This window comes from Lissotriton helveticus, chromosome 3_1 (genome assembly GCF_964261635.1).
Source record: "Lissotriton helveticus chromosome 3_1, aLisHel1.1, whole genome shotgun sequence".
In the NCBI taxonomy this organism is placed as follows: domain Eukaryota; kingdom Metazoa; phylum Chordata; class Amphibia; order Caudata; family Salamandridae; genus Lissotriton; species Lissotriton helveticus.
In genome coordinates this window covers 1,645,493,824-1,645,619,211 of record NC_136061.1, presented here as the reverse complement: position 1 = coordinate 1,645,619,211, position 125,388 = coordinate 1,645,493,824, and the positions used below count along the sequence as shown (strand labels likewise).

Genomic DNA, 125,388 nt, shown 5'->3' with positions numbered 1-125,388 from the left:
CTAATAGTGGTCCTGTTGCCTTTATTGGGATAACTTCAATTCTAGTGTTGCTATGGGGTATACCTGTTGGGAAAATAAGCAAAGTAGTGCCAGATTTCTTGTATGTGCCGCGCTTTAACTTCAATCGCGTTGTGCTTGACCAGAGGCGCCTAAGTCATGCCCCAGAGACGTGAGTTAAGATACTCTCTACGTCTTCTGTCGGCTGCACGCTTCTCTGGTCTTGTTTTTCCGATAACAAGACCAGAGAAGCGTGCAGCCGACAGAAGACGTAGAGAGTATCTTAACTCACGTCTCTGGGGCATGACTTAGGCGCCTCTGGTCAAACAAATCTAAGAAAAGTATCAACTGCACTTTTCCTTGGGTCTGAAAATCACGTCTTCATAGAGGACGACAAAACCAATATTCAACAACGGTCCTCAAATCATAGAGGAACATTTGTAAAGTATGACAGAAATAGAATATTTGTCTTGACAAAGGTGGATAGTATCTCAACAAACCACCGAAACGCGTCGACGCCCTAGTACAGTGTGATTCATGGTTCAGACATCGCTGTTGACAGAATTATACTTTACCTGCATAATACCGTTGTTCCAAACAAGAGCCTTTTAGAACACACACCGTGTATTGCATTATTTGTATGTTTCACTGTGGTTTTTTCTGTCTGTTTTTCAGCAATATTGCTGGTCAATATTGTATATGGATTGTTAAATAATGTTTTAAAATTCCTTTTATCTTGTGTTTTATAGTTTATTTGCTTTATGCCGTTTTTACTACATTGTATACAATAAAATTTGAATGTTTCTTTAACCTTTACCCAGTTGTTATAGTCACTGCTTGTTCCATATTTATGGTGTTTATGTGTATGACCTTGTTCAAGGGAATTTCTCTTTTATACTGACATAAGGTTGGACACACTGTGCTCCATTGAGCCTTAAGCTCCGGGTGCAGAGATTTTCTCTGTCACTCTTCCAGGGGGTACTCCTCCATTTGTTGTTTAATATTGAAGCAGGGGACCAGGAGTTCCTACCTTACACTGAGTTTAACACCCTTACTCTCTCATTTTGTTTCGGAAGGCTCTAGCCAAATGCCTGCTGTGGCACTCGTACTCCTTATGGCACAAGGTAACTCATGGTTTCATAGGTTTCTCTTGCTGCAGCAGAGCTTCGAAAACACATTTGTTTTTACTAGGGCATCTACTAAGATGTGTTGTATTCCGGCTCTCCCTCTGCGCTGGCGTACTTGTGGCTGCCAAGCGCCAATGCAGGCACCCTTGCACTATGGTGCAATGGTGCCTGGATTACAGCCAGTATTGTTTTTCCAGGATTGTTTTGTACAGGAAAGGATACCTCCCTGCACAAAAACAATCCTCTGAGGCGTTCTCCTCTATGTGAACTGCAGAATGCAGCACACGTTAAAAACAGGAAACAACGAGGAGACATTTTTAAAAAATACTCCTCGCTACGTCACCTATGAAGGTGCACCACTTTGACGCATTTCCAGGGTTACTACCTTAATTAAATCTTGGATTGCATCAAAACAATGGGTGGATGCGTGGGAACACCCACAATCCACCCATGGAACGTCTTCCGAGGGCAAAGTAAAGCAATAACATGACTTGCGCTGCTTTGCGTCACTTCAGATTTACTCTGCCTCGCAAAACCATGTAAGGTGCCTCTGCATGGCATAGTAAATCTCACTTAAGACTTGCATTGCTCTTGTGCCACCTTGGGTGATGCAAGGACAAAGTAAGCCCTTCATAATTCTTCGTTGGCATCTCTCAATGGGCCTACTTCATAGTGGCTTCATTCAGGCCCAAGGCAGTTCTCATACCTACAGGAGACTCGGCTAGCGGTGCATCAGATGAGACAAGACAGCAGTAAGCCTTCCACTGGTGTGCAGTGCTACCAGCCAGCATTTTCACTTCTGCAGGAAGCTGGGTTATGGGGCACTTTTGTAGGCTGCTCTTTGGGATCACAACGTTCCGTACTATAGGAACAGCAAATATGACCCCCCTCCAAAGTCTGACACTTTCTATGCTGTTACTCATTTTAAAGTGGTCAGATTTACTATTATCACTCAAATCAAATCAAACAAAGCTTTATTTCGATTGTAATATAAAAAGCGCAGATAAAATACATGATTATTACAAAAGTTTCCATCTAAAGATTTTGATACAATATCCAGATAAAAATATTTAATCCTAAAATACATTTCATATATATATATATATATATATATATATATATATATACACACATATACACACATATACACACATATGTAACTTGAAACTGTTAAGAATTAATGAAGAATGCGCCTAAAATGAGCATCCTCCTCAATCCTAGATAACAATGCTCTTTCTTTGATGGAGAATATTTTTTTAAGCCAAACATACATAATGTGTAACTGTATTGTCAACAAACACTTCCAGTTTGGGCTGCCACCCTGTAACGACAAAGCGTTGATGACTATATGTGTAAAAATCAATTAAAAAAGACAATTGAAAAAAACAGATATCCTCCAAGCTACGTGCTCATTTTCTAAGAGCTGGAGCTTAATAAAAGCAGAGCGGCATTGTCTCGGTCTCCATTTTTGTAAAATCAGAACTATCCAGGTCTTTCTTAGCTCCTTGTAAAATTTCCAGAATAAAACTAAGTGTAATGAGGATTGAGTTGACTAATTATCACATGGACATAATTGTAGCACACTTGCCCACTCATTCATGTTGGGGAAAGAGACAAGTCTGTGTATTATCCCCAATCTAAATCTTAATAATAAAAACCTATCAAAGTCACAGGGTACGAAAATTAAATATGGCTGCAAGCTAACAGTTGTAAGAATCATCTGGTGCTGCGGGACGCTGGTCTTAATGATTTCCCCGATAATCTTATGCTATCCAGGAAAGAGAGGACCTTTTTTCTAAGATTTTTCCTGGAAACCAGGGTGATAGTGCTGGGATTAGTAAAATATTCTGGGTTAAACATGTCTTTTGTGAAATCTTGGATAAACCTAACCCACAGTATTTTTTGTGCACCATCCAACCGGAGGCTGTCCTGTAATATGTCCCGGTTACGTTTGGTCTCTTCCTTTGACCAGATCCTGTGCCAAAGGAGAATTGGCTCCAGTTTTATGAGGTTGGATATAAATGGGAGACCCAGCTCCGCATGACATACATATGTGGAGGTACTGGAGGATGCTGACAAAATATATTTTAAAAATAAGTTCTCAACTAATTGAATTGAATTTGTGTCGGCAAAACCCCAAATCCAAGCCCCATAAATAAGTTGAGACAGTGGTGGTTTACGTCCCAATTTTCTTGCAAAGCTGATAAGAGCAGTCTTTGTTCTAATTAGTGCTAGCTTTTTAGCTGCAACTGCTTGAGCCCAAGTGTCATTGTGGCTAAACAATATACCTAAATATGATAAACTGTTAATCGGGACTATTGGATTTCCCCCTACAAAGATATCCCTGAATTTCTGGGTCCCACAAACACATCTCATTATAAAGGTTTTTGAGGTATTGATTCTAAGATCCAGAACCTTCATAAAATTATTTAGGGTCTTTTGTAGGCCGATCTGGGTACGAGACATAATCACCGCATCGTCCGCATATAGCAATGCTGGAATGGGACGGTTACCTATTCGCGGAAATCTTGGGCGTCTTTAAGGAGTGCCTGTCCTAGCCCATTAATATAAAGATTAAAAAGGAAGTGGGTTAGGACACAACCTTGCCTAACCCCCCTCCTAATAGGGAAAGAGGCAGTGCACTCTCCTCCCAAACCAAATCGTACAGTGATTTTGCTCCATTATAGAGGCTGCGGATAACATGGATAAAGTTGTTATCGACCCCCAGAGATTTGAGTGCCTCACACAATCCAAAGCAGCCGTGAGATCAACAAAAACTAGATACAGATTTCCCTTTTTGGCCCGGATATACTTCCCCCATAAAAATCGCTAGGTTTAGACACTGCTCCACAGTCTCTAATCCTTCACGGAAACTGTATTGGATGTCAGATCAAATTTGGTTTTCCTCTGCCCAAAGCTGTAGGCGTTCCAGTATAATACGTCCCACAACCTTGGCCAGGGACTCTAATAAAGAAATGGGCCTGTAGCAGGTGGGATCCTGACGGTCCCACTTTTTAAAGATGGGGACAATAATGGACTCCACCCAGGTTAGCGGGAAAGCAACCTCACAACTTGCATTGATTATTTGTGTGATCATAGGTACCCACAAGATGACATTGGACTTATAAAAGTCCACAGGAATCCCATAGGGGCCTGAGGCTTTCCTCTCCTTAGGGAGAGTGCCCTACTTACTTCATCAATGCTAAAGTGTACGTCTAGTGACTGATTGATAATTCCGAGGTTATCACTATCAAGACCATTATATCCTGGAAAAATGTTCAATCCATTGACCATCTGTGATGGCTACTTCAATAGTTGGACCCCCACCCAAAGACAGAAATGGTGTTTTGGCCACTTTCCAGAAGGCAGTGCTGTCTTTCGTAAGTGAGGCCGTGGTAAGCAGCTCCCAGGCTTCTTTTCGGAGGGCATTCTTCCTTTCTAAGAGGGCCAATTTGTAGTTCTTTCTGGCTGGTCTGATTTTTGTGGTGTTCCTTGAGATAATGTGCAACTCGTGTTTCAGGAACAAATGTGCACGAGTGCAGTTTAAGTCAAACCAACGCTGGGGGACTAACTTTTTTCCTCCTTATTTGAACATTACCTCCCGTACCCAGACTGCTACATCTTGGAATGAAGATCAAATACTCTCAGGGGAAGCTAATTCATTGAGGCAAGGGTGAAAAGCCGGTCTACACCTTGTAATTAATTGTTTATTTACGGTGTAGGGATCCATCATGTTCCAACGAAGGGTACATCCATTGACTTTAGCAAGTTTTAAATTGGCTAAATCCTCGTCCACAGACTGTTTGTATCTTCCCTATCGACTCATGGGGAGTGTAACCGTGATGGTAAACATCCTTTACCACTCAACTTTTACCACGCAGTGCTTTTACAACGCAGGTTTTACAACGAAAACCATTAAATCGCATTGCACTGGGGGGCGCTCTAGGATAGGGAATAGTTTTAATTTACTATCCAACACCTTCCCTACTATCCACGGGGACTGGAGTTGGAATAGTAAATTAAACTATTCACTATCCAGCACCCCTAAGCGCTATGCGTTGTAACAGCATGCGTTGTAAAAACTGCGATGTAAAGGCATGCGTGGTAAAAGCATGCGTTGTAATGTCATACATCCAACCGTGATACATAAAGGAAAATGATCACTCACTGAGTTCATATCGACTGAAAACGTAAGCAGTTTTGGAGCATACATGTTTGATTACAAAATATAATCTTTTGTTGAACAAAGGCCTCTGCCATTAAAAGTCTGCGATATCAAAACCGGTTTAGAGCATAAATCATTGGCAAAACCTAGATCTAAGTTAAACACAAGTCCGTTGAAAAGTTCCCGTGTGCTGGAGTGGCAGAAATGGGTATTGCTTATGCCTTCCTCCGCACTAAAACCACATCTCCTGCCATCCTCATGGAGACACAGGGCACAGTTAAAATCCCCACACATAATAAGCATTTTCTCAGAGATATTTACATTACACATAGTTCTTAATTCATTATACAGTGTTTTAACCACCTTAGAGATGCTATCAGGTGGAATATTATTATAAAGGTTGACCAATATCAGAGTGAGAAGCAGTTAAAAACAGAGATAGCAATTGATAATAGGGAGACTCAAGGTGAGACTCAATATTTACAAAGTTTAACTTGTTAGAAACATATATACAGAGCCCGCCTTTGGCTCTGCCGTGAGAGCCCCCTAACGCTTGGGTGTTAAATGTTCTTTAGCCATTCAGATGAATGAAGTCCTTCACTCATGTTTCCTGTAGACAAATAATTTGATATTTTAATATATATTCAAACCATTGGGGATTGCTAATCTTGGTTCGTAAGCCTAATATGTTCCAAGATACGAGGCTATACCCAGTACCGGCGTTATTGGAAAAGGAACTGGCTACCCCCAGATCAGATGAATAGCTGGCTTCATGGCTTCTCTGCTGCCAGGCATTAGACCGTAAATTAGGTAATGCTTGTTGTTAGACCTGGCACCTTGGCGTGAATCTCCATTCGACTTTTTGCTGATGTGCCTCAGATGTTTTGCTGGTGTTAGCTGCTCAGGGCACTGCGCCACAGCCAATCCATGTCGCAGTGCAAGTGCTCCCAATGTAAAGTGTACCTGTAATTGATTTCCATGATTGGCTCATTTGATTTACTGTCAGTCCCCAGTAAAGTGCACCAGGAGTGCCAGGGCTTGTAAATTCAAATACTGCTAGTGGGCCTGCAGCGCTGGTTGCGCCACCCACAGAAGCAGCCTCTTAAAATATGTCTAAGGTCTGCCATTGCAGAACCTGCGTGCTGTCTGGTACTGTCATGCTGGCTGGGCAAGTGCACACACTTGCCAGCCTCTAAACCTTCCCTTTACTTCATGTGAGTCACCCCTATGGTAGGCCCTAGGGCAGGGTGCATTGTAAGCCTAAGGTAGGACAAGCCCTGATGTGTGTGGCATGTCCTAATAGTGAATTACAGCCATTTTCGTTTTTCACTATTGTAAGGCTACCTGCTCTCCATAGGCCAGAATGGGCTGCTGGAATTATTACACTATATAATCCCAACAGACTCAGGGAGCATGGTAGAAAGTCAAGTTTAGTATGCCTGAACTCTGAATAATAAAATCCTTCTTTTAGTAAAGTTTATTTTAATATCCTGTGTTTGCAAATGCTACTTTTAGAAAGTTAGCATTTGCTTGCCTGACTATTTCAGCCCGCCTCTGCCAGGATGTGTATCAGCTGTCTGGTTTGTGTGAGTGACAGGGCTGGGGGATTCCAGGGGACAGTCTGGGCTGCCAGGTGGTGAATGGAGGGATTACCCCCAGGCTAGGTGGGAGGAGTGCCCCTTGACTCTGAATAGGGCTGTGCTCTGCCACCACAATGCTGGCTCCACCTCCTGCGGAGCGTCTGATGTCCCTGCACCCCGAAAGAAGAAGGCAGCTTCCTGTAAACAGAGTGCTCCAAAACTGGTTTGAACCGGGCTCAGGCCCCCTGGCCTGCAAAGACAAAAGAAACTGAGTATAAACGTAGGAGCCCTGCTCTTAACAAATCGGATCCTGTTTTCCCACAACTAACCTCTGCCCAACTAGAAGGGTCAAGAAGAAGCTGAAGGACTGGCCTGCCGTGGTGCCTTGCTGAGGAAGGAGAGGAGAAGACCAAAGAGAACTTTGCTTTTTGGAGATTTCTCTCTTCGCCTAGGAGACCTTCCTCTGGACTGGAATTTCTTTTCTTTTGGATTGGATTGTTTGTTTCCATCCCAGTTCTTTTTTGGTGAATTATTATTATTATTAAAAAACATTTTTTCTGGACTTGTAGTCAGTTGCGGTTTTACTGGTATTCCACCTAGACTATCTCTGCCTAGTTCTTCATAGGATTTTTCTATGATTCTGGCAATTTCAGCTGGTTGGTCTGCTATATCTGTCTCTTTTAACCTCTGGCGGATCGCCACGTTTGCTGCTTCACCCTTTATGTTGGCTAGTAATATAGCCGAGACCTGCTTGAAGTCTTTTAGTAATTTCATACCAAGAGTTAAAGCAGGTTCTGGACCATATTCATCTTGAATTTGTTTTAGCACATCTGGTATTACCGAAATGGATGGAACACCGTGCGTTTTTGTGTAGATGGAAGCAAAGACTGTACCCCAAGTGTCACAGTCCTCAATGTGTGGTGCGATTCCCATTGGGAGACATATAGTCAGAATTCTGTGTTTTTCTAATGGGGTGGTGTCAGGAAACACCGCCTCTATTTGGGTAATTTTCTGTGCCAACCAGAATGGTATCTGTTCCCGTTTAGCTGGAACTTTACCTAGGCAGGATTGGATGTTCTGTGGTGTAATTTTATTTGTGTTCCCCTGGTGAGGGGTCAGCTGTGGAAGTTTAATCACTGGCTGAATTGTTGAAGTCCGCATTACATACTGAACTAATTGTCTGTGAATTTTTAGTAGTTGTTTTAGCTGTATTAACAGCTCTGCTGCAGGCATTCTTTCGATGTCTGGATATGGTGTGTATCCGGCTAAGACCGGCCACGTTGCTCCTGGTCTTCCTAAAGGACCGAGCCTTGTAATGTGATTATTATGTTTTAGGGCGCCATCAAATAAGAGCAAATGCTCTTGGAATTTGAGTGGTACTTCCACCTCCTCGAAAGGAGTGTACTCATTAGGAGGTTCCTCTACTTTGTAATAGTGGAAGTACTTTGTTATAGTATTAGCTGCTGGAAAATGTATCCATGTATAGTATACCTCTGTCTGCCGATATTCGTGTGCCTCGATTACGAATATGACTGTGCCACCTCTAGGTGTCAGTCCATTTTCTATAAGTTTTAAGGTTATAGATCTCCTTTTGGCGACCGGAATGAGTATTATATCCGCGTCTGCTGCTTGCATGGTAGCATCAGCATCTGCTATTTCAGTAGCTAATCTAGTAACCTCTCGTTCTTCATCGCTGTCCATTTTGCTGACAGGATGGTATTATGTTTATTTGCAGATCAGGTTTCTTTATGGAAACAGAGATTAGATGCACAATATTTTGGAACTGTTTTATCCTTCAACGTTGACTAGACCAAGAACCATACATAGGAGTTTCCTCCTGCGAGGTTTTGGAGGATATAATAACCTTTCACCCACTCCAGACGTCTTTGGAGTATTTGGGAAAAGGGGTCTGAGTGAGAAAGCACGACTGAGTTACTCTAAATGTCTTACGTTAGTTTTATCGCCCTTTCCAAACACGTTGGGCGCCATGTAGTGTAGCTCCTATTTTCCCAATAGGCTCTGCGCATTGGAATAGTACCTACAGCAGTAAAGGCCTAGGCCAGACGTTAACTAGGTCTACTACTGTCGATACTAGACTTAATTTTTGGGTTTGCCAGCTAAGCTCAGAGTTCGCTAGAAACTTTCTCGAATGTTCAAGGAAGGATTAACTTCCCTGATTAGACAAGAAGGGATTTAGTTTCTGACAACCATAGAACATGACAACTTTGCTCTCCCCTAATCAAGAGTCAATCTCAAGAGTCGTGTGAGCACAAGGCAATTATTTTACTCAGTCAGTACGTGCATTCTTAGTCTCATCAGAATGTAGAGAAAAGGAAGAGATGGGCGTGTTCAATAAAAGATGTTATTTATTGATCAGTCTCTTTTCTCGTACAAGAGAAATGGATCGATATTATTGCGATACTTATAGTTAAGTAAAGTGCATACATTAGAAGCAATAGTATAAAATAATACTGTAAAAACATTGATATGGTTTCTGAGCCATATGATGTTTAAAATGATTAAAATATATTTACATACACATATACATTTGACTAAACGTACTCAACTGGTGTTTCTAAATACGCCTACCCCGTGTACCTGACCTAAGTCTAATGCGTGGGCAGGAATAGAAAGTTACAGTTTAAGTTAAGTTTGTTTTTGCCAAGTGACTAACTAAAGAATTCTCTAGGAGGGGTTATTCAGTTCTGTACCTGGAATTTAGGATGAATGAGGAATGGTATCTCTTTCTCTGCTCTCGATATTCCAGGCTGCCTGCGAGGGCTACCCGGAAGCGCCGGTGCTGGGTCTCTCGGCTTGAGATAGCAGCTCGTCTCTCAGCGCGTCAGGAAGGCGGGGCTGCTGCCAGCGGGGTCTGCTTCTGCTCTCTGCTTCGGCAAGTATGGCTGCTCCGTCTTGTCACCACGCGTGTGTTTGCATAGGGCAAGGTCGGCAATATTTATACCTTAAAGGTGCCGGGATTGACGTAAGGATGGACATAGGTACGTCAATAAAGATGTCATACGACTTGCTCGTTAGCACATTCTTTACTAAAGTTCTCTGTGAAATCAAAACAATGGCCGCACGGATTATCCAGGTTGTCATAGGTTTGATTTGTTATGAGAACGTCGTATGCCTTATCAGGGGCTGGAGGAATGTCGCTTGTCTAATTAGATCTCAAGCGTTATGACCTAATCAGATAACACGTTCCTGTGCCGAAGTGTGACTGCGTCAGATAACGGTATCTGCATCATGGGGGTTTTCTTGCCTCATGGGCTGACTGTTAGTTAACTAGCTAGTAAGTTTAACCAGAATAGGGTCAGGAATAGGGGGATCGATTCAGAACCTATAGAAATACACGACACTTTACTGTGCTGAAAACTATCTCCAAGGGCTTGACTGAGCTTGCCCCCTGAACGGAACCCCAGGACCAGTGGGTTCCTTGGGTCTTCGCTCGTCTTTCACTTGAGCCATGTGCTCCCTCCCGCCGGAGCTGAGCCCTGTGCACCCCCGCCCCCTCCTAGGGCCGTGACACCCAGGAGCTTGGCCACCCTTGCCCGCTGAGAGCCCGCTCTGTCTGAGTCGCTCTCTACCCGTCGGGCCGGGCCGCTTGCTCCCCTGTCACCTGCCTGCTACTGGAGCGCGTTGGGTGCTCCCTCGCCCCTCCCGCCGGAATTCTACTTCGGAGTGCTATCTACGCCCCGGACGGCCCCTGTACGCCTAAACGTACCCGGCCGCCCCACTTTGCCCTCCAAGTTGTGATACAGGCCGCGCCGCCCTCCTGAAGTGACCCCCAGTACGGTCCGTACTGGAGGCCGTGGGCCGCGCCTGCCTGCCGGGAGCCGCCCGCTGACTGAAAGATCCGAAGATACGCTTGTGCCATGAAGCGCACTGGCAGCGTACTACTCGTCCCCTGCACAGAAGGCCGATCGAGGAGTGTACGTCGCGCCCAGAGAGCAGCACCCTTCAAGGTATTATACTTCCCAAGTACGTCACCAACGGGCTCGGGGCCCGCAACGTTCTGATTTCCCCGTAGACACTGTGCGCCTTCATCTGTTTCTGCCTACCAGCGCTGTAAGCCGCGTGCATGAGGCGTGTACCCTGGTAGGAGCCTTCAGTTTGTTCCGGAGTACGAGTCGCACAGGAGTGGTACGACTCGTACCCTTCAGTGAAATCGACTGCGCTGTACGCGGTGTACCGCGAGGCGCGTGGGCATCAGCAGGGCCTGTTCTTCCGGCCTGAACGAAGCGTGCAGAAGCGCTACGAAGCGCACAGCCCTAACAAACCTTGCACCAGAGCCCTGAAGTATTGCCCTGAGTGTAGTGGAACTGTCTGTTAGGTTGTTGGAACACTATAGAAGCAACCCAAGCTATTTGAAAACTTAAGAGAACACTTGCCATTGCTTTTACACCTTGTGGCCTCATTCTCAGAAACGTTATTTATGGTCTTGTGATAATCCTGCAGAGTTAAGTATTTTTTACATAAAGTCTACGTATTTTTATAGAAATACCGCCTGGTGTCCATTTGTGGGGAGAAATCAGTGTTTTTACTGTGTATGGTTACAAATGCTTAACTGACTTAACGATCCTGAGTTTAGCCTTGACTGCTCGCGCCACGCAACCTAGAGGGTGAGCAGGGGTTATTCTTAAGGGGTAATTCCCTTGTCCTGACTAGAGGAGAGGGTCCCTGTTTGCCACAAGTTCCTACCTGTGCCAACCAGAGACCCCCAATTCTAACACTTGTGGTGATATCTGAACCCGAGGGGTGGAGCTAATGGGATTGGCCTCATCCCCGGTGGAATGCGCCGTTAAAGAAACCAAAGATGGAGTCTGAGCCCAGGGAGAAAGCCTGTGACCCTGGGCTTCATCCCCTTTGCATTCCCTGGAATATATAGAACTTGACTCTTCTACTGGTATTTGTGGTCTATTTACTTACTATCTTCCAACAGTCCAACTTGCCCATCAATAGCTCTACAATAGATTTTATCATGGGGTGGTCAATCAATATCGTCCAGCCTGTTAAAGATATCAAAATGGTTGCTTATTGGCACCGTATACCTGTACTGGCTATCATGGGTGTACCCCTTCTCCCTAGAGACGTGCCATGAGGTAATAGACGGAGGATAAAAATACCCCAGGGGTAATATAGCTAGCTCATCTGATCTAACTGGCCCTTTACCCGCCCTGTCCAATATTAAGTGGACAAAGTCCGGGGACCTAAATGATAGAACAATAGTCCCCTTTAAGTGTCTTTCTACATTGGCCCACCCAACCAATTCTAAGTGCCATCTTATATTCTATGAATAAGGAATTGATATTGATCCCAGTCCTAGCACTAACAAAGTGGAGAGATGTATTCTGCAGAATTGACCAGTGCTCCTCGTTACTAGCAGGCAACATAGGAACATTTGCCAGGACCACGGTATACGGGGTTACTTCTGGGGGTAGATGTAAATTTGTAACTGAATGCTGGGCGACCATACGAACGGGAGACCTACTCCTCGTCGGGTTTAGGAAAAAGCCTCTCCCAGATTGGGTACAATTATCACTACTTGCATTATCGCTAGGTGGTTTCCGTAAGGTTAAAATATGTCCCTGTGGTACACCACCCCTGGGCGAAGGGTGCGCTACATTTCCATTCTCTATCCTGCCAGGTCCTGGAACGAGAATATTGGGCCTAGGAGGCCTTAGTGGGAAGCCTAGATTAGAAATTGGTTGGCACTTACAGAGTCCACTACACCCTGGTTGATTACTAGGTGAAGTATCCTCACTCCTCCTCCCAGGGTTCACCAATGGTAGTTGCGAGGGTGTTGAAATAATTATTTCTAGGCTAGCTAGCCTGGCTTCAATGTGGGTGAGTTTTTGAACAACAGGGTCTAAGAGAACAGAAAACATTAGTTCCAGCTTACATAATAAGTCCTCTTTTGTTGGATTGTGTGAGGATTCCCCACTGGCCCCCTCGTCCATAGCAGATATTTTGCCTTGGGACTGCACATTATTGGATTGGGAGGGTTTCTGACCTGTGTGTTTCAGCGTGGATTGGGCTGGTTTATGACTACCCTGTCCTTTCCTTTTCTTGGATGGGGGTGCAAGGGTGTGACCCTGTGCAGTCTTAGCCTTCTGAACCCTGGTTGTAACTGGGGACCTGTGCAATGTTTCGCTAATTACCGGTACCTTCGTGACCACTGCCCCCGAACCCATAACATCTAGTCCATTTGAGAGGAGTGGAGTTTCCTCAATCTCCTCCACATGATGATGGCAGCGTGGTGGGAAGGGCATTTCGCACAAGTGAGCACTGGGGATCCAGAGATAATCTCCTTTCAGTAAATTTGATCTCATGAATTAGGACAGATTCCGCCCTTAGGAGGAAAGCATCCAGGGTCCCTGCAACCCCTTGCCATGTTGCCTTTTTACTCATGTTAGAGGCCTGCAATGCAGGAACCCCTAAGTGGATCAGGGGAGCTCTTACAACAGTACCTTGTCAGTAGGACCCAGCGATGGATATCCAGTCACCTTGATCAATGGTGTAGACCTGCCTGGCCTCTGACGGGCGCAGATGGGCCCACCCGAATACCTTGCTGCGGTAGCCCCTGTGAACTTTTAACGTCGCCTCCTGGCGCTCTGGTGATGCTGGTGAATGCGCGACGGTGCAAAGGACCCTAGGGAGTGTACTTCTGACTCCCGCTCCACAGCAGGTCGGCTCCTTCATCTCCTGAGCACAAAGGTAGGTCAAACTGGCGGCAATTGGGCGTCCCGAGTTGCGGGAGCCCTGTGAACTTTTAACAGCGCCTCCTGGCGCTCTGGTGATGCTGGTGAATGCGCATTGGCGCAAAGGACCCGGGAGAGTGTAGTTCTGACTCTCACCCCACAGCAGGTCCGCTCCTTCGTCTCCTGAGCTTCAGGGCACAAAGGTAGGTCAAACTGGCGGCAATTGGGCAAAAGATGTGGCATTGGTGCTGAATAGTAATAGGTCCTGGTCATTGATCCTAAAAGGATTGCCTAGCTCCATACAGACCTTGGACACCAGAGAGAGATGCTTGAGTTTCAATAATTCTTCCTGTGCAATATCCACCATTCATCTGACAAAGTTTGACTTTTCTGCTTTCAACTAAGGCCGTAAACACTGTGAATCCTGCTACCAGCAGCAGTGATTTCCAATCGGAGCAAGGGTGTACAAGTTATTTGTTGTCAGCTCTCAAGCGGCCATCAATCAACCTTTCTGGCTTCCGTATCACTGAAAAGCCCAATAATTTCCCTGCTGTTGTTTAGGTTGAAGTGGGAATAGTAAATCTGACACCCCCAAAATCCAAGACTTTTCTTTCTGTTTCACAGGTTGGAGTAGGAATAGCAAATCTCACACCTCCAAAGTCTAACATTATTTCTAAAGTTATTTAGGTTGCAGTAGTAATCTTAATTTTTTTATGTAGGTTTTTTATTTTAGTAGAGTAATCATGGTCTTTTTCTATGTATTTTTCATTTTTATTACTTTGGAGTTCAATTAAGTTTAAAAAAAATTAAGTTGCATTTATTTATTATCAATATTTGTAGTATATTATTTTTTGTGTAATACTTTTTTATATGAATTGGGTGCCAGATTTATCAAGAGCATGCTTTGCCATTGCGTCACTGAAAAGAAAAGTAAAAACCCAAACACAACGTCTTGCCATAGAACAGTCCCTGTGGCCAACTGCCATGATGCAGGTAATAGGCTGTGCACAGTGGAGGTTGGCTGCCTGCAGTAGGCCAGGCGCAGGGCCATCCTACCACTCTACACAGATGAAGGCTGTGCGAAGCATGGGGATTGGGAACCTGGGGGGTTTGGGTGTGGCCCAGCTCAGTGGCCATCAACTATGGTGTATAGCCAAAAGCCATGCACAGCAAGAAGTTGGGCAACAGTGAAGAGTTGGGTCCTGAGCCTGGCCAAATGCACCAATCCACACCACAATAAGCAGTCTCAAGAAGCGAAGAGCAGTGCAAGACCAATGTTTATAGTAAACATGCAACCATGGCGTGTTTCGGCCTCACGACGTTGACCACATGGCCATCAATCTCCAATCAATACCTTACCTACAGCCCTTAGCAGAATTCATTTCCAATACTGATTGGAGATTGTTGGCATTTGATCAAGGTTGCGAGGCTGAAACGCATCATGGTGCACGTTTGCAATAAACGTTGGCGTTGCACTAATCTTCGCTTCCCGGAAAGGCTTACTTTAGTGTGGACTGGGATATATACATTTCTTCAATCTGAGAAAAAGAAGATAAGTCCTTATTATTTGATGCAATACATCTTTAGTCAATTTTGAACATCCAGTTGTTATATCTCCCCAAAAAATCATATTGTGAATCCGCAAGGTACTTCATGATTAATACAACCAAAGTTTACACTTGTTTCGCGACATTGCACCATTCTACTTTTTCAAATGTACTTCATTTTGCATCCTGGTGAGATACTTCTTTAAATATCAATATTTTTCTTTCTATCCCCTCACAATGTCATATCTTTCAAGTGCCCTGGCATGTTTGATTTTTTTGTATATCTAGTAAAACATGATAAATGTTCCAGTAATGCATATCCGTTTTTCAGTGTTGGCCATGATTATTATTTGCCCTTCAGATGTACTACTTTTACTGAGGCTTCTTACATAAATATTTACATATTTGTAAAATTGGCACTCTCACAGTCCAGGGCCCTTGACTTTGTGTTGGCAGTGTCTACTTGTGCTTTCAGATTAAACTGGTTATTCCTACTAACTGAACATGTACGGAAGCCGTATCAACTGGTCACCAGCAAGTTCTTGATTGCATGACAATTTGTGTGCTTGATCATGTTTGAGATTCAGGTTTGTGACCTATTAACCATTAGCAGGTAAATTTGTAATTATTGGCCCCTATTCGTGACAGAAAAGCGCTATTATTGAAAATGTTGTCCCCTACCAAATCTAGGCCATTGCACCACTGAAGGATGATCAAATGGAAGCAATTCAAGCCTCCTCTCCCCATTGTTTCATTTGTCCTGAAATGGCATTCCCTACTAATGTTGAAAGTGGAATTTATCTTGGTTGGTAACCTTTAGAAGGGTACAGAATGCCTCTTCACATAAACTAGAAAAGAAGGATCTCAGAGTTTTAAAATAATTTGTTGGTCTTGCATGCAGGGCTGATAGTAGGGTTACATGGAGTGGGTCAATTCAGTCATGTTCTATCAGGGCCGTAACCCTCCAAGCACTCCGTGTGCCGGTTTTACGCATGCATAGTGCTAGTCTGGCTTGCACCTGAGCCAAGACCAGACTAGGGCTCCCCAAACGGGTATATGTCCAACTTCGGGAGCTTTCAGAATCACAAGAGGAGATTGTGGCATGATACCCTGAACAATTCAGTTAATCTTTAGTTGGTTAAAATAATGTAAAAAATAATAGATACATATACAACCAGACAATGAATGCATAACCCAATAATCTTCTCACTTTTACAGCTGAAGAAAGAAAACAAGCAACATGATCATAAATGTTCACATCTGATGAAAGTTGAAGATAAAAAATTGCAGGTCCAACCTGTTTAAAATTCAATTTCTTCAGCAAGACATGAAGAATTAATTCTTTAGAGTGATATACATGGACGCCATCTACTAACACTTTACATGATTCCTAGCGATCTTCTACCAAAGCCTCCTCTATTTATACTCATCCATGTCTTTCGTCCTCAGATCAACAAAAAACTAAGGTGAAACTTGCATGGGAAGAAGACTTTGAGATAGAGTGGTCTATTCTTATGATGAATATAATTTGGACTAAGATTAGAAAATCTTCTAGAGCTGCAAACACCACACAAACATTGTTTTTCATCTACAATAAGCTCTTACTCCATCCGGTCCTGTTACATAGGAGGCACTCTGACACACCTAACATTTGTTGGTCCTGCTCTTCACCAACCGCGGATTTGAAACATCTTTTCACCTGTACATAACTTTTGGAAACTCGTTTGGTCTCAAATTAACTCCATTTTTAGTTCTAGTTTTCCTTTCTCTATTATTTACTTATTTATAGGAAGCCGGTCACCTATTTGGGAAAATTCCACACCTCATATAAAGATTGATTTACTGTTAGCTGTAGCATTTCAACAAATTACTAAACATTGGAAAGATTTGAATCTATTATCGTTTCAAGCCGTATGTAACAACCAAAGACCTGACACAGTTTTTGTTCATCCCATTCATTTTGCTATAAAACGCTTGACTCTATGGTCACCAGTCACAGTGTTTATTGCTGCTAGTGCTAAGCGCTCCTTTTCCTTAACACCTATTCACAAGAAGTTCCTCAACCTCTGTGACATTCCTCCCCCTTTCCAAAACATATTGTCATATCTTTGTTTGCCTTATCCCCATATACACTGCAAGTGTATGATCTTAATATTTATAATGTTATCTTGTTATATTGCCATTCAAGTACAGCCATGATTATATATTTTATTTCATTGTATTTGTTTTTTTCTTTTTCTCCATTTTATAGTATATGTACCATGTTCTTCATATGTTGTATCCCCTTATCCCTTGTTTTTCAATAAACGTCCTTCTTTAAACTTAAAAAAAGAGTGATGTACATGGGGCAAAACTTTAAAAAGTGCAAGGTGTCCTGTTGTGAGGCCAGTCGAGGTTGCCAGCAAATGATGGTCAAGGTTCAACCTGAACCGAATCAATCGAAATTGATGATGGTTGGACTTTACAAAACAGATATCTTTGTCTATAAATGTCTATAAACCTGGTGGTTTCCGTAATGGGAAATGGTCTCTCCGAAGGTTTAGGCATAGCATGCTCCTCTCTCTCCAATGGTTTGCTGAGATAAAAAGCTTTTATTGTCTATTTAATATCCACCTTGGTAATAGAGTTAGGGCAGTTAAAAAGACAGGGTTGACCTAAAAAGCTTGAAGCTCTGATCTATGCATCTCACCCCAAGCATAGATATACCGTTATCAAGGCCAAGGCAATCGTCCAAAATTAACCAACTCAACTTGGCCTCTGGTTTAAGCCACACTTTGAGCCATAAAATGCAATGGATGAAGTAGTAGCACATCAGTAACCGTAATAGAGGCAACACTTTGAGGTAAGGCTAAAAATCTTCTCATGAAATTATTTTCCACTGTCTGCAATAATAATGAAGCAACATAAAACCATACATCACATTCATGAGAAACTAGTGAAAAACACTTCATATTGTAAATTCTAATCATAACAACAATGGCCTATCCCCTTGGTGAAGTAAAACACACTGTTACTGGACCTCCAAGGTGTCAATTTATTCTGCTTCAGTAATGGGGTCTACTTAAGAGCGGAAGCAAAGAATATTTCCAAATAAGAGAATTACTCCACTTTGCCGATTGGAAGACACTTAAGATTAAAGATCCTGGATTTGGTTCCCTCAGGGCTGAACAAAATGTGGCCACCTTCAGCTTAGGAAGAATAGGTGATATCTGGGATGTTAAAAGGTTAAGTCGTATCTGAGGTTGCCAACTTGAGATATTCTACTTCTTACCAATTAGGCACAATGGTACAGCAGTATGCCCTATCACATTTTCTATAATCTTACAGAGACTGGCTGCTTATCACTGCGTACAAGTCTTGTGCCCCTGTTTCAAGATGGAATCCACGCTTTGTAGACACTGGTTGCTTGACAATAATTCCAGGAGTTGTGACTCTCTGCTTCTGGCTGAACGCTGCATGGTGTATACACATTTATTGTTTAACAGTACCACCTGAGGCCGAGTCTCTGTCCCGTCTTGGTGTACTCCGTATAACATACTCCCTCCGATAAACTTCACCTATCTAAATTCACCCGAAGATCATCTCAACTTTAGGATACTGGCCACTCCAAAAATGGTAAGTATGCATAGCTAAATATATTTTCACAATCTCTGAAACACCTCATTCCGAAGCACGGGCATGTTTGTTGTATCATATTTGATAGGATGGAGTTTGACCTATGGAGGAGGTGTTGGGATAAGGTCAAGGATATGCTTCAATCCACAGACTCTGAAACATTGGCAGGAACACTATGTAAATAAGAGTACTTTGTGGCCCGTCTGAAGTATGGAGCACAATATAGTGCTAGAGAAATTATATTTCTTTGATCATGGGTATAATGTGACATACCAACATTGTTAACACAAGTCCCACTAAAAATAATACAATAAATAGTGCTTGAAATAAGTTGTTTCTGATAAAGGCAGAGAACGATCTTAAGGCTAAGATCTCTGAAGTCGCGATTTGTGTGAAGCTGGTTGTGGTTCAATATTGAAATTTATGGGGTCTTAATTTTTGAATGCCGAACATATAGTTTACAGGATGAACCCATTCCAATCTAAAATGATAAGCTGTAATTTTGAGGTCTAATTCTTTTTCCAAAGAATCGTCAATAATATCTTTCCTGCTTTAAATGCTGAAACCAAAATCTTGAAAAGGAGACCTTTAATATGCAATTTCAAGTAAAGGGGCATCTCGGAGGAACTGGAAACTAATGTTAAGGTTTCTCACTTTACCCGATTTCGTGAAGGATTCACCAATGTCCTAAATACTTCTTTTCCCTCAACAGAAATGTTGTATTTAATTTGGTCTAATTATTTTTCCACCAACACTAATCCCCCTTAAATGTTTACATTATTTTAGCCTTACTCTATTAATAAAATAACATGATTAAGAAATGGAGGTATCTTTGCATCACTTTATTTACCATAAAAAGACAAAACGGGATGTCAAGGATAACATAATGTACCTCATAAGTGCATAACCCAATTTGAAGCTTCTATTGAACAGGAACTTTTCTTTAGGTAAATCTTGTAATACAATCCATTTTATATATATATATATATTTATACAAAACACAAATCAAAAACAATGCACAGAAACTGGGATATTTAGCCATTTCGTTTTACCAAGGTCTTGACCGTTAAGTCACAATCCACAGAAACCCGACTTAAAATCTTCTTACATGGTCACTTCTATATCATCCCTAACACAATTCACGTCAGCTGGGAAGAAAGCTGTGGGTTATTATTGGCTCTCAAGGCAAACAGATTTTTCTTTCAATGCATTTTCCAGATATACTTGATACGTTTTTCACAAACGCAAAGGCACTTGTGTTATTTTAATACTATACAATTCTGCATTTACAAAAAAAAAATATTTCTCTATTATTAAACACTGTTACAACTTTGGTACATTTTACTTGCGTTATAGGCGAGACAAAAATGTCAGATTTTCTCAGAAATCTTGTACAACAATGTTAAGGCTTATACAGAGGACAAACACTAAACCCCTAACCTATTATTTTTGACATTCAGCTTTCAAAATAACCCTTGGATAAAATGCACAGATTCACGGAAGCAGTATGGATTTAAGGTAGAAACAAGACTATCCTGCAGTCAGCACAAAATGCATGTGACTCCGATGCACAGGAGGATAAAATAATTGAAGAATCCAGAATGTTTCTGTCCATCATTCGAATGTCACTAACCATTAAAAGTCAACATAATATATTGAATGGTGCACTATAATACAGATTACAGTGCAGTGATTAAAGCGGTGGACCCCATTTTCATCAACCACAAATGTCGTTCTAACACTAGTGTGCTCGCCATCTAAGATTGTTATCCTATAGTACTAGGCATCTTCGTCCAGGGCTGCACCAGTGTGCTCCAAGGCAGAGGGTTTTAGATCCAATAAATCTCTGAAAGATCAGTCGAAGAAAGCTTGTACTACAGGCACAACTGGGTGGAGTAGCAAAGAGTGGCCAGCCTCTTGAAAAAATTGTGATCACCAAATGATAGGAAAATGCCTTTTGATCTTCACAAAAAAAATTGAAAACCATGTTTTACGTACTATGCCCTGTGAACTAGTTTTCTTTTATGCAATCTTGTGTACACTGCAAAACAGACAACTTGAAAAATCCACCCTGTTGACTCCTTTTAACATTTCACAATTCCACTCTGCGAGCAATGGGATGGTTACACATTGCTGGTGCTCTCTCTACTCAAATAGTCATTCGACTGTAGTGCTGGATTAGGTGAGGCAAACGTAACATATCGTCCTTTTTCCCATCCCCTACGTATGCGTACCAATTTTCTGTTTATGCACGGCATGAACAGCACTATCCTGGCTAGTATAATTACACATGGGACCAGCAGTGTGAGGGTGAACGTTGGCGGGAGGTAGAACTTGTATTGGTTGCCATCAAATGCTCGCTTCCATCCAAAGGTAAGAGTGTGAAGAGTGGCGATAACCAGAGCCACAAATCCAAGCGTCGACTGCACAAAACACAAAAAGGATTTTAGTTCGATTTTAAACTTTTACATTTTATGGCTTATATTTGTTTTATACTGTGGAATTGTCATTTGAGCCATAACATTGTTGCCACACCGTTAAACTAGATCATTTAAATTGTTGTTTGGTGAATTTTATTTGCTCAAGTCTGTTCTTTAAAATAGTGCCCACCTTAAAGGGATCTGTCAGATTTTAAAATGGTATCAAAGCAATCCCGATTCCCCTTATTAATTAGGCCCATCTGATATGTAATTCATAAAGTGCTGCACACCTTTAATATAGTTACAAAATGCATTCACCATGTAGTCAAAAAACAGCCCATGTAATATTTAAATACCATGCTACTTTCCTTTTAACCTCTTCAATGCGTCGTCCGATGTCACAGTGGGCGTGTGCGGAGGACGGCCGGGGGCCGTTCGAACTGCACATGCGTCATTTTTTTCAGCACCGCGGCGGAATGTCTGCCACAGTGAAGAGGTTAATATTTGACACAATACTCCCTCGCACCATCACAATGAATATGTCCTAGGTTACCACACGTCTGATAGATTTTATAATATAATTTAAGGGCATAATAATGATTCACCTCATTATCTGTCATCAGCACCGTCCATGAGTTTACCTTCGACCATTTCAGAAGGCTGTAGTCAGAGTGCTACCTGGTGGTATGCTGGGTCAAATAGTGTGCCCTTTACCAAGTGCACAGAGCAAAATCATGTTGTGTTTTGAAATATAACAGGGTTGGAAGGTAGTGACGCAAAACACTACACTGGGCATTTTTTCAAACATTAGGGCCTTTCGGAGACAAAAGGTCGGACCCTGTAAATTGCCCAGCGAGTTATCAAGTGAACAGTCTGCTTGTGACCTGGGCATGCTTGTCAATGTGAAGTGGTCTAGCAGCACCACTTTTTGACTGTGGTGGTTTACTTTACTAGTTGAGCACATACCACAGAACACCAATGAGAACAGGGACCGTATTCTTGTTTGCTGCCAGATCACATTAAAGATTGACATTTTCTTTAAAAATGTGACATTTGTTTTAAACAGTGCTAAGCTGCTCCTTTTGTGCTTGGATAGCTTTGCAATGTGCAAAATGCTGGGAATTTTGGGCCATATGTATGAACACATTTTCCCATAGACACAGAATGGGTAAAAACCTTTGATACATTTGGCCCTTAGAGATTTAGTACAAGACTTTGTGTAAAAAATATTTTTCTCATGTTAAATTGTCATAATCCAGCCACTGGCTCAGTTTACCAGTGTTCTTGTTCTATGTTTTTATTAAGGAAAGTTGGTGGTGTTGCCTGTAGGAAATATCTTAAATATCTCAACATATGGCTAGGTGCTGGCAAGAATATATTGTGCGTAAATAGAACTAGAGGGACCCGACAGCCCAAAGGGACAGGGCTCCGTATAGGACTGTCAAGTCACAAATGTTTCTTACCTTACTTAAAATTGGGGTTATGAGTATATGACGAATGACATTTTGACGCTGAGTGTATGAATGAACAGTTGGTAGAATCGGTGTGGTGTGTTGTGACTTCAAAGGGAAAATTTTGTGACGTGACAAGAATACATGACGACAATGCTCAAAAGCGTGAATCAACTCTTAGCTTTCAAAGAAGAAGAAAAAGAAGTAGAAATACACAACAATACTACTATCAGAGCAAAATTGGAAATATAAGGGAACATTCATTAAACAGAAAGGTCTCCAATGCGTTTCTGAATCAGAGTTTGGAGTGAATCACCAATGAAAGCAAACCTGGAACCTTTATGTTTGGACCAAGAATTGCATACCCCACCTTGAATTTTACATCTTGTTTTGGTAAATTCCAGAACAGCCAATCCTGCAGAAAACTATGACCCCAGAATATAAAGCTCAAGTTTGGTGGAATGTAAAGGAGTCATACGTTTAAAGTTCAGTTGACTTATTTTCTATTGATCCATTTTCTACAGGAAAATAGCGTAAATATGCAGAAAAAAGCAAGAACAAATCCCTCTTTGATGATTAGACTTGTCAAGGTTCTGTGCTCCTTGCATCAAATGCCAGATATGATAGACATTGAAGCAAGGTACAATCCTTAGCATAATGAATTGGTTTTAGCCAGGCTCTGACTGAATGTAATTTGATCATCCACTGGAAACAAATTGGAGCTTTAACTGATTTCTAATGTAAGCCTAGATATACCAACTTGGAATATGTTCCTACAGTGGTATCCCATATGCCTCAAGCAATTTCTCACTTTCCCCACAAATATCTTTGGGAGGCAAAATGTGACACAGTGAGAGGATGCCAGGATATCCTAGTGAACCCTATTGGAGAATCACTTTTGAGGATTACCATTAATGCTAATGATATCGGCCACCAGCTGACAGCTTCTCGACACTGCTCCAAACTGTGTGAGGATCTCTACAATCAATGGCCTATAAAGATTTTGTTGGATGTTACGAACTACGTAACACAATATTGCCTCACTGGTGGACACAAACTGATCATATTTGCACCACCTTGTCCCAAAAATCAAATCCAAGACTACAAACATTGGAAGACCTCAAGGTTGTCAAAGGCGCTCCTCCGAATAGATTTCGTTGTAGGAGAAGATGAAAATGGAGCAGTGTTAACAATAAACGAAGTTGCATTTCTATCACCATGCATGCTGTACCTGAATGAAACTGAACTCTCTCCAGTTTAGGGAATTCCCAACGGAAGGCAATGAGGAAACAGCAAGTAGGGACATCACTCCAAGGGCCATTATTCCAAATGATACATATATTTCCATTCGCCACACTTCCTCCTCTATCCAAGCGCTGTTTTTATTTTCTGCAACCTAATAAGACAAGTAAACAAAGGACACGAAAGTATGAAAGGACATGATCATTGATGTTGCCTCAATTGAAACTGGCTTTGCAAATAATCACTTAATATTTTTTAAAAATTGGTATGTTTTATTTTGCCTGCAAATAATGGACAAGTGTTATTGAGAGCTATCAGTTCTCATGGAGAAAATTAAGGTAGAATAAGGAAAAAACTTTTAGAGGCTAGGGCAGAATGGACAAGGTGACTGTCCTGATAGGTTATCTACATGTGACCTTACCAGACAACCTATGGATTTTATGTTTACTTGCTAGAAGTAATCACTCAAAAGGGAGGCCAATTCACACGTAGCCACCTACATACTAATATTTACACATGCATACCGTCTTCCATGTACACCAATATACAACCATGAGGCCAGACACACACACAAAGAAAATCCATCCATCCCCTTACATGTAATACCTATGCATCCATCAACCTACACTTGCTCATACACTTGCTCATACATCTAGCCAACCAAACCTACTCATTCATCCATCCATCAATCCAAACTCCTATTTACACGTGTGCAACGATTCATCTACTCTACACTCATGCATTCATATGCACACCAATCCCTTTATCTATCTATCCCAAATTATGTTATGTTACTTCAGCTTGTATAGCGCACTTACACCAAATGGTCTCTTGGCACCCGGTAACTGTCCCAGCTCGGCTCCGGAAACTTATTAATAGGCTTGCTTAAAGAGACAAGTCTTCAGCATCTATCTAAACTTCCAATAATTAAAGGTGGTCCTCAGTTCCAGGGAGTTCCAGACACGAGGAGCAGTGACAGAAAACTTGACTCCACCTATCCTAATCCTCTTAAATTGGGGAATCACTGCCAGGTGCACATGGGTGGATATGAGATCTATGGTGGGGGAGTACTTGTAGATCAGAGATTTAATAAATGCCAGATATTTCCTTTGAAAGGCTTTGAAAACAGTGCAAAATGTTTTGAATGCAGATCTCTGTGCAACTGGGAGCCAGTGAAGGTCCTTTGTAACTTCAGAGATATGGCAACGTTTGGGGAGCTGATAGATCAGCCTAGCACCCTGGTTTTGGACCAACTGAAGTCTCCGCATAAGATGTTTAGGGTGACCTAGTTAAAGAGAGTTTGCGTCGTTAATTCTCAACATGACCAAAGCTATAATGACCTGGACCAAGGCGTCAGTAGTAAGGAATTTCTTGATCTTCTTAATTCTGCGAAGTTGGAAAAAGCAGGAGGATATCACTGAGCCTAGTTGTGGTTTCAGTGATAGATTCTCGTTAATTGTAAAAGGAAGACTTTTTACCGACTTCTTTGGAGAGGGAGGAGGAACCAAATCATTGGACCAGAAGGAACGACTCCAAAGGTCAGGCTTATTTCTGGTGAATGCTATCCCTCTCAGAGTTTAGTTTCAAGTGGTTGGTCTTCATTGGTTGCTGGTCATTCAATCCCGGATGAACAGCATGGTGTCTTGGAAATGCAGCTTGAAATTTGGAGTGCTGTCAATCGAGAAGAGGAGTTGCATGTCATTAGCATAATTAAACATTTAACTTTCATATTTTTGAGAGAGTAGACCGGGGGCGGATGCAGAAGTTAAAAGGATGGGGGAGAGAGAAGAACCCTGTTGAACCCCACAGTTCAATTGGACTTTAGGAGAATTGAAAGGGGAAAGTCTAGCTGACTGAGATAGGTCCTTAACAAAGGAGATGAGCCAGTTGATTGCAGAGTCCTGCAGACCGGACATGGTAGGCCAAGAGGTCATGGTTGACCGTGTTAAAGGCTTCTGGCAGATCGAGAAGGACTAGGGCTTGAATGTTGCCTTTATCTACTTCCTCTTGCATGTCATCTTCTACTGAGATGATGGCTACCTATGTTGAGTGAACTGGGCAAAAGCCGGCTTGGCAGAGATCAAGGAAATTTGAGGCCTCTATAAATAAGCAGAGATGTTGAGCTACATGTGCCTCAAAGCAATTTTGCTGAATAGGGGAGGAGAGAAATTGGCCGATACTTTTGAAGATTGAGGGGGCCCTAACCTGCTTTCTTTTGTAAGGGGACTATGACTGCCTTTTTAAAGCAACTATGGACTATGCCTTAGTTGAGAGATAGAAATTAGTCAATACCACTTTTAAAATACTTTGAGGACAGGTATCATTGGGCGACCCGGATTTAACTTTTGTCCATAGGTCCGTTAAATCCTCTTTATTGATCTAGGGGAAAAATGAAATATTACTTGCATTTCTATCATCAGAAGATAGAGTATTGTGCAGGGGACTAAAAGGGATACTCTTTTTGATGGGCTCAATCTTATCGATAAAGAAGGAATTGAGAGAATCACACATTTTTTGAGAGGGCCTGATGGTAGAATGATTCTGTCTGGGTTTGAGAGTTCAGAGACAATTTTGAAGATCTTTTTGGCTTTGCTGGGAGCATTCAAGATCTTACTCGTAAAAAAAACTAGCTTTAGCTTTCCTGATCAACTGTTTATATTCTTTAAGTTGACGTGCGAAGATGCTTTTGAGATCAGGGGAGTAATTGTTGCGCCACTTTTGTTCAGAGCGCCAAAGTTCTGGTTTAGCTGTTTTTAGTTCTTCTGAAAACCATTTATTGGCATCATGGCCTCTCGTTAGTTTAATTTAATGGAAGGGGGCAAGAGTATTGCTGGCCACCATGATCCATTCTGTGATTGTTTCCTCATAGTCATGTATATCTTCCTTGGGCGATGGCAAGGATGTTTCCTACTGGTTAAAGAAGGACATCAGGTCAGTTCGAGACCAATTCCTGGATAAAAGGACAGGACAGGTCATGGACTGGTGAGAGGAGAGATCTGATAATGAAAATTAGATCAGAAAATGATCAGACCATACACAGGGAACAATCCCTAAATTCTTCAAAGGAAATTTGGTAGTCCAAATTTGATCCAGGGTATGGCTTTTAATATGTGTGGGCTGATGTACCTGCTGTTCTAAGTTCAAATATCTGAGGGTGTTTGTAAGGTCACCTGCTTGCTGTCCACCTTTTTCCTCATTGGCCCAATAGTTCAAATCACTGATTAACAGTACATTTGCTTGGTCGATTACTATGGGTGAGATTGACTCTGCTAGGCTGTGAGGAAAGTGTTGCATATATTTATTAGGTCTATACAAGGGAACGCATTTCAAGGACGAGGTGGGAGATTTAAGTTTGATTACCAAGTTCTCTACTAACGGTAGATTTAGTGAAGTCAATTTAGTGAATCTAAGATGTTTCATGATTATTCCAGCAACACCTCCAATCCCTTGTATGCTTTCATGTTTAAACACACACTCAATCCATTCTCACACACATCTATCTTTGCATATCCATCCATTGTTTCCGATGTAAGCATCTACTCATTGATACTTACCTTTTGTTCATCCCTACGCAACCATGCACATACACTGATGAACATAACATCTACTCCTCTGCTGGAGAAACAGGACTGGGTATAGTTCTAGGGGGTACACATTGTTTGGAAAGTCCTTCAATCAGCTGTATTTTGGCACCTGCCCCAAGTACCCCTCTTGGGGTATGATGCACCATGGCTGGCCAGTGCCCCTCATAGCATCTCGTCTCGGTACGACAAGGATGGCTTTTGCTTGGTCCACCTCCCATAGGTAAAGTAGTATTGAATGGTCCAATTTTTCCCTCCCAGCAGCAACTGGAACCCATATTCCTGCTCAACACACAATACATATTACCTTTAAACATAAAGGCCACGCTATTGGTTGTGCCAGAGGTTTCAGCATATCATGGTGGCAAAGTAGAGTATACAAGCATTGGTAAAACATCTAGGTCTAGCTTGCATTTTGAGTCCTGCTAAAAACACTAATAACATTGCTGAGGTGGAAACAAAACAAAAATGATTGTTTTTGCAAAACAATCCATCTGTGAGGAGTTATTTAGTGTGTTAGTATTCGGTGTATAATTGAGAGGTAAAGCAGTTCCTCCTGCATTACATTCCAAGCACTTCATAGGAGGTGGAATGATGCACCAAACAGCCAATCAAATGAGATAAGATAAGTACTTCTTCTGGTAGGAGCCAAAGCACACTACTTTTATATTAAAGAATTGGTCACAATAGGACATGTAGACAGCTGTGCTGTCATGCTAGCCCTAAGAATGATTATCATCCACCTTGGTACTTGGTAATCGATCAAGCACCGGTGCTAATAAACATACCTACATCTGTACATATGTTCAAGAAATGCAGCAGGATCAAAAGTAAGTAGCTCCTTTTAAAACAAAGCAATGGTCAGGCTCATGTTTCAGCTCACAAACTGCCTCCATGAAACTGGACCCCATTCATAAATCCAATTAGATATTGAAATCTTTAACCAGTTAGTGAATACGGTGTCATTGTGTTGATCCAGCACTTGGCACGTGGGTGAACGAAAACAGCAATCCACTGTAATTCAAATGATGCTTTTAACACGAGCTGCTGTTTTGTGGCTTAAACCTCATGTCTAATTTGTAAGGTGCATACACAATATAGAACGCGACATAGGATCTACTGAGTTACACTAACAATCACTTACCTCTGTTTAATGCATGGTATGAACGATGAAGTGGTGAATGTGGGTTAAATAGCTATTTAGTTGCTGCATCCTAAATTTGGTTTGGTGGGGCGGTGGACTAATGGACCACTCCAGGATTCTGTGATTTGCCTCATGGTCACAGGTTCGAATCGTGGCAAGTCAACTATTCATCGTTCTGAGGTTGATAAAATGAGTACCATGGAGTTGGACTACAATAAACTTCTGCTTTCAGTGCCAGGAAGACAGCCATGGGAGAACGTCCATTTAACATAAACATGTTGCGTTACCAATATCAGGTGTGAGCAGCTCACCCAGTCCTGGCTTTGCCTTCGCATTCCAGCAGCACTACTACTTCTGAATTTATAGTGTACAATTAAAAGTACCGGGATTAAAAGAAAATAAATGAACCTGTAGAATGACGGTCATCTGAAATGTAAATACTTCAGATCTCTGAATCAGTGTGTACATAGAACCTGTCAGACTGACGAGTCCCTAGTAGTGCAGTAAAACATGATTAAAAAACCCACAACTTATAGGAAGAACTTGAAGTGTAATTTCCAAAGAATTTACCTGTTTGAAAGCATCATTCAGCATCTGGTAGCGACTAGAGCGTCGCATTGGCAAACAGAGGCTGTACACCGCGTGCAAGGCTGCACAGTAGAAGCTTACAAGACCCATCTGCTTCCTGTGAATAAGCCACTGATCGAGCCAGTCAGGAAAGCGTCTGTATTTGGTGCCATGGTGTAACTGAAGAAACGCTGCAAGGACTCCGGGCAAGTAAACTAGTGAGAGCATGACGTAAGCCACGCAAGGTAGCGTGACGTTGACCAACTCTATTGGAATCTTATAAAATTTGTTTTTGTCCTCCTTCAGGTAAGGATGCAAGACACTTCTTGTAAAGTTGTAGAAATAGAAGCCTACAAACAAACACAAAGCTAGCAGGACGGGTATTTTCCAGAGAGGGAGGAGCCGCAATGGAACGTTCTCGATCTCGCGTGCTGCACACAGAGAGCCCATGTCCACTGGGATGAATCCCATGCTGCGAGCAATCGTCGAAACAGCATTCTTTGCTTCTTGATGATCAGAACAAATCAAAACCTGCAAAGTACACACAAACACCAAGATGCAATTAGAAATGGGCAATTAACCAACAACGTCAAGAAATTAAGGATTTAGCGACTATATATACAGTGCATTCTGTGGACATTTGAGGGACTTCATATAGGCCACTTAAGTTCAGCAGTGCAGCTAAAGTACTCACACATCATCTCTGTATGTGCAGGAGCAACACTCAGGCAAGTTAAGAGCCTTTAAATTCAATCAATCACTTGCCTTCATGAAAAAAACAAGATGGGTGTCAGTGGGGATAATCTGCAAAGAGCGGCTAAACTTTAATTCAGAAAATGACCAACACCCACCACAGACGGGCGTATCAATGCATGTGGGCACTAGGGGAAGTGGATGGTCTATCCCTGCATGGAGTTCCTAAACACCAGCTCCTTGGTGAGCCAGACCAAAATGACACGGAGTGCCTCGAGTTCACACATTTAACAGATTCAGCTAAATCTGAAAAGATCTCTTCATGCTGCCAACCCTTGGGATTCTTGGTCTAGCCCAGTCTTCCAGCATCCTTTGGAGCTCCAGCTGAGTTGAGCAGTAGCTTCTTCTCTATGAACACAGGTGGCAGGGTTCTTTTTTACACCTCTTACCTTTCAACCATTCCATTGGTTAACTCTAATGGCATTTCATCTTTATCTCTCAGGTGCCCAAAATGCAGCAAAAGTAAATAAACTTATTTTAAAGACATCTACTTCTTTAGCTGCAACTGTGTTGTAGCATAGAACGAAGTATGTAACTCATGAAGTACAATTGTCTACGTAAAATGCCCTATTTATAAGGGGCAATGATGACTCCCTGTTTGTTTTTTTGTGCCAAATTCACTTAACCATCAGAATTGTTCTACTGTGTGTTTCAGTGAGGATGAAGATGTACTGTATATTTTACTCCTATATATCTGGTGCTTCTCTGCTGAGTAGTGAGTTTGATAATGTACAGCCAAGGGTTTGGTGAAAGGCAAAACACTTGGGACCGTCAGGTGGCCAGTGGCTGAACAAGGAAGCCGTAAACTCCTTTTTTGGTAGTTTATCTAGTTATTTTTTCTTTCACTGAATAAGAATGTAACTTTTATACCTGGCCAAATCCTTCCTTCAACCAGGTGCAGTCTTCATTACTACCATCACCCGCTCCTCCTTATTGGCAAATATTCATATGCATTTTAGTATCACCTTTTTCTTCCCCTTCATTTCCAATCTGCTGTACGGTTTCAGTTTTCAGTGCCTAAACATGCAGGCAATTATTTCCCTGTTGAACTTTTTGTAAAATGTAAAATCGGTGTATCTTAAAAGGAGGAACAAAGGTGTATTCGACTTTTCCGATCTAAAAGATCGGTTTTGGCACACAAGACAGTGGAGATTAGCTGCACCAATGATAGGGACATATAATGGCTAACTCTTCCAGGTCACGCCAGACTTTCCAATGTAGCTACAGACACTTTAGGACTGGTTACAGTGCATAATACTTCTGTGGCAGTTAGAGCAGGCACAGCATAAGAAGCCGGCTCACTTCAAGGGCGACGCCCGACAACAGCAGTTGCTAAGGCTGTCCTCTCCTACTCGAGGTCACGACGTTTACTGACGTCTTTTTGCTGTTTTATTTCCTCCTTACTTGACCCTCAGGCAAGCTTGTTGTACACTCCTCTATTTGGCCTCCTGTTGACTGCCTTCTAGACATATAATCCGGATCTACCTCTCAGTACAATTTCAGATGAGGGCAGACTCCCTGTATGCTCCAAGACGAATCACAATAGACAGCTCTACCAGAGCTGCTAAGCTCCATATTGCACCCGTTTTCTTACCTTAGTATTATTATAGATACAGCTTGTTTATGTTCTCACTTTCTGTACCCTTATATAAGGAGGGTTCCATGATGTGAGATCCATCTTGAAACTCTAGTCCCCTAGGGCAAATCAAGCCTTCCAATACCAAGTGTTTGTTTCTTGCTTTTCTCTTATTTTTAATTTCTTGCTACTCCCCACATAACACAAAGGCATTGTGCAATATCAAATTTAACAAAACACAAATTTCTATGCATCAGTTATAACTCCCAGATATTTATATTATTCCACCGTGTCAAGCAAGCCTGGCTGATGACGGCTGAAATGCCAGAAACGGATGTATGACGTTACAACGCATGCTTTTACCACGCATGCTGTTACAACGCGGTTTTTACAACGCAAACCTTTACAACGCATAGCGCTTTGGGGTGCTGGATAGTGAATAGTTTAATTTACTATTCCAACTCCAGTCCCCGTGGACACTAGGGAAGGTGTTGGATAGTAAATTAAATCTACTCCCTATCCTAGAGCGCCCCCCCAGCGCAATGCGTTGTAATGGTTTTCGTTGTAAAACCTGCGTTGTAAAAGCTCGGCGTTGTAAAAGTTTCGTTGTAAAGGATGTTTCCCAACAGAAACCGGTCCTAGGATGCTTGTTTCCGGTCCAGGGAAGGCATGGCTTGTCAGTTCGGGTTGGACTGTTCCCATGAGGCACAGGGTCAGACTGATTTGCATATGGCCATGTCTGAACTGGGGTGGCAGAGTGGGCTAAAGAACGGTGATGGATTTAACCCAGATCTTTTGACTGGGTGCGAGTGTTTGATTGGTTCAGATGCTCCGTCCATCACCACCCCCTTTTGTACCGCAATAGTAATATGGCAAAGGTTGTCTACATTTGAACTGGCTCCCTCGAGTCATCATCTTTCGAACCAAGGGACTGTGCTCATAAATGATTTCTCTCTCAAAGCCAATTTTCACTTTCGATTTCCTGAAGGCCCGAAAGATCAGTAATTGTCGTCATTCTTTTTGTGGATAAGAAGTGTCCACAAATGCGTTATTGGACTCAGAGGCTCTTTGGCCCAAAATCTTTTGTGGAAGTCACTATACAAGAGGAAATGGCATATGTCTATTAAGATTCCAATGTAAATTAGAAGAGACTATATGGACATTAGCACTGGGAGGAATCTCCTGTGTTCCACACTCTAAGAAAGGCTACAAACTCACAAACCGTAAACAAGGAAGCTGGACCCAAATTCTTAGTTGGTGGAAAAAAGAAAACGAGCTGATGTGGTGCAGTGGAGCACAAAACAGGCACTGGAAAGATCATGAGAAGGTGCAGCACAGCAGTTATTCTTTTAACATTCTAAGTATTTTGAGTTTGGGGATTTTATTACGTTTGTGGGGACACCAAGCAAGAGAATTTTGCATGTTTTGTAAAACACGGGGAAAGAAAATGGCAGATTTTTTTTTATAACTTTATTTTGCAGATTTTCAAAAAAACAAGGCAGAGCACATACATCAGTAAATATATATGGCAGGTACATCTCAATAATGGCGGCATTTTACATTCTTTGTCGGGAAAAAAAACCCCATAGCAGTTCGTCCCGGTCATAACACAATGTAATAATCAAAAGGAAAAAAACATCTTGTGCGTAGGGGTCATCCCCTTAAAATGTCCAGAACACATGGAATATTCAGCATGTGCATAATTTTCTGAGTTAAATTGTTTCACGCATGTAAGAATATGAGTACAAATGCATCATCCTACTCAGCCTATCCCCACTGGCTCCATATCCTGGGATCGCTGTGTGGTGGAAGATTGCTGCTGCAGGGCCAGATAATTACGGAGAGGCCCCCAAATATCCTTAGGTCTGGAGGATATAGGACAGGTGGTGGCATATGTATCACTGTGTGTTGTACAAGTTGTCATACTCCGTACCCATCCTATCGTCGTTGGCACTTTCCTACCACCCCAGCATATCGCAACCTCTCGTTTGGCTAGTAGCAAAGCAATAGCAGCGAATCTGCGGACTTTCAACGGGATTTGCACTGTATACCCCAACAACGCAATTTCTGGGATCGGCTGTAATGGGATTTGGATCATTACACTGAGGAGTCGGTGCACTTCTTCCCAGTACTAGTGGACTCGTGGACAGCTCCATGCCAAATGCGCAAAGCCTGCCTGTGGTGCTTGGCAATGTTGACATGTGTGTGGTCTGGAGGGGTCTATCCTATGCATTCTGGCGGGCGTAGCGTATAACCTACGGAGACATTTAAAATGTAGGAGTCGATGTTTACTGTTCAATGACACCATCCCTGTGACCCTGCAGCATGCCACCCACTGTTCATCTGTAATTGATATGCCTAAATCTGACTCCAATGCTGAGCGTACTTTCGAGTCATCTGATGGTATCTCCTCGGAGCAGGCCTTGTAAAGGTGTGATGTAAGGTGTAGCCCTTTGTCGCTGGTTATTACCAATGTTAGTGGGGGGAAGGAGGGCGGTTCCAATGGGTAGTCAGGGAACTTGGCACGGAGTGCTGCGCGTAACCTAGCCAATATAAACTTGTCCATGAACGAGGCCTCTGAAAGTGCGGGTGTTTCGTCTGGGTCAAAGCTATGACCGCCAGGGAAGAGGTCACCTATTGTATGGAAATTGAATTTAGTATAGGTCTGTTGAACTATTCTCTCAGAAGTGATGGGAATGTAGGGGGGATTCAATATGGGAAGTGAGGAGGAGTACAGAGCGTTCCCCCGTGTGAGTTTGTTTAGTTTCTGCCACGCCCAACTGGTAGTATAAACAGGCTGTATGATTTTTGGGTCACGGGGGATTCCCAAGGGAATCACCGAGGCTAATGTGCTGGGGAAAACAATGTCTGCTTCGGGCGGAGGTAAATAATTCTAGCATCTGGGTGGTACCAGGAGTGTGCGAAGCTGGCTTGCGCGGCCAGATAGTATAAATGGAAATCAGGTACAGCGTATCCGCCCCTTTCGTATGGAAGAGTCATGACCTGCCACCGCACTCTGGCTGTCCTGTCTCCCCAAATCAATTTAATCAGCAAGGACCGTAATGTGGAAAAGAATTTAGCAGTTAGGGGGATTGGGATATTCTGAAATAGGTACAGAAATCTAGGAAGGACGATCATTTTTATTAGGGCTACGCGGCCTGCTATAGAAAGTGGAAGTTTAAGCCAGGAAGCAACGCGTGTCTCCAGTTGGGAGATCGCCACTCCGTAGTTCCGGCGCACCGTCTGTTCCACATCTCGATGAACGTGGATTCCCAAATATTTCACAGAATCGGTACACCAGTCCAGAGGGAACTCCATGGTCCATTGGTTCATTCCCTCAGTGAGAGGGAAGATAATTGATTTACCCCAATTAATTTTCAGGCCAGAAAAATTGCCAAATCTTAAGATCTCCGAGTAGCGGATCTAGGTTAGTCTGGGGGTCATAGACATACAAAATTGTGTCGTCTGCATACAGGGAAACTAGTAAAGGGCCTGTCCGGAGCACCAAACCTCTCTGGAGGTGTTTTTCTTGGAGATGCCTAATCAACGGGTCCATTACCAAGATAAATAATAAAGGGGAGAGGGGGCAGCCCTGGCTTGTCCGGCGTGATAGAGCAAAAGGAGCAGACACGGTCCCATTTAACCGCAGTCTGGCTGTGGGTCGTGTGTAAAGCAATGCTGTGGTGACGATGAATCCCTGGGGCATACCCATACGCTGCATTACGGAGAGGGAAAAGGGCCACTCTAGGGAATCAAATGCTTTCTCGGTGTCTAATAAAATTGCCGCTGCAGGGGTTTCTGGGGGTATTCTATGTAGAATATTAAACAGGGTACGGAGATTTAAAGTGGTAGATCGATGTGGTACGAATCCCGATTGGGCCGGGGAAATGATGGACTCCATGAGGAGACATAATCGGCACGCCAATGCTTTCGCTAGGATTTTGTCATCTAAATTCAGCAGTGACAGCGGTCTATAGGAACTACAGTGGAGGGGATCCTTACCGGGCTTCGGGAGTAGTATTATCACGGCTTCTCTTAGAGTGGGAGGAAGCATCTGGGATTCTAGGGCCTCTGCATACATATCCAGTAAGTGTGGGGTTAATAGTTCCTTATATGCTTTATAAAATTCAGGGGTGTAGCCGTCCAGACCTGGAGCGGTGGATGTGTTTAATGCGTCAATTGCTTCATGTATGCTGTCGGCAGTAATGGGTTCTGCCAAAAAGTCTTGCATGAATTTTTCCAAATAAACCAGTGCTATCTCTGAGAGATATTCTTCCTGAGCGGAGTGGTCAGATCCTAGCTTAGTAGAGTAGAACAGTTTAAAATATGATAGGAATTCTTTCTGTATCAGCACGGGATTTGTAAGGGTATGTCCTGCTTCTGAACGCAGCTCCGTGATATATGCCTTCGCATATGGTGGTCGAAGCATCTGGGCTAAGACTCTGCCAGGCCGCTCCCCCTCCCCATACACTCTGGCCTTATGGTATTTACCCATATACAAAATTTCCCTGTCGGCCGTCTCTCTGTATTGCAGTAGGAGGGCTGCTCTCTTGGTTTCATACCCAGGGTCGGGGGTTGCCTGATGTGTGGTGTCTAATACGGTCAGGTCTGTCTCCGTTCGGGACAAAGAGATCCGTAGATCCCTAAGTGTCCCAGCGCTCTGTGAAATGCATATACCTCTCAAGTATGCTTTGAAGCCCTCCCACAGCACTGTCTCCGAATCTACTGACCCCGTGTTGATATCAAAATAAGTTTCAATGGCGACGTGTAGTGTTTCTCTAAAGTGTTCGTCTGTTAGTGCTCGTGACGGAAATCTCCACTGCCTCTCATACCCTTCAGGGCGGGGATGCGCAAACTTAATAGCACGGGAGAGTGGTCGGAGTAAGATCTGGGCAACGTGTGTATGTTATGAAACCAACTGGAAAATTCGGGAGTGGCCAGCCAGTAGTCGAGACGGGTCCAGGTGTTACTAGCACCCGTGTAGTGTCTATGTGCAACGTGGTTTGGGTCTCACATGCGCCCCATGTCCAGTAATGAGAGGCAGTCACACAGGGAGTGTAAGGCTTTGCGCGCTCTAGGCTTCGGATCTGGAGCCGTGGAGGTGCTGTTGAGGTGTGGGTCAAAGGTAACATTAAAATCCCCTCCAATCAACAGGGGGATGGGGCCCAGTTGCAATAGTTTTGCATACAAGTCGTGGAAGAAATCTGGGGAATCAGTACTGGGGCCATAGAGACATCCTAATGCAATCTTGTAATAAAAAAGGGTACCCACCACAATAACGAATCTACCAGAGTCATCGTGTAGGACAGAGTGGCATTTGAAGGGCAGTCGCTTGTGAATTAGAATAGCTGTGCCTCTGGCGTAATTACTATAGTTAGTGAAATAGCAGTTTGGGCCCCAGGCAGCCGCAAACCGAGAACGATCTCCCAGTGGGAGATGGGTTTCTTGCAATAGCGCTATGTCAAAGGCATGTCGATTTAAATAATGCAGAACCTGTTTCCTCTTCCGGGTGTTGTTTAAGCCTCTAACATTCCATGTGGCCAGGGTAAGGGGGGATGGACCTATTGTGTGCCCTACGTGTGCCATAGCTGCGGGGTGAACTCAATAATGAAGTGCCGCCTAGGTTCGTACTCTGCTAACAAACCAATAATCATAACAATTCTGAATTGTGTGCAATGCAGTTTAAACAATTCCCATCCCACCATCCCCCACCCAGCCTTCCCCCCCCACCCGGTGAGGCAACATCCTATTGCTCAAAACAGCCCACAGTACCCAATAACATACTATTGTTACATCAAATCTAAACTGTAGGGGTACGAAACATGCAATAACCATAGTTCAACGGTGTACACCAATTAGGGGGGCATTTGCCCTCCAGAGTGCAGTAACCAATGAACAAATAATGACAACGTATTAAGAAATTCTATCGAGGACACATTCGGAGACCAAATCAAAAAGGATATCATTTCATCCAGGGTCAGACGTGGGGAATAAGTCTGCACTGGCTTCAGATCCGCTCAGTAAGGGAGAGGAGGAGACATCGCCCGGAGAGCCCTTGTTGTTTTGCTTGTAGTTGTGACAGAAGTTCTGCACCTCAGATGGGTTTTCAAATATTCGGGAGCGTTCATTAATGTCCACACGCAGTCTGGCGGGGTACAGCATCCCATATTTCAGTCCCAGGTTTCGTAGAGTGGCCTTGACACCCTGGAACTTTCTCCGGGCATCCTGCACCATAGTGGTGAAATCCGGGTGTATGGACAGGTTAGAGACTTGCCAGGTAAGTTCACCTTTCTCTCTGGCCATCCGTAGAGGGTGTCTCTTGTCCCGGAATTTCATTATCCGGGCGATGATGGGTCGGGGGGGCGAGGAGGCCAGGGTTAGGTCTCGGTCCTAGTGACCTGTGGGCACGCTCCATCACAAAACCTGGGGTGAACGCCTCCTTGCCTAAGAGATCCAGCAGTATGGCCTCTACCAGGGTGTCCATGCGGCCAGACGCTGTAGATTCCGGCACGCCTACAAGGCGGATGTTATTGCGGCGGCTTCTGGCTTCTAAATCCTCGTTCTTTATCGCCACGTCTTTTAGGATCTTTTCCATTCTGTCTATTCTCTTTAGGGATTGCGCCATGCCGTCTTCTAGGTCTGATGTTCGCGATTCTACCATGTCCAGGCGGCTGTCATGAACCTGTCATGAACCTGGATCTTGGCCCCCAGGTCAGCGATATGTTTGTCCAGAGCGTCGAATCGGACATCCAGTGCTTTAAATCCTGCCCGCATTTCCAGTAGTAGGAGCCCCAACTGTCCCGTTTCTTCCGTGGAGGTGGACTGGTGTTGGCCGCCTGTCGCTATAGTGCTGGGAGGGCCCTTGCTCGTGTCGGTTGGTTTGTCAAAGGAGAGCTGACTCTGCTTTAAATCTCTGCGGCCCATGCCGCAATAGCCTGCCAGATAAGGCGGGAGGCTTCAGGCTATAGATGTACAAACTCCAGTCAGGGGCTTCTTCGGAATCACAAAGCAAGGCGTCCACGCAGCTAATGAGGTGCTCCACGTGTGAAAGGTCTAGCTAGTGTCCAGTGGAGGTTTAAGCAGGGCCCTCTTCGGTTAGTCTCGCCTTGGGCTGGTTATATGCCAGTACTGCACTGCGCCATCTAGGAGAAAAAGAAAAAAAGGGGGGCCGTCTTAATCCGCCATCCCTGCGAAACGGGGCCTGTGCAGCGCAGAAATGACAGCTGGGGCAAATATGGCGTGGTGGGGCCAACGTACCGCAGTACAGGAAAAAAATGGTGAGTGGAAGGTCAGGGGTGGCGATTGCACAGTCCGGTATAGCGCGGTGATATCCCTCACCCCTCCAGGGGCAGCGTCAACAGGCCGCGATGTGGTCCGTGCGGCCGCTCTCTTGCGGCCTGTAAGGGGAAGCTCAGCCCGTCAGTGTATGGGCCTGTGCGCCAGCCCCGTCCCCGCGCACACCGCGCCAGCAGCCCAAAAAAGGAGGGGGGGCCAGAGGCGCCAGCCGGAGCCGTGGTATGGGGCCGTGCTCCCCAGTCACCTCTCGTCCACCCGCAACGCTGTCAAAACCTGGGGGGGGGGGGGGCACTAGGAGACCCGGGAGTGTGTTGAAGGATGGTGAGGGGGGGAAGCGTCCCCGATCGGCGCTGCATGGAGTGTGGCAGGGACACCAGCGGGAGAGGCCGCCACTCACCGCACCAAGCCGCCGCGGTGACAACCGCCAGAATCGCCGCTGGTCCGTCAGTCTTTCGGCTCAGGCTGAGTCGTCCGATCGGGAAGCATCCGGGGGGGGAGGGGTGAGGGGAATCCGCACAATTTCCTGCCTCTCCCGGCTGTAGCAGGCTGTGGGGAAGTCCGGCCCCAGCCGGCATCGCCCGACCCCCCCTGTCCTCCGCAGTGCCAGTGTTCTGCGACGGTCACCGGGAGTCACCGCCGGGCCACCATCTTGGATCTTCTCGGCCGCCTCACTCACCGGCTATCTCACGAGTTTTCTTAGCGCAGGCGGAGAGAATCTTAGATGCAGGGGGCTTCCTCACATACCGCGGCGGTCCGACCCCACTACAGATCAAATTGCGGCCCGCAGTGTGTCCGATAGCATTGAATGGGTCACATTACCCTGGAGAGCTTCAGCGTAGCACGGCCATTTCGGTCGCCGGCTTAGCCACCAAGAAAGAAGAAGAAAATGGCAGATTAGTACTACTTAGTTCTGCTTACACCACATTCATAGTTACAATAAAGGGCGGATTATTATGAAGACAGTGATATACTTCTAGTGAAAACATCTTGAATGACAGATCTAAAAGTGTTTTTTAATTGCAATGGGATGAAGTAAATGGCAGAGCACTATAGTCAAGAATGATAATATTTTAGAAGACACTCTTGCCGGCATGCGGCACGGAGACATGAAAAACATGTTAAATAAAAATTGCAAAAAGATTAAAAGTAGGACTATTGATTGTATATCAGTGCTGGTAACTATGCTAGGGTTAAGTGATACATTCCCAGTTAGTTATATGTAGGAATATCACAAACTAATTTTGTCTGTCAGAAAGATGATTTTCTAAATATCGTTTATGATAATAACATCCCAGTGGGTGTAGTTTTTCTATTATTAACTCTAAATGGGTAATATTTGGTGATCAATATTTAGGACAAGAAACTAATATCAGACGATATTCTGACCACAGTATATTAACACCCCACCTTCTGATGCACTATAGCTTTCTTTGTCAAAGAATACATGTGAGATTTTCCAAACTTATTAAAGAGGACAGTGCTCATGACCACATACAAACTATTGGCCAAAACTTTACTCTTGGGGCAGGTGCGAACATAGTATTTAACATGGCACCACTGTATCTCCAACCACGTGACAGCATAATTTGCTAAATTCACTCAAAAATAAAAATAGAGAGCACCCTCCAATGCCATCATAAAATATTAGGATTCCTCTTGAAAAACACAAAAATGCACTCTAAAAAGTCCCAATGCTGGTCTAATGTGGACCATTATTGTACCAAGGATATTCTGTAGAACCACTGACCGATCTCAAAATTGGCACATCCATCGCATGCAGCAATTGATTTTTTTTATAAACTAATTTTAGTGTAAAATGTGACAGGAAGCATGTTGGACTTGGCCCTTTTTGCAGGGTCATCCCTGAACCTTTTGCTTGCCTTCCTTCTGGTATGTTTTCTGACCTGGTGTTGGTGGTTTTAGGACTTTGAGCACTTTATCACTGCTGTCCAGAGTAAAGTGCAGGTGCTCTCGATGGTAAACGTGGCAAGATTGGTCTACATCTGTTTGGCGTATTTAATTTACCTATCAGTCCCTTGTAAAGTGGTATCTCAGATACCTGGGGCCAGTAAATTAAATGCTACTAGTGGGCTTGCGGTACAAAAGGGGGTGATGATGGACGGAGCATCTGAACCAATCAAACACTCGCACCCAGTCAAAAGATCTGGGTTTGATCCATCACCGTTCTTTAGCCCACTCTGCCACCCCAGTTCAGACATGGCTATATGCAAATCAGTCTGACCCTGTGCCTCATGGGAACAGTCCAGCCCGAACTGCCAAGCCATGCCTTCCCTGGACCGGAAACAAGCCTCCGAGTACCGGTTTCAGGCATTACAGCCGTCTTCAGCCCGGCTTGCTTGAATCCAGTGGCAAAGTGAGCAAGGGACTCACGTCTGAGCATACCCTGCCACACTTATGGCGGCCAAAGCGGTACAAAAGGGGGTGATGATGGACGGAGCATCTGAACCAATCAAACACTCGCACCCAGTCAAAAGATCTGGGTTTGATCCATCACCGTTCTTTAGCCCACTCTGCCACCCCAGTTCAGACATGGCTATATGCAAATCAGTCTGACCCTTGAATCCAGTGACTGGTTTGCATATAGCCATGTCTGAACTGGGGTGGCAGAGTGGGCTAAAGAACGGTGATGGATTAAACCTAGATCTTTTGACTGGGTGTGAGCGTTTGATTGGTTCAGATGCTCCGTCCATTACCACCCCCTTTTGTACCGCTTTTGGGCACCGCTACTCCTTCTACCCTTTCTGGACTTTGTGTAAACTTGCTCACTCCGTTTTTTATGACCTTAGTTTTCTCGGAGTGTACTTAGTCATATCTTCCCTACATTGGCTAAGCTTGTGATCTTCCTCACGGAGTTCTTGCGAGGGAAAGATACTTATCTGAAATACTTGGCATTATCTGAATGTCTAGATTTCCTTACATTGGCAAACTTTCCTCAGTCATTTATCCTCAAAGTTCATGCAGGGGAAATCTTGGCATCTCAGACAGAAAACTGATATAGGGATCCTATTATCAGTTCCTTTTTGGAGTGCTTATAACCGGAGAGAGTGACGTAACTCTTCTCGTTTTGGATAACTATACTTACACCTTTTGGGTACTACTTATGCTATGTTTTGATTTGAATACGATTAGTGTACTATTCCATGTGTGCTTCTCCATATTCATTGCGACATTCACTGCTGCTGCTCATCATCGTTTTGTTCCTTTCCTGTTGTCCTCCACAGGGGTGTCTTAGACAGAGGGTCTATTGAGCCATCGAGTGTACCTCATTATCCCAGGTAGAAACCATTGGGACCAGGGAGGTATTATGTGTTAACGATAGATTAGGTATTGATCTGATAGAACCTTTTATGTTTTCCAGCATACTGTATGGTGATTAGAAGTGGCAAGCTCAACACCCCTGTATTCTAGCAAGCATATTTTTCTTTACAGGTTTGTGGAAGTATGGGTGTCCAGGGAGAATAGAGAAAGAGAGAAGTGTCACGATCAAGTAGTAATTACCTCTCTTTGTGTCTCGTTACAGGTCTCCCTCCCTGCTGTCCCGATTCTTCCCTTCCCCGCTTAACCACCCATTAGTCTGTGTGTTCTCATATCCAGACTTGGGGCTGTTGAGAGTTGGACCCGATAGAGCATTGGTTCGATCCTTAGGATACGTTCAGGCCTGGGACATAAATACTGCGTAATGGTGTGCGCAGATTTATTATCACTATTTTAGAAATGCCACTTTCAGAAGTTGGCATTCCTGTGCGCTATGTGTCTTTGTGCCTACCTGTAAGTATTGCATGTCAGTCTCTGGAGTGACAAACGGGGATGTGCAGTGGCTCCAGAGGGGCTGGGTGAGTCAGCGCTAGGCTGAATGGTCCTGATCTGCCTTTGGAGTAGTGGGAGGAGTAGCCCCAGAATAGATCTGTGCCTGCCTTGTACAATGCTGGCTCCGCCCCCTGTGTTGTGTCTGGGGCCAGGACCTACACTGTGAATGGGGACTGTTGTGCACTTGTTAAGTGCCCCCAGAATTGGTTTGAACTGGGTCCCAAGCCCTGTGCCAGGGAAGAACAAAGACTGACATGGTATAAGCACTGGGGCTGTGACCCCATGTTTTTTTTTGGTGCCTGCTTGGAGCTGTGAAGAGAGGACTCCTGGGCGCCAGGAGGAACCGCCACAGAGGACTTCCCTCTGTTAGAGGCCCATGTGGGCTGGCTTGCCTGGGCCCAGCTCTGCCCCCCTGGACTTTGGGGCCCAGCCAATGGTGAGCGCTTGAACTGTTCCCTTCAAGGCTTAGGGGATCCTGCCCTGCAGCACTCAGAAGCCGTAGTGCCTGGTGAGGAGAGGAGCGCCTTAAGCCCTGCAATAAGAAAGGCAGTGGGAAACCCAATCTACCCTTGGAGGCTTGGGAATTAGAAGTAATAATAGGTAACTGTGCCTACAATGGATTTTATTTAGAGTGCTCAGTTATACGGATTCTGAAAATTACTCTATAGTTAAGCCCCAATTGGTGACTAACCTTTGAAAAATCAAAACCTCAATTTCCTCATTTATATCATAATTAATATGTAATGAACAATTTCAAACTCAGGTGTGTATTTCTGTATTTTTTGCTCATTTAAGGTAGGTAAACAGAAAAAGGGGGGTACAAAATGTGATATCAAAAGACACAATGACAGAGGCAGACAAATCATATACAAAAAAATTGCAATCTTCAAATCATTAGTGTGGGCATCTATTTCAAATTTATGAACACAGAAAAAGAATCTGGAAAAGCAGGAAACAATTCCAAGAAAATAGATGAGCTTGTCGACGTTTCAGTCTTGATGGCATATTGGTCCGTTAGAGCATCTTCAGGATGGTGAAAGAAGATTTTACCATAGAGCTGATCAAGCATGTGTCAAAAAACAGACAATTCACTATATTTGCTAAAACTTCCAGGTCGCAGACACCGGAATGGTAAATTATTCAGTGAGCTTGGTGAGTGTTCAAGCTGACAATTAAATCCTAGCAACAGCAATCCAACCGGATTTACAATTGGTGACACTCGCTTGAGTCGAGAGAGCACATACGGGACACTGCTCCTGTAGAGTTACCGCTGTCTCAGCAGGCGGCATGTGCAGCGCCTCCCTCTCGTTTATGGCCTAAGCAACAGAGGGGAGAGAAGTCGTGAGTAGCGCTCTCCCGCTCCCGGCCGTGTCCCCCATCGCGTTTCCATTTATTGGCAGCCGGGGCTCTGCTACGTGGCCCCAGGCTGTGAGGAAGCACCAAACCCATTAGGAATCCCTGGCCCGGATTGCCTGGTGACGCCAAAAGGAGGGTGGGAGCCTACCCTGCATTTTTGGTGGCAGGAGAAAATGCTCTTCAACGTGCAGCGACTGGAGAAGCCGTGCCGCCAAACCGGAAGTCAGGCAAAGCTGGAAGGCACCTGACCGCAGGCAGGGCCCATGACCATGAGTGGCCGAGTGAGGAAGTCATTCTGAAGACGCCTGATCCGGGGGGCGGCTTCCACGAGGAAGTGGAGAGCGCAGCTGGTTTCCTGGGCCTGGCATTGGGCGGGGCCATCTGGAACGACCGAACCTCCCAGGGCTGCAGGATAGATTTGGAGCCTCGCGGTCTCCCTTCCGCAGCATCCTGCTTCCCCCCACTTGTTAGAGGGAGAGGGGGGGGGCACGAAGGGCGGCCAGTCTCATATGAGAGACCAACAGGGAGTGAAGGTGCCAGGTAGGTGGGTACCTCTGTGGGGATTCAAATATTCCGGACGGCAGCTGAGCCGTGTGTCAGTTGCAGATGCGGGGAACCACGTGGGGTCTCCCTGCCAACGGAGGCATTTTCTTTATTGTAGGGACTAAGGATGCTTCCCTGAGTGAGGCTGTGGCGACCTAGGCGGTGGCCTGATCTAAGCACAGGAGTGCAGTGGCCAAAGCCCCCAGTGTGCTCGGGGTTCGATGATGATGTTGTGTATGCATAACCTACTGCACAGTTTATGCCTAAGACAGGCATGATGGGTAATATACTCTTCTAAGAAATGCTGATGATTAGGATTTTTGCCTAAAATGTTGTTGCTAAGCGCACTGTTACCAGTGATTACTGGTTGTCGATGATTTTCATCATTTGTGTGTTCTAATGGTTATAACAGTGGCCCGATTGGCCCTGCAATGTATATAACCCCCTATAAAGTGATACCTAGTGCCAGGTGGCGCAGTGTATATATGTGATTACATTCTAATATGTTTGAGTAATACAAAGGTTCTTTTTTATATAACCTTCTGTAGAGTTTCTTTTATGGTGTGCCTAGTGTGTCGCTGCTGTGCGAGTGTGTTGTGCAAACGCTTTACACATTGCCTCTGGGATAAGCCTGACTGCTAGTGCCAAGCTACCAAGGGGTGAGCATGGGTAATCTTCAGCATGTAACTCCCTTACCCTGACTAGAGTAGTGGGTTCTGCCTGGCGTAGGTACATGCCCTAGCCAACCAGAAATCCCATTTCTAACAAAGTAGTATTGTAAACATCACTCTGGCACAAAGACTTGCTTTTTTCCTACTTGGTCATAATGTGTATCACTTTTCATTACGTTTGATAACTAGCTTAATTTGTTTTTGTGGTCGCTCTGGGATTTACCAGGAATCAAAACAATCAGGGCTGAGTCGACAATTGTCTTTTTTCGCTATTAACTCATTAAAAACAATGGGGGATATAGGGTATCCAAGGGTGACTGCAGATCAGTTTGCCGTTTCCCCTGGCCAATCGAAACCTTCTTTTAATGTATAACTATCTCTAAGTACTCTGCCAAACTCCTTTCTTTCTCTATCAACAGCACATAGACAGCAAATGTTACCTTCCTACAGATATCGCTCTGTTTTCCCTCGGCCCAAGATATCAGATGTCTACATCCAACGCCAGCACACCTGGTTTCGACCTCAAGTAGTGATGAAAATGACCTGCAATCAAACTGGTTTATAGAAATATGACTTTACATTATCACTAATATCCGAGAGCCAGAATACCCTGCAGGGTGATAGCGTGCTTTACATATTCAGATAACATAACAGATGACATTATCATGAGATAACTGCATACAATCCAAGTTTGTCGTGTTCGGACCTGAAAGTGAAAACACAAAAGGGAATGGCAAATATCTCAATATTAGTTCTTCCTAGAATGGCTATTAACAGAATCATAATATACTAAGGCGTCAGAAGGCTAAAAACACTCCACATGAGACTTAAGATGAGACGCTAGCATTAACCTAAGTGTGCACCTTTGCTTAGTGTATCTGCAAGGAATGGGGTTTAAGGCGTGAACTCAGACTGAACACTGCAGGAAAGGCCAAGCTGCAACAGGAAAGAATGGGACATTCTGGAGTGAAGCAGCATTATTACAGCCAGTTTTTATTGCCAGGTAGAGCGCACTTTCCACGAAAGTGTGAGGAGCATAAGATTCGGTTGCATATTTGACTCCAATTCTCAAAATACAAACATAGATTTTGGTAACCTATTTAGGCACTGGACTTGTTCTAAATAGAGCCACCAGACCTTTTATTTCACTGGGCATATTCCTGGTGGATAGGAGCCCTTTCATACCGGGTTTGAAAGCCCAGGGCTGCTCCTGATGCCTCTATCCCTTTCCCCAGCTCCCAGACAGTGGTGTAACATTAGTCCCCGCGGCCCCACCACCATGGGGGCTCTGAACTCCAGGGGTCCCCCTCTGGCACTGTGCATGGGCTACAGGAACCTGGCCGGAGATCTCCCTGCTAGATCCAGAGCGTGGCGGGGGGCCCTCAAGTTTCGTTACGCCATTGCACCTAGAGACTAACTGTAGCAGGCACGCGGAGGCTTCAAGAGACAAGGAAAGGAAGGGAGGGAGGGAAATGTAGAGAGACACTGATCAGCACGGCCGGACTGGCTGGACCGGGCAACGGGGGTTTCCCTGGGAGGCTGGAAAGGTGGGGGCTGTTTGCAGCGGTGGGGCCAGTTTTGTTCCTAGCTGCGCGTTTTGCAGTGGTGCTGCAATATCGGCTCCCAGTAACAAAAGCAGCAAGCAAGCGTTTCCAACCTCCCGGGGCCAGACAGATCTTCACCAAGGGCTGGTCCGAGGAAGTTGTCAGGGCTGCTTTGGGTTTCCAGTCTACAGTCGTGCATTTCCCTCAAGTTATATTGTGTCATTGAGACTGGCAAGTAGTAGTATTTCAGATCAAGGCATGAGACTCGTGTCTAATAAGACTGGAGTGCCTTATAGTTACATTATATACTGCATTTAATGTAAACAAATATTACCTGCTTATTTCCATCTTGAGGGCCAGAATGCAGAGCCCATGCTGATATCACATTGAATCCTTTGACCACAGTGCTTCCTGGGAAGAGGGACGCCAAATACTCAGCATTGGATTTGCTGTGATTGTTAATTTCAGTTGCGTTGCTCACATCTACCAGAATTTTACCCTCCAGCACGGTGGTCAGATCACGCAAAGTGGAATAATGTTCCTTGAACACAGCCACAAAAACAATATCCGCTTTCTTCACAGCTTCGTCCTGAGATGTTACTTCCGCTGACGCAGGGAATAAATTTGCATTGCGCTTTGGATTGCGACTTCCAACAACCACCTGAAACCCAGAACACACGAGACGTGTGGCGAGAGAACGTGCATAGTCTCCGCTTCCAAGGATCCCGACTGCTGTTCCAAGAGAATCTATAGAAGTGTCATCGGTTTTGTTATTGTTGGTACTCAAGAGTGGCTTTGCCATGTCTCCTTTCGACATACCTCTGAACTGCAATAAAAAGAATATACACATGCGTGAGCAAAGAACTTAAGAGCATTATCCTCTCAAGCAAAAGACTTCTTATACGGTTGTCATCCAACTCGAAACATCACTGCTCAGCACAACATTATGTAATGGCGAGGACACACAAAGTGAAGTAGAAAGACTTTATTATCAGGTACAACAACCCATCAACCAACAGAGTAGTAAGCCAACTGACAAGCCAGATGTACACAAATCAAGCACACAATCTAGAACATTAACAAATACCAACCCTAATATTGATACCCGTGGTTATAAAACATTAAGACCCACATTTCCAATGATAGAACCATAGAAATATCCACAACACTCCAACCTGAAATGTATATACTGCATACTCAATTACAAACACAAATGTAATTAAATAAGACATCCAGAACACACCAGGAAATAAAACTCTACTAAATAGCTACCAATTAATGACAATATATGCATAAAAAGCGCCAAGATACCCGTTGGGTGATGGTTGCGCTTTATAAATACCACATACAATACAAAAGCTTTCAGGCACAGTCCGTTTACTTGAAACGCGTCTAAATGCAACCACATTTTACTGATTCCTCGCTGAACCGAACATTGATTGCTTCACTACCACACAGAAACGATCACCACAACACCAAGAACTAAAGACCCCACAACTCCCTCGAACTTAACAATGTTCTCAGTATTCCACAAATCTTTGCCATGATTTCCCTCTGCCTACCATTCACATTACCAGGCATGCAACGCCCATAGGGTTAAAAGGGCTTTACCCCCATACTGCCCCCACGTCATTTGTCCCAGCCCAGGGTGATGGATCTTCAGGAGACACACACACACACACACACACACACACACACACAGAGTTGGAGCTGCTGTGGGCTCTATAGGCAGTGGCTGGTGCCTTATCACAGCCTCATCAGAGCATTTCACTAGACTTTAAAACAAGCATTTGCAATGCAATAGGTCTTGCAGTTGTGAGAGTTTCAGCTATTGGCCTTGTAAATGACAATGGTTTTTATTTATGCGTTTGAAAACCTGCAAGCTCTGCGTAAACAAGCACTTTGTACTTATAGTCCTTGCTTATGAGAAGCAGGGCTGGCAGTCTCTTTTACTGCCACTATACGTACAAAGTACGTGTTTATGCACCGCTTGCAGGTTTTTAAAACAAATGAATAAATATGGTTCACCAGAGCATACATTTATTGGTCAAACGCTGCGTATGAAACACCCAGGCAGGAAAATGTATTGAATGATGTACAGAATACTCCCTCTTGCCAGAGAAGGGCAGTGAACTGAGGGAAGAAAAGAGCACGAAAGTTAAGAAAGTAAGAACGGAATATTGAGTCAAAATTGAAGAAATTACAGAGAAAGGGTATTGAAGAGGAGAGAGCACTGAAGTGGAAATGTGAAAGGTGGACCCAAGAGCAAAGAAGCAGAGGGAGGCTAAAAAGAATGACAATGCAAAGTGAAAGAGGTGTGAAGAGCGTAAGGAGGTAGAGCTGGAAAGATGTGGAGAGCAGAAGCTATTAGGGCAGAGAGGCACGGAGGGAAAGAGTATAATAGGGGACAGATGAAAAGGTCAGAATTGAAATGGACAGGGAGCCAGTAAGAAGCAAAAGGAAAAGACCGTGAGCGAAAGAAGAGAGGATATTAAAGTAAGCAAGAGGAAGCAAATGAAGAGAGAAAGAAACGGAGAACAGCAGGTGAGTGAGATAGCCGCGGGCGATATTTAGTACAAAAACAGTCCGGACGAAGTTGGTCCTCAGCACGGTTTAATGGACAGAGAATGTTTAGGCAGTAGTAGTGATTGTCTTGGTTCCCTGCTTCACCCTGTTTAACCACCTTCCCCCTCCGATCTGCACTAATTGAGCTACACTGCTGCTCCCGCCCCTCTTCTGTGCACTCACTCCTGCCAGCAGAGGAAACATGTGGTCCCTATTTCCGGGGGCCGTGCCAGCTCTTGGGCGCGAGCCTGTTTGCCAGATGAAAGTGTTTATCCGCTCTCTAAATACTTATAAGGTCCCAAAGGCTAGACCGATTGCATTGTTGACGTCTGTAAAACATAGAGAGGGGGCGAAGGGGCACATTCTAGGACAAGTGAGGCAGTGGAGGAACTGATTCACTGACATAGTTTGCAAACTCTAAGCCCTGTGTCATATGAAGGAATCTGAAGCCGCTGTGATCCTCGCCTCTCCAGCAGCCGCTGCTCTGAAGAGTTTAATAACGTGTTCTAGCTCACGCCTGACAAGGATGGGAGATGATTTGGAAAGGTGTCTGCACTTCAAACGGAGCCTTTGTAGAAAAGAGATGTTGTTTCATAATGTATGCATTTACTAATGTATGTGTTTACCAACGTGACAGCAGAAACAACACAACAATAAGATGGGGGCAGAGAGGGGAAAGTGAGATTGAGTATGTGCCAGAGTGGCAGAGACAGGGAGGGGGCAGAGAGAGGCAGAAGGGTAAAGGGCGAGAAAGAGTCAGAGGGAGAGACAGAGATGGGGAGAGAGCGAGAAAAGAGACAGATGTGAGAGATTGAGAGAGAAAGGGGCAGACAACGTATGTGGGGAGAATAACGAGACATGAAGAAGCAAGGAGCGAGAGGGGGAGAGAGGCAGACAGAAAGGAAGGGAGGGAGGGCAAGAGACAGTTCTCGGCACTTAACGTGGCTTCTGAGATGCTTGTGGGGTAATGAGGCTGGGACTGAAAGTGCCTTCCACACTACACATCCTCGCTGTGTTACACCTCTCGGTACATTTCACAGAGTATGTGAAAGCATGTACTTACACATGGCATCTCTCCTTAAACATCCATCCACCAGGGTGGTGCAAGCGCCTCGCTGTTTATGGCCCGGCAGCTTCTTCCAACCAGAGACAGGCTGTGACCCCACTGTCTTGGTTCATGTTCTATGGGGTCCGTGTCAGCTGCTTTTACCTTAAAAACAATGCGTCAGAGGCTGCTGTGTGGAGATGAGCAGAGGAGTGTAACACAAAATCCACACCGCTGCACTTTAAACAAGTCACGAGTCACCTGAACCAGCACTAGGAGCCAGTAACCGCTTGGGTCATGGACAGGAAACCGGGCTCAACATTACCTTGCTCTCTCCAAAAGAAATGCTTCGAAGCACTCCCGCTGCTCTGTAACCGTGCACGTGTTGTGCTAAAAAGCCGCGAGCAAAAGACACGCCGTACGCGTGCACAACTCCTGTTCAGGCAGGTATGGCAAAAAGGAGACAGGGAGGGAACAAACATGCATCCCTTCCAATCAAAATCGCACATTTTTGACGCACACCAATGAAAAGCATGGGTGGAGCTTCCACCCCGCTTCCGAAGCAAAACCAACGACAATAGATCTAGCAACCGAGCAGCGCATGCACTGTGTCGCTAGGCAAGACCTAAAAATATACAGTCTAACAAGGTGTTCTGTGTTCTTTCCACTGGTTCCAGTCTGCCTATTTCTTTCATTTGTTAAATACTTTTGCTGCCATGTGAACTATGAACGAAGTTTAAGGACTTTATCTGCTATATGAATGCGTCTCGTCTGTTGATTCAATTTAAAATCTTTAAACTCTAGACTTGTTTGCGTGCCATTAAAATATGAAACATGCATCATAAAATATGAAACATGCATTATTTCCTGATTATTTTTTACTCATCTTTAGGAGTTGTTTTCCAAGAAAACATACTTAAAAAAAAACATATGCTAATACAATAGACTCGAGTCCTAGGACTTTGTGGCAAACTGAGAAGCATATTAGTTTTTCATTGCCTGACATTTTAAATATCCGTCTACCTACCATATCAAACATAAGAATTGTATAATAGGAACAAGTCAGCAGTAAACTACAGCAGGTGTTAAAGTACCATTTGTGTTTTACTACTTAACCATGGCAGAAAAAAGAGATTTCTGGATAGTTAACTTTTTCGAACGAGAGGTGAAGAAATGGTTTAGATTGGGGAGACAGCAGAATCAAATTTTTTTTTTTTGCTTAATAAACGTAAAAAATAAAAATTTAAAAATCATACCAAGATTTGGAACGATAGACATGAGGATCAATACAAAATAAATCCACCAATAAAAATAGGCAAGTTTTTAAGTGGCCATTTGTCACCACAGTTGTACCAAAGTTTTGTTAAAGCACAAAAATCTCCCAAAAGTCATTTAGAGAATCACCCACAAAACACAATAAACATCTTGAATTTATTAAATCGGAGTCCCTACAAGGCCACCACTGAGGGTTGGACACTGGGCTGGTTTTTTACCCTGCACTCACACACGGACTGTACTTACACCGCTCACCATGCACTCATGCCATTCACCCTCCTCTTACCCTGCACTCACACAAGCACACTGCTCACCCTGCATTCATATAACACTCCTCATCTCTCGTTTTCACTGCTCACCCTGCAGTCTCACCACTCACTCTGCACTCAATCTTAAACTAACACATCACTCATCATACATCCATTCTTCACACACTGCAATTTCACCCACAACCAAACTCAAATGAGCACATCACTCACCCTGCACTCACTCCACTCACTCACACACTTCTCTCACTCTGTTGTCACATGGGCATATCACTCACATAGGCACTCTGCCAGCTCACCATGCACTCTCACTGGTACACTGCTTAGCTTGCACTCACGCAGGCACTCCGTTCACCCATAATTCATGCAGTTCACCCTGCTTGCACACAAGCACAATAGTCTGCCAGAACTCACTGGGACACACCACTCACTGTGCACTAACTCCTCTCACCAAGTTGTTACTAAGCTTCACTAAAAGGCAAGGCAGTTATAGCAGGGGCAGCAACAGTACAAGCCTTTCTAACGCAATACAAAAAGATTTGACTAATGGGAGTGTGAGTATGACAGAGTACAAATGTACAAAGAGTGCAAGAGATATAATGAACATGAGAGTGCAAGAGAGATTATGAAAATGAGAGTGCAAGAGAGATAATGGAAATGAGAGTGCAAGAGAGATAATGGAAATGAGAGTGCAAGAGAGATAATGGAAATGAGAGTGCAAGAGAGATAATGGAAATGAGTGTAAGTATGAATGTGAGAGTATGTGTATTAGTGCATGCTAGTGTGTGAGTGTATGTGTTGTGCTTGCAAGTGTGCTGCCGGTCTGGAAGTTATTCATGCAGTATGGATGAGGGCAGTAACCGCTTATGAATGGGAGGCGTTACCCATGGCAGAATGCAGGCTCTGACATGCTGCTGTACATAATTTATAGAAGATGGCTGCATCCATAGAAAAATGATTAATCTTGACATCGGAGGTAATTATCATAAGAGGCCATGTACTTGTTTTAAATGGCCGTTCCAATTGCAAACCTGAACCATGTATACCGGAGGTACTTTTTGTATGTACCCACGACTATTGGGTGGAGAATCCTTAGCCAAATTATGGCACTAGCAACCTGTGTGTAATTCATGGCTGAAGAGCAGACCGCACTCAAGCGACCTGAACATGAGACAGGAGATATGAACAGGGAGAGCGGGCGATGGGCCTCAAGTGCACAGGAACAGATTGGCTAGATGAGTTTACATGAAAACGGATACTCCGTACCATAGGACATCCTGGTGCTTTGGCAGCACAGTCAAAACCTTCAAATGCCCTTGCTGTGTGCCTGGCACATCTGCATTACTTCCAACCCTCCAAATTATTGTAGACCCCTGCTTCCCTCTCTATTGTTCAATCAGTGCTCAATCCCTATTCCAGCAGTGTTGTGGAGTTTACCAGAAAACACATAGTGAAAACAACCACAGGTACTCATCTTTAGCCTCGTGAACACACATGACTTCATCAAGGCTGCAAAACCTTGTAGGCCAGCATGATCACTGGCAGACCCATGCCCTGCTCATATATGCAAGAATATCCTCTTTCATAACGCTGCATCTAATCCAGCCAGAGGTACCAACAACTATTTAGATAAAGAGGTATTCTCAAAAGAACTCTATAAAACAAAGAGGGCTTCAAACAAGGGCTCCTTCTAACTTCCAGCCAATAACCAATAATTTCTAGATAAAAAGATTGAAAGATCGGTGTCAATACAAATATCTATATTCATCGAAGAACATAACTTTCTCTTAGATTTCCAAAACGGATTCTGGTATGGCTGCGGGGAAAAAAAAAAGCAGCGCTGACTTTAACAATTGGATAAATTGTACCTTCAGTCATTAATGAGACCCCAGCATTTTTCTAGACTTACAATGAAATATATTTCACAAGAAAATTGTCCTGCCACAGAAGGGATCAGTGAATTGACAAAAAGGACGTGGTCTTGAAATAACTTTGCAAAATTGTGTCTTATCTGTTTTGGATTACAATCTGTATAAACTGTTTTCTTGTTGATCATGCACACAATCTGCTTTCTAAAGATCACTGCGAGTAGCCTACGAATCTACCTAAAAAAATGTTATAACAGGTTTGTTCAATATGTTTAAATTGCAAGGTTTGTCACTGCTTTTTCTTATATTGGCTAGGAGGATATATCCATTCCCACGTCTGGAAATGCTTGTTCTGCCCCATTGATGGAAGTGTTAGGCCCCCTGCCCCTCCAAAATGTCGGTCTAGTTGCGCCCCTGCACAGTACCTACACTTGCCAGGGTTCTAAATATGGAGTCACCCTTCGTCTATCAAATGAGATCTCTTACATGCAGCCAATCAAAGTACCAGAATCTCATTTTCCCTCACCATTCTTCTGCAGTCATAAGAGTTTTGATTTCCTCTGCTCATTTTGGACACTACCTCAGGCAGGTCAGAGCAGGCGTAATAAAATGGTATATGCAAAATAGGTTAGTACAACTGAAGCATGTGCACCAACAACCACTATCATACAAACTGGCCAGTGCAGTTTATGAAGTTAATTTTGCAATGGTCGGTTTGAGCAAACATCTATAGAAAACAGCAAAGCAAGGGTACAAAGTTTGTGTGAGGTGGCCCAGGTTTGTATGAACATGGCCAATGCTACTGATAAAGGGGAGTCCCAAAATGACGAAGTTCAGGCTGATTGCACAAGTGGGTGCTAGTTTCAGTATGACGACAGACAAGGACATGTTTCAGGAATAATGGTTGATAAAAAACACAAACCCACTGAGGGATTGTGAAATTTTAATTTTCCGGCTTACGTTTCACATCTAGTAATATTTCAAAATGTACATTCTTACACAAGAGTTGAATACGAATCACCCTTTATTTAAGCAGAAACAGCAATTTCCTGCCAATGATGCACACTTTGGAGATATATTTAAATACTAGAAGTAACCTGGTAACAGCGCAGAGTGGGATTTATAATATGGAGCAAACTCACGTTGCAGCAAAATGAATGCCTAACTGCAGCTTGCTACCTTGGCACACAACTTGTTCTGCTTTACTGTGTGAAATTAAACTTTTTCCTTATAAAAATATAACTGAGAAAGAATTCCAGTGCCTTGGGCACACAGCAAATGTATTCCTGTCAAACCCTCAACTGCAAATGTATGCAATAATCGTGCTGCAAAAAAAAGATAGTGGCTTGTGCAGTTGGGTCTCGAAGTCTGTCTTCTAGTTTTGATAAACTTTATTTCCCCGAGAATGACCTCCACATGGTGTGAACCTCCGAGTTGAATTACTTCTTATTTTTAAGCTGCTCAATAAAAGCGAGAGTTAGACACCAGTGCAACACACAATTAACAAAGGGTTCTGTTTGATTAAGTGAGCAGGAAGGCAGTAATTGTTATACAGCCTGGCGTACACTCTGTAGATAAAGAAACCTCCTTTATCTTATCTCGGAACAGATAGGAGTGCTATTTAGATAAAATAATATACGAAAGAGGTCAGGGCGAAAAATGGACCTAGAAGAAAGAAGGTAAAAGACAAAAGGAACATGTGTTTGTTTACAATTTAACAGTTTAAATAGTTTAAGATATTTATTTAAAAGTCACAAATTCACGTCCCACAATTTCTTCTCATAAGAAGAGGAAATAAAACATGGTTTAACAGCAAATTAGCTGAACCCCAGTGCCCCCAGCATATGGAATCATAAGCCAAAGCAGAGGAGGCCTTGAAACCCGCAGGAGGGAGACATCAGCCCACAGATAAAAGCCAGCAAAGTGTGCTGCAGGCCCGCCACTCGTCACACATATAAAGAGCAAAATGGCGCATCCAAGGCTTCCACTGCTGCTCTAGAATACAGAGAAGGAGCTAGCAGTGTCCAAATTGGATTGGAACCCCTTCAATCACAAGCCACGTGGTCCCCAGCTCTGTTACAGGTGGAGACTTGTGGTGGAATTCACCCGTGGCTAAGAGCACTCCAAAAGGAAACTGGTGCTGGGACCCACACCGACGTCACGAAAGACACCGGTCATCATGCAGGTGCAATATTTTGTCGACAGGGTTGGACATCCCATTGGCAGCACACCAACCAATCACCTCACATGCCAACTAAACACTTTCAGTTGACATTCGACATCTAGGCCCATATCCTTAAACGACATCGGACACATAATGAGCACTGTAGCTCGCAAACAGTCAATGTACAGCCAACCTCCACCACACACTTAGACCTCTAGATGCTGTGACAGGCAGCATAGCAAGCCCAGGAGCCCTTACATCAATAACATTTTCTCCCCAGTAAATAACAAATGGTGCTTCGACAACCTAACAAACCACAAAAAAGTAAGTATATGATATTTCATCTGTGTAACAAAGAAGCATGGTTGGATAACCAAAGTTAAAAACATCAGACATGGACTCAGTCCCCCTCTGCTGTTGTCTGCAGCCATTTCTAGAATATTTGGATATAGTAATAACCAGGTCAACTAGAAATATGCGAATTCGCGACAGCATATTTTTCTGCATATTTATGGATTATATGGCATTTGCCACATAATACACCAGCTGCTACATAATTTGCAGATTTCAATAAAAATAATGCGTTTCTGGCTCAAACAGATCCAAAGTTACAAAAAATGTTGCAACACGTGTTGCCACGTTATGCCTTCATAAAAGTTGACTGATCACCTTTCTGTTGCTTTATCCCAAAGTGGTAGTAATGAGGTGTAACACTTGCCCAGATAGTGTAAACCTTTGTAAAACATGCCTAAATATTGAGGTAATGCCAACACAAAATATGCCCAATTATGCAGCATAATTTATTCTTTCTTTAGGCTTAATTTAATCATGTGCGTAATTCAGTCCTCCTCTGCCACATAATTTGAGTGGACCTTGTAGTGACCCACTGACGAAATGCCTGGTTACACTATCAACCTAGGGTGACCAGACGTCCCCGTTTTCCCAGGACAGTCCCCGTTTTTGGAGAAGTGTCCCCGTGTCCCGACACTTTTCTCCAAGTGACTCAAATGTCCCTGTTTTCAAACAGTGTCCTGGTTAAACACAGAAATGTCCCTGTTTTTCATTGCGCATGCTCTCTTCGCACTGTTTACGTTGTGTGTCGTCACTGAGTTGAGCACTATAGCAGGAAGTGTAAATGTAATAAAAAGTACTAATGCTGCTGCGTAAAGGAGAGGGGTGCCAATAAAAGACCTCTGATTTATTGTCTGTAATTCTTCATCTCCGTCTGTGGCGTGAGCTGTCATTGAAGTCCTTTTTCTATGTCTATGACAGCTGTCAAATAGTTCTACTTTTGTCGATGGTTACTGCAAACCATAGTCCTACTTCTATGTCTATGACCTGTCCCCGTTTTTTGTTTTGAGAATCTGGTCACCCTATATAATCAACCTCAACGAATATGCATCACAAACAAATGTGAATGGATTGTAATCTTACTCACACGGACATCAACAGACCAAAATGCTAGAGGTAGTGGGCGTGACATCATCACACAGCAACTGCCGCTGATGACATCACAGCGTTAGCCCCGTGCGCTCCCAAGCAGACCCTGCACACCCCAACCCACACAAACAGCCTCTTATATGGCGCTAAAATGCCAGGGGAAATTCAGGGAAGATGGAAGTAAAAATAGGAGGCAGGGCTCTCAAATCCCTGTTTTGAATCTGTTCTTAACGCAGTCTTCAAGACCCTGACAAATAAAACGAGGTAGCAAGAAGACCAACAGGAGCAGCCTCTAATGCCACTTGCTACACCTATTTTCCTCCACAAATTACTCACAAACGCTGCTGCAATGGTCTGAACTTTTGAAAAGGTACCTGTCAATCAAGGGGCCTTCCTTCCGGCATGCTGCAGACTGGTTTCACCTGCCTGCATCGGCGGAGTCCGGGCTCTTGGCAGCAGCCCGGCTTACCAGCCAGTGTCTAACAGGAGCCGGACCCGCCTCGCTTTCTCTTATATCACTGCGATTTGTGGCTCCAACCACAGGCAAGCAAAAGCATCAGTTTCCAAGAATACCCAACCACAGACTGTCACGAGGGAATCAAACCTGCGCTTTAGGGATCAGATTACCGAACGCGTCAGCACAAAAACATCATTAATAACAGGGGGAACCAAAACCAGTTTTACTTTTAGTACATCCTGCCAGTAGTTAGGGCTACTCGTAACAGGAAAATATGTCCACATAGTGCAACATCAGGTCTGGCGTGGTTTTAGGGCTCTTTCCACCCATACCACCAACACCCTGTGTGGTCTTGTGCTAGACAGTTCTTAAAGCGCCCCTCCCACAGTTCATGCAATGCATACCACCACTGCAAGGAAGCCTTGAAAGTTGTGTTGTGTAGCGCCCCCTGGAGTGAGATCCCCGTGACTGAAGTTGTAGGAGTGCACCTTTTCTTTTCCTCAAACAGGACTGGCCAGTGGAACTGGGGGCAAGCATAGGAAAGCTGGCCTCCAGTAGTTTCATGGGTCACCTACCCCAGCTATGCACCCAGGTGGCACCGCCTCCGACAGAGCAGGTGCCCAATCAGCAGTGCTTAATTTGTAAACATTTAAGTGCCAGGGCCCTTGCCAGAAGGTCACCGCAGCTTGCGCCACCAATTGCAACTGCCAGCGCTGCCTATGACAGTACCTACAGAACTACCAACCACCATCCTGCTACAAGGGTGACAATTCTGACTGCTTGATGCTCCCAAAGCTATAAAATTGCCTGGTCGACAGGTATTAGTTGTTTATTGATTCAATATACATTAAAAACAACTGTTTGCTCAGCTCTAAATTCTACAAACAGCACTACCGTGTGCCGGCTGTCATAAGTGCTGGAGTTGACAATTAAGTGCCGGTGCCGAGCACCAGAAACCACAGGCACAAAAGGCCTACTGGGCGAGCCAGTTGTAAGGGCTCTTTATGGAGGCAACATTATTGAATAGTCTGCCCATGAGTTGGAAAGGGTCAATAATTAACCCAATATTCAAGGGTGGAGACAGATCGGATCCTGCAAATATCAGGCTTATAGCCCTAATGGACATAGAAGCGAAATATTACGCATCATTAATCTTGGAGGACCTAGTGGAATGGTCCATTAAAAACAAGTTGATTCCTATGAACCAAACAGGATTTCGTAAGGGGTTCGGAACAATCACAAACATGCTTGCTTTGACCATGATTGCAAAAAGGTATAAAGGTTTGAATTTAAAATTGCAGCTTTATTTTATTGATTTTAAAGCAGCGTTTGACAGCATAGAGCGAGGACTACTGTGTTGTAAATTAAAGAAGATGGGTCTCCCAGAATGAATATTGTGTGCCATAATTCAATTGTATTCTGGAACTTGGATACGAAGAAAAATCACAGATGGCATGAGAATTTCCAGGGCAATACACACGGCGATATGGCTAAAGGAAGGCTGCGTACCTGCCCCCCATTTATTTGATCTCTTTATGGTGGACCTCTCAATAAGATTAAATTAGACAAATTAGCATCCACCACATCTGGGCCCATTACCTATAACACATCTCTCCTACACCGATGATATAGTTTTACTCAGTCTGACAAGAGTTGGCTTACAAAGATCATTAAACAAGCTAGCAACATTTGCAAATGACAACGCTTTGGACATCAACAAACAAAACAAAAACGATTACTATTGCAAAGCGGTCAGGACGCAAATTCCCTGTCAGGCTGGGAAAAATAACATTAGGGGTAGTTAATAACTACAAATATCTAGGGCTTTACATTGATGATAGTTTAAATTTCCCAAAACAAACACTACCTGGAAACAAAAGGTAATGGCCTAATCTACTCTGTTAGATCTGGGGGTCTCTAGTTGGCAATGGTATACACCTTTGTCCAAATAGGGACCCTTGCTTCTAAGTCAGGATAAGGGGATTACACTCCTAGATAACCCCTACTCACCCCCTTGGTAGCTTGGCACGAGCAGACAGGCTTATCTCAGAGGCAGTGTGTTAAGCATTTGTGAATATACACAGTAATACAGTGAAAACACTACAGATGGACACAACACAGGTTTTATAAAAATAAGTATTCTTTATAAACACTTAACACAAGACCACAAACGACAAACATCCACAATACAGTACTTAAGAAGGACTTAGATGGTAAAAGTTGCTTAGTTCAAGTTGTTGATAAATGCGACACAGTTCTCACAAAAGTACCTGGATGCGTAACACAAAATAAACAAAAAGGCTCGCAGAGGGAGATGCGTCGGTTCCGTGCTCCGGTGGAGAGGATGCACCGCGCCTCAATGCTTCCGCAAAGTAGGGGATGCGTCGGGATCCTTACTGGTGCGGGGGTGATGCATAGGTTCTCGGCCTGCGGTCCGGTTGCGATGCACAAGATGACGCCTCGATACGATGCGACAATCCTGGTGCGATGCGCGAGAAGATGGCGCCCTTGATGTGATGATGTGAAGACGATGCGTACACACCTTGGGAGCCTTGCAACGACTGTACTTTGGAGCCGCGACAGGCCCTGCGACACTTCTTCGGCGATGCGATGGCAACCCTCTCGATGGCGTCACGCTTCTCCGGTGTTGCGACAGCAGACACTTCGACGAAGACACGCTTCTGGGAGATGCAGTGGCGGCACGCTCCTCTGGCGAAGCGATGACTACAGCTGCAACGGCGACACGCTTCTTCTCGTTGCATCACGCTTCAGGCTCCCAGCAACACGCAGGCTTCTGCAGATAGGATCCCCAGCAAGGGAATTCAGGGGGGAGGTGAAGTCTTTTGTCCCTGAGACTTCAGCAGGAGGCAAGCACAAGTTCAAGTCCTTGGAGTAATATTCTGTAAGATGATGAAAGTCCTTTGAAAGTTCCTTCTCCTTTTCCTTGGCAAAAAAGAAACCACTATAGGCCAACCCAGCAAACACACTGGCAGAGGGGCAATCCAAACTCCTGCAGTTTCCTTGGTTCTTCTCCTTGGCAAAAGGTTCGTCTTGTTCCCAGAAGTGTTCTAAAGTTCTTGGGTCTGAGTCCCAATATCTATAATTATTTTCTCTTTGTTCTCTGAAGGCAGAGGGGCATTGGCCCAGTCCAAACCAGTTCTGGAGCACTCTGTTTACAGGACTCCTTCTTTCCTTTCACAGTGCAGGGCAGAAATATCAGATGCCCCACATGAGGTGGAGCCAGCATTGTGGAGGGAAAGTACAGCCCTGGAGCACTTTGTTGATATCATTCCTTCTCTTCTTTCACAGTGTAGGGCAGATAGGTCATTGTGAAGGGAAGGCCTAGCCCTATTCAGGTCCCAGGTGCAACTCCTCCCTCCCATCTAGATGCAGATCTCCCTATTCACCACTGGTCTGACTCATTCTGTATCCTGGAATCCCCCAACCCTGTCACGCAAACTCCAGACAAGGAATACACAACCTAGCAGAGGCAGGCCTGGATAGTTAGACAAGAAAATACCTACTTTCTAAAAGTGGTATTTTCAAACACAGAATGTTAAAACCAACTTTACTAAAAGATGTATTTTATCATTCTGAGTTCAGGTTGTACTAAAATTCGAATTTCTACAATGTTCCCTGAGTCAGTTAGGATTATAAGATGTAATAATCTAACTGCCCATTCTGGCCTATGGAGAACAGGTAGCCTTGCAATAGTGAGAAACGGAAATGGCTGCACTTCACTATTAAGACATGCTACACACACCAGGGCATGTCCTATCTTATGCCTACAATGCACCCTGCCATTGGGCCTACCATAGGGGTGTCTGATATGAAGCAAATAGAAGGTTTAGGGACTGGCAAGTGGGTGCACTGGCCAAGTCGACATGGCAGTCACAGACTGCACACAGGCCTTGCAATGGCAGACCTGAGACACACTTTAAAAGCTGCTTCTGTGGGTGGCACAACCAGTGCTGCAAGCCCACCAGCAGCATATGATTTACAAGCCCTGGGCACACATGGTGCACTGTACTAGGGTCTGACAAGTAAATCAAATAACCCAATCATGGAATCACTAATTAGTGCATCAATAGCTGAATAGCAGTGGCACAGTGCCCAAAGCATATAACCAGCAAAAACATATCAAAAACAGAGGAGACAATCCGACAAAATGGAAAGGAGACTCACACCGATGATGCCAGGTCTAAAATACACATTTTGTGCCCTTTCAAAATAGCCACTGTTAGCCATGCTAGGTGGCAAATTGATGCAAACAGTGTAGAACGCAAGCATCGGAGAAGTGTGGCTCACTGGTTAGGGAGAAGTGTGGCTCACTGGTTAGAGGAGGTAGACCCTGAAGCAGAGGTCAGACCCGGGACCAGGGTTCAATTCCCGACGCGGCAGGGTCTTGAGCCCAAAATATCCACGGACTTGATAATTCTCGTTTCGGTGCCTACTCTAATCACGGGTTCACACTCTGCAGCTCTGGGCATCAGCATGCTTAATCTCCACTACGGCCCCCCGCGGCGGGATGCCTGGCTTTCACCTTGGGGATGCCCAGTACGGGTATCTCACAGGGTAAAGCCAGGACGGGTTCCCAAGGCAAGCGCCGAGATGCCTACGGGTAATCGAGCGCTATATAAGAACGCATAATAATAATAATAATAATAATTGTTCTACACAGTACAGATGCAAAACTGCTGGACAAGATACAACTGAAAGCACACAAAAAAGGTTTTTAATTTACCACAGAACGTGTCTCCAGGGCAGGTGAGACTGGAATTTGGTGTTACTCATCAAGGGATTGGGAGAACCTATGCATACGTCAAAAGCTGGTACAAAATCTGGTTAAGTGGTGCGAACGACCCACACAATGCCTTGTGGCGGGCCCAGGAAGAAGATCAGTACTCTAGTTATGGAAAGTTTTTGAAATTGGCCTTGGAAGAAACAAAGTCCTCAGAGCTCTGGGCACAGTCCCCATCTTTTCCTGTTTTTCTTAAGGTGGCAAATAAAATGGCCAAATTAAATTCAATATTAGAGGACAAAATTAAATTGGCAAAGAGCTCTCATGCCTGGATGATACTGCAGTCTTATACAAAATTACGACCGGCTGAATATCTGAACATAACATATCCATATTACCTAAAACAGAAAATCATGGCCACCAGGTTTGGGCTCTTATCAAGTTTAGCGGATAAGCCCAAATCGAGATAAAATGGTCCTACAATATGCACACTATGTGGCGCAGAGAAGCAAGTCTTCATTAATCTTATTTGCATTTGTCCTGACTTAAAATCAGCTTCGGCATGGCTTTTGAAAAAGGCATTTAATGATAGAGGGATTAGGTCTTTTAGATCTGCAATAATCATGGGTTTGTACTCAACAGATTCCTATCTAAAAACTGTAAGGTGATGACATTTTTGATACGGTACGAACAGATAACAATGAAAATGAACAAAAAAAATTCACTGCGCCATTGATTGTGTAGTGATTGCAAGTACCAAATAAAATACTAAGTCGCTCCGTTATGAACAAGTAAGAAGTGGCAGCAGGAATTGCATTAATGAATTCGATATTGGAACTGGATTAAGTAGTAATGGAAGCTCATTTTTCTGGCAAATATGAATTGGTTCATGTAGTTTGGTTTTAATACGTTAGGTAGGGTTCTCAGATGGGTTTTAAAAGGATTCAAGTCAAGTCAAGTCAAAGAATCTTTATTCGGTGATTAAAAAACACCATAAAAGCACACTCATATATACATAATAAAAAATCATTAAACATTTCAAGGTTCTTTGTACAGTGAATTTACAAAACATAAATATAACAATTTAATCCTATTTAACGCTTAAAGGTTAGGATAAAAACAATTCAGACTTCTCCTTTGGTGAGCCTTAAGCGCAATGCTACCTTAATAAAATTCATGATGCTACACAGTATTAATGGTTCTGCAGCTTTCTGTAAAAATACTAGTGCCTCCCTAGCGTGGACCAAGTTAGCTTTTTTCAAGAGGTTTACCAGGTATCTGCGTCTGGGCATTGAGTAAAAGGGGCAGAGTAAAACAAAGTGAAGGGAGTCCTGCGGAGACCTGTTGTCGCAGCCGCAGGGCCCCTTCTCTTCTATTGATGTAGCAAATCCCGCTGGTGATGCCAACATAAATGGGAGTAGGTTTAATCTGAAACGGCACATCGAGAACCTATCCTGTGCATTATACATAAGGTACAAGTATGGCTCCATACCATCCACACTCTTCACTAGGTGATGGGCCCTCACTGTCTTTTTACACCCTTCAGCCTCATCTCTGCGTAGGTTTTTCCGCTCAAGAAAAATTCTCCCAACATGCAGTTTATTCTGGGCTACAATGGTTGTAGGATGAATAAAAAGGTTCCCAAAACCTAGCTCCTCGAGGGTTTTCTTCACATAAAGGAGCCAGGGGATACGCATACACTTGTCCCTCTCTAAACAGTCCGATAGGATTTCTCTACTCAGTGCCGCATCAGGGTTGACCCAAATTTTTAACCAAGCAATAACGGGCCTCAATTTTATCAGATCTTCAATGTATGGTCTCCCTAACTCCCTATGGGCGATCAAACCAGCGGTACTTTGTGGTACCCTCAAGAGTGATTTCAGATATTTATTTTCTTCTCGTTGGATGCTAGTGGTATTGACAAAGCCCCATACTTCTGCCCCATAGATTACCTTGGAGCATGATACAGAGCTATACAAATTTAGCACCTGTTCCGGGGACCATCTCCCTAGCCTCCTGCCATAGCTAGCAATTGCCCCGTTAGATGCAATCATTTTACCACATCGTTCCTCCACCAAGGTATCAAACCGCAGGGCACCATCAAATGTTACACCAAGATAGGGAAATGTTTTAACCTCTTCCACGATGTGGCTCCCTATTGTGTATATGTATTTAGCAGTGGTTTTTTTCCCCGCCACGAGCACATAAGATTTACTCAAATTAACAAAAAGGTCCAAGTCACCCATGAACTTAACAAATCCATCTATCAGGGTTTGTAAGCTCCTTGGTGTGCGTGCGATCAGTACCGCGTCATCTGCATAAAGCAGAACAGGAATGTGACGCGACCCAACCCTTGGGCAATCTGCCTTTAGACCTAACAAAAACTGCTCCAGATTATTTATGTAAAGGGAAAACAAAAAGGGAGCAAGAATGCAGCCTTGTCTGACTCCACTCATACAAGAAAAAGAACTAGTCAGTCCCCCCTCCCTATTAAAACGGACCTTAGCGGTGGTATCGCTGTGCAGTTCCCTCAATATATTAATTAAACCACTCTCTATCCCCATACTAAACATCATGCCCCACAATTTTTCCCTATTGACATGATCGAATGCTGCTGCCAGGTCCATGAAACCCATATAAACGGATTCATCGCTAGCCATAGTATACTTGGCAGTCAGCATATAGAGGTTCAGGCACTGGTCACTAGTGGACCTCCCTGCCTTGAATCCGTATTGAGTGTCCGAGAGGATGTTATTTTCCTCGGTCCACTCAGACAGTCTATTAAGAATTGCCCTCCCCAGAAGTTTTGCCGACACGTCAATCAGGGAAATCGGGCGGTAGCACTTTGGGTCATCCCTGTTGCCCTTTTTAAAAATCGGCACAATTACTGCCGTGGACCAAGACGGAGGTAGGCCATAGATAATGGCAGTATTAATAACCCTTGTCATTAGGGGAGCCCAGAGTTCAATGTTACTCAGGAACAGATCTGGGGGGATTCCATCAGGCCCCGGCGCTTTATTTTTAGACAGGCCCTCAATCCCTGCAGTGATCTCCTTGATGGAGAATTCTACCAATGAAGCCTCAGTTGGATTGGTCGGTAGCTCTACGGCAGAACCAGGCTCGTGATTATATAGGCTCCTATAATGGGTAACCCACTGCTCTGGGAGAATATTGGCCCCTAAATCCGGAGTATCTTTTTCCTGGAAAGTTGGGTTATTAATTATTTTCCAGAAACCTGCTAGATCCTTTCTTTCCCCTGCTTCTCGTAAATCTGCCCACGCTTCCGCCTGCAAGGCGAGTTTCCTCCTCTTGATCTCCTTTTTATACCTTTCTCTGCACTCCTTAACTTTGTAGGGAACCCTTGGTTTAGTTTTAAGGCAGCTTTTCAGCTCTCTTAAAGCTTTGGAGCAATCTTTGTTGAACCATCGGGGATTCCCGTGGTTCGTGAGTGGCATACTGGTCTTGAGTAGGCCATCGACCAGATTAGCAATCTGGTCGAAAGCTTCCATAATCCTTGATCCCTGGACTTCTATGTCCAGACAATCATTAATTGCAAGCTTGCCTGCATCCACCAGGCCCCTATAAAACTTTTCCCCATCTATTTTAGCCCATTTTATTCTCCTGCCCTGGTCTGTTGCTCTCTCTGTAAAGGTGCGTTGAACTCTATTGCTAAGACCCGCCCTGTATCTCAGCTCCAAGACAAGAGGATTATGGTCGCTGAAGCCGCTCCAATCTATCCCTACACTGGTTACCTTATGAGTTAGTGACCTTGAAACCAGAATGTAATCTATGAAGGAAGAGCAACCTCTACCCTTAAATGTAGGTGGCAATGTGCCATCCTCCTGCGTCCCTACCATGTTAATGGTGTGTTCAAGGTCATACTTAAGCCGTAACGTTCTAAAAGCTAAACCTAACGGCATATGAGAGAAGTGCGGTCCCTTCTCTATGGGGCATCGGGACCAATCTGTATTTATTTGGACCAGTACCGGGCACAAGTGGCAATTATAATCTCCCATCACCACCAACCCATATGATTGCCCCTTTTTTTGACCTGTTATGACCTCGCCCATCCTATTGCCTAATTCCGTGACAAGAGAGGTGTTAGGACCCGCCATCACATTGTTGTAGAGATTTACTGCAACAAATCTGAGACCTTTCCCAGAAAACCTTACTGCCTGAATCCTGTGGGAATTCCACTCAAGACTAGTAAAACTTCCCGGGAGGCCCAGATCTACATAAATGGCTAACCCTCCCATGGCTCTCCCTGACCTTGTTTTTTGAGCGGGTACAAAGAAACACTTGTACCCTTGCAGATGAAAGTTATTCTCCTGGGCCCAGGTCTCCTGCAGACAAATTACATGGAATTTTCTAATATAGTCTAGCCACTCTTTGTTATTAAATTTTCCTGCCAGGCCAGCTATATTCCATGAGATAATTTTTATTGCCTCACACACCTGAACCCCTCCTCCCTGGTGCCCTCCTAGTGATTCACACCCTTGTATTTCCCCTTCCGGTCCCTGTGTGTCCTCTATACATACAATTTCTGCAACCCTAAGTTCATCCAGCACATGCATTTGCTTTGCCACATGGCTGTGCTTCTTCAACTCATCGTTCAAAACCTCTATGCCCCCTACTCCCCGTGTACGGTTATCTGTCTGTCAATCTACCCCCTCGAGACCATCCAGGCAGTGAAACCGGTTGAATGTATAGAGAGGTGGCTCTGATCGGCTGAATAATGGCCTGGGGTTGAACTTGTGATAAACACCCCTCCGACCCACCCTTTCCCAGTTATCATATGATGATCGGGTCGCATGTGCAGGGGCTGGGGTGGGAGGGAAGAAGAAGGACACATGAAGTGTTTGAATAGTTGACTCTTGAGATCTATTCTTACCCTGGCATATATAAGCGACAGTTCCGGCATCCCTGAAGCTCACCAATATGCAATCCCCCACGATGGATTTACGTGTTCTCCCCACCCAAGGCACCCTTCTAACCATTATGATTTCATTATTTAAGTGTACTGGTAGGGGTCTATTCAGATTTAACCACTTAATCACCCTGCTTTTTAGGGCACAAAAATCCTCAGCTTCACCTACCTCTAGCGATGGGACACCTGCCATGACTACTGTAAAATCATTTGCCTCTGGTGGTAAATTGGGTCTACGTGGCCTAGAGTGGGGCTTCATTAGTGAGGTTGGTGCATCCCTATCTGTGGGTTGTGCTAAAGAAGCAGAGTTTACAGGGCGGATAAGTCCTCTGGGGTTAGCTGGCTTATCTGGTGCAGGGATATTCCTCTGAGTTTGTAATGGGGTGACCACAGTTGCAACCTGTGGGGGGGGCGGGAGGCGTGACACTTTTTGGGGGCTGTTTCGTGTCTATTCGGGTGGCAGTAACTTTAGGAGCCCTTTCATGAAAGTTGGCTGGGATTTTCAAACTACTTAATGTAGCCTCAAGAATGGTTAGCCTAATTTCCATTTTTTTGATGCTTTCACTAATTGGAAGCAGAAGTGACCTGAGCAAGAATTCCACATTACCCAACGGGGCAACAGAAAGGGGAGCATTAATAATATTGCTAGCAGCTTCTTTGGTCAGGGCAAGGACCACACCTTCCTGTGCAGCAGATTTAGAATGTGAGACATCCACTGTTGTCACAGTCGGTGTGGGAGGTTTAAATGCCTTCCCAAAGTCTAAATGGCTAATCTTGGGTTTGTTTTTCCCCTGAACACGCCTCGACTTCCTCCTACGTTTATTTGAGGGGGGCCCGATAACCTCTTGTACTGCTGCTAGTTTTGGTTTGGCTTTCCTAGATTTCGATGCTAAGGGAGGTTGAGAAATTAGGTCAATCGTCCCCCTGCTTGGGCTTGTAATACTCACTGGGGTTAAGCTCATGGGTAGCACTGGGGGCGTTTGTGTAAGGTCCCTAAGCAAGATCGGGACATCTTCAATTAAGGGTAGATCTTCACTGAGTGTAGGAGAATGATCTCCTAATGGTCTACCTTTCAAGTTATCTATAGAGCGCCTCCGTTCAGCTCTGCGCCGGTTTAGTGTGCTCTCCTTATCCACATCTACCCCAGCCCGAGGAAAGTAATTCTCCAGGGTCATGTTTTTTGTTCCTCCCTGCCTTATGGGGGTGCTTTCCCTTGCCGGGGATGGCATGGTATGTTAAGGTGTAATAATGATAGCTATGAGACAAATTGTCAGCTTCTTATACTAAAGACTTAATGGCAAATGTTAGAACCAAGAGGGTAGGCCCAGCCCAGCCTCCTTCGGCCCCCGACGGCCACAGACGGTCCCGCCCTTGTCCCGGGCTGCTCCCGCGCAGCGGGTTCGCTATGCAGTATTATAGCGGGAGAGGTGGGGCAGGGGGCGTGGCAGTCAGGGAGAGCGACCCAGGTGTTGAGGGTTGACCGCACGCAGGGACTCCTGGAAGTTAGAGTCCCTGCGGGTCTGCTCGCAGCCCTGAACTTGCCTGCTCTTCCTCCCCGGTGCAAAGTCCACAGTCTGAAAAACGGCGCTCCTTGAAACACAAAGCGCCTCGCACCACACAGCGAAGCGGGACCCGCGGAGCGGGTCCGGCGAGGCGCTGCACTTGCAGAGAAGGGTCCAGGCACAGGTGAAAAAGCCACGGCAACAACCGGTCCTACAAGGAATCCCACGACGCTCTCAAAGGCGGCTGCTTTCAATGCTGGGGCAGGGGGCGTGGCAGTCAGGGAGAGCGACCCAGGTGTTGAGGGTTGACCGCACGCAGGGACTCCTGGAAGTTAGAGTCCCTGCGGGTCCGCTCGCAGCCCTGAACTTGCCTGCTCTTCCTCCCCGGTGCAAAGTCCACAGTCTGAAAAACGGCGCTCCTTGAAACACAAAGCGCCTCGCACCACACAGCGAAGCGGGACCCGCGGAGCGGGTCCGGCGAGGAGCTGCACTTGCAGAGAAGGGTCCAGGCACAGGTGAAAAAGCCACGGCAACAACCGGTCCTACAAGGATTCAATGTCTTGTATTTATTTAGAAAGTCAGCAACACTGCACATTATCTCATGAAATCTCCTTTTAATAATTTTCTTATGAAATCTTTTAGTGTATAGGTATTTTCGATATTGTATGGTTTTTATTAACTGAAACAATAAAGACTCTTCATTTTCACAGGCACAAATTAAGCACTGCCAATCAAAGTCCTCATTGGAAGACAGTCCAGGCTGCTGCGCCAGTTAGTCACCTGGATGCATGCACTCCCCGCTCTGAGAGCGACTGTGCTTGTCCAAGCATGAAAGTCCAGACATTCAGTTTCAGATCTAAAGTGGTGCGCGGAATGACTGAATTAACCTCAGCCACTGGTGTCCAAAATGTGTACAGGAGAAGGGGGGTAGAGGGAGGGATCTGAAGAGAGCCCAGGCAAGGGTATAATAATCAGCAGGTTTTACAAAAGGTCTGCAGACCTTTTTCCTAGCATGAATGGGCAGACACCAGTGCTGGCGCCCTGGTAAGGCAATACCCAGTAGCATATCTCACCGAGGGACTGTAACTCCATTTAGGAAATATTTAGAGGCATACATTCTCTGAAATATTCTCCTCGGAGGGGCGCTAAATTAGAGCAGAACACGAAATGGCATTGCCCACAGCTGTGCCTTATTTAAAATCTGCTTTTGATGTTATTTTTGTATTGTATGTTAGTACAGATGCTCACAGGCAACACACATGGAATCACCTAGCTACACAGGTGGATGGCTGTGACGATGCATACATGGATGAATGCATTGAGTGTGTGGTGGATAGATAGGGTGGGAGTAAGAAGGGGTGGGTGTATAGCTGGATAGATACAAGTGCAACTGTGATGAGTGCATGGATGAAGGAAGCTTTTCTGCCGGTAGATCAGTGAAGACCAGCTTAGCACTTCATCGGTAGACCTTAAAATATGTATTTAAAATCAGGCACCAAAGAGGGGGCCTAATCAATAAAATGTTTTTTTTTTAATTTCAACTCCTCTTCAAAATGTCAACATTCATAAAAATTAAAAACAAAACACAAGGTTTTCCCTTCAAATACGTGAAGGAGCTTATACATTGACAATGCAAAATTAGACTTGGTTTTGTGGAAGCAATTTCAAATTGAACAAGCTTTGGCAAAGCCAATAGGCCTATGTTTTTATAGAGCCCTAGATAGCTGCAACTTGGCCCTCGGGTTGTTAAACTATTGCAAACAATGTCGTCCATTCATGAGAAAAAGAACCCGAAACAGCTATTTGAATAATGTTTAAACACCAGCAACGGTTCAAAATGATTATTTTTAGAGCTGGCAGGGTGGCTAGAGAGTTACAAAGCTCACTGTTATCATCTAAAGTCATCTACATGTCATATGCCTGGATCCTAATGGGAGCAGCCCAGCATTTCATTCTTTCCAGGATAAGCAATCCATTGACATTAAACTGGGTAAATTAACATTGGTTACTTACAGTGCTTAGAAATGGAAAGAGTTGTGCCCTTTAGGGATATAATAAAACACGATATTATTAGGGCTACAGCACAATGTGCAGCTCTTGCTAATTCTATGTTTGCGTCCTGTAAAATGATTAATACTATGCAAAGAAAAGCCAATCTTGACAAACTGTGCAACATCCATTATGAGGCTTTCCCGTTCGTCTTTTTTGTGAACAGCGTCATTACAATAAAAGCGTGCATGCATTTATGTTTTGTTGTTTTACACTTTATCCAGTCCTCTCTGCACTGGACCGAGACAAGTACAATCCTGTTATTTTGAGGAAACTAAAATCTGCATCTCGAGATGCAAATTAGAATTTTGCTTCCTTTTTCAAACGTGAATGCATTGTTGATTTTTTTTTAAATTTCACTATACAATAAAAATAGGGAGCCTTCTGGTTGTTGCTCAGTAGAATTACAGTTGAGGTATCCTTTATTGTTTTCGACTTTTGATACTATTGATTTGATTGGTCTTTGATCTATTGTAAAGTGCTCTGATACCCACAAGGGTCATGTTTTTGCTATATAACACTTTAACTTTGCCGGCGCTATTCTACTTTTATCAGCAAAATAACACAGTTGATTAAAGATGGGACATTATTTGTTTTAACTTGCATACAAAACAATTGGTATATTTTAGTCTATATTTTCACTGAATGAGAATGAATTTTTTTATGTAGAACAGAAATTGACATGAGTTTATCTCTGGAATATAGCTCAGAGGCAACAGAGTTCCAATCCACTACAATGACTTGAACTATGTGGCCTACGGTTTCCTCTGAACAGATCTGTGTTTGACTCTATTGTGACAGGTTTGAATCACGGTAGGTTCTCACCTTGTCATTCTCCTGAGGTTAATAAAATACGTTTATTTAAGTTGGGTAACAATAAACATCTGTTATGTAGTGTCAAGTAATAGCATGGGTGACCATGCGCTTTACTAACAATGGTCTAATTGTACAATGAAACAAGCATTTGCAATGCAATAGGTCTCGCATTAATTAAGTTTGAGCTATTGGCATTGCTAAATATTGCAACACCAATTGCAACAAAAGTCTAACTTGTAGGCCAAAAAATTGTGTATTTATTTTTGTAGCAATGGTGTTGGGCTGCGCTTTAGATGATTATGTTTAAAAGTAAAGTGTGCCATACTGCGAGTGCTATAATAGTTCATTGGGGATGCGTTAACAATTGATGTGTGCACTGTTGGCTGGTGGTGTGTGTGCCTGTAGAAATTGTGCAATGATGGCTGGTGGTGTGTGCGCCTGGTGGAAGTGTGCACTGCCGGCTGGTGGTGTGTGTGCCTGGTGGAAGCATGCACTGACGGCTGGTGATGTGTGCCTGGTGAAAGCGTGCACTGACGGCTGGTGGTGTGTGTGCCTGGTGAAAGCATGCACTGACGGCTGGTGGTGTGTGGGTGCCTGGTGAAAGTGTACACGGACGGCCGGTGGTGTGTGGGTGCCTGGTGAAAGTGTGCACAAACGGCTGGTGGTGTGTGTGTGCCTGGTGAAAGCGTGCACTGACGGTGTGGTTGTGTGTGCCTGGTGAAAGCGTGCACCGACGTGTGTGTGGTTGTGTGTGTTGGGGGGTTTTGTGTGTCTGTGGGGTTGTGTGTGGGGTTGTGGGATTGTGCGTGTGGGGTTGTGTGTGTAGGGTTGTGTGTGTGTAGGGTTGTGTGTGTGTAGGGTTGTGTGTGTGGGGAGTTGTGTGTGTGGGGAGTTGTGTGTGTGGGGAGTTGTGTGTGTGTGGGGAGTTGTGTGTGTGGGGAGTTGTGTGTGGGGGGATTTGTGGGTGTGGCGGGGTTGTGGGTGTGGCGGGGTTGTGGGTGTGGCGGGGTTGTGGGTGTGGCGGGGTTGTGGGTGTGGCGGGGTTGTGGGTGTGGCGGGGTTGTGTGTGTGGCGGGGTTGTGTGTGTGGCGGGGTTGGGTGTGTGTGGCGGGGTTGGGTGTGTGTGGCGGAGTTGGGTGTGTGTGGCGGAGTTGGGTGTGTGTGGCGGAGTTGGGTGTGTGTGGCGGGGTTGTGTGTGTGGCGGGGTTGTGTGTGTAGGGGGTTGGGTGTGTGGGGGGTTGTGTGTGTGGGGGGTTGGGTGTGTGGGGGGTTGTGTGTGTGAGGGGTTGTGTGTGTGAGGGGTTGTGTGTGTGGGGGGTTGTGTGTGGGGGGTTGTGTGTGTGGGGGGGTTTGTGTGTGCTGGTGGGGTTTTGTGCGTGGGGTTTGTAGAAACAGGCTGACCACTACAAATCCATTGCTATAAAAACGTAGCATTATTCAGGAGAATAAGACCACGGACTCGCTAGTGTGGTTGTTTACTGAGTTTCGGATAGTTCCCAGCGAATGATGGATGGAGATAAACACTGCCATTAAGTTAACTGTATACACTCATAGTATACACTGGATTGCCTTGTCATGCTGGTGGCAGTTGGTTAGGAGTGTGTGTGAGGGGAAGGTGCAAGAAATTGGCCATGGGGTGCTGTTGTGAGCACACCCTGGATGTGGCCTAGAGTCTGTGTGGTTGCGTGTGTGTGGTTGCGTGTGTGTGGTTGTGTGTGTGGGGTTTTGTGTGTGGGGGGGGTTGTGTGTGGGGGGGTTGTGTGTGGGGGGGTTGTGTGTGGGGGGGTTGTGTGTGTGCGGTTGTGTGTGTGTGTGGGGGGGGTTGTGTGTGGTTGTGTGTGTGAAGTTGTGTGTATGAGGGGTTGTGGTTGTCTGTAGGGGGTTGTGTGGTGTGGGGGGTTGTGTGGTGTGGGGGTTGTGTGGTGTGGGGTTGTGTGTGGGGGGGTTGGGTGTGTGTGATTGTGTGTGTGAGGTTGTGTGTGTGGAGGGGGGTTGTGTGTGGGGTTGTGTGTGTGGAGGGGGGTTGTGTGTGTGTGGGGGGGTCGTGCGTGTTTGTGTGTGTGTGGTTGTGTGTATGAGGGGTTGTGGTTGTGTGTATGAGGGGTTGTGGTTGTGTGTGTGGGGGGTTGTGTGCGTGTGGGGTTGTGTGGGGGGGTGTGGGGGGGGTTGTGTGTGGGGGGGTTGTGTGTGTGTGTGGTTGTGTGTATGAGGGGTTGTGGTTGTGTGGTGTGGGGGGGTGTGGTGGGGGTTGTGTGTGTGTGGGGTTGTGTGTGTGGAGGGGGGTTGTGTGGGGTTGTGTGTGTGTGGGAGGGTTGTGTGTGTGGGGATGTGTGTGTGGGGTTGTGTGTGTGGGGTTGTGTGTGTGTGTGTGTGGGGGGGTGTGTGTGTGTGTGGGGTTGTGTGTGTGTGTGTGGGAGGGTTGTGTGTGTGGGGATGTGTGTGTGGGGTTGTGTGTGTGGGGTTGTGTGTGTGTGGGAGGGTTGTGTGTGTGGGGATGTGTGTGTGTGGGGTTGTGTGTGTGGGGTTGTGTGTGTGTGTGTGGGGGGGGTGTGTGTGTGTGGGGATGTGTGTGTGGGGTTGTGTGTGTGGGGTTGTGTGTGTGTGTGGAGTTTGTAGAAACAGGCTGACCACTACAAATCCGTTGTTATAAAAACGTAGCATTATTCAGGAGAATAAGACCATGGACTCGCTAGTGTGGTCGTTTACTGAGTTTCGGATGGTTCCCAGCGAATGATGGATGGAGATAAACACTGCCATTAAGTTAACTGTATACACTCATAGTATACACTCGATTGTCTTATCATGTTTGTTGGTGGCAGTTGGTTAGGAGTGTGTGAGGGGAAGGTGCAAGAAATTGGCCATGGGGTGCTGTTGTGAGCAAGATACACCCTGGATGTGACCTAGAATCTAATCACACCATGGAAGAGGACTTGAGTCAGCAGTAACACAAGCAAAGCCTTTTACAGTATTATCCAACAGAGAATTTATGACCAACAGGAATAATTCACTCAAAGCCAACCAGGCTACCTCCATAAACACACACCGTAGACCACATCCTCACCTTACAAGTCATGGTCATTAAGCATATGAAGAACATCAAAACAAACAAGTGATGTGGTGGTGTCCCCGAGTGATGTGGTGATGTCCCCGAGTGATGTGGTGGTGCCCCCGAGTGATGTGGTGGTGCCCCCGAGTGATGTGGTGGTGCCCCCGAGTGATGTGGTGGTGCCCCCGAGTGATTTGGTGGTGCCCCCGAGTGATGTGGTGGTGCCCCCGAGTGATGTGGTGGTGCCCCCGAGTGATGTGGTGGTGCCCCCGAGTGATGTGGTGGTGCCCCCGAGTGATGTGGTGGTGCAGTCCCTGAGTGATGTGGTGCAGCCCCTGAGTGATGTGGTGCAGCCCCTGAGTGATGTGGTGCAGCCCCTGAGTGATGTGGTGCAGCCCCTGAGTGATGTGGTGCAGCCCCTGAGTGATGTGGTGCAGCCCCTGAGTGATATGGTGCAGCCCCTGAGTGATATGGTGCAGCCCCTGACAAGTCATGGTCATTAAGCATATGAAGAACATCAAAACAAACAAGTGATGTGGTGGTGTCCCCGAGTGATGTGGTGATGTCCCCGAGTGATGTGGTGGTGCCCCCGAGTGATGTGGTGGTGCCCCCGAGTGATGTGGTGGTGCCCCCGAGTGATGTGGTGGTGCCCCCGAGTGATGTGGTGGTGCCCCCGAGTGATGTGGTGGTGCCCCCGAGTGATGTGGTGGTGCCCCCGAGTGATGTGGTGGTGCCCCCGAGTGATGTGGTGGTGCAGCCCCTGAGTGATGTGGTGCAGCCCCTGAGTGATGTGGTGCAGCCCCTGAGTGATGTGGTGCAGCCCCTGAGTGATGTGGTGCAGCCCCTGAGTGATGTGGTGCAGACCCTGAGTGATGTGGTGCAGCCCCTGAGTGATGTGGTGCAGCCCCTGAGTGATATGGTGCAGCCCCTGAGTGATATGGTGCAGCCCCTGAGTGATATGGTGCAGCAGCACAGAGACTGAAGCTAAGAACACGCAGGGTTGAGTGCTACAAAGCACGTTCAGTTTATCAAAGCACAGAATGATGGAGCCGGGAAAAAGCAAGGGAAACAGGAAAACACAGGGAGAGTGTATAATGATAGAGTCAGCGAGGGCTGGGGCTTGGACAGCAATCAAGTACGGGGTCGAGAAGGCACTGAATGGGAGAACACGGAAAACACCCATGGCCAAGGAAGGAAGATGCAGCACACGGGAGAGCAGATGGAGACCAGAGGGCAAGGAGTAGCAAGCAAAACAAGCTCTCTGCATTGCTGTGGCAGGGGGGAGTGGGAGCGCATTCCTTTGAAGTCTGATGCGGGGGCGGGGCAGCGGCAGCCTTTGAAGTCTGATGTGAGGCACAGACAAATGGTGGTGTGTAACGTGGCTGGCGCTGTGCATGCGCATAGATCACATGAACTGTGTCTAATCCGCCGTTTTGGTAGACTGCTCTTTTCCCCTTACTATAATCTCGCCGGAGCAATGCACAAGCGCATTGGCTCAGGAGAGACCTAAAAAAGGCTGAGCAATCAGAACGGCATGCGAGGTTTGTGGTGACCTGGTAATGCTATCAAGTGAGGGCGAGGGCTGGTGGACAGGTAGACTGTAATGGGGAGGATGAGGAGATTCTCATACCGGGAAGTGATTAAGGGCTGAAAAAATAATAAAAACATAAGCTTAATCCGTGTGCTGGGCACATATAGAGCGCTTTGCAACAGGAATTCAAAAATTCCAACGTAGCCACCATATTGCTTTTTTTCTCTCTCTCTCTCTACTCTGAGCTCATATCAACCGGTTCTTAAACTCATTTGCAGCATTGCTAGGAGCTGGGAGGTATGCTCTTTTGAAGATAAGGTGGCATGGAAAGTCTAGTTTTTCACCAATTCAGTTACACGGATCAAAGAATATCTTTCTCTTGCGCAATCCTTACTTTTCTCATCAAGTTGTCGAAAAATACCAGCTGACAGGAAAAGATTGAAAAACAATTATATTTTCTTATGTGCGGTCACGTAGCCAGACAATCATGCTCTTGCTCCACCAACAAGAAGAATAAAATAATAATAAAAAGTAAAATAAGCACATCAATGCCTTTGTTGGGATAGGACACACAAACTGACCTAAAAATGTCTGCCTCATTGCTGCGAGTCCATGAGCCTGACTCCCAACGTAGCCGGTGCAACCACAGACAACTTCTACTAGTGGATGCACTCATAGTGTAACATCCAGTCCCACCAATCCAAAAGCAAGATGCAGTGGACCAATAAAAACCCTGATATGCTTCACCGAGAAGCAGCTCTTTCAAGATTCTTGGGCATGCATTTGCTCTCTGGAAGTGCTAAACCATCTAGCGCCAGACTGCATTCACTAAGCTAATAGCGGTTACATGGAATGAACAATATAACTGGCTTCAAAGACTAGATTGTAAAACTATCAGGAGCAAGCATAGCACTGTATGCAAAGTGTACTCAAAAGCAACGAAACAGGAATAATGATGAACATTGATCTATTGTAGAACTAAGTGCCCCGTGTTTTAATATGATCGCCGCAAAATACAGTGCATTTGCTGAGCAATCTGATCTAGGTTGGTCATTTTGTGGTGGGATTTGGGGTCAATCTGTTGTATGAAAATAGAAGTAAGATGTAGTGGCTCAGGCTGGAGTCCGCTCAGTCTGTAGTCTAAGATACTGATTTAAATTTGAAAAGTACCAACTACATGGTAGCAAGCAGACTACGTGCATAGCAATTCGTTAGAAGATGTACTACAAGCATTAGAGGTGATTATGTTGCACTTGGAGCAAGTCAGTTGTTCATCCCTCTGAATTTCATAAGCAGTCGATCTGTAGGATAGTTCATTTTTGTCACGTCAACAATGCTTTTTTTAAAAACTTTTTTATTTAGTAGTTGATTCATGTCACATAACAGTTATAGCGGATCACATTTACATGAGCAGGCCCCTCACAGGAGGCTAAATCTCTTTTACAGTATCGGTTCCTACTTGTTTTAATTAAACCTCTTCGGAATTCACAGAGTTGCTTAGCTAATCCCCCGCTCCCCTCCTCCCTCACAAGGCATCAATTACATTTCCCTTCCCCTGCCCAGTCTGGTTAAGCACCCCCTTATATTGCATCCATTGACCATATTTTTTCTAAATTTGCATAGACAACCTCTGGAGCGGTATATGATCTGTTCCGCCTGCTGGCACCAGTCCTGGTCTTCCTTCCAATCTTTTATCGCTGGAGGCCTGCTTGCTCCCCATAGTCTAGCTAGATTGCGCTTTGCTACTCCTGCCGCCACTGACAGCCAGATATTAACATGTTTGGGTCACTTCTCTTCGACTGACATTCCAGCAATAGCCACTTGGCTTCTAAAGGCACTTTGAGCATTTGTCACCTCTTTCATTTTTGCAGTTATTTTGGACTGATAATTTTGTATGGCAGGACAGGTCCAAAGTGTGTGATAAAATGTGCCCAGCTCACCGCATCCCCTGGGGCAATTGGCAGAGTCTATCCGACCCTTTTAAACACTCTTGTTCTGGACAGGTAGGGCCTGTGTAATATCCTTAGTTGCACTAGTTGGAATCTAGCTCTAATCGCTATTTCTCTTGGGTTTTGAAGCGCTTCGCTCCACTCTTCGTCATTCACTGCCCTAGGTCAGCCAACCATGCCTCTCGAAGCGGGACAAGACTGTCTGGCATATTGTTTATGATTTTTTTGTATGTCAAGGATAGTGCCTTAAAGGGCATCGGATCCAATAGCAATCTATCCTCTAAGAGAGAGTACTCTGTAACTGTTTCCCCCTCTGTTAGATGACTTTTCAGGGCGTGTTGTAACTGTCGTTAGCGGAATATCTCTGTCTGTGCCAGGTAGAATTCAGGTCTTAGCGTCTCGAAAGTGACTAGGGTGCCTGACCTCCAAACATCACCCAACTTCTCAATCCCTATAATGTGCCACTTTGTGTAGGCTCTCAATTTCTTGACCTCGCCTAGGTCGTCACTGTCCCATAATGGAGTTTCCGCCGTAAGTTTCCCTTCCCAGGCATCTATTGGCTGCTTTCCAGGCTCGAAGTACCGCCAACATGTGCGGTGGAAGCTGGTTCTAACTTTTCCTGCCATAGAGGAGCACCGGGTAATCTCTGCTTCCCATGGCCAAGTGATCCACTTTGTATGCAGGTTCCTGTCGGCCCCAAACACCCATTCGTTCACCACCACTAGCTGGGCGGCCCAGTAATAGGCTTGGAGGTCTGGGACCGCCAGGCCTCCACCATAGACACCCCTCTGTAATTTTACCAGTGAGATTTGGGCCGCCCCACCGTCCCATAGTAGGGACCTCAAGATTCCGTTAATTCTCCGCATATAGGATTCTGGAATTTTGAATGGCGTAGTTTGGAAAATATATAGTATTCGCGGGAGGATATTCATTTTGAAGAGGACCGCTCTTCCCATCAGCGAAAGAGGAAGTGTGCGCCAATGACCTGCATCTGTCTGGAAGCGATCAATCTGGGGGACAATGTTATGTGCCAAGAATAGGTTTTCATCTCTAGTTATTTCAATTCCCATGTATTTCAACCCATCTGTGACTACTGGGGCTGGACACCTATCTGGTAGGCAAAAGGTAAAGTAACAGTGGTGTGGGCTATATGGGCTGCACCAGTAAATAAGTACTCAAAATCTGATATAGCACAAAGGTGCTCACATTTGACTTGACCCCACTACTGAGCGATCAAATTTCAGAGAAAACTAATTTCTCTTCAAATAGCAAAGATAGTCTCAAGGAGCACTCTAATATCTAAAGGAATTTAAACGTCAAGTACAATATAATCTTTTAAATCATGGCAATAATTAAACATATGTAGACGAGAATCTTGATAGTTCTTGAATTCAGTTATGTTGCTTTTATTTTCACAATTAGAAGAATGAATACATGCATTAGCGCAGCCAACGCGTTTCGTCCGAAAAAGAGCTTCACCAGGGTTAAAATATGACATGGTATTAATACCAATGGAGCAGGCCTTCCAATGGAGAATAGTTATATTTCGTGTTGTGAATCTTCCGTAGCGTGCTAGCAATCACCCAAATTAAAGCCTCGGTTCTTCGATGGAGATAAAAATGGAGTGATTCTTTATTGATAAATAGATGCAGTTGAATCTGATCAGAAAAAATCCTTCTCGATTAATATATAAATCGCTGGGATTCCCCATAGCGTGAAGAAGGTAAAGTCTCCTGAGAAAATATCCTCAGTCTTCTTGCGACTGGCAAGAAGGCTGAGGATATTGCCTCATCACCTGTGTGTCCCACCCCCTCTTGATCTAGAATTTCCGTCACCCAGTTTCTCTTGTTATCTCTTTTCTCGAGCCAGGCGATAAGTTTTGTGGCTTTATCATCCACCTCATAGATCTTCCATTGTATTGACAATGCTTGGGCCCTTGCTGCTTCCTCCTGTAGTTCCAGTTGTGCTAGTCTTAGTTGGTGTGTTAAGGTCTCCTTTTGGTCTTCCCTTCCCACCAGCTCAGAATCCATGTTTACTATTCTTTGTTTTAGCTCCTGGTATGTTTGTTGGTCCGCATTCTTTTTAATGCCCGTCAATGCCTGATATTTTCCTCTTATAACTGCCTTGTATGCTTCCCAGAGAACACAGCTGGATTCCACGGAACCCTTGTTTTGCTGAAAACATCTGCTCTACAAATTCCTTATCTATCAAATGCCAAGTCTCCAGCCTAGGCGGCAGGACGCTCCTTGTGGTCTGCCGCTTGAGCCAGGTGACCACGGGTGAGTGATCTGAGAAACCTCTTGCTAAATGGTGCGAGTCTCGGAAGCTTTCCACCTCCTGCCCCAGAGTGAACAGGTAGTTAATTCGTGATAGACTTCCATTTCTCCCCGACTGGTGTGTGTATTGACGCTCCCTCCTATTATGGACTCTCCAAAGGTCCACCCATCCAGGGTCTTCCATAAATCCTCCTAAGGAGGTTCTGTCGTTTGTGGCTGCCCTCCCAGGCCACCTGTCCTCCGAAAGGGAAATTACATCATTCACATCGCCCCCATTAATTAGTGTGCCCATTGCTCGCTCTAGCGGGTGCTCCTCTATAACTAAACTAGTTTCATCTTGTAGTGTTGGCGGGATGTACACTGAGCCCATGTTCAAGGTTCTCCCATCCCACTTCCTGACTGGAGTACCACTCTACCTAATGGGTCCCGCCACGTCCTCTCCGGGACATATGTTACCAATGGCTTTGAGGAGGAAACCCACTCCCCTGATCCTGACGTGTGCCAAGCGTGCGCTGTTAATTGATATCCCCACCTGTTCAGTGCTTTATAGTTATACCCTTGCAGATGTGTTTCCTGCAATAAGACCACATCCGGTTTGTGTTGCTTGATGAACTGAACTACTAGTGTGCGCTTTATTTTGGAACCTAAACCATTTACGTTCCAAGACACAATCTTAAGCTAGCGCTGATCCTGCATCTTTTACTTTGATAAGTGTTTCCCTTCGTGCATGCTCTTCTGGGGTTTTTAGGGGTTCCCACAGGCCTACCACTCCCTGTCGCTCGTTATGTGTCACATCCTTAGGCTCCGTGTTTATTTATTTATTTTATAGTTTTATAGAGCGCGAACCAGACCCGTGAGGGTATCAGAGCGCTTTGCAGGATTAAGTATTAAATAAAACTGCCACGGCTGGCCCATCTTCTGTTCTGCAACATTACTCCTTCTTGTGACTGTCCCAAGATGGTTTCTGTATTCCCGCAGCAATCCTGTGTTGGAGCGTAGGACCTTAAGCTTAAGCACCGTTCCAACCCCCCCAGTGCACTCCCAATCTAGGACCTGGACGGAGACCTCTCTTTATTCAGACTGTTGTTCTCACTCGCCTGGGAGCCTCTGCCGTTCATAACATTTGGGTAGGTCCTCCTTGTGTCGCTCTGTTTGGGTCCCTTCATGCGCCATCCCTCCAGCCAATCCCTTGCTTCCTCCGGTGTGGTGAAGAACCAGGATTTCCCATCTGCTAGGACTTTTAGCTTGGCTGAGAATAGCATCATGTATTTAATGTCTCTATCCCTTAAGATCTTTACGCCCTCAAAGCTCCTCCTTTGTTTCTGGACCAGAAAGGTAAAATCATGAAAAAAGCAATTTGTAGAGTTTGCCTATTTAAGATCTCCATGCAACAGGCTGTTTGCAGTATGACATCTCGGTCTCTGAAGTTCAGCATTTGGGCTATGATGGTGCGAGGTGTAGCCCCCGGTCTTGGACGTGGGACCGGAGCCCTATGGGTCCACTCAACTGAGAAGAACTTAGACAGGCACCGGGGCTTCAGGTAATTAACAATCAAGTCCTCCACAAAGGAGGTCTACACTCTGGGCCTTTGCTCCACCGGGGACTCCCATTATACGTAGGTTGATTCGCCTGGATCTCCCTTCTTGATCCTCGACTCTTGTTTCCAGAGCTTCCTGTTGCCCAGTTAATTTACGCACCTGTTCTTCCAGTGCTTTTGACGAGGACTGGAGTTCATGGATATCTGCCTCTGCCGTATGCACTTTTTAGGACATCTTTTAGAAATCTGCAAAGAGAAGGTCCACGTCCGTTTTTACTGAGTCTATTTTAGGCTCTAGGGAGGACTGGTTTGAATCGCCGCCATTATTGCTCCCAGGGAGGGCTCCCCTGCAGGCCACCGGTCCCTCAGCCCCAGCGCCCTCTTCTAGGTGTGACCTTGGGACTGTGTACTTGTCCATCTTGTTAGCATGAAGCAGCGGATTCCCTTTAGGCTTCATCTTCTCTCCCAAGTTATAGTCTTTTTCAACTAATAGTTCCTCACGGATAAGGAGGGGATGAGGGGGGGGGGCGATATTCTCGACCCCGCTCAGCACCCAGACACCTTCGTGGTTCAGCCCCCGATGGGACTCCCAGGAGATCCCCACCGTCTCCGTCCAGGGCCCCCTCGTTATGTCAGGGGGGTTGAGAGGGGGCTCTATTTCTTGCAGCTTCTTCCTCAAGCTGATGCTAGTAGGCCCCAGGAGCTCAGGGCCCGCCCCCGCAAACTCCCAGGGTCAGCCAACTGAACTCCAAGAGTCTGCCTGTTTATAATTGATCGCCTTCTCTCACCCCAGGGAACTCTTCTAGGCAGGGTCTACTTCCAGTGCAAATCCGGGTTTCATTTTGGACACCGGGCCCGCCGGAATAGCGGTCCTCTCCCCTCTGTGTTTAAATTCTGCCTCCTCCCGGGTTCTCAAGTAGGCGAGGATTGGGTGAGTCCAGCCTTTGTCTGTGGGCTGCTAGGTCCCCAAATCCAGGGATCCGATGTTGTAGACCTTTGGGTGCCTTGAGCGGGGACGGCCCCCCTGCTCGTCTCCCGGAGCCAGGCCCCACCCAGGCTTTCTTCTACCGGCAACCCGGGACTGTCCGTACAAGTTTCTTGGGGGAGATCAGGGGACGCCGAACACCTCGTCCCCTTCTGCAGTATCTTCCTCCACTCACCAGCCCTTTGTTGCCGCTTTTGGGCGACGAGCCCCACCACATCCGCCACACCTTCTCAGGCCAGTCTTTTGGGTTCCACCTGATATGGCCACCGTCTTAGGTGTCCCGGCGCGGCTCAGCTCTCTCGTGAGCATTTCGATGGATTTTTCGCCCTGTCACCAGGTCCCGATTTCGCCGGCCACCCTCACGCCTGCAGCCGGCATTTCCAGTACTGCTTCGTCTTCTCTGGCAGTCAGGCTCTGTCATACTCGCATGGCCTGGCTACAACACTTCGCCCTCCGCCTGCGTTCTCGTCCGGTTCAGGGTCAGCCCGGTCCCCGGGGAACCAGGAAACCAGCTTTGATCGTACCTTACAGGTACGGCTCTCAGCATTTGCACTCACATTCTTGTGGAGATTGGATAGAACTATGGATTTTGGGTTGACGGCCGTCTGCCCAGTGGAGCTCTTTCGCTAGGTAGCCATTTTCGATCGGCGCCAAGCCACGCCCACCAACAATGCTTTTTTTAATCAGTAGCAGATAATACAAAGCAATTCCGACATCAACTGATTACAGCAGATGGGAATGAAGAACATGAAAAAACCACTTAAAAATGGTTAAACACGCACATATATACAAATCATGAAATCTCATAATAAACCAGCATTGGCAAAGCCAGCAGATCTGGCGATGACTGCCGGCATTTTGACTTTGTCAATGGCCGTTTTGTTTTCTCATTGTGCTTACAAAATGCTATTGCTGAGAAGCTACCGTGCCCCCATCGACCTTTATAAAAACAAAAAAACAAAAAAAACACTGGCTGAATAAAACAAAAAATGTTGGGATCTCAAAAAAGCACACCTAGCCATAGTAGGTCTGGCTTTTACGGGACTACTTTATGTGAATGGATATGCTCCTTGTGGAAGGGAACAATGCCATCACTCACTGTGATGTTAGAAAGTGGATTTAAATGACACAATAACAGAGCAATGGAATAGGAGGACTGGTTGGAAGCCCCTATAAGAAAATATATCATACATTCTTAGTTAAATCAAAAGTTATTGGCCAACGCTGGACCTAAAAAGTCCTTCAAGTCCATGTAGGACCACATTTTATTCACTGCCTATTTTCATTTCAAAGAGCAATAATCACAGATTATGCGGTCCTTGCATCCAATTTGTCCACCAAAATGCGTTGTTATAGCTATAATCCTTTTGCAGATATGAAGAGCAAATGCCATTGAGTTTACTTCCTAGCATTCAATAGTGTGTTTAACGGGTTTGGTCTACGTTAATAGAAAGGGCAAATAAATACATAAAGAGGGAACTTCAACTGAAATGCCATCCCAGGCACAGTATAGATTACTACCTTCCCCCATGTCATGCATGTTGCTGAGTATGACCTAGGATGGAGACCCCCCATTCGGAGGTTAGACACATTTTCTCCTTGCCTTCTAATGTTTTGTGGCCCATGTCTTGCAAAGCCAACCCACTACGGGTCATACTTTTTATGAAGTGATATGTCTCCATACCACACCAGTGTGATCTATTTAACATGATACTTTACCACCTCCGCTTCTGATCAAATACCATTTGCAACTATGGACAATAGTTTGTTAAAAAAAAATATGCTGGAACCAGGGGAGATTTAATCCAGTGGTTTATTAGATCTTTTGCTGCATCTCCGTAAACTAAAACCACTGAATTGGACCTTATACTAGCCAGAAAAACACAGGCGAAATGCAGACTCACGGGCATTACTTTTGCCAATTAACCCAAAAAGTAATGGCATTATTAGCACATCTTTAGTCAGATGACAGAGGTAGTGGCATAAGTAAGTACCACATACATCAGCGGCATAAAGAGACTTTGCTTTGTTGATAGCGCAGCAAGTTTTAATTGGAGGATGTGTAACCTTTGTTAAATTTCTCATTTAATGAAGTTACGTCTTGGGATGTGAAGCATAGAAAAAAATTATGGGTAAGCATCTTGGGTGCCCAGCTCTCGTTTATCAAAAATACATTCTAAATAGTCAAACTGATCCACATGGTCGAGCCTTAATTAATAGGACTTCATGACCTTTGAGGTGTTTGGATTTGACAACCAGCATCTGTTTTTATTAGACCTTAACTTGTTTAAAAAAAATAATAATAATTTAAAAAAAAAATTATATATATATTTTTTAAACACCCATAGTTTTCAAGAGCATAAGTAATACATTAAAACATTTTGCAATGACATTGTAACGGTATGTCAAACAAAATATATATATAATAATAATAATAATAAACTGAGCAATTGGTGGTCTTTATTCAGTCGTGGTACATGGCATTGCACAGCTGCAGATGGGAGAGATCATTCAGAAACACACTCAAAACGTTCTGGACCAAGATATTGACATGTGTCACACCCTTAGTTACTGTTTTTTTTTATCTTCACCAACAGAGTCCTTTATCAGCCTTCGCCAAAGTGCCAGGAGGTTGCCTCGTTCAAAGGGAGAAAATGTTATGTAGCGGCCTCGGTTATCATAAGTTAAGGCTGCACTCGCTTTTCACTTCTAGGTTTTTGTTTGTTTTAGTTATTTATTTATTTTTAACACCTAGGGTTGTCAGAGTAATACGATGTAACAATGGTAGAACCGAATGTATACATACAATGTTAAGCCAAATAACGTGTGTTGAGTTACGGTGTTTATACTGCTATCATGTACATATGTAGTAAACAAACTTTTAAAAATGCCCCTGCAAAAAAAAAAAAGTTAACATGAAGTGGTATTATGATCCAAAACCTAAACACTACTGAAATTATCCCGGTACGGTTAGGTATCAACACAGAGAGACAAACAAACCACTACTCAAGACCATATCAGTGACCACAGCACAAATACCAAAATTGCAACTTTATAGGCTCAAAGAGGTTATAAACACAGGAGAGGCTGCAGCTCTACTGCCTGTTGTCATTCTAGAGACTGCATGCACACTAAAGCCAGCAATAACACTGTCAATAACTTGATATCACTATTTAAGACATCATCACAAAAATGTTCAAGTATTCACACTTCCACAGATCAACAGCAGAACATGCATATAACTTGCCAGAGCTTTGTTACAGTTAAATCAAAATCACAAAAATACCGTGACCTCTGCAAAGCACAGCATCCACGACTCCTTGTGTCACAGCAGAAAAAGGTGAATTGAACAAATAAAGGATAAGGTTGGAATCTCTGAAGTAACTAGGCCAGTTAGGATTTTGGTCCCAAAGACTTGGAGAATCTAGATAAAGTCCTTACATTTTTTTTAACTCAGGGATAGTCCACATCAGAGGACATTCTGCAGTGCATTCAAGACTTTGTAAAATTCAAAGTTGGAGAGCCATATTTCTACTCCATACAGAAACCTATAATTTAAGGATTGTCCAGCATTTTAAGGTCATCCAACAGTAATACCCCAAACCAGCTTAGTACTTAAGGGGCGCAGCAGTTACTCAGAGATGACTTCTCCAAAGAAAAGACATGAACCCAAAGTTCATGCGGACTTCCTGGCAGTGCTGGAAAGTAGGGGTATCCCACAGGATCCTCGTTCCGACAACTATTTCTGGGCCAGATCTGGGATCCGGCCGACCCAGGAAAATATGCTGAATTTTTCCTGGTGTCATTTTCTGACACGGGACATAATTCATCAGAACCGGACTGTTGTCTGCATTCGTTCGGAGCAGCAATCTGTAGCCAGCAAGGGGGGCTTTCTTAGAGAGACAAGATTTTGAAAAGCAAAAACTGGGACAGATCAAAACAGGCAGAGAAGTAGGACTAAAGCCTTTAATATTACTTCTATGTTGGAGTAATATATTATATATATATATATATATATATATATATATATATATATATATATATATATATATATATATATATACATACACACAGAGAGAGAGAGAGAGAGAGAGAGAGAGGGATATAGATAGATATATCAGAGTGGCCGAAGCCATCCTGTAGTTAAGGTTAGAATTTCCCTAGATAGGAATGCCTCTGGTTTTTGATACGTAATAACTTTGACCCGTATGATGAAACCCCATGAAACTTTGCAGAACCACTTCTTTTTCCGTATTGGCACATGACGCAAAGTAATCGTTGAAGGAGGAGGGGGGAAAAAGAAGGCGCAAGAAAGAAGGGGCATCCCAAAGCACATTTTCCTACTAATGCATTTTCCATAGACATTTTACACGGACGTAGTAGCAAAACGGCTGAATGTATTTTCATAAAATAGGATAAAAAAAACTAGATTATGGTGTGGAAAGGATTTATTTTTGGATTTCAGGAAAATATATTCAGCAGTTTTGGACTTATAAGACACTAATCTTTAGCAATATGTCAGGCCGCGGTATACTGCTGTACTTGCCAATGACATGGCAGTATATGATTAGTGGTGCCTTCACAAAAGTAAAAGGCAACCATATTGTTTTTACCACACTTTGGCTGTGTTCTTTTTAGGGCCTTAGATATTGGTAAGCGGTAGGTTTTATATTTCTTCCAACATATTGCCACTTTATTAAGGTGGTAATATGTAAGAAAAATTATTGATATTTTTCTATTTATTTTTAAAAATTGTACGGAGTAACGCGCTACCACCAAGGAAGCTCCGCAGTGCTTTAAAAAATATATATAATAATACTTGTAAAACATTTGAAAATTGACTGTACTGCACCATGTGACAAATATAATGCACTACAGGATATTTTCAATGTTTTACATATTAAATAAAAAAAATGTTTATGGAGTAACAGTACTACCTCCAAACTACCATGCTAGTTACATTTTATTTAAATTATTATTCTTTTTTTAATTACAAAACAAAGCTGCTACATTATATGTAAGGTGAAAAATAGTGTATTACATGGTTGTTTTTACATATGTAATTTGTTTTTTAATTGGACACTTTGAATTCAGGATTTTAGGATGAAATATAGTGTAGTACAGTGCACTTACATTTTTACATAATTAAAAAAACGAATCAGAAAGACACTGCTCTACAATATATTTACCATTAAAACCCCCAACACACACCAAGTCGAGTCTAAACAATATGGTTGTACCACTGTATTCCAAAAACTTTATTTAAAATATATAAAGTAATTAAATTACTTTTACTTACCTTTACACACTTATATAAACTGACTCATCCCTTTGAATACAATTATAAAACAGTGGAATACCATATTTACACTTTAAAACCAGAACACAGCCAAAGGATGGTTTAAACAATATGGCTGCCTTTTACTTTTCTAAGGGCAGTCATTAACCAATCAAATACTATTTTGTCATCAGTATCTACCGCGGAATACTGGCACAACATATACTAACTTTTTGTGCATTATGGGCCTGATTCACAATGGTTAATCTAAACATTTGAGTAAGTTTACCATTATTTGCTATTCACAAGGTCATTTTACTTGTAATATATTTATGTCTGCGAAGTCTTCGCACAGAAAAGGATAGGACTGTTCTATCTATCTTCTTATGTGCCGAGACTCACTTTTCGTAAAGATACGACTTGTAAAATACCTTTGTAAATAGCAAACACTTGTAAACATACACAAAAGCGTAAGTTTACTTTTATGAATGAGGCCCTATAACTTTAAAACTCCTGAAAGAATTTAATTCCACTACCAAAAAGGACTCCTTACACCCCAGTCTATATTTCTCACACATTACATATAAATCCATTCACACTGTTTCAACAATACTCTTCGACGCAATTGCCACTCCACGACAAGCCGCTCCACTCTACAACCATCCACTTTTTGATAGTCTATTCCACTTTAGGACATCACTTCTCTGTGCTCCACTCTATTCTAAGACACTCCACTGTACAACACACCACTCCACTCTACGACAGTCCACTCCACTATATGACAGTCTATGCCATTCCATTCTACACCACTCCACCATGGTATGCTCCACCAGCAATCCAGTATACGACATGCTACTAAAGCCTATGCCACTGTACGACACTCTACTCTATGCAACTCCCTCCACATCACTCCACCCCTGTTTACTTCATTCTACTCTATGACATACTACTCCACTCTACCAAACTCTACCACATACTACACCACTCAACAACACTGTAAGCCACTCTAAGGAACCATGTAACTCTGCAACACTTTCTGACACTCTATGTAACACTTCAGTCTACTGTACACAACAGTGTCATAGTGCACAAGGTAAAAAGAAAAGCAGCAAAAACTAGAGTCCACAAACAACAACATATATGATGACTATGCAGAATAAGCTCATTTCCTACATGGATCAGCAATAACTGGATACTATTGGATCAAGTTAAATACCTGCTTGATTGAAAATGCTCATAGTATGAAAAACAACTGTTTAAAGCTGAACAGCGACAAGACTGAAAACATGAGCATAGGGTACAGCACATCACCGTGGGGCTCCACTGTATGGCCAACAGAACTAGGACCAACACCCACCACCCATGCCAAGAACCTCGGGATTGTCATGGACAGCAAACTCGACATGACCTCCCAAGTTAATGCAGTCACTGCTTTATGCATCCATAGCCCGAGTATGAGAAGGAAGATTTTCAAATGGCTCCCAATCAGCACCTAGAAAGTTGTTGCACATGCATTGGTCACCAGCAAGTTGGCCTACAGGAACACCTCTATACTGAGATTGGGGGGGGGGGGGGTCTCAGCACAATGCTGCAAACCATTCAGAACTCTGAGCCCAGAATTACTCTCAAACTCCCACACCACATTTACATCACACCACACCTGAAGGAGCTCAATTCAGCCCCCATACACATACAAGCACAATTCAAACTCCTCACCCACACTTGTATGGCACTACATTACACTGGTTAGAAAAACAAAGGGAGAGCAAGGGATAGAACAGGGGTTACATCCTAGTCCCCTAGAAAGAAAACTAGACTTAAACAATGTGGACAGAACCACTAAGTATACTTATTGCAATCACTATGTGTGGTAAGAACATGGACCCATTAGGTGTTCTTCTTGAATAACACAATAAGCTGAAGACCTGGCTTTTTGAGAAGTCCATAGTTTTGGTTGGAGACTCACCTGCAGGATACGCTCTTGGGTGATTGTGCACTCTACAAATCTGCATAACATAACAGTACCTCTTCACAACACAATTTACTCCTCGTCATAGGATCCCACTGCACTCAACCACCAATGCACACTTTATTCGGACCACCACAGATGGCCAAAGGAGATCAAGTGAAAAAGTAATTCATATTCAATCAAACTGGCACCACATCACAGAGGCAAACAGGGGTCTCTGTGGCTCTCTTACAGCATAATCCGTGTACATCCCATGGCCAGTGCACACAAATTCACATTCCTAAGTTTCAAGTTCAAAAAAATCAAAGAGGCAGCACTATTAGCTGATAACAATCCTACAAAATTCCACCAATTTGCAAGAGCCATCATTGCAGGAGTGCACGGCTTCTTACAGTCCTAGATTTAGGATTGCCCAACTCAAAGCAAAAGTTACAGGACGTGGTCTGAAGCGGACCACTGCTGAGAATAACCATTTCTACTAGAGAAGAGAAAATAAGGAAAACGTGCTTTCAATAGACAGAATGAACCATGGGATCGACAAGTCGACAGAAAAAGTCAAACAAAACGTACAATAACTGCCAAGTAGGGGTTCCTCAAGAAATGTCAAAGAAAACGTGCATCATTTCGAACCACTGTAACCAGCAGTACAGATCCCGACTATAATGTGAACCAAAACAATGTTGAATTTCCCGTTATTGTAACACAGTAAAAAGTCAGTCACGAGTAGAAAAATGTCACAATTAAGGAAGCCAACTGTAGGAGACCTTCAGTGTAAACATTTGAAATAAGGGCAGCCAATCTACCCTGCATTTTAATGGCCACCCAGTTAACAAGCACCATTGAATGCATGCAGAAAGGACAAAAACCTTCAATACTGTACCTTGAAAAGGGTGGCTGCAGATTCCATGGATTGCCCTTAGCGACACCATGCTGCCCTGGAACCTGCAGACACCTTTCTCAAGGTACAATATGGGAGGTTTTCGTCCTTTCTAAGTGATTCAACAGGTTTCTTTCCCGCCCCATAGTTGTGGAATGGCCTCACTCTGGACATTATCCATCCATTGAACAGTACTATTCCTCTGGAACATTACCCACCTCTAACAAGTGCTTGAGGGTGGCTAATTATACAACCAGAATCTCTCTATGATATTTAATATGCTTATATGTACATAATCTCGCACCAGTGCCTGACTCAAATTAAGGATTGCAAGCTCCAGCAAGATATACTAAATTAGAAGGAAGGGGTTGGTCGGACGGTGGTACCTACACTCTTTGTTGCATACTGTTTAACAATATTCTTAATTCCTCCATGCTGCATTTGTGTAGAGTCTCTATATCATCTGTGATGTGGGTGGACTTACTTTATAAATCAATATTTCTTTGTTATAAAAAATAAAAGAGTGAAGGATATTCTAAAATACTTCCTCACACTCATTGTCAGCAACTTTTTCAACTCCTTGTTGCTTTCTAATGGAAACACTAAACAAGCATGCCTCCTTTTCGTCTATTACGAATTCCTTCTCTCACCTCACACTCTTCTTGTCTCACCGTCACTGACATACCTGTACAAACCTGCCTACTAGTTTGACATCTTGGCAATTTTTACCAGCTTGAGCAGTTACTCTCTAGACAGAGTCTTAACCATACACAGCTCTGTTCATCTGTTGCTGTACCTCAGATACCCTTACCTGTTTGCCCTCACCATTTCTACCTCGACGGAAGTACCTATTGCCTGAAGGTTCAACTGCAAATGTACTAAGTGGCTCAGCGAGTTAAATACATGCTGATGACATTAGCTGTAAAATATAGGACACAATTATGAGTAACAAAACAAAAAACAAAACCAACTCATCCATGAAATTTGGCAATAATGATACATTTTGTTTAGTGTGCTTAAAAACAGACATGTGATATGAAGTACTATATTATGAAGCTGTTTAAAAGAAATACAATTAAAAACACAGATCTGTTCCTCCTACAGAAACCAAATTACTTCAGGTGTTCTAACACTTTTCCAGTTGTAAACCACCCAATTTCACTCTAAAGTGAGTACATTTGCTCAACATTTTTTTTAATCCTCAACACAATCTACAACACAGGTGATTTGCGCCAGATTCATAAGTAGTCTGGTCAGAGTCAAAATTTTGCATGGGGAGTGCTCAATGTGGCAACATTGTATTTTGCCTGAAGTGCTGAAAGTCCTTGCTCAGTTCTTGGTTACAGAGTGCGCGGCTTTCACCGTGGAAAGGGGCACAAATCTTTTCCTGGAAGCATGCTTTCCCGGTTGAGGAGGGGAAAAGTGTTCATATTTAATGAGGATACACAGTGGGACTCAAATGAAAAAATGAGCAGTACAAATAGACATTACTAATATACTTCTTATTAAACGTCCTCGTGAAGGCAGGTTGACTGTCTAATTGAGCGTGCGTTAACCGTGCTATGTAAGAGAACTCACCGAAATATACGCTTTCACACACTTCCAAGGGCACTCCATGGAGGTTTTACGAATACCGTGAAATAAGGAAGTTAGGAGAAATTAAAGGGAGTAGATTTCTTATTTTTCAAACTAGGTCCCTAAACCGACCCTTAAAGATGAGAAAAACAAATTAGACCGCGAAAAATGTAGTAGCAATTCGTTTTTTTTTTGTCTATGCATTTTTATTTTTCATGGAAGACTATAAATGGCCGTTGCCCTGCTGTAGGGGTCCATTCTGTTGCAGTTTTCTCCTGAATCACAGAGCGATGCGAAATAAGATGGCCTCTGGCCACTCCTCCTTCAAATGCTACCTACCGGTGAGCATTTTTATACAAATGATGCACAGAGCAAACCATTTAAGTAGTCAAATAACATGAAACACCAAAAAGTGCGGGAAAGGCAGAGCGGTCAGGCTTTCCAAGACCACGTGGGAGAAGCTAGTCCAGTCCATGTTTTTGTTTTGCATTATGGGACTTGAAGTCCTTATTTTATAGCGAGATTATGCAAGACCACGAATCCCTGAATGTAACAAAAGCCCTGAACTGGACGGTCTACTTACCCACGGTCCCAGGAACCTTCAGAGCTCTTGAAACATCAACCTTTGATACAGGTTTTTTTTTCTGCATAGGGACAGGTTTTACCAGTTTGTACCATGCCTCCATGATCTTTCACACCCTCAGCTGGCAGGAAGCCTGCTGCAAAGGTCGCGACAGAAAGACAGGGTGCCTGAAGAGAGAGAAACGCCGGCTCCAACACACTGCAGGCAGGGCCGGCTTTAGCACTGGTGCGACAATCGTTTTTGGCACCCCCACACCCCATGAGTGTCTTCTCGGATTCTCTCACTACCACTGGGCAAAAGTTCCCCTCATCTCTCCAATCATAAGTTATTGATAAACATAGACCCCCCCCAGGTCAGCACCCCCTCCACAGGTCAGCGCCCAGTGCGGCCCCACCGGTCGCACTGCCCTAAAGCTGACCCTGCTGACCCTGCTGCAGGTCTCCGCTCTCTCTCGGATCTCTGCTGGTAATGCTCCATTCAGGTACAATGCTGCCAACACAGAGCTCTCGCTTTCTAGGACTAGACGTGAATAGATCCTCCAGTCCCTGTGTTCATTTTTGCATTGTAGGGCTTGTAGCTCTGACAGAATACGATGACGAACTGGACCATATATCCCAGAATCCAAAGGAAAAACTTGAAAATGACGATCCATCCACACATAGACCTGGGGAACTCAAGAGCTCCAAGAATAGAAAAAAAAATAAGCATTTGAAATGCAACAGGTCTCGCATTTGCAAGAGTTTAAGCTATTGGCTTTGTAAATGACAATTCCTTTTATTTATGTGTTTTGCAAACCAACACATATATAAAAGGAATTGTCATTCATAAGGCAAATAGCTCAAACTATTGCAAATTCGAAACATCTTCAATGGTGGCTGCGCCCCTTTCTTTAGACACTGCTCGCCGTATTCAGGTTACAGAGAGCCACGTCTAAAGAAAGGGGCCCGGCCACCATTAAAGTGAAACAGAAGCACTGGGTGCTCTTACAATAAACAAAGAAAAACACATTCATTTGTTAAGTTCACAAACAAATGTTTTCTTTTTGTAAAAGCGCCCCTTGCCGTGCTTTCAGTTTAAAGGCGGCACCGCCCCTTTATTTAGACGTGGCTCGCTGTGTACTGAATAGGAGGAGCAGCGTCTAACCTCTTAAGTGCTGCGCCTATACCAACGGCCGACGGCACCACTACCTCGGGAGTGCTGCCGTCGGCCGTTGGACGTTCCAACTGCACCTGCGCAATGGAACGTTCAGCACTGGAGCTGGACGTTCCAAAGCAGCCAAGGTGTTAAAGAAAGGTGTGTGGCCGCTATTAAAGTGAAAGCATGGTATGGGGTGCTTTCACGGGGGGGGGGGAAGAGGTTTCGCAGGCGGCCGCTAAAGCGGACCACGCTAACAAATACAATAAATATAGAAGTGCTGCTGCTATAGTTACAGCGGACCGCACTGTCAAAATAAATAAAGAAGCGCAGCCGCTTTATTAAAAGCGGACAAACATTACTAATTAAAATGTAAAAGTATGCAGCGTGCTGCATTGTAGGAAAGCACGTCGTGGGTTTAATAGGGGAAAATCATTAACCCCTTGGACGCCCCTGGAATTCCCCGCGGTGCGGGCGAATTCCATGTGTGCGCGATTCGTACTGACCCCGGCCGTCCGACACACACGCCCACTGTGACGTCGGATGGCCGGGGCTGTCTGACGCATGGAAAGGGTTAAAGAAAATAGTACTCACAGACTAGATAAAGCAGACTGTGTAACAACAAAAGTAAAAAGTCCAGTCCTCATGGGAGGTTACAAATGCCGACAAGGCTGTATCAAGGAGGGATTACTAAGCCTATTCATGAATCAAATGCAACGATTTAGAAAGGACAGTAACAGGAGCCAATTGAAATGATGGGCGGGCTTCAAGTCCCTACCTGAATACAGCATGCCTTGCAGAGCAGCGCATGCGCTGCCCAGGCTCGACCTAAAAAGTAGACTGAACCAGAGCATATTTAAATGAGCCAGAGCAAGGTATTATACAGTGGTTCATTTCTTTCAGTTATTTTGAGTCCCATATTTTGCATGTTCCAGTATTCAAATTAAAGACAACGTCTGTCCTCGTTACATTATATTGAGCATGGAGTCTCTCAAAACGTATGTGTACACTGCAAGGCGAAAATAAGTCAGGGTTCTGAGCAACATTTCATCAGGGTGCCCCAGCTAAGACCAGATGGGCCACAGACATGTCATACTGCGAGATTATCACATAAAATCAATTTACCTACAGTGATTCATGAACAAGGTCATTGGTCATCCAGAAAATATGACACGCACACACCACTCCACTGGACTGATTATGACATCGTACTGGTTTTATGGAGAGAACTATTTGTAGTGTCTCAGTTCATCAGACAAAAACTATAATAAAAATTGTTCATGTTTAATACCTGTTTTATGACTAGGAAACGCTAAGTCAAGGACCAAACACATTTTATGACAGAATCAGAGTGGCAAAAAAACACCTATCTCCCGCCACAATCAATGGGACTTCATACACACAAACATGTTATTTAAAGACCACGCAGACAGTGCATTTCCTGACTCCTTTGGACATTATTCCCCTTTGTTTGCTCTCTAGTTTTACCCCAGTGTTTCTCAACCCAGTCTGGGGAGGGAAAAAATAGATCGGACTGGGTTATATAGGGCTCTACATAGCTGGGTACCACGTGAGATGCTGGACATGATTGTTTTTTTAGCAAACAGCCACTCATTTCATTCTGGGGCCTGTCGTTTCTTGTTTAACCTGGCAAAAAAAGTACTTAAAAACCTCGGCCCGTAAAGTGCTGTTAGTTTAAAAAGAGCTGTGGCGCTGCTCGGTAGCTATGGAGATGTTTCGATAAACCTCTGACATTGAACAGTGGAATTATTTTAAAACCAACTCGATTGGTAAATATTTTACATTAAGCTGGATATGGTGTGTCCCTCCTTTATTTAAGGTACGAACTCGATATCTTAGTCGATGTGTGAACGGTTAAGACACAACTGCTTACAAAAAGTCACTAACAACTTTAACACGTACGCCCCTCTTCACTTTTTTAACAAATAAAATGTGTGACGCCCAGCGCGAAACGAGTAGGGCATATGCAGGGAGTTTACCATTCCCTCCTAAAAGAGGTGCAGGGTGTACCTGCTTCTCACAGACCGAATGCCCTACAACCAACGTCACCACTCTCCTCCCACTGCCGGGAAAGTTCTGCCCACCTTAATTTCGCAACAAAACCAAAAATAATGAAGGAATGAAAAGTCGAGCTTGCCATTCGGGGACCAAGTCGTGTGAACTCACCCCAGTCATTCAGCCTCGGCGGCAGCAGTGGGCGCCATGCTCCGGCGGGCAGCAGCCAGGGGGGTGTGAGCGGCGCAGGACGTGGGGCCCTGGGAGGCGTGTACGGGTTAAGCAGACATTTGTGTCATTCTTGCAATGTTTACTCACCTTTCCCGGCCTCAGGTTACGTGATGGAAATATCTTACTGCCGACACACACAGCATGTACGAGGCGCCTGGAGTCACGACATGTGACCCGGGCTCTGCCTCCTTTACGGCGGCCCCGCCCACTGCACCGCCCGCCCTAACCCAGACGATAACGACGAAGGCGGGCACCTTATCTCCCAGCAGCAGGCGTAGAGCCCTGTGTTACTGTACAACACCCCTAATATTTTTTTTCGAACGCCTGATGCCCCAAAATGCTCGCCTATTAGGGGTATGTATAGCTAAAATGGTGCAGCAGGTGCAGTGGCACCAGCTCGGGGTCCTAAGAGGCTAACTGAACCTATATATCATTGCAGTATTTTGCAACACAAACAGTGGTCACGGGGCCAATTTCCCTAGCTTGTACTAGGTCCAATTGTTGGCCATTACTTAGCCCCAGGTCTAGGCGGGAGGACATAGCTCAGATATTACATGCTTTTCTCTGATCCCTTTATGCATTTAAAACCCGCCCGTTTTAGGGCACACATTGTCCTTGCTTTTTGCTACCTCCACTGAGAGATTTAGGCTGGTGTCAAGTGAGAGAGAGAGTGGAGTTGCACTTGAACCTGCATTGTGTTGAATCGAATGTGTACAGCGCTTCGTAGCTCTGACGACGCCTCAGGGGTCCTTTTGGAATACGAGGCCGCTCGCTTCCTTGCAGAAGTGCAACGCCCATTGGGCTGAAATGGCTTTAGCCCATCAGCATAGCGGTCAACTCAGCCGCATTTGACAGGTATCACCCACGTTTAGTCATCTACTTTTCACACCTTCTTCACCCACTTATTCGACAGATGTCACCGCATAGTGGAGGCAGCAGCTATGACTCAGCTGCCAAAGTCTGTGCTGGCTGAGGCTGCCGCCCCCTACCACAGACTCCTCCAAAGTGTCCTCTCTTGTCTCGGAGCCCATTTAAAGTTAGAGAAGGCAAGGGAACCTCGGCTGCACTAGTTCCTATTGCTTGTACGGCGTCCATTTCGCCACGCGTTGTCTGTTTAATGGGTTCACTTAATGTGTCAACAATCCACCTGTCCTCTTGGCCGCTCGGCATCCTGGGAAGGGTGCAAACGCAACAGGGACCCTGCAGTTATCTCATAAGAATTTTCTTCAAACCCCCCATTTTGTAATGTCTCCCTGACACTACATTTGCAGAGGTGCCAGAATATGTTCTTTTAGTTTCAATAACTCGCTCGAAAGCACCGCTAATCTGCTCGCAGTTCAGGTGGCACGGGCCAAAAGTAACTCTCTCCAAGTCTGCACTTCCCATTCTTTTAAACATTCTACATACCTCCCATTAGACTCCTTTGCCTAAAACCTTTGCCTAGCTGATGCCCTAATTTGTCGAGCTAGGCGATGTGAAATATATGTATCATGCACTACTGTGCACTATACGTGTAGAGCTCCCATTTAAAGTGCCAGAGGCGTTTCGAAACAGGTAGGTCTTATATATTTTAGTTGGAGCATTCATGCCCGAGAAAGAGTGTAACTTCTTTCTGAGAAGTGCCGGTACTCTCCAATTAAAAGTATAGCATTTCTCTTGAGAAGCGCCGTACTCTCCCTACTCCGTACCGGACAGTACCGGCCCATTTAAAGCACTGGGGTTGCAAGAATTTCGGGAAATGTCGGCACCATCTGAATTTGAAGACAAACTTCAACATGACGATGTGTGCCGCTGTCTGCCTTGTGCTTGACATGCAGTCACGATGGCCTGGCCAGCAGAGATGTCTGAGACAACACAGAGACATTGAATTATTGTGCCTTTTGTTTGGCCTAAGCGCAGGGCTTTAGGTGGGATGAAATAACTGGGGTGTGTCTTTCCAAGGGGTGTGTATTGGCCTGGCCAGCAGATATCTCTGAGACAACACAGACAGTGAATTAGTTTGCCTTTTGTTTGGCCTAATCCAGGGCTTTAAGTGGGATGAAAAAACTGGGGGGTCTCTCCAAGGTGCGTGTCGGTTTTAATTAAGGGCGTGGTTTAAAAACACGTAAACTAAAAATCTGTGCTTAGCAAAGTGTGCCGCCTGACTGGTATTTTGCTGCTTCTGTCATTGCATTGAGATATATAATACATTACACCCACAACAAGCCAGGACTATTGGCTATGTCAATGGTTGTTAGTTGCATAAGAAAAAAAGAAGCAACTATGGCTTCGTTGTACATAATTATATATTTTTTATTATTACTTATTTCCAGTTTTCATCAATGATACTGATCCGTTGTTATCAAATTGTGTCATTGGCTCTGAGTTTCTCAAATGATCACCAAATACTCTGTAAAATTGTGTTTATGTTGTATGGCGTTTTAAGTAATGTCACTCTAATGTACTTAATGATTTTCCATATACGAACATTTTTGACAAAGGTCTGGTGCAGGAAAACCTTCACAAAGCCCCTGCAAAGTTGTCTTTGAATCTTTCAAATTGTTACCAGTTTTACTAACCAAATGTGTTATATGCACAACACGGGAAATTACTGTCCCCTCCTATTAACTATGGTACCTGAGATCCCTCCGCCTGGATCCTTTTAAAAAATATCTTCACTTTAGACTAACAGAGTTTAAAATAAATTATTTGGCACCCAATTTCACCTCAAAACGAAGGTAATTCTGTGCTTTAAAATATCAGTGTTAATAAAGTATTTCTTCAAAAGCTATCACACCTGATGTGCCATCTCCCCCCCAAACACTTCCTGGCCACAGCTGGGGATCGTACCCCCAAAACAAATACTCCTAGATACAGCCCTGACAGTAACACAATGAAAAAACCACAAAAGTACTCTACACATGATTAAAAATAGGGAATAATGTTATGATTGAAACAAGACCAAAACCACAAAAATCCAATAAGTAGAACTGTAGTTATGAATTTTTTAAAGAATGCATTAAAAAATAGTGCTTAGAGTCCAATAGCGCTTAGGGGTTACATGAGGTCACGCTGGGCCAGAGTAAATCCAAAGTTCAGGCCAGCCACGTTACCGGCTACTGGACTCCTGCAGGGCCCGCCGAAAAAGTTCCTTGGATGAAACAAGTGGCTGCTTCAAAACTCCGATGCCTCAGTTCCAATTCATGCAGTTGAAGAAGGCTTCGTCAACGAACTCCTTTATGATACAAGCACTGGGTTGTTTTTGAGCCGCGCTGTCCATCGTTGGGCTATGCAGTCCGTCGAAGGGATGCCATTGATCAGCTTCTGTATCGGCATCGAAGGGCAATGTGTCAGTTCTGATCAGCACTAATGCGTTATTGCGTCAATTGTGATGGTTCTGGACAGCAGAAATCACCCTTGAGTGGCCCAGGACTGGATTAGCACCACTTGGCAATCACAGATTGCAGAGTCCAGGTGCTGCTGCAGAGTTGCAGGAAGTCTTTGATGGCCCTGAGATTTCAGAACAGGGGGCAAACCAGCAAGCCCCTGAGCTGCGTCACCTCCCCGGCTTCCCATTCCTGCCCAAGCCCCTCACAGAAAGTACCCCTGCTGGCTCTGCCGACTTAGACATGACTGTTGAGAGCACAGAAAGGTTTCCAAACTAGAATGGCAAACCACAAAAAAAGGCTAGAAAACAATATTGCACACCGGAGTCACAGCGAAACACTGTGTTGGTAGGGCTTGTGCCAACACATGTCCTATCCTCACCGTTAATCACCAAATGCTACACCCAGAGGTTTCCGGCTGGATGGAATGCATCAAAGCCAAGCAGAATCCACCGTCCTAGAGAGGATGAGTACTATACACTTGTTCGATAACCTTTGGTCACCCATGGGTAGCTTGGCACAGAGCAGTCAGGCTTATCCTCAGGGTCAAAGTGTAAAGCATCGGCACAACACCACTCTCGCAACACACTGCATACGATACAAAAAGAGACTCCACACCGTATGTATAAAACACTGTTACACACACTCATTGAAATCAATTGGCATACACATTGGGTATATAATTTACAGTGATATGCAATTGTAGAACTCTCCAATTAGCAGCAGAACGGCATCAACCTATATGCCCTATTCAGAGCCATTAATAAAACCCAACATTCCCAATGTCGCATACAGTTGCAAAGATCAAGGAATCCCAGGTTTCCGGTGGTAAGCACGGGTCCCTCGGACTCAGCAAACTTCTCCCACGCTCTTCGGACTCCACACATTCCCGCACCCCAGGTGGGCCACTAATCTATATGTGCACACTCCTCTGCACAGTGTGAATATGGCGCATGTCAGGATTGTCCTTGTCCCAACCGACAATCACTTCTACCCGTTACCACCACACCATGCACAGTGCATAAAAGCTTGTGGAAATGGGGAGTTCCTTCCTGTCCCTGGGATCTCGTGGACAGGAGGCCAGCCAACCAACCCTTGGAGAGTGCTTAGGGACTACAGGGCCACAACGGTTGGCAATTAGCTGATAGCCAGCAACATCCAGGCAAAATCCACCAAGTGAGCAAGACAAGCCCCAGGCCACCACAAATCTGCAGATAATCCAGTTGCAGTTCTACCTTTTCCCAATAGTTCCTCTTGTCAATGTCCCAGCATTGAACCAGCGTATTATGGTTCCATACCCAAAAGCGTCTCTAACTCCTGAGGGCGGAGCCCCAGAGGTTATACCCATGATGGACTTTGAAGAGGAGATCAGTTCAAAGGGAAACCTTTGAAATGCATGGGCCCTCTCTAAATGTTTTCCTGTCTGCTGTCCTACCCTAGGAGGCTTGATCAATAGCTTTAGTGGGGCCAACACCCTGCCTCTTTGAATGCAGGTGCAAATTCCACCCTCACCAATTGTTAGAAATGGGGGTCTCTAGTTGGCAATCGTTTCCACCTTTGTCCAAGTAGGGACCCTTCTTCCTAGTCAGGGTATGGGGGATACACTTCTAAAATAACCCCTGCTCACCCCCTTTGTAGCTTGGCACAAGCAGACAGGCCTATCTGAGAACCAGGGTGTAAAGCATTTGTGCACACATACAGTAATACAGTGAAAACAATACAAATGGACAGCACACCAGTTTAGAACAAGCATTGGAACAACCAAAAGGTCTCGCCTTTGGGACCTTATAAGTGTTTAGCCATGCAACACTTGATGTTGTTGCACCACTAAACACTTATAGGTTCCCAAAGGTGAGACCTATTGGCTATGCCAATGCTTGTTTATCACTGCAATCTCCTATCACACAAGTCTTTACAACGAGCAAGGACCTCCCTTGAGGGAAAGCGCTGGACTTTGGAGAGGTATCAATTACTATTCCAACTCCAGCTGGCACAACAGTAGGGGAAGCATTGGACTTCGAAGTCCAATGCCGCTTTCCCTATTGCAAGTCGTTGTAAAGACTCTTGTGGCAAAGGAATGCAGTGGTAAAGACGCCTCGTTGTAAGTAAAGACCACTTTGTAAAGACAGTGCGTGGTTTAGTCTTTAGTGTAAACGCTGTTTCCGGTACCTGGGGTTGTTATATTGCCTGTTAAAGTGGATAGATGTGTGTTTGTTATATCACTTTCACTTTCACTTATTAGCTGTTATGGTGTTTATTTTCTGGTATGCCTTGCATACTTTCATGAGGGTTTCCGAATCTAGAATGTAAGTGGGCTGATTGCTTGTGACATACAAATGTGGGCACTGTGCTGTGCTAAACATAAACGTTCTACTAAAACTCAGTGGATCTCAGCCTATTGAACTTAGCAAACCCTTACTTACCCCTTAAAGATACCCTTACCTAAACACTAAAAGCTCCAAACTACTCCTTAACGCTACCAATCCCTGAATCATATAAATCCTTTTTTTTGCAGTTTTATATATCACAACTCGACCCGAAGGTATTGGAGCGCTTTACATTAGCACCAGCTACATTACATAAGGATGCATTCATTTTTGGTAGACAGTGGAGATTAAGTGATCTGCCCAGAATCACAGAATGTTGAGCCAATGCTGAGACTCTAAGGTTCCCCAGCTCCAAAGTTAGTAGCTCTGACCCTTATGCCACATCCTCTAGTTTCCCGCCCCTCCCACCCTCACTTTAAATTCCCCTCTTTACTTTAGCAGTAGGATGTCCCCTGGCTCCTAGTAGGCTTACCTTCGCCCTGTAAGCAACAATATTTTTCGATTTCATTCTAGCAGCATCTTTTTTCATTTGAATTTTTCAGTATACTGCGTTTTTGACAGACGTTTTTTAGTGTACTGTTTCTGCACAATATTTTTATTGCAAACCAAAAAAGAAGAATTCCAAGCACTCTCAACACATGGGTCTGTCTATACCGAATTACCAGTCACATAACCTTACTTCCCAAATATTGTTCGCTGACACAAATATATATTCTTACAGAAAACCACTCGATTTCTAAGCGGGTTCACTTGTATGTTTTTTTTAGGTTTCGCCTGGCGTCCGCTTCGCAGCAGCGTTCGCGCAGGCGAAATCTAATGTTAGAACAGTATGGGGGACTTGAACCCGCCCCTTCTTCCATTGGCTAGCTCCATAAATGGAGGCGAGCCATTGGAAGAGATTGGCTGTAAATCACTCTTTCCCCGTCGGAATGCGATTCGGGGGCGTTTCCGTGTCTTTTTTTAAGTCCCGCCCTCTCCTCTTCCCATTGGCTGGAAGTTTACCTTCCAGCCAATGGGAAGGGGAGAGCACGAAAAACACGCCCCCGAATCCCTACAGGGGCTGTGCTTTCGCTTGTTATTGATGTTGTAGCCATTAAACCTGGACTGAGATTAATAGACACCTCCAAAGCCAACAGTACTGAGGTTTGTTTGGTGAAAACGTGATGTCCAGTGAGTGGTACAGGTCACAAAACAGTTAAGAGCATAGAATGTTTTTTTTCTTCCTGCAAAAAGTGAAACGAAAAAATAAATCGTTCCACAGGTTTAAATAGAACCAGTGTGTGTTTTGTGGGGTTTCATTGAGAGCAATGACAGGGCGGTAGATTTCACACTGCTGACCCATACATACATGCTGCATCGCTCCATTACGGTTTCATTTGCAGCCGTTTGGGGGGCCTTCGTTACATGCAGCATGCGCGGCTCCCTGAAGAACCCAAAGAATGCCGGTGGATTTGTGTTTTATTCATTTGGCATTTGAGTGTTTGGGGCATGCCTGAGAATAAGGAGGCCCTGTTGTGGAGCTGGGTTTGAGGGGCCACGAGTGCGCTGTGCAGTGTCGGGGTTCTTATAATGGGCGCACTGTTTCCTGGCATTGGGGCTGGCACCAGCTCGGCCTCCGAAGCCTGCACATTCCAGGCCTGGGTTGACATTCCGGCGAGCAGAGGCCTGACGCGCCGTGGAGGAATGCGGCCCTCGGGGCCGGAGCCGCGGGGGCTCCTGTGCGTCACTGCCGCCTGCTGGCTCCCGGTGTGCCCCGTCCCGGGCTCTGCACCAGCGGCGGGGGGCCCGGAGACGGCCTGCCCCCGTCCCGCGGAGCCCTGACTGCAGTGCCGGCACCTCCGTGAGTACCGGTGCGGCGCCTCTGAAGCATCCGGGCACGGGAGCTTCCCTCGCTCCGCAGGGAGTGCCCTGTGCCACCGTGAGGGCCGCGGGGGGCAGTGGCTGGATCCGTCACGGAGTTATCACGGGCAGTGGGAGGGGGCCTTCCAAGCTGACTGATGGAGCTCCGCATTTGTATGATGGCTTGGGGCCTGGAAGTGACACTTGTTAGCAGCCCATTGTTTACAGATTGATGGTTGTTGGTGTAAGAGGAGGGTTAGTGTGTGTATGTGTGTGTGTGTGTGTGTACGTGCGCATGTGCCATGGTCACTTGTACATATGGATTCACTAAATGTGAGGGATGTTTGCTAGCGGCTAACTTGTTGACAGTGGAACCAGGACAACTGACTTCACTGCTTATTCTCCTCTCAAAAATTGTGTGATCCTGGAGACTTCGGTGTGCCTCCTTGCCCCACGCCTAGGTTTACACATGTAAAAAAATATATAATAATCTTCACGCATATACACACAATACCAAGCGCCATCTCTAGTGTACACTAAAGTACTACCTGTAAGCTCCCAGAAGTTTTTGCCTTCGGCCACTGTGAATCTATCTTGGATTTTCAACCTGGCTTTGCAAGTGTTTAAGAATTATGAAATGGCCATCATTGCTTGGATCCCTCTGGGCAGAATAGAGAGCTATGTGCATACAGGAAAAGAATTTAACACTGACCATCAGGGGTGGTTTGTAATGCAGCCTCGCTGCCCACTAAGAGTTGTGACATGTCATTGTTTTTTTTATAGCATAAACTCTACCCAAAGGTATTGGAGCGCTCTACATGAGCACCAGTTACAACACACAAGGACACATTCATTTTTGGTGGGCACGGGGATATTAAATGATTTTCCCAGAATCACAGGATGTTGTGGCACACTGAGACTCAAACCTTGTTCTCCAGTTATATAGCCGTCAGCTCTGGCCGTTACTCCACATCCTCTTCATTTTATTGAACGGAGAAAACCATTCATGTTCTAGCAATTGAGGAGTGAGGTGCCCTTGGAATCTGAATGAACCTGCCTGCCCAGTGTGTGCTGGTGTGCTAATGGTCCAGTTCCCCGCTGGCGTAAGAAGCCATTGGTCTTGGTTAATTTGGAACAGCAGTGTCCACGTTAAGGGTGGGAAGAAGAGTGTAGGGAACTGCACAGTGCCCAGAGGGCCGCCGTCTCCTGCCTGGAATGGTCATACTGGTGCTTCGCAGATGTGTTTTGACAACACCTCGCTAATGTGCAAAAGTTTAGCATCGGTGACACAGTGGGTTCTTGCATTATATTATTCAGGTTTGCTAATTCTCACTGGTATTGCTGTTGCAAGTCTTAGCACTTTGATGACCAGTCAGTGAGTGAGAGCAGTTGTGTTGTCTTGTATATGGAGCCGACTGTCTGGCGAATAATTGTTTTTTTTTTTTTGTTTTTTTTTGAAGTTTCAACAAAATCTTTATTGGTTGCAAATGATCATAGTTCTCATCGCCATTGGCCTACAACCCGGAGGCTGGCCGAATGTGGCGGCAGTGCAACAGCGCAACGCACACAGCCATTTAGCTGACAACCCATGGGTCCAGCTGCATGTTTGAACCAATTCACATTTCTGCATCATGTATCCTGCACCCAATTCCCTGGTCTATTACAGGAAACTTCATTTTTTTGCCTCGTTTGAGGTAACTTAAACAGAACATAACAAACCGTTCCCATGAAAACCTCAGGGCAATTCCACACTCTTCGGCCATTCATACGTGGTACTACCCTGGTGTATCAGCTTAAGTTATCTTGTTTCTATTTGTACTGAGTATTTCCATCATTCCTATCTGTGTAGGTCTTTGTCTCTGATCCATTGCGCTACTCCAATTCCTTCTCATTCTCAATTGACAATAGGTAATCTACCAAATAACACCAGAAGTCTTTTGGGCGTGAGCCACTTGGAAGTTCCTCTTCATATGTAAGCAGATTATCCTTGCAGTACGTCAGATCCTTAAGCCAATTTTTGACTGTAGGTACATTTTTCCCCTCCCAGCATTTTGATATCTGTCTTTTAGCGACCAATAGAGCAATCGCACAGTATTTTCCCCTCCCCGCCCTCACCTTGGTCAACAGGCCCAACAGGCATACCTTCATTGTGCATTCTATGTCCAATCCCACCATTGTGCCCAGCACAGCTGTCACCTTTACCCAATATTCCTTTATCCTCGGGCAGTACCAAGCTAGGTGAACAAAATCCGCATCATCACAGCCACACCTTTTACACCTTGCAGTATCCCGCAACCCATATTTATGCAGTCGTTTTGGTGTGTAGTACGTTTGGTGCAAATATTTCAGATGGGTGATGCGTAAATTTCCATTCGGGGTGAGCAGTTTAAGTAATGTGCAGGCAACTGACCATTCCTTCTCCAGTAGCGTGTCAGGTAGAGAGTCATTCCACCTCTGCACGGCTTTCTCGGATCTATGTGGTATTTCGCTTTGGGCTATCCTGTATAATCTGGACACCAAGTGGGACGTGTTTGATGTTGTAATTATAACTTGTAAAGATTGTAACGTTGGTGGTTCATTTGGGTAGTTCGGGTAGAGGTCTCGTATCGCCCGCTGTAATCTATAATGTGTGAATCTGTATAAGAGCGTAGGGTTGCTTACATATGTTAAATCGTCTGTCGTGCGGAATATGCCTTCGTGATATAAGTCCCCAAACGTTGTTATACCTATGCTTTTCAGGAGATCCATACCCACTTGTTCATTTGTCACCGACAACTCCTGATGATACTGTAGTGGAAGCGCTGGCGCATAAAGCGGCAATTTGTGTGCCATCCTCCCTAACGTCTTCCATGCATGAGTGGTAGTGTCTATCGTGTTTATATCCTTTGAATGTAGAGGCGGCCTCTTATGTGTCACTATCGAAGTCAGTGGGATTGGAGATGCATCCCCTTCTTCAACCGCTGTGTGTGTTAGGTATGTTGTGGGGTGGTACCAGTGTGATGCATATTGGGCTTGTGCACACAGATAGTATAACTTAAAGTCGGGCACACAGAATCCCCCCCTCTCGTAGGGTAATGTCAGTGTGTGTAGGTCTATGCGAGCCTGTTTACCTGCCCATATAAGCTTCAACACTAACGAAGTTATACTAGTGAAGATCGCCTTGGGAGGTATAATCGGTATGTTATTGAATAAATACAGAAATTTTGGCAGCATATTCATTTTAACTATTGCTATTCTGTCCGCTAGTGATAATGGTAGCTGTATCCACCGAGCTATTTTGTCTTCCAGTTCCGTGCATAGCCTGCCATAGTTAGTTCTTATTACCTCTTCAGGGTCTCGGCTGTACCAAATACCCAGGTATCTTGTGGGTTCCGTCTGCCAGTCTAGGGGGAAATCTGGGGTGAAAGGAGCAGTGGAATCAGTAAGTGGAATTATTGACGACTTATCCCAATTGATTTGCAGCCCTGAGTGCCGCCCGAAGCGCACGTATTCCCTCAGTAGCGGACTGAGGTTTTGCTCAGGGTCCCGCACATACAACAGCATGTCATCCGCGTATAGCGATATGTGCAGTGGCCTACCGGGGAAGTGCAAGGCTGAATGATTGTGCGATTGCCTGATTATACACGCGAGTGGCTCTAATGCTAGGGCAAAGATCAAAGGTGATAATGGGCACCCCTGCCTTGTTCCTCTCGCTATTGCAAATGGGTCCGAGATGTAACCATTTACTCTTACCCGTGCTATTGGGTTCGTATATAGTAGCGTGACCCATGTAATAAACCGCTTCGGGAATCCTAGCCTTTGTAGGATCGTGCGTATGAAGGACCATTCAATGGAATCAAATGCTTTAGCCGCGTCCAACATTACGGCCGCCGCCTTTGTGGTGTGTTTGAGGTAGTGCGATAGTGCGAATAGCGTTCTGGTATTGTGCGATGTGGCTCTCGTGGGTATGAACCCCGCCTGGTCAGGTAGGATCAGGTGTGTCATCAACGGTTTCAACCTCTCTGCTAGCAGTTTGGCCAGAATTTTGGAATCAACGTTTAGCAGTGACAATGGACGGTAAGAGTCACAACTGTCCGGCTCTTTGCCCGGTTTCAGGAGGGTAACAATCACCGCCTCCCGCAGTGATGGTGGGAGTGTTGTCTGGTCAAATGCCGCGCCATATATCCGTACCAAGTGAGGTGCCAGCATTTCAACAAATTGTTTATAGAATTCACAAGAGTAACCATCCGGTCCCGGCGTCTTCCCGCCTGGGAGTGCATGTATAATCGCCGTCACCTCCTCTACCGTAATGGGTTGAGCTAGGTATTCCCGTTGGGCATCTGACAACCACGCCAATGTCACGTCTTGTAGGTACCGGAACGTTTCTTGCTGTGGTGCCGGATTACGGGATGTATACAGATCCGCATAATTATCTACAAAGCTTTTAAGGATTCCCTCAAGGTGCGTGTGTATTGTGCCATTCTTATCTTTTATTTGTGTGATCGTTTGCGAGTCTCTCCTCGTACATATTTTCCTCGCTAATACTCTACCCGGTCTGCCTCCCTCGCCAAACTGCCTAGCTATGGGTCTTTTTGTGACATATTTTAGTTCGTCATCCGCAAATGTCTGATGTTCAGTGAATTTGGCCTTGAGTTCCCCCAGCAGCTCCACATTTCCTGTACGTGTGTACTCCTGTTCTAGTACTGTCATATCCCGTTCTAACCTGTTTATCTGGGCCCTTATGTCCCTGAGTATACCTACTGATGTGCTGATACAGACTCCTCTAAGCGTTACTTTAAACGCCTCCCATACCACACAAGGGTCGTCTACTGAATCAGTGTTCAGTTGAAAGTAGTCCTTAATTGCCTCCGTTACCGCCTTGAGATACAATGGGTCTAGCAGCGCTTTCGCATTAAACCGCCAGCTAAACGGCGGCGGGATGTAATGAGGTATCCTAAGTGATAATGCTACCGGGTTGTGGTCCGATAGTGTGCGTGGGAGTGTCGTAATGTTTCTGGTCCAGAAGACGGCATTGTCGGTTCCCAACCAGAAGTCAATTCTTGACCAGCTCCTGTGTGCTAAATTTACGTGTGTCGCGCCTGGCGCTGTGGGTTGCCGTTCTCTCCAAATATCTTTAAGAGCTAAGTCCACCATTATATCTCGTATTTTGTCCCTTGCCCTTTTGTGTGGTTCTATGGAGGACTGTGATCGATCTACTGCATTACACAGGGCTACATTGAAGTCACCTCCCCAGATCAATGTTGTGTCTGTGAATCCCAACAGGTGGTCCCATAGTTCCTGATAGAACTCCGGAGCATCGATATTCGGGCCGTATACATTCGCAATCGTTATTCTTTGCCCCCTCAGTATTCCCGATACAATAATATATCGTCCCTGGGCGTCAATTATCTTGTGCGTGACTTTGTAGTTAGTCCCTTTTTTAACTAGGATCATGACCCCCCTAGAGTAGGAAGAATATGTAGCTGAATAAACCGATTCCGCCCATCTTGTGCCTATGGATCTACGTGTGACAGGGTCCATGTGTGTCTCCTGTATTAGTGCAATGTCTATGTGGTGCCTATCCAGACTGGTAAATATTTGTCGAACTTTTTTGGGATTCGTAAGTCCTCTCACATTCCACGTTATCAAATGTAAGTCACGGTTGGTCATCTATATAGCATTGACATTTTAACACATGATTTACCCCAGCTCATCTCCCATCTCCGAAGCGGTCTACAGCACACTTGGATCCATTTTGCTTTCTTCCATGTGACAGTAACCCATTTAGGACCCACATCAGTACATTTCAGAATGCATTGCAACTCAGTCTGTCTCAGTATTTCATCACTCAGTGTTACGTCACCAGCGTTTCTGCGCTTGTCATGTATGACCATATGGCCTGTAGCAGTGCATCTCAATTGCTCCCTTGGTACAAAAAACAACATTCCCCAACTACCCCATTTCCCACCCACTTCAGCAACCCAATCCTGCCGAAGACACAGTGCCCCTAAAACTTCAGCAATCAACATAACTTTTGTGGGGACCGCCCTAGTAGAGGTCCGCAGAGGGTGCAACATTCCCTCCTTTCAGTAGGATGGGAGCGGATCTATCTATTTACGGTCAAATCCTTCCGTACCCCAGCCACCCGTCTGGTTTCGTTCTAGGTACAATATATATCAGTGCACAGGCATGGGGTAGACAGTCATGAGGGAATAATAAGCACCATGTTACATCAGAATCGGAAGTGTCCACCGAGGACCACACCCCCATAATGTTAGAGCATTGTAGCATAACCATCCACTTAAGTAGCCGCTATATCTCGGGGATCCAGCACATAAGTGTCCCATGTCCAAAGTTTGTGTATATAGGGGAGGGCAAAGCAGAACATCCCCAACCATCTGCAATACTTCTTGCATGTGTCATGGCGGTTCAGTCACTCTAGGATGGTCACTTTCAGTTTTAGACTAGATAACACAGTCTTGCAGACCAGGTCATAATACGCCACATCATATAGTCTTACCTTCAATCCGAATCCTGCTGTCTATCTCTGTGAGTATTTCGTTTACCTTTTCCAGCCGTCGATTTTATAAATTCCATGGCAGCTTTGGGTGTCGCTAAAAACACCGGTTTGTCATCCCACGTGATCTTTAACCTCGCAGGGTACAGCATGGCGTATGGTATTTGTAGCTCTCGTAGTTTCGCCTTGACATTATTAAACTCTTTGCGCGCTTGTTGTACTGCCACCGTGAAATCCGGGTAAAACTCCAGTTTATTACCTTGATGTTGGATCACTCCTTTCTCCCTTGCCAGCCTTAGTATCGTGTCCCTGTCCCTGTAGTTCAGGACTCTCGCTATTATCGGCCTTGGAGGGGCGCCTGGCTTTGGTTGCGGCGCTAGCGAGCGGTGAGCGCGTTCTACAATGAAAATGGGGGACAAATTTTCGGCGCCAAACAAGTCTTTGCATAGGTTTTCTACATACGGTTCCATGCGGCCTGTGTTTGTGGACTCCGGAAGCCCCGCTATGCGTACGTTATTCCTCCTGGACCTGGCTTCCAACTCCTCCGACTTGGCCTTGATAACTTCCATGACTTTCTCCATACCCGTGCATCTGGTGGCTGTAGAGTGCATTTCATCTTCAGCGGTGGAGATCCTGGTTTCAGCAGCGTCGAGCCTTTCACCATGTTTGTCTATCTTTGACGCCAGGCTATCCACTCTGCCCGCCAGAAGATCCAGTTTTGCGTTGATTTCCTGTCTTGACTCCTGCACCGCTTTGAGAATGCTATCCATCATACTGGTTTCCGGAGATTCCGTGTCTTGTTCCTCGTCCACCTCTTCAGTTTGGCCTTTTTTTGTTTTTTTGGCTTCAAACGTGAGTTTGGGTTGTTGTCTATCCGGCTTCCCCATCGTGCAATGCCCGTGAGCAATAATGTAAAGTTAGGTGGGTGCGTCGGGTAGCCCGCGGGCGATTCCCTTCGCGCGCTTTTCAGTGCTGTGCAGCAGTTGGTTCGTCACGCAGGTATCTTTCACTACCTCCCCTCTGCTGTGTTCGATTTATCCTGCATGGCCTGGTAGTCACCTGCTCGTCCTGATACACCAATTCTAATCACTGTGCCAAACCTGTGGGGTTATGTTCCTGCACTCGCAGCAAATCCCGGATGGTGCTATAGCTCCATGTTCAAGTATGGTAGGTGAAGGAAGTCATGGCTTCGGGGCTTACCAGCATGATCCCGTGCGCTCTTGGTGCACATCACCCTTCTATCCTCGTGGTCATATACTCCCGTGGTGCGCGGCATCTGCAAGTGCCATTCCCCACCTTGCCGACGTTGTGCCCAGAATCCAAAGGTGCTGTATACATGCAGGAGCTCCGTGGCAGTGCCAGAGTTTTCCCTCCCTTGTTGTTCCGGGCAAATAGTGATGGCAACACCTCCTTCCCGCTTCCGCCCTCAATAACTGGGTAGTGCAATCCTACTCGCCAGGGTCATGGGCGCCGCCATTTTGTTTTAGTTGCCCGGGTATGATCAGCCGACCCTGCCACCTATGTATCTGGGTTTGCCCTTTGCACGGTAGCATAACAGTCCTTGATATTTATCAGGCTTAAAATATCCCCCTCACTCATACCTTGTTAGGTGTGCCCGCTGGAAGCTGGCGCGAGGAGTCCGCCGTTTTTGTAGCTCACATCGCCGCCATGTTGTTACCTGCCGTCTCCGTGGCATTTTTTCACTCCGGTATTGTTTGCTGCATCGTCCTGCCAAGGTCCGATGAACTCCGTCCCTGTGCTCGCCGGCCGGGCAAAACCCCGTTCCCTGCTCGATTTCCGATGTCAGCTGCCTTCGCTGATCAGTGTCTCTTCTCTGGAGTCGAATTAGGCTCCTCCCGCCATTACACTCCGTACCGGACGCAGCAGAGCTCCGGTCTTTTTCCGAGTTTCGGCTGCATTAAACTCGCCGCTTCTCCTTCTGCCCGTGCTCTGCACTATTCCCCTCAGGGTGAGATGTTGTCCGGTCAGCTACGATCCAGAAGACCGCACATTATGGTCAATTATGCGATCCGCTCAGCGGAGCTGCACGCCTAAGCAGCCATTCCGCTTTGCGCCCCCTAGCGCCTCTGTCTGGCGAATAATTGTTGAACAGTTTTTGGGAAGTATGCCTTTAGCTCATGCAATTTGAAACTTTGTGGTACATCTGCATGCAGTGATTGCTTTTAACCGCCCAGTTACAGAAAAATGACAAACTTGTGGTCTGTCCTGCAGAGCAGGCTTAGCCATACTGCAGGTCACAACATGGAGTCAAAGAATTCTCAACCCAGGCGGACGGGCCTAGAAAGCATTGTCTTCTATGTTGGACAGGACTGGGAACTATTTTGTTCTGGGCGTTCTCAAGGAGGATCCATTTTTTAAGATTGACATTGACACACATTTGTTTGCTATTTTTCAAGACCACAAGCAGTACCTTTTAAGGTGGCAAAAAAGGGGACCTACGTTGTATTGTAAGGCACCAACCAGAGTAAGCTTTTGCCCCATAAAACTTTTGTCTTAAAAAATTATAACATTTTACAGTACTGATAGGGTATTCTCTCTGTACTCCATTTCATAGGTAAATCTTTTCCACAGCATGGAAAAGTCTTATTAAAGCAGTAGTGTCAAGGCTTTTTACCGAAGACTGAATTTGGAGAAGGAGTCAGTGGAATGTCAGTAGTGTGGCCCATTTGACCATACTCAGAAATACATAACATGAATGTGCCTAGCATTATGAAGACACGTGTTTTATTTATTTCTAGATTTTGTGAGGTGCCGAAGCACCTAAACTTTGAAAGCGCTGGCCTTATTTTAAGTTGAGATGAAGCACTTTGCCCTCAGTGCTATAACTGCTGTTCTGCAGTGATCGTGTGTTTGGGCTTCCCCTGCTCCCACTAGCTAGAGAAGACCCTCGTTTGGAAATGCTAGTCACAGAGACTCCCTTTCGTAAAAGATCTTTCTCATCAGAAATGGAGCAGAATACCTTGACCATAGGACAACACCACTGAAGGCTCAGTTGCCTGTACTGTTATCTCATGTTCGCCCCATTGGAAGCAATGCAGCTACTTTAATGCACTCGGACAACTTGGTATTCAAATGATATTTTAAGGATGCAAAGTTGTAGCAACACCTGGGCCCCGTTCAAAATGTGCATGATGAAAGAGGCATCAGGAATCACTAAATGTGCTAGAACACATCTCACAGGGATGGAGTTTTTGATCATGGGGTGTCCCACTGCGCTATCGATGGGCAGAAATCAGCAAGTAGCTCAGTTGACGTCTCACTGCTGAGCCTCCTGACGAAATTAAACTTTGACTGCGCTCACTAGTCAAATAAACCAAACACAGAAAATGCACCCATCTGATCGTTTTATGAATCCAAGGGATTAGTTCAGTGGCGCAAATCCAAGAAGCCATCTCAAAGTCCCCGTGTTCTGGTTGTTTGTTGTTAATGACACTGACACATCCCTGCACACCCATCACGGCCCCATTTGTCGTAAATACAAGCCCACGGCCTGCTTTCGCCTCCACTTCCTTCTATGTGTTTTATACCAGCATCACAAGTCCTGTGTTCAGGAGCGAAGCTTTTAATGTGCGGCAGGTTCAGTGGCACCGGGGCCGAGACTGTCCTTTTTTTGCACCAGGGTCCCACTAGTTTGTGTTTTTACCCACGCCTTTGACCCGGCACCCACTCCCCCCCCCCCACAATTCCCGTACTTTTTAATGCACTTCGACCTTTGATTACATGGTAGGCGCATCCTTCGTCACATGGCTTCTCAGTGCTAGCACATCCCGCTGGTCTGCTCTCCCACGAAGCAGGCGCATCCCTGCATGTTTATCAATCCCCGGAGGCGGTGCCTGTGAGAGCCGGGATGAGCTGGAAACAACCCACACCTGCAGTGTGAGAGACAGTGTGTATGAGAGACAGCAGTGTGTGTAAGAAAGACAGCAGTGTGTGAGAAACAGCAGTGTGTATGAGAGAGACAGCAGTGGCTGTGTTCAAGGCAGAGTCAGCAGTGTGAGAGAGACAGCAGTGTGAGACCTTTTATTTATGTTTTGGTTTTTGAAACATAAATAAAACAAATTATTTGCAATGTCAATAGCACAAACTTGCGTAATACGTGACCTATTGCATTGAAAATGCAATAGGTCTCGCATTTGCGAGAGATTAAGCTGTTGCCATAGTAAATAACAATGCCATTTATTTATCTGTTTTCAAAACCAACACATAAATAAAAAGTTTGTCATTTACAATGCCAATAGCTCAAACTTTTGCAAAGGCGAAACCGTTGCATTGTAAATGCTTGTTTACCTTGCACTCATAGGAGCAAGTGTGAAAAGGGGTGCAAATAATATTAGCATCTGGTGTAGCTCTTGTTAGTGTGGCTAAGAGACCTTGTTAGTGTGGTCTCAGAACCTGTCCTATAGGAAACCGCCTCTCCCCCACACCCAAGTCCTTCTCTCTGTGGGCTTATTTATTTTGGATTTTATATACCTCGTTCCACGTGGCCAGAGCGGTTTACGCTGGTGAAGCAGAGCACAACGAGCCATGTGCGAGCACAATGTGTGCAGTACAAAATACAGAAACGACGAGGGTGTAAATGCAAATGCAGACCATAAAATTATACCTGCACCGCCGGTTGCCTCCATCAGACTTGTGAGCCATAAACAGGCTAAAATGTTTCTTTGGTTGCCGAACATCCTTGAGAGAGACGGGTCTCAGGAGACAGTCTTGTTTTCACTGACAGGTGACATCCCAATATAAAGAATAAGAATTCTCCATATTCAGTTTTTACATTGCTACTTGGGTTAAAAAAAAAAACTCAGATGACTAAAAAAAAACGTGACGCAGTGGTGAGACAATATAATGTCACATTCGGATTTATGGCGGTGAGAAACAGCAAACTTGCAGTGAGGAGCTATATAAAGAAAGCAAAGTATTTTTGTTTTGAGGGGATCTCGGCAAGGGACGGGCAGGAGGAAGATGATGTGTTGTGAGGTGACAGTCCCGCTGTTTACCGAGGTTAGGAACCGCAGCAATGAGGTTTGAAACGCTATATAGAGATACTGTTTATATTAATATGTTTGGGGGTTCTGGGCAAGGTGTGTGGCCAGTGACAGGATGCTGCGCTGTGATGTCCTATTATTCACAGCACTTAGAAACCACACCAGTGCAGTTGAAGTGCTATGTAAAATAGGTTTATATTGCTGAGGGCTCTCGCATGGTTGACCTGTGGGCACCAAAAGGAGGGTTCTCTGGAATGTGCTCTTTTTTACAGTGGTTAGAAACGAGAGAAGTGCGGTTGAAGCGCTATATAAAAACAGGATGTCGTTCTCATTGCTGAGAGGAGGCTGGCTGAGAGCTGTCGGGCTGAATTGAGCGGTTCCTAGGTCTTGTGCTGCCTCTGCTTCTCCTGCGAGCTCTAAGCTAGTGCTGCATGTGCAGCTCTGGGCGCACCGTAAGACTCGTGCAAGGGAAGGAAATGAGAGTTTCTCTCTGGAGCCACGAGGAACTCATAACAAGTACTGGTTAAGAGGGCTATTGTACTTGTTGTGTGACAGTACCAGCGCTTCCCGGGGGCTGCAGCGTGAGACTGGTTAAGAGGGCTATTGTACTTGTTGTGTGACAGTACCAGCGCTTCCCGGGAGCTGCAGCGTGAGAGAGAGACGGAGGGAGTTGTGTGCACATGTGCTGCGCGTGAAAGCGCATTTAATTGTCCGATGGCAGGAACTGGTTGGGGAGGGGTGGAGCAAGGCGCCCTCGTGTGCGCATAATCGCAAGCTGGTGGCCAAGCTAGCAGCACTTTTAGCAGCACTTTAAAAAGCCGCTTACAAAATGTCTTGCAGAGCAGCGCATGCGCTGACTCAGTGAGACCTAAAAATAAGTAATCTTTATCTAAACCAAAGAAGACCAAAATGACTTAAATCCACAATACAGTAGCCAAAATATACTTCTTAGAAGGTAAAAACAGTTCTGTCCATAGCAAACTATAGATGCAACACTTTCAACCCAAAATACCTTGAATGTCTCACAATCATTAAAAAAACCACAGCTGCAGAGATGGTGATGTGTCGGTTCCTTGCGCACAGGGAAGGTGATGCGTCGGTTCCTTACTCCAGGGGAGGGGATGCGTCAGTTCCTTACTTCAACGCAGAGGAGGTGATGCATCCGTTCCCTTCTGAAGGGGAGGTGATGTGTCGGTTGCTTACTGTGCGGGGAGGTTATGGGTTGGTTTCTTACTGCGGCCCTGAGGTCGTTGTAGATTTGGCACCCCAGTGGGATGCATGGGGATTGGGGATGCGTCGACTCTCGATGAGGCAGCAACGGCGCTGCATTGGTCTATCCAGCCGCAGTCCGACGATGAGTTGTTTCTTACAGCCGCACAGCAGGGCCGGCATCCGAATCCATGCGGTGATCTTGGACTTCGGAGATCAATGCCCAGGATTCGGCATGCAGCGATTTCTCGAGCCACGGGCAGGCGCTACGTCGGTATCTTCGGCCGCACAGTGGTGATGCGTCAGAAACAGTTGCAGATGCATTCCGCTTCTAATAGTTGCATCTCTTTATCAGCTCTCAATTGCGGGAAATAAAATGAATTGAAATACCGGTACTTGTAAAGCGCAAATAATTACCCCTAAGGTTTTCAAGGTGCTGGGGCCGTCAGGAAGATTAAGCGAGCTGTTGCCCAGAGTCACATGGTGTTGGGCTAACCTGCCGCCAGGGATTGAACCAAGAGCTCCAGTGTTCAGGATACAGCTACTCTGGCTGCTGCGCCACACCTCTTCCACCAGAGGAACAACGTCCAGAGGCCCAACTCAGCAACAGGCATCTCTTAGCAGGTCAGAACTCGCAGAAAGAACATTCAGGGGGGCAGGTGGTGAAGTCCTTGTGTCCCTGAGACAGGAGGCAAGCTCTACTTCAAGCCCTTGGAGATCTTCTTCAAGCAGGATACACAGCACACAGCAAAGTATTTGTCCTTTACTTGGCAGAAACAGACACTGCAGGCCAACCCCAGACAGCACACAGCAAAGGATCAGCACTAGTTCTTCAGCTTTCTCAGCTCTTCTCCTTGGCAGAGGCTCCTCTTGAGTCCAGAAATATTCTAAAGTTCTGGGCCCCAATATTTATATCCCATTTCTATTTGTTCTCTGGTGGCAGAGAGGATCTGTGCTCATTCAAAACCAGCTCTGTCCTCTCTGGTCCGGCTTCCCAGCAGGAGGTGGAGACAGCATTGTGTAACGCAGACCAGGCCCATTCAGGTGAAAGGAAATCTCCTCTCTCTACTCTAAATGCAGCCCAGGTCTATTAAGCCCAGCCCTGACTCATTCAGGAAAGGCAGGACACACCTCAACTGCCTCAGTGGCTATCTACAGTGAATGCACATCTCCAGCCCCTGTCACTCTAAAGCCAGACAATCAATACACAACACAGCAGCAGAGGCACACAGGATGGCAGAGCAAGAAAATACCCACTTTCTAAAAGTGGCATTTTCAAACACAGAATGTAAAAATCATCCTTACTAAAAGATCCATGTTTATATTCTGAGTTCAGACATACTAAACTTTACCTTCCAATCTTGTTCCAGTGGGAAGTTATACTAATAAGATATTAATAAAACCCCATTCTATCCTATGGGATAGATAACCTTTCAATAGTGAAAAACAAAATTCACTTTAGTTCACTACCTGGACATGTTACACATATCAGGACATGTCCTTCCTTTCACATACACTGCACCCTGCCCACAGAGGTACCATGGACCTACCTTAGGGGTGACTCACATGTAACAAAAGTAAAGGTTAGGGTCTAGCAAGTTGGTGCACTTGCCTGGTCAATATAGCAGTAGAAACTGCCCGCAGACACTGCAGTGGCAGGTCTTTGAACCCTTTGCAGGATGCTAAGCTTGGGTGGGTGGCATAATCATAGCTGCAGGCCTACTAGCAGCATTTTATTGACAGGCCCTGGGCACACACAGTGCACTGTATTAGGAACTTAGCAGTGAGTCAAACAAGCAAATCATGGAAACACCAATCCATATTCACAATTTAAAGAGGGAGCACTTGCACTTTGGCACTGATCAGCAGTGGCAAAGTGCCCAAAGCATCTAGACCAGCAAAAACGAAATTCAGCACACACCACAAATACAGGAGGCAGAGGCAAAAATACAGGGGAAAAGCACGCCAAGGATGCCAGGTCTAACACTTATCTGTCCCAGGAAGGTCCCTCAGAGTCAGAGGACTGCAGTTTCCCTTGAACCCCTAGTTTATGGCTAGCTTATCGGGAATTCACAGATGTAGCTGTCCCCCCACCATCCAGATATGGATTGGAGACAGGCTGACTGGCACACAGAGCCATGAGCACAGAAATGCCCACTTTCCCAAACTGGTATTTTCACCATAGTAATGCCAAATCCACTCACTCCCCCGGTGAGGATTCGCCATTACTAACTCATCGGTATCAAACACTATACTGCCACTCTTCTGCTAGTACTAAATACAGCTCAATAGCCTTTCCACAGATCCCTCATGCCAATCTAATGCATGAAGCAAACACTCCTGTACTGAACATTCCATCTGGTTCCATTCACTACTAGGGCATGTAGCTTTCCCGTGCACATGCCCTACCTCTTCCTGACACTGCACCCTGTTCCTAGGGAGTACTCCGATATAGCAAGAGCCATGCAGAACCTTAGCAAGTATCTTTTTAAATGCCAAGCTGAGTAATAGTAACCTACACAAACAGGCCCTTTCTTGGCAACCCTGTGGCACGGTTGAAGAGTTACCTCCATGGGTAGAACACCCGGTGCTGCCGGCTGACGGAGGGGCATTTGAGTTACAAACCCTTGCCAAGGGACTTACAACTAACTCAAATAAGGCTGTCATGTATACACTAATCACCAGTATGTATATGCCAAGCACAGCGCTCTGGAACTGAATGGCAGTGTCAAAAGCACTCAAAGTCCTGAGGCTAGCACATAGATAAATGGAAAACCAGGAGAGACAAAAGCAAAAAGTAAATGAAAAAGACAGCCAAAAACAATTCAAGCTGGCATGGCTGTTGGAACAGATGCAGGGCGACTGATGACTTCATCCACCATGTAAAAACAAAAAGTAACAGGTTCCTAATGGAACAAGTCTTTGAAGCAAGGCGGCCACTGGGGCTGCAAATGCTAAGGACGATAAGAACAGGAACCATTCAAAATGCCGGATGGTACCAACCAGCACTTTGAATGGTTCCTGTTCTTATCGTCCTGCACTCCAAACAGAAGGAGGCCTTTTGGGTCGGCCTCTCTGCCCCCACCCACCCAGTGACTATCGGCGGCATTTAGCATTTACAGGCTCAGTGGCTGCCCTGCTTCAAAGACTTGTTCCATTAAGAACCTGGCTGTTAGTTTTTATTTTTACCTGATGGGGATGTCATCAGTCGCCCTGCATCCGTTCCCCCAGCCATGCCTGCTTGAATTGTTTTTGGTTGTCTCTTGGCCAGTGTACTTGCAGAAATGATCCGGTAAGCAGGCAGAATAGTGTTCAAGGTTTGGATCAGAATGCAGGGTGCCACCCCACTTAGGGGGCGTGGCGCCGTTAGTGGCAGCCAAAGGGCCGCCTATGCAGGGAATCACTTCCGGGTCGCTCGACCCGGAAGGGATAGCGAAAGGGACAGGCAGGAAAAGCGTCATGAGCAGTGGGAGTGACCCGGATGTAGTTGGAGGGGGCGCGATGCTTGAAAAGCCAGCGACCCACTTTATGACCCCCTCTTTGTCTGCTGACCGCCCAGGAGTCGGACGTCGCAGAAGGAAGTCACAAGCGGACCGTCGCGGTAGCGGTGCGTTCTTGAAAGTCAGTCCGACTTTTGGTGCAGGTGAGTGGGCCTCGCAGTGTGACTGTGGTTATGAGTGGTGTGTGCGATCCACGCGCGTGTGCTTTCATGGAGCGCGAGTTTTTGATTGTGAGCGATTGGGGGCAGGGATTGCCCATCGTATGCATGAGCCCGCCTGTATTGGATCCGGCATGCCAGGGGAGCGGAGCCGGTGAAAGAGGGGGCATGAGCGTATGCCTGCGGGGATAGTGAAGCGCGAGTGACGCCGAGTAATTGCCAAAATGCCGAAATCGTCGAAATACAGAGAAAATGCAAACCGGAGCGCAGCTGCCGTTATTTGGAATCGAAGCGCTCCCTTTAAAAAGCGGACCGCTCAGCATTTGTCGGGTCGAATGATCTCCCACCCCCCCCCGGGCAATAGGGTTGTATTTCTAGGAATGAATCAAGGCGTGCGAAAGCATTTATATCTTTCTCCTATTGGGGAGTGTGAATTGTTATTCCATCCTTTAAGCCTGGGATAAGCCAAGAATTTTCATTTCAATCAAACTATTTATATAATGTACTTATACAGTCTGGCACTGAGTCCTCTTCAATCACGGTTCTATCATGCCATTCACAGTTTTCATCCACTCATTACAGTATAGAGAATGGGGCAGAAAGCCAGGCCGCTTCAGCCAATGATTTACTTCACAACCGCAACTTTAACATCTAACGTTTCAGGCATTACTTGTTGGGCTCTAGCTAACACCCAGTCTCAAAGGCAGGTCAATGAACAGAATGGGTGAATATTATGCAATGATGGTTTTACGTGGGCAATGCATTACATACACGCTACCCAGTGGCAGCGGGCAGTGGCTTTCGCACTGGCTGGGGACTTATAATCAAGGGCTAGTGGTCAAAACAATAGCAATCTACGGGGCGAATGTGGCTTACATTCCAGCAGCGTAATTGTCGGGGTTATGAAAAGAAAGATGGGTACAGGTTACTATTTGGTGGCTAATCCGGATGCACGTTGTGTCATTTTAAGTGGTGCTAACATTTCTATCTTTTAAGTGCAGAATGCCGCCTAAACGGCCAACGAAGGGCAAAGGGGCCACGGCCAAAAGAGATGACTACCTCGGATTAACAGAGCTGCTGGAGTTTACAAAGGAGAAAGGCGTGGACTGGGCGTTAAAGACAATGAGAGAAGGGGCAAGAGCGAACGCGGACGCACAAGAGGAGAGAGGGCGAGGCAAGCGAACTCGGCGTACACCGGAAAGGTTTAAAGAGGCGTCGAAAGAAAAACGGCCCAGGGCAGCAGAGCCCCAACCAGCATCCTCAGGTGAGAAGGAGGTGCTAGAGACAATAGACTTGATCCCTAACACAAATAAGGACAATGGCGCACTTGAGGGAAATATCACTCATTCTAATGCTGCGCAGCCGGGGGTGGCGCCCGTCGCTAATGCGGAGGCGCCCGGCTCCCAGGCACCCTTACCGTCAGTGGTCGCACAACCGGGTAGCGGAATAGCACAAGTCTGGCTGCAGTCTGGAGGAGTGGCATAATTACCAGGGATGCTGTTAACTAATTCACATGGCCAGGCAATCAGTAATGGCCCTGCTAGCACGATGGTACCCTCCGCAGCATACCCGGGATTCGGGGGTCCAATACTGATGGGCCCTTTCCCTAATGTAGGAAATTCATCCCAAGTTCCAACAGCAAACACCGGCGCAAATTTGGTAGGGCCATCAGGTACTCATATTCAAGGGGGGGCCGGGCTGCAGTTGGTTGGTCAGCCGACTTTAGCGTACAGCCCGTTATTGTACGGCTCCTCATCCTTGACTTTATCGCCATCTGCGGGGATTACTTGGCATGTACCCGCAAACATCAAAGAAAAGATACTAAAGGGTGAATATGTTGATCTTATTAATGCAGGGGTCGTGCCAGGTAAGGCCAGAGGAGGTAAGGAAGGCGAATACAAACAGAAGAAGGTATGGGTTGACTGGTCTTTAAAGAATTGGATCACGGGATTTGCTATTTATGCCGCCATTATGGTGGAGAAGTACCCCGCGTTGGGCCCTCAGATAATCAGTTATATATCTTTAATACATGGGGCGGCCTCCGAGTTCCCGGGCACAGGGTGGTTAAAATACGATAACAAGTTCAGACAAATGAAAGCAGTACATCCAGAGATAACATGGGATCAACGTGAGATCAATTTATGGCACACAGTTTTTTATTCCCCCCCATCGGTGCCCAAGACTAGTGTCCCTGCACAGAATCAGTCCTTTCGGAGCGACAGGGGGGCAGGAGATAAAAAACAGGCCTGCTGGCTGTATAACAAAAATGAGTGCACCAGGGGGACCATGTGCAAGTTTAAACATTGCTGTTCCTACTGTGGGGGCCCGTCTCATCCAGAGATCAGATGCTTTAAGAAATCAGGAAATCCAAGGGAGCAGCCGGCCCATGCCACACCAAAAGGGAGGCCACCTCAGACATCCGACAAATCTGCCAACTCCCATTAAAACACATGTTTTGACACACCTCCTTAGCAAATATGATAAACTAGAGGAGGCTCACTTTCTGCATAATGGTTTTACATCTGGTTTCCGTATCCCGTCTTCAGCTGCCCCCACCAGTTTCCCGCCGCGCAACCAGAGCTCGGTGCTCCAGAACATGGAAGCAGCACAAAATAAGATAATGAAAGAGGTTGCCTTGGGGCGGGTAGCGGGACCATTCAAACAACTTCCAAATCCTGATCTGGTTTGCTCTCCCCTGGGGTTAGTACCTAAAAAAGAGAAAGGGAAATTCCGCCTGATTCATAATTTATCAAGCCCCCCAGGGTTATCCGCCAACCACAAGCTGGACCCAGATCTCTGCACGGTGCGTTATACAACGTTCGACACCGCAATCCAAAAACTGCAGGCCTTGGGGGAAGGGGCCTTAATGGCCAAGTCCGATATAGAGGCCGCATTTAGGCTCCTCCCGGTGCATCCGGAGGATACTAAGTTCTTGGGCTTCACCTTCAAAGAGGACTACTTTATTGATCTGTGCATGCCCATGGGCTGTTCGATCGCTTGTGCAGTATTTGAGACGTTTGCCAGGTTCTTAGAATGGGCGGTGGAACAATTCCTTGATTCAGACAAATCCCACGCAGTTGTACACTACTTAGATGATTTTCTATTTCTCGGTCCTAAGGGTTCACAGTCATGCAGGAAGGCCCTGCTGGGCTTCCAGCACCTGGCTAAAGCCCTGGGGGTTCCACTAGCAGCAGAAAAAACAGAAGGGCCTACTACCTGCCTGACATTCCTAGGCATTGAAATCGATACCAGAGAAGGGGTTTGCAGGCTACCCAGGTCAAAGGTGGCTGCCTTCAAGGCTGCTATTGACGACTGTTTAAAGTCAAGGAAAGTTACACTACACCAGCTCCAAGTCCTGGTAGGGCAACTGAACTTCGCCTTGAGGGTCATACTGATGGGTAGGGCCTTCTCCAGGAGCATAGCATGGGCAATATCAGGGCTTCGCGCAAAACACCACAGAGTCAGGCTGTCAGCGGATGTGAGGAAGGACTTGAGCATTTGGAAGGACTTCCTAGAGAACTTTAATGGGTCTGTGATATGGCGGACACCGAGCTCTTCGAATGCGGAGCTGGAATTGTTCATAGATGCGGCGGGGAGTGTAGGTTTTGGAGCAATCTAGGCCCCAGGTGGTGCATGCAGTACTGGCCAGAAGACTGGGCACAACAGGGTCTGACACGCAATGTTACTTTCTTGGAACTGTTTCCCATAGTTGTGGCGTTGCACTTGTGGGGAGACACGCTCGCAAACAGGCACATTGTTTTTTGGTCAGACAGCATGTCAGTGGTAATGGCGATCAACAACCAGAGAGCATCTTGCACATGGGTGCTGCGCCTATTGAAAGAATTAGTGTTGCAATGTCTGAGTCTCAATGTACACTTTACTGCAAGACATGTGCCTGGGATAGAGAACCAAGCCGCTGACTCCTTGTCCCGTTTTAAGTTGACAGAATTCCGCACACATTGGCCACAAGCAGAGAGGAGAATGACAGCCTTCCCAGCGGGGCTATGGAAGTTTGGTGCCCCGCAGCCACCGAGTTGATAACCGCATCCCTGGCCCCCAAGACTAAGAGTATGTATGAGAGGTCGTGGCAATGTTATCAGGAGTACTTAAGAGGGGTGGGTCTAGTTGATGCATTCTCACCCTTGAGCGTATTGGCCTTTATAGTACACCAGAGAGGAAGTGGGAAGTCAGTGGCGATGATGAAGAGACAACTGTCAGCGTTGGCATTTTATGTGGGCTTAAGGGGGGTGGCAGACCCAACCAAGGATCAGAGAGTGAGGAGAGCCGTGAAGGGTTGGGAACGGTTAACACCGGGGGTCAAGGATTCAAGAAGACCCATAGACGTGAGCAGGTTGGTGAATATCCTGGAGACCCTGCCTATGATTTGCTTCTCCCCTTATGAAGCTCAGCTATTTAGAGTAGCGTACGTGCTAGCCTTTTGTGGGGCACTTAGGATCTCGGAGTTGCTCCCTGCCTCTAAGGCGGATAGGGAAGGGGGCATAAAGTGTGAGGACTTGATTGAGTCAGAAGACGTTCTGAGAGTCAGGGTTCGGAGATCAAAAACAGATCCCTTAGGCAAGGGGACTTAGCTGCAATTAGGCAGGGTGGCTGGGGGTCTTACTGCCCAGTCAGGCTGACAAGGGAGTTTCTGCAAATCAGGCCTCAAGGGGGCGAAGACAGAG

At 45.2% G+C, this 125,388-nt stretch overlaps 1 protein-coding gene across 4 annotated transcripts; it reads right to left on the bottom strand.

The window, feature by feature from the left end:
* Positions 1-19,562: 19,562 nt before the first annotated feature.
* On the bottom strand, positions 19,563-97,044 carry STEAP3 (STEAP3 metalloreductase). Of its 4 annotated transcripts, XM_078682383.1 has the most exons (6): positions 96,897-96,989; positions 50,336-50,482; positions 47,042-47,533; positions 29,144-29,671; positions 23,838-24,002; positions 19,563-21,158 (listed from the first exon to the last, which is right to left on the bottom strand). In XM_078682383.1, the coding sequence occupies exons 2-6, from the start codon at positions 50,342-50,344 to the stop codon at positions 20,859-20,861; spliced, it is 1,494 nt and encodes a 497-aa protein (XP_078538509.1). In that variant the 5' UTR covers positions 50,345-50,482; positions 96,897-96,989; the 3' UTR covers positions 19,563-20,858. The 4 variants fall into 4 exon arrangements, with proteins under 4 accessions (XP_078538509.1, XP_078538511.1, XP_078538510.1 ...); XM_078682385.1 differs by lacking the exon at positions 50,336-50,482 and having other exon boundaries at positions 96,897-97,044; XM_078682384.1 differs by lacking the exons at positions 50,336-50,482; positions 96,897-96,989 and adding an exon at positions 96,750-96,881.
* Positions 97,045-125,388: the final 28,344 nt, after the last annotated feature.

What these genes read in the sequence shown, in the direction of transcription:
- STEAP3 (XM_078682383.1), bottom strand. An exon ending in CTCAAGATGGAAATAAGCAG is followed by an intron (nt 29,672 to 47,041) that starts GTAATATTTGTT and finishes TGTACTTTGCAG; the next exon opens with GTTTTGATTTGTTCTGATCA. An exon ending in TGAATGATGCTTTCAAACAG is followed by an intron (nt 24,003 to 29,143) that starts GTAAATTCTTTG and finishes TTGTCTTATTAG; the next exon opens with GTTGCAGAAAATAAAAACAG.